This window comes from Thamnophis elegans, chromosome 12, assembly GCF_009769535.1.
Source record: "Thamnophis elegans isolate rThaEle1 chromosome 12, rThaEle1.pri, whole genome shotgun sequence".
Classification (NCBI taxonomy): domain Eukaryota; kingdom Metazoa; phylum Chordata; class Lepidosauria; order Squamata; family Colubridae; genus Thamnophis; species Thamnophis elegans.
In genome coordinates this window covers 16,229,025-16,353,403 of record NC_045552.1, presented here as the reverse complement: position 1 = coordinate 16,353,403, position 124,379 = coordinate 16,229,025, and the positions used below count along the sequence as shown (strand labels likewise).

At 45.6% G+C, this 124,379-nt stretch overlaps 1 protein-coding gene across 1 annotated transcript; it reads right to left on the bottom strand.

Moving 5' to 3' along the window:
* Positions 1 to 5,981: 5,981 nt before the first annotated feature.
* ASAP3 (ArfGAP with SH3 domain, ankyrin repeat and PH domain 3) lies at positions 5,982 to 99,922 on the bottom strand. The gene is made up of 26 exons (XM_032228013.1): positions 99,428 to 99,922; positions 76,459 to 76,531; positions 72,615 to 72,760; positions 62,930 to 63,004; positions 56,165 to 56,214; positions 53,757 to 53,883; positions 39,796 to 39,881; positions 37,651 to 37,726; positions 33,897 to 33,983; positions 30,570 to 30,679; positions 29,199 to 29,268; positions 26,579 to 26,666; positions 24,329 to 24,377; positions 22,024 to 22,211; positions 20,554 to 20,687; positions 20,197 to 20,291; positions 18,276 to 18,456; positions 16,604 to 16,689; positions 15,197 to 15,312; positions 13,879 to 13,946; positions 12,840 to 12,947; positions 12,401 to 12,629; positions 11,960 to 12,233; positions 8,926 to 9,100; positions 7,925 to 8,047; positions 5,982 to 7,161 (listed from the first exon to the last, which is right to left on the bottom strand). The coding sequence occupies exons 1-26, from the start codon at positions 99,551 to 99,553 to the stop codon at positions 7,087 to 7,089; spliced, it is 3,015 nt and encodes a 1,004-aa protein (XP_032083904.1). The 5' UTR covers positions 99,554 to 99,922; the 3' UTR covers positions 5,982 to 7,086.
* Between the last annotated feature and the right edge of the window lie 24,457 nt (positions 99,923 to 124,379).

Genomic DNA, 124,379 nt, shown 5'->3' with positions numbered 1-124,379 from the left:
GACTCTTATTCATGGGAGCAAAAATATCAGGAGGAATCCGGTATCAACATTGCTGATTAACAAATCTTATTAAAAGACATAGGATTGCGTCACTTTTTGTTTTGTTTCTCATGCAGTATGTTTGGGAATTTCTTTTGAAGTTCTCAGGTATGTTTTGAGCTGGCTTTGTAAGTGAGCGAGAGTGCAACTTTTGTTGAAACTGTTTCTTATAATATGGCTTCCTAACATCCTGGCTGCTCACCATTCTCAAATCTGGGGGAAAAAAATCTCACAGGACTTCTGATATCCTTCTTTGGGGATAAATGGAAGTGTGGCACCAGCAGTGGGAATGAAATGATGTAGACCATTTCTTCACCATAGATCCCCTTTAAAAACCTTTTGTGGCCACGGACCACCAAGACTTAATTCAAGATTTAAATCATAACATTTCTTCCCTCTGTGACATCGCTGCCCCCTCCCCCAGGAATTCATGGACCACAGGTTGAAAGCCACTGATGTCGGAGATTGCCAGGCTGAGCCCAAAGGCAGGGTCAATTTCATCATCAGTCAAGAGTCCCCTTGCACTCACAAAAGATTTAAATCCAGCCCACCCGGAATTCCTTCTCCTCTTATCTCCCGCTAATTTCCCTCGGCTGTTGATAGTTCAGATTCTTGTAGACAGCTTAAGCTTGCAATCAAATCTTTATGCCTATTTGAAATGTCTGGCTCTCTTAATCTTCCCGGCGCTTGACAAATAATTCTCCATGACAGGTGTGTGGATGCAAACAAACACAGCACCACTGTCAACACTGAACAAATGCCTGGATTATATACTTCTCCATCAAGGAAGAATTTGAGAAGTCCCTTCACCTTTGAAAGCACATTTTCTTTCCAGAAATTCCTACTAGATTGCAATACCTTTCAGAGGCGACTAGCAAGAACATCTCTGCAAAAGTGATGGGCAATCTTAAAAGGATAAGCCCAATATCATGGTACATTATTCTTAGATGCAGTTATCTGTAATTTTAGTAATTTTACTAATAAAGTGCTTTTTTTTAAAAACAAAACATCTCTGAGTCAAGCTTGTCTCCTGGTAACATCCTAGATTTGTTTATATTATTTTCTCACAACAAGACGAAAGTGGTTTGCCATTTCCTTTCTCCAGGATGCTTCCCCCACTCCAAATTCACATCTAGCCAACAACCCTAGGGGTCTCCCATTCAAGTATTAACCTGGCCTGACTCTGCTTAGCTCCCAAGCCCAGACAAGCTGAATCATGTGTCACGATCTGCTAAGATGAAACTCTTCAGTTAACCACATATTTTAATGAGTTGACACTGGCAAACTATTGGCCTCCAGGTATAAAGGATTAAAACAACTTAAATTATCTCCATACTAAACTTAAAACTTTGACCACATTTAATCCATGCTAAATTAAAGAGGATGGATCTAAATCCCTAAACCAGTGTTTCTCAACCTTGGTAACTTGAAGATGTCCGGACTTCAACTCTCAGAATTCCCCAGCCAGCATTCGCTGGCTGGGGAATTCTGGGAGTTGAAGTCCAGACATCTTCAAGTTGCCAAGGTTGAGAAACACTGTCCTAAACACTGGCAGATTAAACATGTCTCTGTATCTAAACAGATAATTATAGTTGTAATTTTGGACAACCTGATCTAGGAAAAGCAATGAATATAGGAAGGTTCAGTTTTTGATTCATAGAGCCGCAGAATTACACTTTGGTCTCCAGGAATATTTATCTGGGAATAAGAACAATCCAGGCTCCAAGCACAAGGACATTCCGGTGAGCCTCAAGATAACAGAATAACAGAGTGGGAAGGGACTTTGGAGGTCTTCTAGTCCAGCCCCATGCCCTAACAGGAGACCCTATACCATTCCCGACTCTTCTTGAAAATCTCCAGTGATGGAGCACCTCCAACTTCTGAAGCCAAGGCATTCCACTGGTTAATTGTTCTCACTGTTAAGAAATTTCTCCTTAGTTCTAGGTTGCTCCCCGTCCTTGGTTAGTATCCATCCATTGTTTCTTGCCTTGCTTTGGAAAATAAGTTGACCCCCCACCCTCTTCTTTGTGGCAGCCCCTGAGATACACAGAAGTCCTATTGTGGACTGCCGCTTCATCACAGCATTTGGAGCTAAAATGGCACTTCATGCTTGAGTCTATTTAGTGATGCTTTTTTTCCCCTTCAAAATTGCTGCTAAAGACAGTCGGAAGTCATTTTAGAGCAAAACTAGTGCCGTTTGAAAAATGAGCTGCTACCCCAGACTCTTCTGTGGAACAGAAAAAAATTCTGATAAAATGGTTAATATGGGGCTTTCATTTTCAAGACCAATGCATGCTTTCAAATGTGCCATGCTCTTGTCAAAGGTTTCGTCCCTGAGATTTCATTAGCATGTTAGCTGGGGACAAGAAAATAATTGAAGGTACAAATTCTATAATAAGCAGGAATGCTGATCTCAAGAGAGCGAGAACTAATGCTGCTTGCAGAAGTGGCAGACCCCCAAATGTGGAGGAATATCTAATGCCATCAAATGTCACGACACAGCCATTTGACACTCTCACAACTATCATACTGGCTACACCAGGGGTGGGTTTCTCACCCCGTTCCAACTGGTTCGGTTGGAACAGGGCCGTCGGCGTCCTCGTGCACACGTGCGGTGCACGCATGCGTACTAGCGTCTGTGCGATGCTCCAGCTGCTCCTGGAGGATCGCGCAGGCGCTGTATGCGTCCTGCGCATGCGTGGAAGCGCAGAACTCGTCAAAACCGGGTAAGAAGCGCGGGCGGGCGGCTGGGCCCTTCGCCGTTCCCGGAAGTTACTTACTTCCGGGTTCGCCGACCAACCGGTTCACAGGGACCGCCGCGAACCGGTTGAAACCCACCCCTGGGCTACACAATACAGTTAGGTATAGGTAGGCCTCGGCTTACGACCATAATGGAGCCCAAAATCTCTATTGCTAAGTGAGAAATGGTTATGTGAGTATTGTCCCATTTTACGACCCTTCTTGCCACAGTGGTTAAGTGAATCGCTGCAGTTGTTAACAACATAGTTGTTAAATGAATCTAGCTTCCTCGTTGACTTTATCAGGTGGGTTGCAAAAGGGATCACAGGACTCCAGGATGCTGCAATCGTCATACATATGAGTCAGTTGCCAAGCATCTGAATTTTGATCGCATGACCACAGGGATGTTGCAAGTGTTGTAAGCATAAAAAGGGGTCCCCAGTCACATTTTCTAGTGCCGTTGTAACTTCAAGCGGTCACTAAATGAAGCGTTTTAAATCAAGGACTATCTGTACAGCTATCATTCCTACAAGCAAAAGTCTTCTGCATCTAGAATTAATCCACAGCTTTTTTTAAAAAATCAGAGAACACTATATTGCCAAAAGTATTTGCTCACCCATTCAAATAATCAGAATCAGGTGTTCCAATCACTTCCATGGCCACAGGGGTGTAAAATCAAGTACCTAGGCATGCAGACTGTTTTGACAAACATTGGTGAAAGAATGGGTCACTCTCAGGAGCTCAGTGAATTCCAGCGTGGAACTGTGATAGGATGCCACCTGTGCAACAAATCCAGTCGTGAGATTTCCTCGCTCCTAAATGTTCCACAGTCAACTGTCAGCTGTATTATAAGAACGTGGAAGTGTTTGGGAACGACAGCAACTCAGCCACGAAGTGGTAGGCCACGTAAACCTGTCCAACATCAGTGTGTGACCTCACAAATGTGTTTCTGGAAGAATGGTCAAAAATTCCCATAAACACACTCCTGAACCTTGTGGACAGCTTTCCCAGAAGAGTTGAAGCTGTTATAGCTGCAAAGGGTGGACAGACTTCATATTGAACCCTATGGATTAGGAATGGGATGTCACTTACGGTAAGTTCATATGTGAGTAAAGGCAGGTGAGTGAATACTTTTGGCAATATAGTGTATGATTAGGAGGTGAGTTCACTTCTGACACACAGCAATTAGGAGGAAATGAAATACCCCCCAAAAGAGAAAGCCATTTGTTATTTAAGAATCTTGTCCATAACTACTCATACATGTCCATTTCCTTCTCATATTCTCATTCCTCTTTCCTTAAGAGGATTTACGTTTTAAAAGAAACTAAAACTATAGGTGAATAAACTGAAAGCTCAAAGCCAGCCTTTGTTACATATACCTTTGTACACATCACAGGCCTCTGCCTTTCGGCGTTAAAACATGTCTTCATAGTTCCTTCTACTTCTTATTAGTATCCCCAAGTCCATTTCTCTAGGTTTTCTTTCTTTCTTTCTTTTTTTGCCTGAATATGTATCTGGACTGATGGACTTTTCTATATTGTGATTCATGCTGCACGAACCAGAAAAAAATGTCACTTCAATTCCTCTCATTCATAGGATCTGAAGAAAATGGGGATTAAGTACCATGTTCTTAAAACACACCTTTCATCAGTCCAATTTTCTAACCAGCCCATTTAACAACGTTCCTGTTTGTTCAGGGAGAATGAAGGAATGCTGGTTGTTGCCATGGCTAAAAAAAATCATGTTTATTGAGTTTATTGAGCAAATTCAGCCTCTTACTGTTTTAAAACAGCAAGCATTCACTGGGTGTCACAATGTTTTTCTCTCTGTCTGACTCTCTCTCTCTTTTTTTAATTTGCAAATTTCAAATGAACGTACAGACTGGTGGATTTTGCAAAAGACTTGTTGTTAAAAGGTTTGCACAATAGTGAATGAAAAAAAAACTATATATAGTTTAAAAAGTCTGACTCTTTAAAACTGGTCAAACCAGACTGGGAATATTCAAGCGACAAAGAGATTTAACCTCTTAAGGAGCAAGACATTAGAAATTGTTCATGGCCACCTAGGCACTCTGCACGATGATAGATATTCCAGGACATTTGGTTAACATCTAAAGCTTTGAGACAGCAACATTTGAAGGGACATATGTACATTTTTTTTCATTAGAGTCCTCGACATATAACAGTTCATTTAGTGACCATTCGAAGTTACAATACCCCTAAAAAAAGTGATTTATGACCATTTTTCACACGACCATGCAGCATCCACATAGTGACGTGATCAACTGACTCGCATTTATGACAGTTGCAGTGTCCGGGGTCATGTGACCACTTTTCGTGACCTTCTGACAAGCAGTCACTGGGGAAGCCATTTAACAACTGGGTTACTAACTTAACCTGCAATGATTCACTTAACAACTGTGGTAAGCAAGGTCGTAAAATGGAGCAAAACTCAGTTAACAAGTCTCACTTAGCAACAGAAATTTGGGGCTCCATTGTATCTGGGGACTACCTGTATTAACATACTTATTTTAAAGAACAAGACTTTTTTTAAAAAAAGGTTGAAGTCTTACTTTAGCGATGACAATGGAGAGGTAAATTTGGATTACCATAGCTGGATTTCCTCGGTTGGATTTTTTTCCACTTAGCCAAAACTGTGGTGCCCTCTCTTTGAGCTCAGCGAGAGGTAGAGAAAACTTCAAGTTATATTTGGCATTTTAGGAAAAAGGCTGAATTCAAATGAAGTGAGTTGCATTTCACTCCCAGTGGCTTCAGAGAGAATTTGTCAGGACTCAATCCATCAACCCATAAAGTTCATGGAAATCTACAGTTTATTTAATCTAGTCCTGGTCATTATTTTTCTAACAATGATGATGAAGCTTGGGGTAGCAGTACATTTTTCCCCCTAAATCAGCAAGCCCATTGAAATGTTTCCAAATTTCTACCGATTGAAAACTGAGATTTTTATCGGCTGTTCGCATCAGAAGCAGCGATGGGATTCAAAACTCTTTACTACCGGTTCTGTGGGCGTGAATTTGTGGGTGTGGTGTGGCTTTGTGGGCGTGGCAGGGGAAGGATACTGCAAAAACCCCATTTCCACCCCACCCCACTAGCCTGCTTTCCAGCTCCGTTCTCCTGTGCAGGGCAACAAAAGAAGATCAGCTGGGAGGCTGGGGGGGGGGAGGGGGCAGCCTATTTGCCAGTTCTCCAAACTACTCAAAATTTCCACTACCGGTTCTCCAGAACCTGCCAGAACTGGCTGAATACCACCTCTGGTCAGGAGCCCTTTCAAACTGTAGACGTATAATGTTCAACACTGAGCAGATAAAATGATAGCTTAAGACTACAAGCAAGCTTGACGGTGCTGCCTCAATTTTTTTTGCAGATTTCTTAAGTGGACCCTAACCCCTTTCAGACACTAAGTTCTTGCCTGCAGTATTTTTAAAACAACTTTGCACAGAGGGGATTTTTACCCAACAAGGTGAGGTTCTCTTTTTAATGAAGTTGTTTAGAGAAAAGTCCTAGAAGGGAGACAGATTCTGAGGAAACAAAATGGCGATCCTTGGGTGAGTGACGATCCATTCAGCTTGAGTTAATAACAACCAGACCGAGACAAAATCCAGAATCTTCTATCGCAGAGAATCGTATATTCTGCAATAGGGGAATTGTTTCCCCATGAACAAAACACGAAGGTGACTCATACCATTGGAGCAAGGATTAACAGCAGCCCTGCCCAACCTCCCGCCCAAGGCTTCCCATACAATCTTCAGCATTGATTCCTTGCCATTTCCAACCCCCCACCCCCACCCCTGGAAAACTACTTTCTAAATGCTTCTGCTCCCTCTTGGTTGTTGACATGGAAACTGAGACTGGTATTAAATCAAGTGGTTGCACTGAAGAAATTGGATCCATTCCTCCATGGCTCAAAATGGGCACAGGACGATCTGAATGAGATCCAGTGGCAAAATAGAGGTGATTTCGTGGTAGAGCGTCTACGTTATACAACGAAGGTGACATACTTCCCTCCACAATTGAAGGGACAAAAAGAGGTCCATCGAGTCACATTGACATATAGGTCCTTTGTCCATGGTCCCTCCCCCTTTCTGTTTACAAAAAGAAAAAAGAGTCTCAAAAGCCAGATTCCATCATCTCTTCCTAGCAACATTATCATGGAACTGAATAAGGAAATGACATCCCATGAAGACCATGGAGCTCTATGGAGATCCAGCAAAGCCCCCTCCACACTTTGTCCGTCTCCAGAGCAGATCATGCTGCCTCATCTGTTTAGAGAAGACCAAACTGGGTCCACTCAGTCTTGCAACGGCTGGACGAAGTTGGAAGGAAAGACACCTGTCCTTGTGCCATCACCTGCAATGAATCCAACCTGGAAGGAAAACATCCCATGAGAACGAGAAACTACAAATAAAGAGTAGCAGCACATTAGGCTCTGATCCCAGTTTTTTCCCATAGGGAAAGAAATGACAAGAACTGGATGTGAAGCAACCCTGCTTCATTAGATCTGCAGCTATGTAAGAGGTCTTCTACCGCACTGCCTTAAAATGGCTTCTACTGTACAGCACTGTGCAATCGCCATGGTAACGGATTCACAGTACTCCACAAGGGGGTTCCCTCTGGTAATGGAGAAAATCCAACATTAGAAATTGTTCATGGAAGGAGGGTTGGGATAAATAAATACCCAGGTAGAGCCAAGTTATCAGCTAGTTTATTAAATTAGGGATGAGCCTCTCTGCACCACTTCTAAATGTTCTCTGGCTGTTCTGGACTCAAAAATCATTTCATCCCCTTTTGACGAGCCAAAAGCTTCTCTCCATGAAGGTCACTTTCCTTGCTCTTTTCTGCATGTTGAAATTTTAGCTCTCGTTTCTCCCAAAGTGGCTCTTGAAAGTTACTGATCTAAAGATAAAATGAAATGCTGAGATATTAAGTCAAGGGCTGCGTGTAAGCAGAAGATAGATTTTAGAGGGGAAGATGAACAAAAATCACAATCTAGACAAAAACACAAGTGTCCTTTTCAGGAATGCTTCCCAAGGTATTTCTCTAAAGGACAACCTTCTCCTTCTCCACTGAAGCTCAGAGGAAAATTATATTTCTACTCTAATCCGGTGAGGAAAAGCAGCAGTACTGACCCAATTTTGCTCATCCTCTTCCCGTGTTACTACGATGACTTCGCCCTTGGAGAAAGTCAACTCGCGGGCCTTGTCCCCTTTGCAGTCAGCCAAAGCCTTGACTCGATTTAACCGTCCTTTGGCCTGTGAAGGGCAGAAGAGTAATTATCAGTTTTATGATAAAATCCCTTGCTTCCCCCAGATGGCTTTTATGGCTGAAGAGGCAGAGAGGTGACAGCAGTGCTGGGTGCAAACGAATTTGCATGAAAGCAGCATAGGGTGTTCTCTGCACTAAGGAACATTCAACAATGTACACGGAACGCTGTTACCTTCCCACCAAAGGTGGTTCCTATTTTTCTACTTGCATTTTTACGTGCTTTCAAACTGCTAGGTTGGCAGAAGCTGGGACAAGTAACGGGAGCTGACTCCGTTACGCACCACTGGGGATTCGAACTGCTGAACCTTCTGATCGACAAGCTCAGCATATCTTAACCACTGAGCCACCGCGTCCCTCTATCTTAGCTATAGATATACTCCTATATATTTATATGCAGAGACATAAATGAACAACAACAAATTTAACTGGCGGCGTCATTGCTTTAAAAATGGAAAATTGACACATCCACATATGTGTGATAATTGACAGGGCAGCCTTTCAGATCCTGGAACCGTAACACAAATGGGCATTCAGAAGCAATTGCTGTTGCTTGCCAACACAGTATTACTCTGTGCCTGCTATGGTCTAGAAAACACATGGCAGATCCATCACTGCTGCCTCTTGGCATGGGTTCTTATTTTGAAACTTGGAGGAAAATGCCAACCTCGTCCCCTCCCCCTGGCTTTCTGAGATTGCTGCCATCAGCTCTAAGGTTGAAATGGATACCCATTCTATAACTGAGCCCAGATTGCTGCCCAGGGATACCATGTTAATGCTGGGTAGAAAGGAGACCCCCAACTCCAGATGGCTCAAACTGTTAAAAAAAACAAACCACACAACCTCTTGCTGTCTCTCCATAACTCACTGGTGCAAATCTTCTTGGCGTTGGCACAGGCAGAGGTGTCGGCCCTGGCATCGCAGTTTTGCATAAAGACACTTCATCCGGGCAACAAGGGCTCTGCGGGGAGAGAGGGCTGCTGGAATATTTACCCATCGAGCTGCTACTACTGATCCGTCGATAGGACCTGGTGCTCTCTGAGCTGTAGGAGAAAAGAAGGTGTCTCAGAAATCATTTTTGGTGGTGGAGAGTGTCTTCTTGTGGGACTATCGAAAAGAGATACCAATTTGGCCTGGGAAATAAGACTTCCGGAACTTATTGTTGTGGCCTGTCTGCCGGCAGAGCTGACAGCAGAGTCGGACTGTGAGGAGGTTGGGGAGGAGCATGGGTCACTCCTGGAGGCTGGGGAAGGTTTGGACAAGAGGCTCTGTCTCTCCTTCTTCCTTTGCAACCCATTCCCATCATAAACCATTACAGAAGTCCCTAAACCAGTGTTTCTCAACCTTGGAGACTTGAAGTCCTGTGGAGTCCACAGGACTTCAAGTCTCCAAGGTTGAGAAACATTGCCCTAAACATTAAGAGTTGGTATCTGGTTAGTTAGTTTGTTTGTTTATTCTCGTGTTCCTTTTCTTTCCTCATTCACCCTTCTTTTTATGCTTGGTCAGAGATTTGATGAAAAGCATGTTTTGTTTCTCCTTGTTGATTTATCAGCAGCATGTATAACCTGTTTCCCCGAAAATAAGACCTCCCCGGATAATAAGCCCAATCGGGCTTTTGAGTGCATGCGCTAAAATAAGCCCTCCCCCCCCAAAATAAGCTCCCCTCCAAAATATTTAACTGCATGCGCAGCCTGCCATTTCCTGGGGGAGAGGAGCATGCCCCACACACCCCACATATACCTGCCATCCATGCGGAATGGCCTTGCGGAGGCCGCTCCCGCAAACCCTAGCTACCACAGCCCTTCTCTTAGTGGCGGCCACAAAAAGAACAGCAGGCCCAGCAATGTTGGGGCTGGCAAGAGTGTGCCAGAAAGAGAGACCAAACTTCCGGCCCGTTCTGGATCAGCTGATGCGTGAGCCACAGGACAAGGTTAAGGGGCCTCCTCCACCTCAAATATAATAAGACCTCCCCGAAAATAAGGTCAAGCGCTTATTTTGGGGTGGTCAAAAGAAAATAAAACCCTGTCTTATTTTCGGGAAAACACAGTAGTAGAGAATAGAGCCCACTTTGGTACAGATGTTAAAATAATGCACAGGTAATCCTTGACTTACAACAGTTCATTTAGTGACTGTTCAAAGTTACAACGGCAATGAAAAAAGTGACTTATGACCGTTTTTCAGACTTACGACCTTTGCCGCATCCCCATGGTCATGCAATCAAAATTCAAACACTTGGCAACTGATTCATATTTATGACGGTTGCAGTGTCCCGGGGGTCATATGATCCCCTTTTGCGACCTTCTGACAAGCAAAATCAACAGGGAAGCCAGATTCGCTTAACAACTGTTTTTCTAATTTAATGCCTGCAGTGATTCACTTAATGATGGCAAGAAAAATTGCAAAATGGGGCAAAACCCAAACAAACAACAGAAACTTTGGGCTCAATTGTGGTCATAAGTCGAGGACTACCTGCATGTGTATCAGCAGGGAGAATCGGGAGAATGCCTTCTCAAGTTACAATTTAGAATTAATATCTGGGCTCCTTTTTGGAAGTGAGAGATTATGGTTTTATAGATATGATGCTTTTATATGCTTGCACTTGAAGGTGGAAGCCTAAATAAATATAATGATAGATACTATTAATAAGGAAGGAATATTTTAGAAATGACACCAGTATGGACTAATTTTGGACCTACTTATATATAACTTTTATAGTGGTGTTTGTCTACAACAGCCTCCCAAATTATTGTAGAGTCACCAACTCCTTTGCCAACACCGTAACCATATTATAGTATGTTTATTTATTCGAGAAACTAAATACTGGTTATCTTGCTAGGGAAAACTATTACTGTGTCAATAGCCATGAAAAATGGATTCAAACATCTGAGCAACATGTGAAGCTCCACACACCTGGCCTGGATACTCTACCAGCTGGATTCAAGTGATATGTGATATGTAAGCAAATCAACCATGCTACGGAAGCTTAATGCGCCAGCCTCCTTCATACACCAGGCTGGGGAAATGGCTGGGTCCCAAACACAGAGAACTAGAAATTATGGTTTGCTTAGGTAAAGCCAAAGAGCCAGTGCTATCCAAAGATGTCTCCGTGGTCAAGTGGCCGGCATGATTAAACGGTGAAGGTGCACGGAGCGCTGTTACCTTCCCACCAGAGTGGTCCCTGTTTGTCTACTTGCATTTTTTACGTGCTTTTGAACTGCTGGGTTGGCAGAAGCTGGGACAAGTAACGGGAGCTTACTCTGTTACGCGGCGCTAGGGATTTGAACAGCTGAACTGCCGACCTTCTGATCGATAAGCTCAGCATCTTAGCCACTGAGCCCTTATGGTTTGCTTAATCATAGTATATTCAATAAACTCCAGTTGTCGGGCTCCTTACTTGCTAAGCCACTAATGATGGTTTACAAGCTGCAGCAGCTGGGTTCTTATGAGGCTAAACCATTAAACGGTTGAATGCTTTGTCTTAATCAGAGACAACAGAAGGAACCCAGGTCCTCCTATAGATTTTAGCTGAAAACTGTACAGGGAATGGAAACTGCTGATAATAGCAGCAATAGCAGTAGCACTTAGACTTATCTACCACTCCATAATGCTTTACAGCACTCTCTGAGAAGTTTACAATGTCAGTGTACTGCCCACAATAATCTGGCTCCTCATTTTACTGACCTCGGAAGGATGGAAGGCTGAGTCAACCTCCAGCTAGTCAGGATCGAACTCCTGGCTGTGGGCAGAGTTAGCCTCCAATCCTGCATTCTAACCACTGCGTCACCAGGGCTCAACCTACTAAGCTGCTCAACTTACAAGGGATTGGTTTTTATTTTATGAATGTGATGCATATGGCCACCCTTCTCATGGACAGCATCTGGTCTGATAACTTCTGGTCTCACCTGAACCTGACTGGGGGTGTTTGTCCTGGTTCCGGAGAGGTCCCAGGGGAAGGCTGCAGAGCTATCATCTGAGTAGGCTCTGATCTTCGCCGTTGAGAGGCACCGCCGACATCGGAGCAGGTCTCCCAATAGGCTGTGGCTTTGACTTCCATAGAGTTACGGACGTTGGCTGATTGCCAGAATGGGCCACCCTCCAACACACTGGGGATGCTGGAAAGGGATGAGTTCCAAACGTCAGGGCTGTCTGGCGAATGGGGTAGCGATTCAGAGGCATCTGGAAAGCAAGGGAAACAATCACTTATGGGAGCAGAACAGAGGTGGGATTCAGCCAGTTCTCTCCAGTTCAGGCAAACTGGTAATGGCGGCTGCAAGAAGCTCCACCCACCAGCCCCAAAGTAATGTGCGAGCATGCATACAGCTTTGCCGACATTTTTGCTTCACCTGGTTTTGATTTGCTGCTCCCTTTCGGAGGCTTCTTGAGTGGCAGTGGCGGTGGGGTCTTCTCAGTGGCAGAGTTTCGTTGACCAGGCTGCGAAGGGATCACGATGGTCTCGTAGGTCTTGTTGCTGATATCCATGCCAGAGCAGCCCCACCGATTTGGAGAGAAGAGAATGGGCTGGCCGGTGGTGGGAGATGGTGAAGACCCAAAAGATCGTTGCAGTGGGCTAATCTATCAGACAAAGCAGCAGATGTCATCAGCACCTGGAATCAGGGGTGGGATTCAGCCAGTTCGCACCGGTTCAGGCGAACCGGGTGTTAATTGTGCATCCGGTTTGCCGAACAGGTTGTTGCAAGGACCGGATGGCCCTGCCCACCCCGCCCTGCCCCTGGAACATTATCAGATAGGACACAACAACAAATGGAGTTGTTATGCCAGCACCTTTTCATCCAGCTCATCTTCGCTGTCGTATGAGAACTCCTGAGACGTTTCCCAGTCGTAGTCCACATGGATCTGCATAGCCAACTTCCCAGCCTGGGCCTGCTCCAGCTATCACAAAAGGATAAAAAGGACATCCTTGGTCAGTTCACCATCTAAGAGGTTCTCCTATTCCTTCAAAGGTTGTGATGTCATTCTTCAGGTTGACACAATGCCTGTCAGTCAGAGAGAAACCTCTGCCTTAGATAGCAGTCTGAGAAAAGCCCACTGCGAAGTTTCCAAAAGATGACCTAATTAATTTACGAGCCTCGAGACAAAGTTCAAAAGAAATCCAGTCATTTATTAGGATCAATATTTTGGCATGTTCTTCTGCGGAGCCGAAACTGATTTCCGGTTAATTGCCTTTGCATTTTACCCGTCTCTCCCCTCCCTCAGTTTGTGTCATAAATCATATCCATGAATGAAATGTTAGCATGCTTGAACTTTGCACCCCACACACACCAGTTATCAGCTGCCTTCAGAGTCAGACATCAGTGAGGCAGACAAACAACTGGAGCCTGTTCCCAGTGTGTGCATGCACAGAGTTGCCAGATGAACGAAACAGCTAAAGAACAGGGGTCGACTTGGAGTAAGGCCACAGATGGACGATTAATGGCCCCTCCCAGAGGAAATAAAAGAGGAGCGAAAGGGGAGTGGAGCTTGCAGGAGACAATTAGTTGGCTTAATTGATTCGTGACTCTCTGAGACTCCTGGCCAAGTTTTGCAGATATCAGCCTGGCAGATCTCCAAGTCAGATAAGGTCTGTGACAATAAATCCTCCCTTGAAACACTTTGATGGATGTGGATGAGCAGAATTCACAATAAATTCAGGGTTTTTTGGGGGCAAGGAGTCTGCTTCATGCTCTCAGAACACCTTCCTGCTATAGAAAAGTTGTCAATACAGCCTGGCTACTGGTCAAGAAGGATGGTCATCATGAAGTAACATTATCTGGAAAGCACAATTCTCCCACCTAAGGTCTAAGGCCCCCTTACCTCCACCTACCAAGTCTTTGCACTCAGCATTCTTGAATCTTCGTGCCATATCGAGAGGTGTTTCACCCGCTGCATTTACTGGAGGAGAATCAAAAGGAGACACCAATCTGAATCCACAGATTTTCAAACAATGAGCTACACAAACAGCGAGGATAGGTGCACCATAATTTTGAATGATGTATAGATACTTGCACCTCATAGGAATAATCACATAAAGCTTATTACATCATCATCATCTTTTAATGACTCCATAATCCATTGCAGAGTGGAGTCTGGGCAACTGAATGGAGCTGAGTGTTTACTGGCCAGATGCCCTTCCTATCACCAATGCGGAGGTTGTTTTTTTTAGCAGATATATTCTCAGTGTGCCCAGAGAGAGAAATATCTGCCTCTACCCAGGATCGAACTCAAAGACTCCTGATTGTGAGGCGATAGCTCCACCTGTGGGCCACTGCACCAATTATAAAGCTTATTATATATTTTAATAGAAGTATGGCATCACAAGGGTGGCTCAATAGCTAAGACGCTGAGCTTGTTGATCAGAAAGGTCGTCAGTTCGGTGGTTCGAATCCCTAGCGCCACATAACGTAGTTACTTGTCCCAGCTTCTGCCAACCTAGCAGTTCAAAAGCACGTAAAAATACAAGTAGAAAAATAGGGACCACCTTTGGTGGGAAGGTAACAGCGCTCCGTGCGCCTTTGGCATTTAGTCATGCCGGCCACATGACCACGGAGACGTCTTCGGACAGCGCTGGCTCTTCGGCTTTGAAACAGAGATGAGCACTGCCCCCTAGAGCTGGAAACGACTAGCACATATGTGCAGGGGGAACTTTTACCTTTACTTTATGGTATCACATTCATCAAAGCCCAGTCACTCAACCTTCCTGCATTTGTCCACCACATTATTCAATTGATCCAAGGAAGCAATTCTCTTTCAAGAATCCCCAAAGCTTTTCTGAATCCAAGATGTTGCAAAAGATAATATTCTCAGCCAGCCTGGAAAATTCCATTGACAGAAACTGACCACACAGCTATATTTTATTTTTATTGCAGTACTGGCAGTGGGCTCCAGTATCCTACCATGATGAGAACAGTAGGCAGGTTTAGGGCCATAAAACAAGCTTGGCACACCCAACTTTATCCCCCAAGAAAGCAAGAATAAACAAAAAGCTCAAGAGGAGAATGCATGAGGGTTGTTTCCAGCCGTTTGCCACCCAAGCGGGCTGCTTCCTTCTGCCTTATGGTAGGATCGGCCACGTACTCCCTTGTAGTAAGACTCTGAAGTTACCAATCTTTCTCCCTCCATATCCATCCAGGTGGGCATCCTACCTGCCTTTGTAGAAGCTTTCCCTTTCAGTAACAACTTGATGCAATTGGGCTGATTATACTGGACTCCGTAATGTAAGGCTGTGTTCCCATCCGCAGTGGGTCGGTCCAGATTTCCCCTACGTACAGAGGGATAGCAAAGTGGCACATTTCAGGTCTGATTGTTTTTGTTTCCATCAGTACATCATGGGAAACCTCAGTTCTTAAAAAGGACATAAGACACGTGCTTTCAATTTGCACAACCGCACAAGGGAGGCATTTGTACTTCCAAAGTGACCTGCAAACAACTTTACATATGTTCCCTGTTGTTCCAAATGATTTAATACAGCATGGACAACACTGGACACAACATCATCAGTTGATCTTTTACTCCTATATCCAAGTGGATGCTTGGGTGGTTATGGGGTGGGGAATTTTTGGTGGGTGGCAGAGGTGGGTTCCTACCAGTTCGCACCTATTCGGTAGAACCGGTTCGTCAAATCTACCAAACCGGTTAGAAGAGGTTCCACCAGTGGACCTGGAAAGCAGGCCACACCTACAGAAGAGGTTCCAAAAAATTTTGAAACCCACCACTGGTCCTTGGATATGATTATTCTACACTATCATGCTCAAATTTATAAAACTCAGTGCCTCTGTGAAAGGTAAGGATGACTACTGCGTTTGTGGTGCAATCAGAACATTGCCTGTGTTGAAGTTGTTTTAACGCAAACCAAAGATGCCTTTTAAAAAACAAGTTTACATCATATTCTGACGCATACCAATGCTGTGTGTGAGATAATTTAAGGTGGTTCTGACAAGTGTCGTCAGCATCTTCATATCCGGTCACATGGGCGGCAAGCCACTCCCATCCAGTCACATGGGCAGCAAGCCACTTCCACAAAGAAGGCTACACCCACAGAGTAGGTTCGAACAATTTTTGAAACCCACCACTGGTGGGTGGGTGAGGGGGGTGTTTTGGGATTGTCATGTGTGTTGGACCTGGTCTCTGGGTGTTATGTGAATTTTGTTGTGTGGATACACTGTGTATATACGTACAATGACAATAAAGTAATTTCAATTTCAAACAGAAACGCAGCTTTGCTTGAACAGCTACCTTTTTTTCTCCCCGGTTCTTCCAGTGCAATCTTCCAATAAATGTTACAATTTATACCTCTGAGGATTGCAAATAAATTTGCAGATGGGTTGGGAGGAAGGGCGAGAAGGGATTAAAAGGGGCAGGATCTATTGCAAACTGCATCAAAAGTCTAAATAAGTAGAGATGCTTGCTGCTTTGAAAGCCTGTGGGCAAGGCTAGTGAGTTTCATTCTTACTCTCCCTTCAACACTAATCTAGCCACACCAGGAGCAAAAGAAGACTTCTCAGAAGGGGCCTCAGAATCCAGTAATAAGGATCCTTCAAACTAAGGCTTACCCATTCTGAATAATGAAATCCACCAATGGAAGGGAGGTTTTGTTGGCATAGCGTACTGCCCAATGCAAGGCTGGTTCACCTTGTTCCTATTAGAAGAAGAAGAAGCAAACATTTTGCAGAACTTTTTACAATGGAAGTCAAATTAAAATAAAAATCTAAAAAAATGAACCACAAAGACATCTGAATTACATTACATCAAGTCGATAGCAATAGAAATAGCACTTAGACTTACTGTATTTTTCAGAGTATAAGACACACTTTCCCCCACTCAAAGAGGGTGAAAATTTGGGTATGTTTTATACACTGAATGTAGTCCCACTCACCCACTGGCCTCCACCCTTTGGTTTCTGCCTGCTAGCAATTTGCCTCCTTGCAGCAAACAGCAAACAGCCTATTTCAGTTTCAGCACAGCTTGATTAGCACAAGCAGCTGATTGTCGGTTGGATTGGCCTCCCGATCTGTCTCTGCCTCCCAGCAATTTGCCTCCTTGCAGCGAACAGCCTGTTTCAGTTTCAATTTCAGCACAGCCTGATTAGCACAAGCAGCTGATTGTCGGCCCCCTGATGATCAGCTGTTTCAGGCTGCAGTGATTGCCATTGCCTATTGCTGCCTCTGTGGGCCCTGTTTTCAGCCTCTGTGCACCCCATTTTCCGCCTATTCCAATCCACGCCGCCTAGAATGGGCAGAAAACAGGGTGGGCAGAGGCCGAAAACAGGGCGCACAGAGGCTGAAAATGGGGGAAACAGAGGCAGCAATAGGCAATGGCAATCCCTGCAGCCTGAAACAGCTGATCATCAGGGGGCCGACAATCAGTTGCTTGTGCTAATCAGGCTGTGCTGAAATTGAAACTGAAACAGGCTGTTTGCTGCAAGGAGGCAAATTGCTGGGAGGCAGAGACAGATTTTTTTTTCTTCTTTTCCTCCCCAAAAGGTAGGTGCATCTTATACTTCGGCGCGTCTTATACTTCAAAAAATACAGTATATACCACTCCATAGTGTTTTACAGCACTCTCTGGGCAGTTGACAATGTCAGCACATTGCTCCCAACAATTTGGGCCCTCATTTTACCAATTCTGGAAGGATGGAAGTCTTAGTCAATCTTGAGCCCATCAGGATCGAGCTTCAGTCTATGGGCAGAGTTAGACTGCAGTACCACACTTTAACCACTGTGCCACCACCAGGACTTCTTAATATCCTAAGTTGATATTAAAGGAAGCCTCATAGGTGTCTGTCAGATGTGGGTTTCTGTTATGAGAGATTCAACCTATAACTGTCCATTCTTTTGTCAAGAATACCCATGCCACAGAGGCCGCAAGCCGAAACTACAAACAATACCAATCTTTCGGGGTGTGTGTTCTGTTAAGATACAGCCTGTTGTGCCTTAAAATGGCTTCTACTATACGGCCGTAAAATGGCTTCTAGTGTACAATGTAGTGGAGTTGCCATGGTAACAGCTTCACAGTACTCACAAGGGGGCTCCCTCTGGTAAGGGGGAAAATCTAACATTAGAAATTATGTTTGGTACTGGCATTTTCCCCCTACAAATAAATATCCAGGCAACTCTGGGTTAATGGCTAGCCAATAAATAAAAATCAAGAACGTGAAGGTCATTTATCAAAGCAACCATGTTTTGGCCGACTTCTGTTTCTTGTGCCCCACTTTGTCCCACTCACCTGACCTTCAGGACTCACGAGAGGTTTGGACAGATCGTGGCCTTCAGCAAAAGCCTGGAGCAGTGCCAAGAGATCCCTGCTTCGGATAGCTTCCCAGACTCGGTAAGGATCTTCCTTGGTAACTTTGTGGACATACTTGCGTTCCATATACTTTGCCATGATGAATTCCTTCCTGGTATTCCTGCATTTGGGAAGAGGAAAAGTTCTCCAAAAGTGTTGGTTGTTTTTTTTGAGACCTTAGGGCAAGGGTGGGGAATGATGGCCCTTTTATGATTTGCGGACTTCAACTCCCGGAATTCCTGAACCAGCCACGCCAGTTCAGGAATTCTGGGGGTTGAAGTCCACTAGTCATAAAGGGCCATTGTCCCCACCTCTGCCTTAGAGGTACATAAGAAGGGCTCAGCTCAGCCAGTCCTGTGTTTTATTACAGTGGTATCTTGGTACTCATCGTTAATTGGTTCCAGGAGGTGTGATGAGTACCAGACATGATGAGTACCAAACAAATTTTCCCCATAAGACATAATATAGTGAGTCACAGTGTAGCTAAACCCAACAAGTCGAGTACCAAACAAACGAGTACCAGGACAAAATTTTTGCATCAAAATACACTGAGTTCCACTGTACTTTCAATGGGCATGTGCTTCTCTATGTTCTCCATTCCCATTGTTTAATCCTCAAGTAATAGATATTTAGAAGCAAGGACTGCCAAGAACTGAGGGATTGAAAATGGCTGTTGGTATGATGCAGAGATGTATCAACTCCACAGGGAGGGCATTTCGAAGCCCAAGGACTGCTGCTAAGCATGACCCAAGATGTTATACATGTGATGGGAATGTATACTACACAGGCGTGCATCATTCAATATTAATTTTGGGACCTCAAGTTGCTAGATCTATGGCTAACAAAGTAATCTTGGTAGACAATGGCTGGTAAAGCGTCCAGCTGGGGAAAGCAAAGGAGCAGATTTCTAAATAGCAGTTACATTGCAAAGTCACAAGTATTTGCTTATTTATTAAATTTACATTTATTAAAATTGTGCACAGCTTGGGTAGCAACATTCAAGTTTTCCTACTGGTGAAAGCATGTTGGTGTGTGTGTGTGTGTGTGTGTGTCTGTGTGTGTGTTTGTGTGTGTGTGTGTGAAAAATAAATGTAGAGAAAATAGTAAAACTAAGAAGAATAGAATAGAATAACAGAGTTGGGATCTTGGAAGTCTTCTGGTCCAATCCCCTGTTTAGGCAGGAAACCCTGCACCACTTCAGACAAATGGTTATCCAACATCTTCTTAAAAACTTCCAGTGTTGGAGAATTCACAACCTCTGGAGGCAAATTGTTCCACTGATTAATGGTTCTAACTGCCAGGAATTTTTTTCTTAGTTCTAAGCTGCTTCTCTCCTTGATGAGTTTCCACCCATTGCTTCCTGTCCTGCCCACAGGTGGTTTGGAGAATAGCTTGACTCCCTCTTCTTTGTTGCAACCCTGTGAGATATTACAACCCTGCTATCATGTCTCCCCTGGTCCTTCTTTTCATTAAACTAGACATACCCAGTTCCAGCAACTGTTCTTTATGTTTTAGCCTCCAGTCCCCTGGAGTGGAGCAAGTGAATGTTTTTTGCAGTTGCCAACAGCCAGTTCAAATTTCCACAGACTCTTCTTTTTAGAAACAAGGCTGTGCCCATCCTATGTAAAACCACAGAGCCAGGTCCTGACCTTGTTTTATTTATTTATTTATTTGGAGGATTTATGTGGCTGCCCATTAACTCTCAGTGATTCTGAGTGACCTTACCCTTGTTTCTTCTTGTTGTATTCTGACAACAGAGATGGGGCCCTACCCTCTGCCCCAAGTCCATCCTCATCAGATATCTCCAAAGCCTTCCCCCATCCCATCTCTGCCCCCCAAAAGCAACACCCATATGACTCACATATCGCTGCTCAAGGAAGGTTTGGGGCTGTTCTGGATTGGCAAGGTGGCTTCCATGACTTCATTAAACTTGGCGTTTCCAATGCTGACTGCCAGCTGTGAGTGAAACAAGAGCCACTGCGTTACTGGCAGGATGGGGAATCATCATATCATCCCAAGGAGCATCCACAAGCCATGTTGGACTAGCCAGTAAGGTAAAAATGGAGGCAAGAGGTTGAGAAAGGAAACTTGGTGTGCTATTTTCTACCACCTCCCTTTACTAACTCAATAAAGTTTGCCCTAACACGAAAAAGAAGACGTCGGAATCAAAGAATAGCAGAAAGGACGTGTTTGCTCCAACCTGAATGTTAACACTTACCAACAATTCCGACGTGCTGAGCACATCTAGTGTCAAAGATTGGATGCGGGAATAGTGCACCCCTAGTTCACGGTGAATCCCCGAGCACTCAATACATGTCAAGATGCCAAGGTTGGTGGAAAGCCAGGTGGGATCTGCAAGATAGCAACCCAGGAAGAAGCTGTGACATACATATAAGGCAGAAGTGGTATTCAGCAGGTTCAGACCAGTTCTGGAGAACTGGTAGCGGAAATTTTGAATAGTTCAGAGAGCCACTAAATACCGCCTCTGACTGGCCCCGCCCCCATCTATTCTCTACCTCCCGAGTCCCAGCTGATGAGGAGGAAACCGGGATTTTGCAGTAACCTTCTCCTGGAGAATGGGGTGGGAATGGAGATTTTACAGTATCCTTCCCCTTGCCACACCCACCAAGCCATGCCATGCCCACCACGCCACACCCACAGAACCGGTAGAAAATTTTTTGAATCCCACCACTGATATAATGACACCTCCTTCTCCTACTCATTCTGCAAACCAGTGGTGGATTCCGGATCCTGTTGCAACCGGTACGGTGCAACGGGGCCTGGCGTCCACCACAAGAACGCACACAGCGGGCGCATGCGTACTTACCATCTGCAATATTCCGCAACGCCTCCGCAACACTCCAGCTGCTTGGCGGAGCATCGCCCAGGCGCTGTACGCTCCATGTGCGGAAGCCCCAAAGAGCTCAAAGGACTCAAAGGTAAGGACGGCAGGCGGGTGGGCAATTGAGGTCATAAGTCAGTGGTGGGTTTCAAAATTTTTTAGAACCTCTTCTGTAGGTGTGGCCTGCTTTGTGGGAGTGGCTTGCCGGCCATGTGACCGGCTGGGAGTGGCTTGGCAGTCATGTGACTGGGTGGATTTGGCCAACTTGTAAAATGTGGTGAAACTCACTTAACAATGCTCTTGCTTAGCAACCAAAATGTTGGCTCAGAAACTCTGGCATTTGAAGCACACAAGTTTTAAAGCTATCAAGTTACAAGACCCTTGCACCCCTAACCCTTTAGAAAAAAAAACCCAGGGATGTTCAAACTTGACAGCTTTAAGACTTGTGGACTTCAACTCCCAGAATTCCTCCTCCAGTCATGTTGGCTCAGGAACTCTGGCATTGAAGTGAGCAAGTCTTAAAGCTTTCAAGTTACAAGACCCTTTCACCCCTAACCCTTTAGAAAAAAAACCCCAGGGATGTTCAAACTTGACAGGTTTAAGACTTTAAGGTTTAGACAGGATTCTTAGAGGCGGGCAGGGAGATTGGTGAGCCAGCCAATCAGTGAGCGGTGGGCAGGGCAAGCGTGGTGTGAACGGGCAGGGGGAGGGAGCTGGAACTGGTTCTAAAAGGCAGGAACTGGCAGGAACCCACCCCTGTTATAAGTCGAGGACTACCTGTAAGTGCTTGGGCACACGGGAGCCTTTGCATGAAAAAGGATGCATAAAAAAGCTGTTGAAACTCACCTGGGGCTCCACAATCACAGCACCATCGATTTCCTGGCATGTTTTTCACTTCATCGATGATGAGCTTGGCGAGTTCTTGCAATCCACTGTCAGCCACGCCTCCAGATGAGGATACGGAGCCTGCTGGGTCCCCCTTGAAAGCATTGCTAAGGGCTTCGTCCTTACTATTCTGGAGCACTGATACCCACCTGGGGAATGGGAGAAAGCATCAACCAGGATGCAACCAATTAAACGAAGGAAGTCAGCATATAGGGCATTGACTATTTAATCCAAAGGCCAGAATACACTATTAAAACTTTTTTATTAGTTTATCAAAGTATAAAATACAAAAGGAAAAGAAAATGGAAAAGTAAGAAGAGAGGAAGGGAAAAAGAGGGGATATAGTGTAATTTGAAGAAAAAAAGGAAAAGGGCAACCAATTTCCGACTCTCAGCGGCACAGTCAAGGGTAACAATATAATACAATACAATAGCAGAGTTGGAAGGGACCTTGGAGGTCTTCTAGTCCAACCCCCTGCCTAGGCAGGAAACCCTATACCGTTTCAGACAGATGGCTATCCAACATCTTCTTAAAGACTTCCAGTGTTGGGGCATTCACAACTTCTGGAGGCAAGCTGTCCCACTGATTAATTGGGATGCTGCAATGGTCGTAAGTGTGAACAATGGCCATACGTCACTGTTTTCAGTGCCATTGTAACTTTGGATGGTCACTAAATGAACTGTTGTAAATTGAGGACTCCCTGTAGAAACACGCAAAGATGCAAATCTGACGCACCCTGCTTTGCATCTGGGAAGAGCAAGCTGTGATTTCCCACATGTTGCTGGACTGAAACTTCCAGCAATTCTTGACCATTTCACACGTTTTCTGCAACCGTCATCGCTCAGGGTCTCCCCCAGCTTTCCCCATGTCTCAACTCAGCTTTGATTAAACAGACTAACAGAGTTGGAAGGGACTTGTAGGTCATCTAGTCCAACCCTACACCATTTCTGACAGATGGCAGTCCAGTCTCTTCTTGAAGTGATGCTCCAGTGATGAAGCTCCCACAACTTCAGAAGGCAACTTCTGTTCCATGGGTTGGTTGCTCTCACTGTCAGAAAGCTCCTCCTTATTTCCAGGTTGAATCTCTCCTTGTTTAGTTTCCATCCATTATTCCTTGTCTGGCCTTCAGGGGCTTTGGAATATAGCTTCATCCCCCCTCCCCTCCTCTCTGTGGCAGCCTCTCAAATATTGGAAGACTGCTATCCTGTCTCCCCTGGTCCTTCTCTTCACTAGACTAGCCATGCCCAATTCCTGGAACTGTTCATCGTATGTTTTAGCCTCCAGTCCCCTAATCCTCTTGGTTGCTCTTCTCTGTACTCTTTCTAGAGTCTCAACATCTTTTTATATAGTGTGATGACCAAAACTGGATGCAGCACTATAGGTGTGGTCTTACTAAGGCTTTATAGGGTGGTATTAGTACCTCCCTTGATCTTGATTGTATCCCTCTGTCAATGCAATTTAGAATTGCATTGGCTTTTTTGGCTGCTGCACTACTGCACTACTGGCTCATATTTAGCTGGTTGTCCACTCAAACTCCAAGATCCCTCTCACAGCTACTGCTATTAAGCCTGTTGGATAAATTCCTTTAGTTGCTAATGTCTGTGCTAGATTACTTGTACCCCACCTTTACAGGAGCCTCTGCTATAGATAATCCCTTCCTGCAGTGACTTTATCAAGATATTTCAGCTCTCCATCTGCCTTCACTACCCTCTTGCATGCTCGATGAGTCTGCAAATTTGGCAGAAAGGAACCGTTGATTCTCTTTTAGCGTCCAGGCCTGAATTTATTACACAAATATAATACAGGTAGTCCTTGAATTACAACCACCACTGAGTCTGAAAATTCATGTTGCTAAGTGGAACATTTGCTAAGTGAATTTTGTCCTATTTTGCAACTTTTCTTGCCACAGTTGTTAAGTGAATCTGGATTCCCCATTGACTTTCCTTGTGAGAAGGTTGGCCCTGGGCCACTGCCATCGTCATAAGAATGAGTCAGTTGCCAGGCGCCTGGATTTTGATCACGTGACCATGGAAATGGCTGCAACTGGTTGTAAGTGTGCAAAGCGGTCATAAGTCACTTTTTCAGTGCTGTTGTAACTTTGAATGGTTCCTAAATGAACTGTTGTCAATGACTACCTGACGACATAAATAAAGTAGAAGACCTGAGGCATCCTACCCTAATCCAATCGTTACACCTCCACTAATATTTCCAGTTCACGGTTTTCCCATTCAAAATGCAACAGGAGACGGAGAACTTTCAAACTTACACGACACAGTCTTGCTCTTCTTCGGCTTGGAAGTGGTATGTTCTGTTATCTGCAAAAAAAGAAAAAAAAAAGAAATAATAATAGAATCCCTTGAAGATAAGAAATGAATAAACAGCTGCATAACTATTTTATTTTGTTATGTTTGTCTTGTTTTTTTCTTTTATTGGTGTTCCCACCCCCTATTTTTGGTTCACCGACAAATGCGCGCTCGGCAAAAGCGCGCTGACAAAACCACGGCTAGAAAACAGCGAGGACGAAACCACGCCCACAGAAGCGTGCCGATAAATGCGCGCCAATGAAAGTGCACCATCAAGATACAACGCGAGACAACGTAATACCCTAACCCTAACCCTAACCCTTACCCTAACCCTAACCCTAAACCCAACCCTAACCCTAACCCTTACCTTAACCCTAATCGCACTTTCGTCAGCGCACATTTATCGGCGCGCATCTGTGGGCGCGATTTCGTCCTCGCTGTTTTCTCGCTGCAGTTTTATCAGCGCGCTTTTGACGTGCGCGCATTTGATGGGTCACGCTATTTTTAAAGGTAAAAATGTTTAATAAAAATGATTTTTTTTAAAAAAAGAAATGAATAAATATCAGTGGTGGCAGTTAGTGAGAGAGGCTGGAGAGAGTGCATAATGAAAGCAAATATTAAATATGCAACATAGCTTGTACTGTTTTTTTCCAGCTTTTTCTAAAGAAAAAGAATGGGAGACAGAGAGTGGTGCATGGGTAATATCCTTGCCCCCTTCCCCAACAGCCCAAAATTACATTGTAAGAATTCAACAGCAAGATTCCTTCTTTTGGGCAACCTTGTTTTGTATATGCCTTAAATAAAAATGGTTATAGGGCTGGGAGAGAGTTCGAAAAACCCTTGCTTATTTATCCTAAAATACACTATATTGCCAAAAGTATTCGCTACCTGCTTTTACTCGCATATGAACTTACTTTAAGTGACCTCCCATTCCTAATCCATAGGGTTCAATATGACGTCGGTCCACCCTTTGCAGCTATAACAGCTTCAACTCTTCTGGGAAGGCTGTCCACAAGGTTCAGGAGTGTGTTTATGGGAATTTTTGACCATTCTTCCAGAAGCGCATTTGTGAGGTCGCACACTGATATTGGACGATGTTTACGTGGCCTACCACTTCGTGGCTGAGTTGCTGTCGTTCCCAAACACTTCCACGTTTTTATAACACAGCTGACAGTTGACTGTGTAAAATTTAGGAGCGAGGAAATTTCACGACTGGATTTGTTGCACAGGTGGCATCCTATCACAGTTCCACACTGGAATTCACTGAGCTCCTGAGAGCGACCCATTCTTTCACCAATGTTTGTCAAAACAGTCTGCATGCCTAGGTACTTGATTTTATACCCCCGTGGCCATGGAAGTGATTGGAACACCTGATTCTGATTATTTGGATGGGTGAGCGAATACTTTTGGCAATGTAGTGTACTTTGGAATCATGCAACAGGATTTTGGAAATTTTGTCTCTGAATTTTAGCCATGCAATTTGAGGCTCGTCTAGGCACAGTCCGAAACCCTTGTCCTGGGGATTCACACCTGGTAGAAAAATTAACTATATCCGGACAGTGCTTATTACTGGCTTCCCTGAGACACTCAGGCACACAGAGCAAAATTCATCAGCAGTGCAGACAGAATGACGATTGCTACCGGCACACAGACGGCGGCTACTCCTACGTAGAGACCTGCATATGTTTCGCTGTAGAAAAAAAACCCTCTACATTTCATAGCTATGATAAGTGGGCGGGCGATAACAATTTCTTTCCACTTTAATCCAGTTCTTATCGCTTCAAATAACCAACCAATGTTAAACTTATTGTGAAAGAAATATGAGAAAAAGCATTCTGTCCTCAGCTATTCCGGTCAGTGGTGGGTTCCTCTCCCCATCGCTACTGTTGCGGTGCTTACGGGGCTGTGCGTCCTTTTTTCGTGCGCACAAATGCGCACTCCACTGCCTCTGCGACACCCAGCTGCTTGTTGGAGCTCGCAAAGGTGCCGCACGCAGTGCGCATGTGCACAATTGGCCGGTTGCTTTAAAAACTAGTATAGAACGTGGGCAGGTAGGCCAAATGAGCCACCATACTGGTATTCTGTCAGCTGCTCCTGGTTACTACCAGTGCCCCCGTACCGGGCCGTACTGGCTGGAACCCACCACTGATTCCGGTGCAAGATATTTAAAGAGGACAATGCAGCCCAAGTATTGTGATAAAATGTTTACTTACGTGTCACAAGATCAAAGGACTTTTTATCCTCCGGATGCGGCCTCACTTGGCAAGTCAAGAGATTTAACTTTACTGGAGGACGGTTTATCTGTTCAGGAAAAGTTGGGATAAGGGACCAGGAGCTCCGTCAAATACAAATATTACAGGTAGTCCTCAACTTACAACCACAGCTGAGGCCAAAATTTCTGTTGCTAAGCGAGACATTGGTTGAGTGAATTTTTGCCCCATTTTACGACCTTCCCTGCCACTGTTGTTAAGTGACTGCACTGCAGTTGTTAATTTAGTAACACGGTCGTTAAGCGAATCTGGCTTCCCCATTGACTTTGCTTGTCAGACAGTCACTAAAGTGGATCCCGTGACTTCGGGACACTGCAACTGTCATAAATATGAGTCAGTTGCCACGCGTCTGAATTTTGATCATACGACCATGGGAATGCTGGGCTAGTTGTAAGCGTGAAAAACAGTCACTTTTTTTAGTGCCGTTGTAACCTCGAATAGTCACTGTATGAACTGTTGTAATTCGAGGACTAAGCTATATTTCCTCATTCTTTTCTCACATTCTCAGATTGAGTAATACTGGAGAAATATGAAGTTTGAAGTTTAATAACATTTGTATGCCGCCCAATCCCGTAGGACTCTGGGCGGCTTACAATACAACATAAATCAAAAAGGAAGGAAGAGAAGAAAAGATAGATTTAAAAAACATAGATTTAAAACACACCATGCACTCCGTTCTAAGTGGGGCTGGACCGTATTTGGGGTCAACAGCCCCAGGCCTGCCGGAAGAGCCAGGTTTTAGTGGCTTTACGGAAGGCCAAGAGAGTGGGAAGGGTCCGGATCTCTGCGGGTAGATCATTCCACAGGGCCGGGGCAGCTACAGAGAAAGACCTCCCCCGAGGAGTCGCCAATCGGCATTGTCCAGTCGACGGTACCCGAAGGAGGCCCAGTCAAATATGACCAATAAATCAAATTACTGACATTTGCTCTTATTCTACATTACAGATGTTTATTTGCTGTGCAGCACCGAATAACGCAACCGGGTGTAAACCAGATAATATAATCAGATGAAGACTGAAAGTTGAAAAAGCCTGGAATTATAAAGAAATTATAAAGAAATTCACCAAATTTCTCCATAAATTAATTTCTTAAGACTTGTCTGGAAAATTTGCTTTTTAAAGCAAGGTTTTTAAATAGCCACCTGTATTTTTCTCTTCCACTTTTTATTCCATTTCTAAGCTTTACTCACTTGTTTTCAGTGTTCATGAATGGCTGGTTTTTTTCCCCTAAAAGTTTTTTAGCCAAGGCAAGATAGCAGGGGTGAAATTCATTTTTTTTTTACTACTGGTTCTGTGGGCATGGCTTGGTGGGAAATATACTGCAAAATCACCATTCCCTCCCCACTCTGGGGCCAGCCAGAGGTGGCGTTTGCCGGTTCTCCGAACTACTCAAAATTTCCGCTACCAGTTCTCCAGAACTTGTCAGAACCTGCTGAATTTCACCCCTGCAAGATAGGTAGCCAACGTTGTTCATTTGCCACCATCTCTGCAGGGAAATCTACTTTGCAGGGACCCAGCCTTTCAGTGTCAAAGACAGCCATGATGGATCTTTAAATTCCTCATGTGCGAAGACCTGGAGCTTGCCAGAGCACATTCCATAAGAATATGATGTATTCCCTGTACAGAAAATAGTGCCTTGCACTCTCCTTGGAGGCAGTGAGAGTGGCTTGCCGGCCATGTGACCGGGTGGGAGTGGTTTGCCAGCCATGTGACTGGGTGGGCGTGGCCAACTTGTAAAACGTGGTGAAATTCACTTAACAATGCTCTTGCTTAGCAACTAAAATGTTGGCTTAGGAACTCTGGCATTTGAAGCACGCAAGTCTTAAAGCTGTCAAGTTACAAGACCCTTGCACCCCTAACCCTTTAGAAAAAAAACCTCAGGGGTGTTCAAATTTGACAGCTTTAAGACTTGTGGACTTCAACTCCCAGAATTCCTCCTCTCGCTCTTCATCTTGATGATGTGCGGACAGGCTGGGGGAGGGAGCTGGAACCGGTTCTAAACAGCACTGTAGATTTGTGGAACCTCTTTTATAGAAGAGGTTAGAACTGGCAGGAACCCACCCCTGCTTGGAGGGCACAATCAAATAACATACTGGACCTTTCCCATGCCATTCTCATTGGCTATGTTCAGGCAATAGGTTTAATCAGGTCAGTATAAAGAGAGGTGTGCAAAAGTCCTCAATCCGGGAACAGAAAGTTCTGGAGAATTCTAGAATGTTCTGTTTATTTCCAGAACACACCAGAACCTCTTCCATCTTCCATAATCCTATGGAATAGTATATCCAGAAGGATATGGAGTGCTCTAGACAAGCCGATCAACTATGTTCATACAGCGCACTTCGATCTATTAGTTCTTTTGTCCAGTCTTAGAACCTTCTTTGCATCCATCCTGCTCGGTTAATGCATGGTTCGATGTGCTGTTCAAAGCCAAAATGTGGACAACACCAGAGCCAGGTTAAGCGTATGAAGAGACTTCTTTGAACATCCCCCAAGGGTGCATCAACACAAAGCAATTTTAATCTGGAATTTTTCAGTGAAGAAGTTCCACCCTCTACCCCACTTACTGTGCTGTGAGAAATAGTGAGACATCCGTATTTCACCCCACACTTTCTCTTCTGCCACACCTTCCGAATTCTAGGGCAAGCAAAGAGGAAAGACAAATGAACACAATATTGAGAATTAGCCTGTGTCAGAGGCCACGTAATTCCTGTTCTTGTAGATCCAGGGTTGCCGCCCCTTGGTAGCAGTGCATCCAGAGGTGGCATTCTGCCGGTTCGCCCCAGTTTGGGTGAACCGGTAGCGGCAGTGGGAGGCTCCTCCCACCCGCCCAGACATCATCACGGACGCTTTGGGCATGCATACGCATGCTCCTGAGGTGGGTTCCAGCTTCTTCTACTGCTGGTGACATGCTTCACGTGTGCTTGATGTGCGCTATGCACGCTTGATGCGCAATATGCATGCTTGATGCATGCTATGCGTGCATGCGCAGTAGTATAAAAAAGCGTCTGCGCATGCGCAGAAGCAAAAAACAAGATGGCAATCTCTAAGGCGTTGCGAGTAGAACCGGTTCGGGGGCGTGGCTGGCCGAGTTACTAGCTACTTAGCCGAACCAGACCGAACCAGTGGGAACCCACCTCTGGTGCGCTCCCAGTTCCGAACAGGTAGCAAAGGTAAGAGGATTTTACGCCCGAGTGCATCCTTCAGGAATAAATCTGTCTATCTGTCTACTACTAAATGTATAGGCTGCCCAAATCTATCATTAAGCAAACAAGGTGGTGGTTAAAAAAGAAAGAAATTGAGTAAAATGCTTTAGCACTGTAAAAATCAAACAGGAATGTGCAAAATATACAATTTAGGTAATGGAACTTTCCAGGAAAGAGAAGAATGGTTTTGTTTTGTTTTAAACCTTCCAGACAATGTCAGTCTGGTAAATTCCAGGGCTGGTTCTACACGATTTATGGCAGACGTGGTCTGATCCAAGGGAAACAAATGAGATTCCAGTATTCCTGAAACAATTCATTTTCTGAAAACATTACCTTTGATGATCTCCTCACACTACCTCCTCACTAAACAATTCCTGTCATGGTGAGGACTTTCCCAAGCAAAATATCGTAGGCCTACTATCTCTATCTCAGAGGTAAGAAATAAAAGAGACCTACATGAAAATCCATTTCTGGAGCTATGCCCACATCTCTAGATTTCTGAACGATGCCCTATTGATGAGGTGATGATAGGTTTGGAAAGAAGAACTGAGGGCGGGCAGCCTACAGGTTGCCCTTGAAAGCAGGGAGAGAGTGTGAGCCCTTGACAAATGATGACATCTCAGAAATGAACGGGTCAATTAAAATAAAATGTTGGTTAAGGCCTTTTGGAAGATGCTTATTTGCACCCACCCCATCCTGTGATGCAGCACAGCGCACATTCCGAGAGCTTACCCATCACTTTTCTTATACAAGAAGCCAGACTTCTCAGTCCCGTACTGTTTATTGCCTTGATGCTGATGGATGCTGTATCCACTGCCAGAGTTCTTCCTGTTGAGGTTCTCCTGAATGCAATAGAAATAAATTATGGGTTATGAGAGTTCAGACAAAATGGCTGCTGGTGGTTCGCAAATCCATGCAACAGAGAACAGCCCTGATTTACCATCTTGCTATTTGCCCCATCCTTTAGCCCAGTATTGCTCAACATTAACAACTTTTTAAGATTGCTGGACTCCAACTCCCAGATTTCCCCTGGTTAGTGTGCTGGCTGAAGAATTCTGGGAGTTGAAGTCCAGAAATCTTAAAGTCGATAGGGTTGAAAAACACCGCTTTAACCTCACCTTCATAAATGCTCTCAATTTTTCTGGCTTCTTGCTATTCATTTAGGAATGCCAGGTACTCCAAAAAGCTTTGGGATATATGCAATTGCTTATTTAATTGTCAAATTTATATGGCTGCTCATCGGATAAAAAAGTGGATTGAGGTGATTTATAATAAAATTAATAAAACAATTAATATATAAAAACCTCTTTTAAAAAAAATAAAAACAGAAGGCCAAGAGAAAACAGGAGATGTTAGTAAAAATGGAGTCGCCTCACAGACCACCTCATGGATCCCCTGGAGATCCCAGGCCTGATGACATAATCAGGTTTTGAGGGACTTCCAAAAATATCAGCAGGGAGGGAGCCAGACTCACTGCAGGGGCAGAGAGATGACTCATATAAGGCAAACACCACAGCAGAGAAGACCTGTCTTGTGGAACCCACTGTTCCGACTTAGGCTTCCCAAGAGCCTGAAGCAAACTCCTGGTCCCGACAAAAACCCCTTTTATTAATTTCCTGTGAATTCTGCTCATTCACATCCAGCAAAGTCTTTCAAGGGAGGATTTACAGTCACAGACCTTATCTGGCGTAGAGAGCTGCCAGGCCCGTATCTGCAAAACTTGACAGGAATCTCACAGAGTCACGAACCAATTAAGCAAACTAATTGTCTCCTGCAAACTCCACTCCCCTTTCACTCCTCTTTTATTTCCTCTGGGAGGGGCCATTCATCGTCCACCTGTGGCCTTACTCCCAAGTTGACCCCTGTTCTTTAGCTGTTCACCTTCATCTAGCAACTCTGTGCATGCACACACTGGAAACAGGCTCCAGCTGTTTGTCTGCCTCACTGATGTCTGACTCTGAAGGCAGCTGATAACTGGCATACGGCTCTGGCCTCCTCTCTGCCTCTGACACAGAGCCCTTCTCAGAGCCTTCCCCAGACTCCAGGACTGGCTCATGTTCCTCCCCAACCTCCTCACTGTCCAAATCTGCTGCCAGCTCTACTGGCGGGCCACAACACCCACCAAATGTAGTTTCCTAGTGTGCCCCACATCTAATGGGATGGGCTGATATAACTAGGGAGAAGAGTCCCTCAAATAACCCAGCTCACACCATGAAGGTGAAAACCAACACCTTGATTTGAACGTGGGAGCATTTATTTTATTTATTTTCTAAGAAAGTTAATAGAACTTATTTGAGTCCAAGAGGCCTCCTTCTAGATAATGCCCGAAGTTGGCAAAAAAAATTACATGTATTTTTAAACCATCTCTAACGTGCCATGGGGCTAAGAGCTGGTAGGCACCAAGGCAGAAAGAAGTAACTCGTACACTTATTGGCACCCACCAGGTGCCACTCAAAAATTCCTAGGGTTTTTCATGGCATCTCATGATGGTGATGCTACTGCTTAAAATCCTTTTTGGAACTATCTGATGGCTTCCTTCCACACACTGGCAAGCCAAAGCAAGCTATTAAAAATCCAATCTGCCAGACTGACTTGTCTGAGCTGAAAAAAGACAGTAAATTAAAAATATTTTTGGACAGTTTTATAGGGCTGCAGAGCCTGTTAATTAGCGTTGTTGAAAGGGCATACAAATCATGGGTGATGGGGGAGCAGTTGGATTCCAAACAATCTAAAAATGGGTTTCTTCAAATTTGGCAAGTTTAAAATGCGTGGGCTTCAATTCCCAGAATTCTCCAGCCAGCTGAGTTCTTTGCTGAGCTGCCCGGGGAATGCTGGGAGTTGAAGTCCAGACATCTCAAAGTTGCCAAGTTTGAAAAATACTTAATCTAAAAGAGAGATCAGCAACTTTTTGGCAACTAATCAACACACTCCACTTTCCGTGGTGTAGATGGATACTGTAAATCAGAACTTAAATGTTGAAAGGAAGGATACGGGAAATTTAGAGAAATTACTTTGGTTTTTAGCTATTGTATTTTGTTTAGTCAATTCATATACCGATATATCCACAGACGTCACACATACGTATCCAACCACTCCTGCTTTCAGGTAGTCCTCAGCTTACGACAACAATTGAGCCCAAAATATCTGTTGCTAAGCGAGACAGTAGCTATGTGAGTTGCCCCATTTTGCAAGCTTCCTTGCCACTATTTTGGAGTGAACTGCTGCAGTTATTGAATTAGCAAGGCAGTTGTTAAGTGAATCTGGCTCTCCCATTGACATTGCTCATCAGAAGGCCGCAAAAGGCAGATCACATGATCCTGGGGCACCGCTAACGTCTTAAGTATGAACCAGTTGATAAGCATCCAAATTTTGATCACGTGACTGCAATGATAATTAAATATGAAAAATAGTCGTACGTTTCTTTTTTCAGTGCTATTATAACTTCCAATGGTCACTAAACAACCTTCATTGTAAGTGGAGGGCTACCTGGGTATGTGTTTGCACATCATCATCATCTCTATTTAATGACCCCAGGGTGGAGTCTGGGCAACTGAATGGAGCCAGCAGAGTGTTTTAATGGCCAGATACCCTTCCTGTTGCCAATGTGGAGTTTTGTTCAGCAGATATATTCTCAGTGTGCCCAGAGAGAGAAATATCTGCCTCTACCCAGGATCGAACTCATAGCCTCCTGATCCTGAGGCAAGAGCTCCACCTCCAGGCCATCGCACCACTCTGGTATGCGTTTGCACATACAGGAGCCAAAAAGTAGGCAATGCAATCAAACCGAAGCTAAATTTCGAACCAATTTCGTTGTATTTAAGTACAATGACAGCAAAGATTATACTTATAAATGCAGTCTGATTTAATAGAATACATTAATATGCACAGTGCAGTGCCCAGACATTCCTTCAAAATGCACGACCAAACTTTTGCAAAAAAGCAAATCATTGCATCCATTGCAATTTGTCATAGACCCCCCCCAGGAGTTCCTGATTAAGCCACACCCCCACCCCCATTCCACCCTCTCCCCGCCTTCCCAAAGGACCCTCGAAGCTTTACCCCTTTGTTCTCCAGCTGCAGGATGCCTCGGAGGGAATCACGGATCCGAGTAAGCTGTTTCACCTCTTCTTCCTTGGCCTGACGAAGCTAAAATAAGATTAGAAATTGCTAAGGATAAGCAAGTTGGAGGTATCCTATCACTTTAAGGCACATCCTCAGGCACAGAATGGGGCAACTCAACTTGATGCGGGACAACTCACTTTGGGACAAGTCAGCAAATACAAAAGTTGAATTCATTTCAGTGGCTAATAATAACAATAAAATAAAGATAATCCAGAAACACAAGAATTGCAATTATTTTGACAAAAATGTGGTCACTGATAGTAAAAGTAACTGAACGAAATAATCCATACAGCAGTGATGGGAAACCTTTTCGGCACTGAGTACCCAAACTGGAATGTTCATGCATGTGCTGGAGCACCTGAAACCTGAAGGCCAGTGTGCGCATGCCTGTTTTGGGGGCCGTTTTTAGGCTGTTTGGGGGGCTGTTTTTAGGCCATTTTTCAGGCCGTTTTCAACCCTAAAAACACCCCCCAAATAACCTGAAAATGGCCTAAAAATGAACTGAAAATAGCCCCCAAAAGGCCTGATTTTGGCCATTTATGGGTCCATTTTCAGGCTGTTTTCAGGCTGTTTCCCAGTGCTCCGGTGCCCGTGAAGATCAGCTGCTGGAAACCAGAAGAGCAGCTGGCGACGGTGCACATGCCCACAGAGAGGGCTCTACGTGCCACCTCTGGCACAAGTGCCATAGGTTCGCCATCACTCCCAGACAGCAATTGAATTATCTCAAGGCAAATTGTCCTTTGGCAAGTTGGCCGCACCAAGTTGGTTGCACCAAGTTGGCCACGATGAGTTAACCACGGCAAGTTGTCCTAGATCCCCTCAAGCTTTGCTTTCTTCAACCGAAGATTACAAGGTGCAACATAACATCAGGCCTTAGAAGGGCCCCACTTAGGGTGTGCAGGGTAGAAAATGTAAGATTTCTTCCTAATTTCCTCTCTGGAAACAGAAAGGTTTTTATGCAAACAGCACCATCTACACAGATGTGCAGATTTAATCATACTGTTCCCCCCTCGTGTCGTTTTCCCCAGATTCTCATTGCTGCCAGCCACCATCCTTAATTCTTCAGAAAGATAGTCAGGTAGAGAATTGTTCATTTTCCAGGTCTCCTTCGGTTCAGGGAAACAAAAATTGCTCTAGGGTTTTATTTCAAAAGAGGGGACGGGGGAAAATCCCAAAGAAATTATCCCGTGGGGATACAGGATGGGGCTTGTTTAGTGACAATATTGGCAAGGGAAGCGTGTGGCTCTCCTGCTTTCCAATGAATCATCTTTTCCCCATCATTCTTGTAATCTTTTTGGCTTGGATGAAATCCCCAAGGGGAGACAGGAGGCAGCAGCCCCTTCCATTGTGTTTTCGGAGTTGCAATGTCTCTGTTAAAAGAAACAGGCGTTTCTTTGCCTTTGAAAAATCCCTGGGTAATTTCTTGTTCTCCAGACAAAAATGCAGAGAAATCATCCACAGAAGCTTCTGCACTGGGCAGCTTGGTGGAGTATTTCAAGAACTCATTCGATAGTATGGGCCAAAAACTTTGGATATGCCATAAAGGTAAAGGCTCCCCTCGCGTATATATGCTAGTCGTTCCCGACTCTAGGGGGCGGTGCTCATCTCCATTTCAAAGCCGAAGACCCAGCGCTGTCCGAAGACATTTCCGTGGTGGGCATGACTAAACGCCGAAGGCGCACGGAGCACTGTTACCTTCCCACCAAAGGTGGTCCCTATTTTTCTACTTGCATTTTTATGTGCTTTCAAACTGCTAGATTGGCAGAAGCTGGGACAAATAACGGGAGCTCACTCCTTTACGTGGTGCTAGGGATTCGAACCGCCGGAATGCCAACCTTCTGATTGACAAGCTCAGCGCCTTAGCCACTGAGCCACCACGTCCCTCAATAAAATATATATTTGTGTTTCTCAATCTTGGCAAGTTGAAGATGCATGGACTTCTCCCATTCAAGAGATAGGCAGTAAAGAACAGTTTTGATGTAGGATTTGAAAGAAAGCAACAGCTACGCTTTCACAGAGGGAAAGCACCATGCATGGAAAGGAAACCCAGAAGAGAACTGAAAGGATAAACATGGTATTGAATGGGTCAGGCTAAGCACTGTAAAAATAAATATGCAGGTAGTCCTGGACTTATGACCACAGTTGATTCCAACATACCCATTGCTAAGTGAGACAACTTTTAAGTGAGTTTTGCCTCAATTTATAGCAATAGCACTTAGACTTATATACCGCTTCATAGTGCTTTTACAGCCCTCTCTAAGCAGTTTGCAGAGTCAGCTTCTTGTCCCCAACAATCTGAGTCCTCATTTTACCCACCTCGGAAGGATGGAAGGCTGAGTCAACCTTTAGCCTGGTGAGACTCGAACTGCTTTCAGTGAGCAGAGTCAGCCTGTAATATTGCATTCTAACCACTGCACCACCAGGGCCAAGGAAAGGAAGGGAGAAATAGCAATAGCCCTTAGACTTACATACTGCTTCACAGTGCTTTACAGCCCCCTCTAAGCGGGTTGCAGAGTCAGCCTCTTGCCCCCAGCAATCTGGGTCCTCATTTTACCCACCTCGGAAGGATGGAAGGCTGAGTCAACCTTGAGCCTGGTGAGATTCGAACTGCCAAATTGCAGGCAGCCGGCAGGCAGCAGAAGGAGCCTGCAGTTTCCTGCCAAGTTGTTAAGTGAATCAGTTCAGTTCTTAAATTAGCATCAGGGTTATTACATTCCAGTAGAGGGACGTTCCCTAGGAACAGGCTACAGCACGAATCCCAAAGCTCGGAAGACTAAATCTCTAGTTCCAGACCGGTGACTGACCCAGATTAGATCCTAGTAACAAGGTTGTTAAGGTAAATATTGAGAGACTTGAGAGACCGCCTTCTGCCGATTACCTCCCTCCGACCGATAAGATCGCACAGACTGGGCCTCCTCCGAATCCCATCCGCCAGTCAATGTCGACTGGCGACTACACGGAGGAGAGCCTTTTCTGTTGCAGCTCCGACCCTGTGGAACGATCTCCCTGTCGAGATACGCACCCTCACCACCGTCCAGGCCTTCCGCGCAGCCCTCAAGACCTGGCTATCCCAACAGGCCTGGGGATAAGTCTCTAATTTGCCCCACCCGAGTGTTGAATGTTGAATGCAAGTTGTGTTTTTATTACTTTATTTTGTTCACATATTGTTTATTTTGAATTGCACCCCCTCCCTAATGATTGTAAGCCGCCCTGAGTCCCCTCAGGGAAAAGGGCGGCCTATAAATCCTAATAAAATACTGAAAATATACTGGGGGAAAAAATATGGTAATCACGTGACCTGGGATATTGCAACCATCATAAATACAGCTGGTTGCCAAGGTCCAAATTTTGATCATGTAACTACAGGGATGCTGCAACGGTCATAAAATGGGCCATGTCACTTTTTTCCAGTGCCATTGTTAACTTCAAGCAGTCACTAAACCAGTGTTTCTCAACCTTGGCAACTTGAAGATGTTCGCTGGCTGGGGAATTCTGGGAGTTGAAGTCCAGACATCTTCAAGTTGCCAAAGTTGAGAAACACTGCACTAAACGAATGGTGGTAAGTCAAGGGCTACCTGGGCTTACTGAAGATCTAGCAACCCAATCCTTTTCCTAGCTAGGAAAGCAATCCTTGTTAAGCCCCGAGCTGAAAATTAGTTCACGGCCCTGTGGAAATCCAGTGACAACTTACCGCATGTAAAGAGACGGCTAGTTTTTCGATGAACGGGTAGAGGTTCTGAGATGCCTTCCAGCCGTCTTGGAAGAAACTGGAAACATTTCGAAAATCAGCAGAGTAACGTTGAAAAGCCAAGGATGGGGAAGGGAAAAAAGAAGAAGAAGAAAACAGAAAGAGGTTAGCTCAATTTGCTGCCACAGAATAGCAATAGCACTTAGACTTGTATACCGCTTTACAGTGCTTTACGGCCCTCTCTAAGCGGTTTACAGAGTCAGCATATTTGCCCCCAATAATCTGGGTTCCTCATTTTACCCACCTCGGAAGGATGGAAAGTTGAGCCAACTTTGAGTCTGGTGAGATTCGAATTGCCAAATTGCAGGCAGCCTGCAGGCAGCACAAGGAGCCTGCAGTACTGCATTCTAACCACTGCACCACCATAGTTTCAGGTGTTTAACCACATTTGAAACAGACTTGTTTCAACTTCTTCCCTTAGGACACCACTATAGAGCAGTAGTCCCCAATCTTTTGGGCACCAGGGGCCGGTTCCATGGAGAGAGGTTTTTCTGCGGACCAGAGGGGGGACGTGGTTTCACAGGCTGCCTGCATCCCACAGGTGGGGTTTCACTTGTTTGCGTGGCCCAGTTTCTGGCCTGCTGAGGCCTAGTACCAGTCTATGAACTGGGGGTTGGGGACCCCTGCTATAAAGCAGGGGTCACCAAACTTTCGGACCTCAGGGATCATTAAATTCATAATTTTAAATCCCGTGGACCACTAATATGAATTAGTAACGGGATGGGGGTCCTTCAGGCACTTAGCTTGGCCGCCTATTAGTGGAGAGAATTGCCTGGAGTCAACCCTAGGTTTGCTGTCCATTGCAGCTTAGGAATCTCAAATACGGTCAAGAATGAATGTTTGTCTTGTAACCAGCCCGGGGGCTAACTCGGCTCCCTGCAAACTGTCTTTGGAAGAGCCCAGCCGAAGTTTTGTGCACTACTCACTGAAGTGCCTGGACTCCCAGGGTGGGAGGGAGAGAAGGGCTGGAGCTACTAAACAGGCAGCCAAGCTAAGTGCCTGAAGGACCTCATCCCGTCAGTGAGCGGGAGTAATTGCTTCAGTGGGGCGTATCTGGTCCAGGGGCCATAGTTTGAGGATCCCTGATTTATAAATCAGGGAGGATCCCTGCAATATAAAAAAATGCAAACATGCAAAAAAAGATTTTTCTGCAGACCACCAAAATTTTCTCGTGGACCACCAGTGGTCTACAGACCACCAGTTGGTGACTACTGCTATAAAGCATTGCATGCCAAAACAGCTAGACACAAAGACAGCCCCCACCCCCCAATGCCATCATTGCCAATTACCTCCCAAAGACCCATTAGATCACACAGGGTTGGCCTCCTCCAGGTTCCGTCTACCAACCAATGCCATCGGGCTACTACCCGGGGGAGGGCCTTCTCTGTGGCAGCGCTGGCCCTTTGGAACGAACTCCCCGCCGAGATTCGGACCCTCACCTCTCTCCAGGCCTTCCGAAAAGCTGTTAAAACCTGGCTGTGTCGGCAGGCCTGGGGTAGATGAGTTCCCTTCCCCTCTCGATTGTGTGTCTGTTGGTTATTTTAAATGCTTGTATTTGTAGTTATTGTGTTTCCCTTCCCCTCTTGGGTTTGTGAGCCGCCCTGAGTCCCGCTGGGAGTAGGGCGGCATATAAATAAAACAAAACCTGAAACCTGAAACCTGAAACCTGAAACCTGAAACATTTTGCAGAACACCTAATTCCTACAGAACTGTCTTATGCCTAAGGATATCTAACCACAAAGTAGGGCTGTATTGTTATTATCTTTCTCATCTTTTTCATCTTCTCATCTTTCTTACCACCTTCTCCTATTGGTATCTTATCATTTATCAGTTGTTGTTTGTTTCTTACGATTTATGACTGATGATCTATGACTTACCACTTTTGTTGTTTGCATGTATGCCGAGAGTTTATGCACATGAGTCAAATTCTTTGTGTGTGCAATCACACTTGGCCAATAAAGAATATTCCTATTCCTATTATTTGAAACAGCCTCAAGGACTCTTCAGCTCTGCTCAAGAAGCCCATCCAAAGGGCTAATGCTGACACACCATCATAAACTGCAGACCCAACTTAAGTAGCAAACTTACTTATGTTGTGCATGATAAAACTTGATGAGGCTCTGCAGAAAATCTGGCCCTTGCTTCATTTGGCATTCGTTGGCTTTCAGAAGATACTGGGCAAGAAAAGGAGAGATGAGAACAACAGGTTACGGTCTAATGATAACAGCTTCTTCAAAATGTCAATACTTTATTAGTAAAAGAGAGCCAACCTATTTGTTGTTTATTTACCATCTTACTTAGAACATAGAACATAGAATAATATAGGATTAGAAGGGACCTTGGAGGCCTAGTCCAGTCCCCTGCTCAAGTGGACAAATGGCTGTCCAGTCTCTCCTTGAGAACCTCCAGTGATGGATCACCCACAAGGCAAGTTGTTCTGGAGGCAAGTTGTTCCACTGATTAATTTCAAATGGTCACTAAACAACTGGTTGTAAATTGAGAGCTATCCATAGACATGATGGGTCCATTTCAGTGGTGGGTTGCAAGCGGTACGCCCTGGTACAGGCGTACTGGAGACAGCCCGGAGCACCGGATACCATTCCATTCCGATGCTCCGGAGGGCCCATCTGCCCACGCTTCTTACCATCCTTTTACATCTTCAGCGCTTATGCGCACAGCGCATACACCACCTGCACAATGCTCTGCTGAGCAGCTGGAGCATCACGGAGGCTCGCAGAAGTGCCAAGGTGCATGTGTGCGCTGCGCATGTCCACATGGACACTGGCAAGCCCGTTCCAACCATACCAGTTGGAACGGAATCCGCAACCCACCACTGGTCCATTTGGCATTATGCTTCAGTACAATCAGTGAGCCAAGGGAGGCTCTCAAAATAATGTCTGCTCTTGACTGAAATGAACAAGCTTGTACAATCATGACGTCCGGCCAACGACTCTTAATATGTACCACAATATAAGTACTTAGCATGACCAAGATGCTTCCTTCATATTCTGTATCCTTTCCTGAAATAATCTCTCAGAAGCATGAATGTAGAAATACCAATGGAGATTCTCAGTCTTCCAGGTCATAGTTATGCCAAAGGTGCTTTTTCAGGAGGCAACTGGACTTTCTGGTTTTTCTTTGAAGACATTTCACTTCTCATCTAAGAAGCTTCTTCAGCTCTGGATGAGAAGTGAAACATCTTCAAAGAAAAACAAGGAAGTCCGGCTGCCTCCTGAAAACCACTTTTGAGCTAGAAATATCAGTTATGCTGATATATGCATTCCAGGATCAATGCAGACGTAGCACTTATGTTAAGTTTGTAGAACATACCACCCTTTTTTATTATTATCACTGACTGCATAATATTGTACTTCTTGGTTCCCAAAGGCTACAGAGTACAATTCATTTTTATTGTAATTTTTTAGAATGTAAAATGCCAAGGTTCACTGGGAGTTGGGCATTTTTTAAATGGGTGTAAATAAGTAAACCAATAAACATTATGTAGATTTTTCCCCCTACTAGTTTTCATTCAGCAGCCGTTTGATGTACAATCTTTTCTGCGGCAATCTGCAACCCTTGGCTTCCCATGCTTCACTTAAGTCCTACAATGGAAAACATGGAGGGGTGGACTTTTACCTGGAGGTGTTTTAAGATAGAAAAGTTTTAGATAACTAGGGAGATTTCAGACCATGGAATGTTGTGTAACATCCATGGAAGCTGTTCCGCCCTAGGCTTCCCCAGCAGCACGAAGCTGAGTCCTCGTCCCAATAAACCTCTTTTATTTCATTTACACTGAATTCCTCTCCAGCAAAGTCCCATCCCATAGTCTTTAAGATAGTTCACAATTATCGACCTTTATCAGGCTTGGAGAGTGGCCAGGCCGATATCTTTCAGATGCTGCAATACTTGGCAAGAATGCAAGAATGAACTAATTGTCTCCTGCAAACTCCACTCCCCTTTCGCTCCTCTTTTACTTCCTCTGGGAGGGGCCATTCATCGTCCACCTGTGGCCTAACTCCCAAGTCGACCCCTGTTCTTTAGCTGTTCCCTTCGTTTGGCAACTCTGTGCATGCGCACACTGGGAACAGGCTCCAACTTTCATCTGCCTCACTGATGTCTGACTCTGAAGGCAGCTGACAACTGGCATATGGCTCTGGCCCCCTCTCTGCCTCCAACACAGAGCCCCCATCAGAGCCTTCCCCATACTCCAGGGCTGGCCCATGTTCCTCCCCAACCTCCTCACTATCTGAATCTGCTGCCAGCTCCTCTGGCAGGCCACAACAGAAGCTTCCTCAGTACCTCCACGATTACCGAACCTTAAAACAACCCCCAAGACAAATTAGAAACCAAACATGAACATTAATGTAACAATCCCTTGGTCCTTGCAGTTTCCCCCCCTCCCCAAATGTTCAGCATTCAATGCATCAACATTTCCATACGGTCTTTCATAAAATTGGGATTCTTTTTCCCACAGTAAAATACATTCTCACGGACATGTGTAGAGAATCCCACGCCCCATCTGGTCGGTTGAAACATGCCAAGTCTTGTGAGAAACCAGAGCGATTTTAGAGTCGGACACAGTCTGTTGTGCTTCCCCCCCAAACCATCACAACCTCCCCTTCCCTCTTTAGAATTCAACCAAATGTTTCAGCTGGGGGAAGATTTCACAGTGACACAATGCAAAAAATAAAAAATAAAAGCATTCAGCAAAGCTTCTCTGCCAGATGTCCCCAAATGTTGCAATGGGGGTTTTGCAGAAAAACCTGACAAGCAAGACTCGGTAACGTCCCACAGGGGGAAGTGTTGGGTTTTGAAAACGCTTTCTGTACAGCATAGCTTTGCAAGCTGAGAGAGCCACAATATTTATGCCTTTCACTGCTTTCCTGCCAACAGTGTGACTAAATAAAGAGTCCAGAGAATTGGAGATTCAGAAATATTAAGAGCCAAGGATAAGCCAAGCAAAAGGCTAAGGCAGTGTTTCTCAACCTTGGCAACTTGAAGATGTCCTTCAACATGCGAATGCTGGCTGGGGAATTCTGGGAGTTGAAGTCCAGCCATCTTCAAGTTGCCAAGGTTGAGAAACACTGGGCTAAGGGGAGGGGAGGTATGTTTGGGAAACTTGACTTATTAGAATGGACATTCAACAGCTCTCATCTGCATTCTACTGTAGCACTTCTCGGGGGGAAGGCCATTACAGTATAATTTTGTTTAAATTTAAACATATGTGGCCGAGTTCTTGGGAATTTAAAGCTGGGTGTATGTGTGCATGCATACAATTTCCTTGTTTTGCAAAAGCCATCAATGGCCAGGCCAAGACATTCATATGGCCCCAGATATGGCCTTATTTTATTACTTATTTATTAGTACTGACATTAATGCTAAGCAGAGAACTTTCTCTGCACTTCTTTTAAACCAGCTGCATCCAATCCATGGCCAGGGACCGCATGCAGCCCTGGACAGCTAGTAATGTGGCCCCACAAGATCGTAAACGTTTTAACATTATGGTGCGATTTATATACATGAATGGTATTATATATGTTTCATATGCGGCCCAAGACAATTCCTTTTCCGTCAATGCAACCCAGACAAGCCAAAAGGTTGGATAATGATGTTTTAAACAGTTCTCGCTGTTCTGGATGGAAATGAATTTGCTTTCAAAACCTCTCTTTCTCAGGAGTAGGGAAAGGTGTGGCATGGTGTTCTTCCACTTATTTAATAAAGAGGTGTGCACAAGGTCCTGTCACTCATTGTAACACGCCTGTGTGGTGTTCTGTGAGCAGTTTGGCTTCTGAATAAAGGGAAACATATACATCCCTGGGTAATGGTGTAAGATCCAATCTGGGTCGGTCACTGGGACCAGAGGTTTAGTCTTCTGAGCTTCTGGATTTAATCAGTCAGTCAGAATTGAGCTGGAAGGAACCTTGGAGGTTGTCTAGTCCAACCCACTGCTCAGACAGGAGACCCTATAACCGTGATGGCAAACCTTAGGACACGTGTGCCAGAAGTGGCATGCAGAGTCATCTCTCTGGGCACGCGAGCCATCGCTTGTTGCTCTTCCGGGTTCCGGCATGACGGCCAGCTGGTCTTCACATGCGCAGGAGCACCAGAAATCAGAAGAGCAGCCATCCAGTGTGCATGCGTATGCCGGGAAGATGATCTTCTGATTTCCAGTGTGTGCATACGTGCCAGAAACCGGAAGACCAGGTGGCCAGTGCACATACATGCACCGGAATCCAGAAGATCATCTTCTCAGCATGAATTCTGGGCGGCTGCTCTCTGCGTGCACGCATGCAAACACGCACACTTGCACCCCCATTTCGGCACTCGGTACCAAAAATGTTCACCAACAATGCCCTATACCAGGGGTGTCAAACTCAAGGTCCGGAGGCCGGATCTGGCCCATAGCGTGCGTAGATCTGGCTCATGGGGCCATCCTGGAAACGGCAGAGAGTTGCAGGATGCCATCGAAGCCAAAAACTGAGCTCGAGCCCATTTTCACTGGCAGAGCATTCAGATCACACACACACACACACGACATGAGTGATGTCCAGCTGGCCGCGCCCACCCTGGCCACCCCCATCCTAGCCCACTCCCCCGAAGTCAAGCACAATCCTATTGCGGCCCTCAATGAAGTTTGACACCTCTACCCTATACCATTCTAGGCAAGGGACTGTCCAGTCTCTCCTTAAAAACCTCCCAACATTGGAGCATCCACAATTTCTGAAGGCAAGCTGTTCCACTGGTTAATTGTCTTCACATTTAGGAAGTTTCTCCTCAATTCCAGGTTGCTTCTCTCCTTGATTAGTTTCCATCCATTGCCTCTTCTTGTGCTGGAGCCCATCCTCAGGGAGCTTCCTTCTCTACCGGAATATATGTAGATCAGAGTTGGGTTCCTACCGGTTCGGACCGGTTCGGCCGAGTAGGTAGTAACTCGGCCACCAACGCACCCGAGCCGGCTCTATTGTTGGCAGCGCCATCTTGATCTTTGGTTCTGTGCATGCGCAGAATAATCTCCATTGCAGAAATGTTATTTTTCCCCTTTTTGGGTGTAAATGCGCACATGCGCGGAACATTTTTTTTTGCACCGAACCCACAGTAATGCCAGTAGCAACCCACCCCTGATGCAGACACATAGAATAGCCCAAAGTACACATCCCAGTAGAGAGAAATTCCCTGAGGATGAGTTTCAGCACGAATCCAAAACTCAGAAGACTTGGAACCTCTGATCCCAACGACCAACTCGGATTGAATAAAGCATAATGTGCATTATTTTCCTTTTCGCTGAGGGCACTTGGATGCAATATGTATTGAAGCATTCAATGATCTGTGGTTAACAGCTGACCGTATTGAATTTTACGGTTATCGCCAAGCTAAAAAGCCTACAGCTGAGCCGGATCACTCAATGCAATATAAACTCGTTCCTAGTTCCCCTTGAAAGAGGACGTCATAGACACTGAGGAAAGCCAGGCCAGAATGGAAGGTTCCAGAAGAGAGTAATAATACTGCACTACATGAGGCAACCAATGGCCTGGCTCAACCTACCACGGCTTCCTACATTTCAACCCGATCTGAAGGTTTTTATCTCCCCTTATTATAATCCTTTATTTTAACAGCCAGACTCTTTTTATTCATTTTTACTCGGCTTCCCAGAGTCACCTCATAAGAGAGGGGCATAAAAACTTTAATAAATAAACAAACAAATAATATCACTTTTCCTGTTGTTTACAGAGCCAATTTAAAATTTTGCCTTAAAGCAGGCGGGTCTAACCCATGTCCCCACAATACAGTAGAAATTTATATGAAAAGTACATTTATTACCGTTTCCCCGAAAATATGACCTCTCCTGAAACTAACGCCTTGCCACATTTTTCGCGTGGGCAAAAATATAAGCCCACCCCCCGGAAAAAAAAGCCCCCTGGACAACCCCCCCTCCGCTCACCGACTTAACAGTATCCCGAAGGTGCCAGGCCGGGGGAGCTGGGGGAGCGGAAAGGCGCTCATGTTGCTTGGTGCCTTCGGGATACCGCTAGGTTGGGGAGTGGTGTTCTGCCTGGCCGGAGGGGGAGTTGCCTTGCAAGCGGACTCTGAAGAGCCAGGCACAGCCTCAGGGGCGAAGCAGCCATGAGGTGACCATGCTCACAAGCAGCCGCCCGTCAAACCCCCTCTCCAGCCGGGCAGAGCGCCATTCACTGACTTAGGGGGTATCCCTAAGGTGCCCGCTCCCATGGCTTGGCACATTAGGGATACCCCCTAGGAGCTCTGCCCGGCTGGAGAGGGGGGTTGCGTGAGCACCTGTTCCACCCCCAGCAAGCATGCCTCCCAGCCTCACCATGCCCTGGCCCAGCCACTGCTGCTGCGCTCCGAGCATAACTTCTTCTCTGGCTCCCAAACTCCATAACTCAGCTGTTGAGTCTTCCAGCAGCGGCTGCTCTAGGAGTGCGCTCTATGGTTGTGAGTTGGCTACTGGAAGACTCTCTGTCCAGAGGACTTTCCGCCCGGAAGACTCTCTGTCCGGCAGCCGGCCCACAACCATATAGCACACGCCTAGAGCAGACGCTGCTGGAAGACTCAGCAGCCGAGTTTTGGAATTTGGAAGCCGGAAAAGAACTTATGCTCGGAGCGCAGTGGCGGTGGCTGGGCCAGGGCATGGTGAGGCTGAGAGGCATGCTTGCTGGGGGCAGAACAGGCACTCGTGCAACCCCCTTCTCCAGCTGGGTAGAGCTCCATGCACTGACCTAGGGGGTATCCCAAATGTGCCAAGCCGTGGGAGCTGGGGGGCGGGCAGAGTGCCACGTGCCCTGGCTGTGCCCGGCTCTTCGGGAGCCTGCTCACAAGGGAGCAGCTGCCCGGCAACCCCAAAACAATAAGCCCTCCCCCTATAATAAGCCCAAGGCCATATTTCGTGGGGCAAAAGAAAATAAGGCCCTGCCTTATATTGGGGAAAACATGGTATTTATCCCATTATATATTTTATATGCGGCCCAAAACCATTCCCTCAGTGTGGTCCAGGCAAGCCAAAAAGTTGGGCAAAGATTTGCTTGAACAGTAGGTGGCAGCACACAATCAACCACATCTCAACTAAGCAGGTCAGGCCCAGTTAGAATGGTGAAAGTCATCCAAAGAAAATCAGGCCTTCAGACCAAGTCTGAAAAATGTGCAGAAAAAGCCAATGATAAACCATGCCTGTGTTACTGCCAAGAAATATGTGTCTATGAAGCAGGGGTGGGTTTCTCGCCCCGTTCCAACCGGTTCGGTTGGAACGGGGCCAGCGGTGTCCTCGTGCACGCGCGTGTGCACAAATGCGTACTAGCGTCTGCGCGATGCTCCAGCTGCTCCTGGAGGATCGCGCAGGCGCTGTATGCGTCCTGCGCATGCGTGGAAGCGCAGAACTCGTCAAAAACGGGTAAGGACCGCGGGCGGGCGGGCGGGCGCACCCTTCGCCGTTCCCGGAAGTTACTTACTTCTGGGTTCGCCGACCAACCGGTTCGCAGGGACCGCCGCGAACCGGTTGAAACCCACCCCTGCTATGAAGGTATTAAAGTTAAGGAGATTTTACCTCATTTTTTCCCCCAACCTACCATCAACCTCAGGAACTACAAGTCCTAGAATCTTGTAGAATCCTGTAAGAGCCGAGGTGGCGCAGTGGTTAAATGCAGCACTGCAGGCTACTTCAGCTGACTGCAGTTCTGCAGTTCGGCTGTTCAAATCTCACCGGCTCAGGGTTGACTCAGCCTTCCATCCTTACGAGGTGGGTAAAATGAGGACCCGGATTGTTGTTGGAGGCAATATGCTGACTCTGTAAACCGCTTAGAGAGGGCTGAAAGCCCTATGAAGCGGTATATAAGTCTAACTGCTATTGCTATTGCTATAGAATCTATAACTAACATGCCCAATGCCTGGGAACTTTGGGTAATGTAGTTCTAACCCATTTAGCATATGCTATAGGAAAGAAGGCTGGTATATACCCAGTGGTAGGATTCAAATAATTTAACAACTGGTTGTATGCCCTACTCATTTCTTCCAACACCCGGTTCACCAAACTGCTCAGAAAGCTAACAACCGGTTCTCCCGAAGTGGTGCAAATTGGCTGAATCCCACCACTGTATCTACCCTTCCCCTCTATGGTTGGACTCCATTAGAGTTCACGTATAACTTCCCATTGGAGTGCCTCTCCCATCTGCAAAATACAGTTGCCTTTACATGACTTGGTCAGATCTAATCATTTGGGGGAGAGAGCCAGTTCGGTGCAGTGGTTAAGGCATCAGGCTAGAAACCAGGAGACTAGGAATTCTAGACCTAACTTGGGCATTACGTCAGCTGAATGGCCTTGGGCCAATCCCTATCTCTCAGCCAGGGGTGGGTTCCGGCTTCTTCTACTGCCGGTTCACTGAGGGACATACTTTGGACGTGCGCTTGATGCATGCGCAGTAGGTTAAAAAATGCATCTGCACAGGCATAGAAGCAAAAAACCAAGATGGTGGCTGGGCCGATAGAACCGGTTCATGGCTGGCAGAGTTACTACCTACTTGGCCAAACCGGTCCGAACCGATAGAAACCTATTTCTACTCCCAGCCCAGAGGTGGGTTACTGCCAGTTTTACTACCAATTCGCAACCCCCAACATCCTAAAGCCCCTTCATTACATCATCACCCAGCAAGAGTCAACCAAAGCTTAGGACTCAGGACAGCCTACAGAGTTGCCCCTGCATGGCCCCATTGGAGTCTGACAACCAATCAGAATACAAGCTCAAATTCAAAGCCCAACAGAGGGTATGTCTCTGTCTCTGTCCCTCCCTCCCTCCCTCCCTCCCTCTCTCTCTCTCCCATGTGCCTTTTTGCCCAGGACCTCAAACCATGTGACTCTGTTCATCATTAAACCATCTTTCCAAACAGCCACCATGTTTCCAGTGTCTTTCTCCTCACTTGGAACTGAACTCAGATGGACCTTTCTTCCAACCCGTATTAGGCTGGGAATTCTGGAGACGGTTACCCAATCACATCTGAAGACATAAGTGGCTGGGAAAGGCTGATGACATGAACGAAAGAATCCGTGATTGAACGTTTATCCTCTGATTTCTACAGGCAAAGCTCTCCGGAGGAATTAGCCTTCTGATAGATGACTCGCTTTCCCAGATTTGCTGAACTACAACTTCCAGGTGCTGATATATAGGTTTGGGGGGGGGGGGGGAAAGCTGTGTCCAACACCAGACTCCAAGAGAGATGTCGATTTCCATCAAGTTCCTCTGTCTGCCCTCATAAGCTGCAAGTGAATCCTTGAGTGCTTCCATGTGCTGCTATTTATTTAACAGTGAGGCTATTCAAAGAGGTGACTCACCCTCTGGCCCAGCCCCAATCCTTCCACAGAACCCAGAAGAAGGAAAACACACACACACACACACACACACACACACACACACACACGGAAATCACCACTGCCTGGCATCACAAAACTCTTTAACCCTATCCAACTCTTGCAACTCTTCCCCAGCAGCCACGACTTAGCCATTTTTCTCTCTTACTTCTATACAGAGTTGGATCGCTTCCCTTGAGTACCTCTTTAAAGCCAAAACATCCATTAAATCTCTATCAGGCAAACAGTATTGCTATGAGATTTGGGGTGGGGAAATAGTCCCCCTTTCTCTGATGAACGCAATAAGCCTGTATCGTGAAAACACATCTTAAAAACTGCATTTGACTATTTCTCACCAGCTGCTCTGATAAAAGTAAAGGTAAACATTTTTCCTGTCCAGTCATGTCTGACTCTAGGGGTCAGGGGTCATCTCCATTTCTTAGCCAAGGGAGCTAGCATTGTCCTAGGACGTTTCCATGGTCATGTGGCCAGCATGAGTATACATTGAGGTGCACAGAATGCGGTTACCTTCCTACCAAAGTGGTACCTATTTATCTACTTGCTTTCAAACTGTTAAAAGTTCACTGAGAGCTGGAGCAAGTAGCAGGGGCTCACCCCATCATCCACGGCACTTGGGTCTCGAACCCAGGCTGTCAGCTTACCAGTTAACAAGTTCACCATCTTTACCGCCTCCAATTTACTCTGTAAAGGTAAAGGTTCCCCTCGCATATATGTGCTAGCCGTTCCTGACTCTAGGGGGCGGTACTCATCTCCATTTCAAAGCCGAAGAGCCAGCACTGTCTGTGAACATGTGGCTGGCATGATTAAATGCCAAAGGGACACAGAAGACTGTTACCTTCCCACCAAAGGTTGTTCCTATTTTTCTACTTGCATTTTTACATGCCTTCAAACTGCTGGGTAGAAGATGGGACAAGTAATGGAAGCTCACTCCGTTATGCGATGCTAGGGATTCAAATACACCAAACTGCCAACCTTTCTGATCGATAAGCTCAGCGTCTTAGCCACTGAGCCACTGCGTCTGATAGTCACGTTAATAAGTTCTTTTCACATGAAGAACTACCACTAAACAAATTAGCCTTGCTAAAGATTCAGAATTGGGCTAACCCTGCAAAAGAGGCTGCCCATTCTCCTAGGGGTTAAAACTACCATTTTGCATTTCCCACAATGCATCAGAGCCATGTTAAATTTAAGGGCATTCTGGAAATGGAATTTGCCACTTCCCACAGCAAGACATTCTGGAAACTTCCCACATGCTGGTAGGTTTGAATGTGGCAGATGCTGACGCAGGCATATCAGAAGACTTAACTTGAGAAAGTCCTTTCAGATGGAAAGCATGCTTACTGTCTTCAGAGACAGCGAGATCTGGCATTCTTTTGAAAGCATTTTTATGTCCGTTGGTTGTCATACGGTGAGTGCAAAATGTTTTGAATTCCAAACACCCTCCTAATCAATCACCCTGCTTCATAGTCAAAAGCCTGAGAGCAAAATAGGGAGTTTTCAACTATTCTGGAGGAGTTTTAAGCTGAATTTATAGCATTTCGAACTTGAAACTCCTCTAAAAAAATCTATCAAGCCCTCATTTCCGGGCTTGAAATCAGGTATTTCTGACCCAGATTTCCCCCCCAATTCAGATCCCTTCTAATTAAAAGGGGACAGCAAAAATTCTAGCACATTTTTTTGATGGTTCTCATGTTCAGTGGACAATTCTTAAAAAGCTGTTTGTATTCAGTTCTGGTTTTAAGTGTCCACATACTGTAACTCCAGAACAATTATTTTTCTTCTTCTTCACCTATTAACTAATGCATAGTTTTTACTGTTTTAAGTATTTCAAATCCCTTTCCAAGTTGCTTCAGAGAGAACAGAGGCATATTAAACATAAAAGACATAGTAATTTTCCCTTTTTCCTTCCTTCTGTTGTTTTTCAGTGACAGCCCCTCAAGTACTGGAAGATTGCTGTCATGTCACCCCTAGTCTAGACATAACTAGTCCCTCAATCATTCATCATATGGCTTGTTCTCTAGATCAGGGGTGTCAAACTCAATTTCATCGAGGGCAATATCAGGGTTGTGTTTGACCTCAGGGAGGCCTGGGGGGGGGGGGGCACGGCCAGCTCGACATCACTCCTGTCAGGGGCTCCTGTGGTGGCTCAAGCACTCTGCCAGCAAAAACAGGCTCCCGGGCTCTGTTTTCAGCTGCCATGGCTTTCTGCAACCCCCTGCTAGTGAAAACAGAGCTCGGGATGGGTGCATGCAGCCAGACAAGGAATAATGGATGGAAACTGATCAAGGAGAGATTCAACCTAGAAATAAGAAATGTTCTGACAGTGAGAGCAATCAACCCATGGAACAGAAGTTGCCTTCCGGAAGTTGTGGGAGCTTCATCCCTGGAGGCTTTCAAGAAGAGTCTGGACTGCCATTTGTCAGAAATGGTGTATGTTCTGCTTGGGGGCTGGTCTAGATGACCTACAGGGTCTCTTCCAACTCTGTTCATCTGATGTATGAGAAGTCTTCTTTCACAATAACTGTAGCTATTTACTTTAATGAGTCTATCTTGCGTGCAATAGCTTGGGCAAGAAGCTGAACAAGTTTGAACACACAGACCCAACAAGGTTTTGTAAACCACCAGGAAGTAGCCTTAATGTGCACAGTACACAAAACCGCCTATTACACACAGAGAGAGAGAGAGAGAAAGGGAGAGAGAGAAAGAGAGAGCGCTAATTCTTGGCCTAAGTCAAAGTCAGGTTTTTGACAACACTACAGATCAGGTGCTCCCTGTAAGTACACACAAGCCATTTTACTCTGCAAAGCAAACAGCATTTTGCAGAATGCAATTAAAAACAAAAGACGTTTGCACAGAGAAAAGGGGAGTGATCCAAGCAGTGTTGGTTGTGAGATCCAGGGAGAGACCCCACTCATCTAAATATTGGATTGGTTATTCAATCAAAAGAGTTAACACACTTTTGGGAAACTGTGACTTCATGCAACAGATTGGGAGAAGGCCAGGAGCAAGTGAGGAGGGTATGTACACGCAGCAACCCCAAAATGCTTCCAGCTGTTTGGATGCTATCCAAGCAAGGAGGCCAATTTACCATTAGCCCAGTTTCCTCTCCATCCTTTGTCTCCCATCTCCATTAAGGTCTTTTGCTAAATACCGCATCGGCTAAAACATAGCATGGACACATCCAAAGAGCAGCACCTTCCACCGTGGCCAAGGCTGCCTACTAAGGCTGGTGACCTCACGGGCATCCAAAACAACACCATCAACAAAGAGATCCAAGCCACAGGCCCTGCGGCCTGGAGACGCAGCTGACGGTGCAAAGTGATGTTCAATGATCCGAAAAGCAGACCCTGCACCTAGGGGAATGTGCTAGGAAGAAGGAGAGGAGTCTCAGCTACAAAATGTTTGCTAAAAGGGCACCAAGGAAGGTTCTAAGTCCGTGATGGCGAACCTGTGGCACGCAGAGCCCTCTCTGCTGGCACGCGAGCCATCGCCCCAGCTCAGTTCCACTGCGCATGCGGACTCCCGCCAGCCACCTGATTTGGGGTCGATGCATGCGTGGGGAGAGTGCAGGAGACACGCACACATGCGTGGGGGTGCGTGCATGGTGATAGCATGGGCATGCACGGGGGCTGTATGCACAGGGGCAATCGCATACGCATGCATAGGGTCAGAGGGCTTGCGCGCATTGCATTATGGGTGTACACACACACACCCATGCTTTCAGCACTCGGCAGCAAAAAGCCATCGCTGTTCTAAGTCTTTACAGCCTGAAATATGATTAACCAGATGGGTAGATTGGACTCCTTCAAAACACACATAGACCTTACGATCCAATTCAACTGGGGACAAAGAGTAAGCATGTCGTGTAACTCCAAGTACAGAACTTGCCTTTGGTAGCCTTCCCAAAGATTTTAATTAGGGCAGGAAGTCCAGTTTGACCAGAGTGAAGGCCAACAAAAACTGGATCATCGTACAGGGATAGGGCAGAGTTGGGCAGCTATGGCGGGTTTCTGACCTGAGTGGACTTCAATTCCCAGAATTCCTGAGCCAGCAGAGGAATTCTGGGAGTCGAAGTCCACAGGTCATAAAATTGCCATTTTGGCTCCTCCCAGAGATAAGGTGACTCAACTTTTTCATCCTGCTGGTTTTAGTTTCTTGGGCCACTCCTTTAGAATTTTTTTTTTAAGATTTCTTTTTTGTTTGTTAAGAATTTTGTTTTATATTTTTAAGTTCCTTGTGCCTGGCCCTCCTTATGTGGTCTTTGACTGCAGTATAGGTTGATTTGATTTTGTATCTTGGGAGAGAGGGGGAGATGAGACTCCCACCTGCAAGTCAAGGAACACGATACAGTGCTTTTACAGCCCTCTCTAAGCAGTTTACAGAGTCAGCCCCTTGCCCCCAACAATATGGGTCCTCATTTTACCCACCTCGGAGGATGGAAGACTAAGTCAACCTTGAGCTGGTTAGGATAGAACGTTTAGCAGTGAGCAGAGTCAGCCTGCAATACTGCATTCTAGCCACTGCGCCACCACCAAAAATCACTGGGGGGGGTCACCAAAGTGTTAACAAGGCCGCTGTTGACTGTAAGCACGCAGGTGGGTTGCGTATTCCGATGCATTAAAGTGATTTGCTGGGCCAAAAATTCTTTTCCGCCATAAAGGGAAGAAGCCATTTCCTACCTCGCACATCTGCAGCTGGAAAGTGCGGCGTTCCTTCTGCAGGTCCTCTGTGATCTCGGCGGCCGAAGGTTCTGTCTGGATGACTCCCGATATCTTGGCTCGCTCCTTCTCCTTCTCCAGCTTTGCTCTAAGGCAACAGAGAACCCCGGAGGCAACAAGACAGACAAGAGTGAGAATCATTTGTGATGTACAAATGGTGTGCGGGGAATTCTACAGGTGGTTGTGGCTGCCATCTGTCTGTTACTTGCGGTCTTATTTTAATACAGATTGCAATGCAGGGAAACGCCTTAAGGTCTGGGTCACGCCATGATCTACTTGGCTCAATCCAGGTCTTAAGACGGACTGGCAGCTGCTAACCAGCTTTTCAGCACACAGAGGCCTTTCCACAAGATGCCAAGATCACACTGAGGCGTTTTACCACCACTACGGGTAGTCCTCGGCTTCCGACCACAGTTGAGCCCCAAATTTAGGTTTTCAAATGAGACGTTTGTGAAGTGAGTTTTGCCTCATTTTATGACCTTTCTGGACAAAAGATCCCTGCAGTTAATAAGTTGGTAATCTAGTTGTTAAGTGAATAGCACTTAGACTTATATACCGCTTCATAGTGCTTTACAGTTATAGTGGTTTGCTCTAACTGGTTTTACAGAGCCAGCATTTTGCCTCCAACAAACTGGCTCTCGTTTTTATTGATCTCAGCCAGATGGAAGGATGAGTCAACCTTGAGCCTGGTGGGATTTGATCTGCCAAACTGCAGGCAGACGGCGATCAGCAAACGTAGCCTGCAGTTCTGCGCTCTAACCACTGCACCAGCGGGAGAAGAATCTGGGCTTCCCAATGGACAGAAAGTCCCAGAAGAGGATCACATGATCTTGGGACACAGCAATGCTCATAAGCAGTGGTGGGATTCAAATAATTTAACAACCGGTTCTCTGCCCTAATGACCAACTGGGTAGGTGTGGCTTGGTGGTCATGTGACTGGGTGGGCGTGGCCAACTCAACATCACTTATGTCGATGAGCGCTTTGTCTTAGCTGTTAGAATGTAACAAGGGTTAACCAGAGAGGCAGTTTCTGTAATCAGGGCAATAAAGATCAGGCTAGAAACAACACCAGAATGTTTCCTTCTTGCCTTCCTTACAGGATTAGCCTTGTAAAGTGGAAAAAAACAAAATGAGATTTCTTCCGGCAACCGATCTCTGAACTGGTTAGAAAGTTAGCAACCGGTTCTCCCAAATAGGTGCGAACTGGCTGAATCCCACCACTGGTCATAAGTATGAACCAGTTGCCAAACGTCTGAAATTTGATCACATAACTCTGAAAGACAGGCGGGTGTCACTTTTTTCACTGCCGTCATCACTTTGAACTGTCACTAAATGAATTGTTGTAAGTCGAGGACTGCCTTTATCTATCCCAGGGCTTACACAGATATTTTTCCCAAGCCCGTTTTCAAGATCCCGGGTTCAGCATGCAAATGATACCTTCCATTTGACTGCGCACTGCTTTGGGTTTCAAAGGGAAAAAGCCACTTAAGTGAATACAATTTTATAGACTCGCTCCACACCAGGCAACTTTAAAGACTCATGGACTTCAATTCCCAGAAGTCCTCTGCAGCAGTTCTGGGAGTTGAGGTCCACAAGTCTTAAAGCTGCCAACTTTGGAGACCCCTAGGCCACTGTTGGCTAACCTTTTCGCATGCGCTTGCTGGGCAGCTAGTCTTCCGGTTTCTGGCACATGCATGCGCACTGGCCAGTTGCTATTCCAGTTTCCGGTGCACATGCACAAGCAAAGACCAGTTGGCCAGCATGCATGTTTCATCGGGCAGCTGCTCTTCCGGTAACCTGAAAGAGCAGCTGGCGATGGCACACATGCCCAGAGGACTCTGCATGCCACCTCTGACATGCGTGCCATAGGTTTGCCATCACAGCCCTAGGCCCATCAACCGCTCCTTACAGCAGTTGGCTCTTTCCCGAGGATTGCATGGCCGCTTCTGGAATCGCAGTGCCATCCTGAGAAAATGCGTGGCATTTGTTTAGGCCTATAAATGCCCATCTACAACTTCTTAATCAAAGGGTGTCTCCAGGATCGCCCTGAAGCTGCAGAAGACAACGAAGCAACCCCAGAAAAAAAGGAGCGGCTGCTTTAAACAGTGACTGACAGGTATTAGGTGAGCTCCAAGTGTTCTTCAAAGCACTTTTTTTTGCTTTTGGAACCCATAGCACTTTTAACCACTACGGCCAGGAAAATACTGGATAGCCCAGGGGCACGTTGTAAAGGACACTTGCGTTGGCTGGCTCACCCAAATCCCACAACCTCCCTTCTGGCTTGTCCACAACAAAACACTTTTGTTTAGGAGAAGATGGAAGAATCAATCCGCTCCTGCCAGAGGCAATAGTAAGGGTTGGTTACTCACACTTTGGTCTCGTAATCCTTCCAAGCCTTTTCAATTTGCTTCTTGGAATCCTGCCCAGGGAAAGAGAAGAAAGGAGAAAGAATCAACAAGGGAGTTACTGGAGGGTAAGAACACGCCCACACAAGCAACCATATCATTGGGCAAAGTCCCCCCCCCGCCGCAAACCCTCAAACACATATGGATCTCTGCATTGAGGGCCGATATCCGAACCATCTCCGTGGGGGCTGGAGGCTGGAAATCTGGGTTTCTCAGGCACCTTCATAAGCAATGAGCCATGGTGGCGCAGTGGTTAGAGTGCAGTACTGCAGGCGACTTCTGCTGGCTGCCGGCTGCCTGCAATTTGGCAGATCGAATCTCACCAGGCTCCAGGTTGACTCATCCTTCCATCTTTTCTAGAAGGGTTAAATGAGGACCCAGATTGTTGGAGGGGGGGGGGGCAATATGCTGACTCTATAAACCGCTTAGAGAGGGCTGTAAAGCATCGTTAGACTTATAAGTCTAAGTGCTAATGTATTAACCTCGGCAGGATTGAAGGCTTGAGTCCACCTTGAGCCCGGTCAGGATCGAACTTCAGAGTTTGCCTGCAATGCTGCACATTAACCACTGCGCCACCAGAAAAAGTCTAATAAAGTAAAAATCTAGTTGTGTGGGGGGAAATAGAAGTTTAAAAAGAAAAGTAAGCTCTTGTTCAACATGTTAGCCTCAGTGCTTATTGCATTCCTCAGAACACGAAAAAGTGACATTATCATTAACTAGACCAGTGTTTCTCAACCTTGGCAACTTGAAGATGTCTGGACTTCAACTCCCAGAATTCCCCAGCCAGCGAATGCTGGCTGGGGAATTCTGGGAGTTGAAGTCCGGACATCTTCAAGTTGCCAAGGTTGAGAAACACTGGGCTAAGGGGAGGAGAGGTATGTTTGGGAAACTTGACTTATTAGAATGCTGGCTGGGGAATTCTGGGAGTTGAAGTCCAGACGTCTTCAAGTTGCCAAGGTTGAGAAACAGTGAACTAGATGTTCTTCTGGAAGCAACTTCCATGTTTTTCTTTACTGCATCCCCGCCCCGCCCCACTTAACATGGTATCCACCATAGCATTTATCCTAATTTTAAGTTCAGGAATTTTCAGGTCAAGCATGGATAGGAATAATACAAAAAAAGTTTGATCCCAGAGTTGGCCAAAGTCAACATAAATGGGAGACGTTTCTTTTGTTTGTTCTGTTTGTGGTGAGGTGGGAGAATTCCTTTCTGGTTCTCAGCATCTTTTGCACAATCCTGGGAAGAGATGTGACTGCTTTAATGAGTCATGCACAGCTGCTACAGTAACAGCCCCGGGTCTCAAAACACCTCTTTCTGAGTCAAATCCTTTATTTATTTATTTTTAAAATTATTATAAACACTTATAGACATAGACAAAAACATACACAACATTTACCAACAACATCGGAACAGCACATTCCTTCTTACAGCAGATACTGTATCTATCGGTGCATCTTTGCAAACACTATTTCCCTCTCAATACATCTCTATGTAATTTTACACTTATAATCTGTTCTAACCCCCTCCTTCGTCCAGTAACGAATGCCGAGACAAGCTTAGCTGGAATTCCACAGCACTTTATTAGCAGGAAACATAAATCTCGGTGGCTGAAAGCCCAAGCATAACAAACAGATAAGAACCTTGGCAGCAACTCAGACTTCGACAGAGACAGATAACAGCTTCTCCAGCATTAAGAAGGAAGTTGACTCCTGCAAACCAGACTCCTCCCATAGTCTCTGCTTAAATACAATTTTGAGAGGAGCCTAATTACAACCACCTGGGTCCAATTATCTTTTGTATCTGCATAGCTGTTCTCTCTGTCTATCTGCCCGGCATCACCGGGCATCCAGGACCACCTCCCTTGTCTCCTCATCACTACTCCAAGGCCTGACGTCAGGAGCACACTCCCTTCGGCTTCACCACTGCTCCATGCCTCAGGCGTCTCCTGGTGGCCAACCAGCCTCTCTGCACCCTGCTCGGAGTCGGAACCCTGTCCAGGGTCCTCCAACTCTTCCAGAGTCGACTCATAAGGCCCCTCGTTGGCAGAGTCTGTTTGCAGCTCCAATGGCTCCTGCTGGGCCACAACATAATCCTATTGTTTCTTACTCTTTTGCTTATCAGTCTATGTTTGGTTATTTGTATCAGACACTCTTTGTTGTTCCTCTACTAATATATAACTTTTCCTACTTTTGTAAATCCTACTTTTCCTACATTTTTATCACTAATTCCTACTTCTTCTAGAATACAAACTACCTTTTCCAAATTCTTATTTCCTACTTCTGTCATCTCACCACTTTTCCCCATTTTTCCCAAATTAAATAGTACTCTGTTTCCTCCTTTCCTTGAATTTCCTTGATCATTTTATCCATCTCTACGCATTCTAAAACCTTCCATATTATCTCATTTTTACTTGGTATTGTATTGTTCTTCCATTTCTGCACATATAATATTCTGGCCTCTGTAATAATATGCAGAATTACATATAATTCTACAATAAAGTCTCTTTATTGTATTTTGTTGTGGTTAAGCCTAATAAAAATGTCTTCAGTTTCCAATCTTTGTGATTCCCTTTATGGCTTGAGGCAAATCCTTTAAAGCACTGCACGGCACGAATGCATCAAGATTTACTCAACTGGAATGTAACTTCTGCATTCAGAGCTGCATCTCTGTAACTTTCTTGGCAGCCAGGTGGGAGGTGTTTAGCACGGCCTTTAATCTGGTGTCCCATCCAAGGAATAGCCAGATTCATCCCTGCTTAGCTTTTGCAAGACTAGCCAAAGTCAGCTAGATCATTCGACAACCAAGTTGAACTAGCAGGTTGTAAAACATTTCCAAGGAAAAATATCAATTAGTTGTAAGGTTTCCTGATGGGCCTTGGTGGATCAGGCCCGCAGCCCATCTAATCCAATATTCTGTGTCTCACTTACAGCAGGATTATTATTCTGCACGCAAGAATGTGAAATCATAACTGCCAGGGTTTTTTTAGCTGGTATTGGCCTTCCTACACATCAAATTCTTCTCTTTTTGTTAATGTTTTATTTGTTCCATTTATATGCCAATCACCTCCACTAGACCGATTAGATCCCACAGATTAGGCCTCCTCCGAATTCCATCCGCTGGCCAGTGTCGACTGGCGACTACCCGGAGGAGAGCCTTCTCTGTGGCTGCTCCGACCCTCTGGAACGAACTCCCCGTGGAGATTCGAACCCTCACCACCCTCCAGGCCTTCCGCAAAGCCCTCAAAACCTGGTTGTTCCGACAGGCCTGGGGCTAAAGAGCTGTTGCCCCCGTCTCGAATGGTATGGTTGTTGTGTGTTTTAAATTATATATTGTTATGCTGTTGTTTTTAAATTTCTTGTCTGTATCCCCCTCCCCGGTTCGAGTTGTGAGCCGCCCTGAGTCCCCTTCGGGGGAAAAGGGCGGCATATAAATTTAATAAATCTAATCTAATCTAATCTATATTACTTTCCATTTCCATCAAACAGTGTGTGATCTGGGTACAGTCATTGAACAGTCATAAGCCACATATTTGTTATTATATTCGCCACAATGTTATATTCGATCACCACCACTGTTCATCGCTACCAATTGCCATGATTCGCAGCCATCAGCAGCAGCAGCAAACAGCAGTATCAATCCCCGCTGCCTAGAACAGCTGATCGGAGGTATTCTTGGAAGCCGATCCAACCGCCAATCAGCTGCTCGGCAGTGAAGGCTCCAGCATTCCTCAGTGGTGGCGGGTGGCGGTGACAAGCACCAACCCCCTTCCCTCCCCTGCAATATTCACTCTGTAAGATGCACGGGTATTTCCACCCAATGCATCTTATAGACCAAAAAATACGGTAGTTAAGTTTCCCTGTCCCTGTCCTGATAAACTATGGGAAAGAAATTATAAATTTACGATGGCAGTAGCTTATAAAGAAAACGTTTTATAGATTTTAAAATGTTTTATAGATAGCATTTGCTTCCAGCGAGATTGGCCAAAATGGACCCAAATTTATCCCCCAATGTTGGAGATGCAGCCACGAGCCTGGAACATTCTATCATATGTGGTGGACGTGCCCCATCACAAGGAAGTACTGGTGCAAAATTCGGAAATGGTTGGAAAAAATTACTGAGCGACAAATAGAACTCAAACCAGAAGCATTCTTATTAGGACTACTAGACCAAAACATGGACAAATAATCTCAATACATAATCATACACATACTCACTAAAGCCAGGATTGCTTTCGCACAAAACTGGAAAAAAATCAATACACCCTCAGATGAAAGTACAACCAGGAAAATACTCGAATGCGCAGAAATGGATAAAATGACAATAGAACTAAAAGAAAGAGAAGAATCGGACGTCTATAAAGTATGGAATAAAATGTATAAGTGGCTAGAAATCAGAAGCCAAAACAGAAAATAGAGAATACTAATATATGGTGATACAAATAATGTATATTATTATAAGTGTTACTACTACGTTTGCTACATTATAGGACAAGATTAAAGTAATAGGAAGGCAACGCAGAAGGGAGAATTATAAAAGCTAAGCAGGAAAGCCGATATAGAAAGCTGTAAAATTACTGTACATTGTTATCTATGTTCTGTGTTTTTTCTTCTTCTTGTGTCTTCTTTACTGTTTTTAAAGATTCAAAACATTCAATAAATTTTTTTTTTTTAAAAAAATTGAGTTTCCCTGTCCAGTTGTGTCCAGGATGAGTGGTGCTCATTTCCGTTTCTTGGCCAAGGGAGCCAGCATTGTCCAAAGACAATTTCCATAGTCATGTAGCCAGCATGGCTATATGCCAAAGGCACACAGAACACTGTTACTTTCTCACTGCAGTGGTAGCTATTGATCTACTTGCATTTGCATGCTTTCAAGCTGCTAAGTAGGCAGGAATTGGGGCCGGTAAGGGCCTCAATCCCTGGGATGTCAGCTCTCCAGCTGACAAGCACAGCATCTTTCGCTGCTGGACCACCACATCCCACTAATTAGCAAGCAACCTTTAACGCCAACAGCCGTCATATCCTGATACTCTACTCTTCTTTCAAAACCCAACAGGTTGCCTTTACCCCAACAAACAGCAGTGAATTCTGCAATTTAATTATGAACGGAGTAAAAAGTATTTCTTTTAATGATTGCAAGTCTCTCTTACATCTGCCAACAGACCACTGGACAAGAGGTGCCCATTCATGTATTCCCCAATATTTGTTCTTAAGTAGTGGGGTAAGCAACCTCTACTACTTCCCGTCCAGCCTGCTTTACTTAACCCATTGTGATCTGTTAAATCCCACTGATTGGCAGCTCACAGCGCTTCCAAAGACTCGGTTCCTTAGAAACAGCACGCAATGAACTATCTGATGTAAAGAAATGGCCTGTAGCAATGGGGGAAAAATCTTTCCCTCTGCCAGAAAATCAACTCCACAGAAAGGGCCCGCAAAGAAAACAGAAAACTGAGTGAGCCTGTTTTATGGAACAAAGCGGCTTTTCCTGTTTAGCCAGTTTACAATGAATTAGGCACTTGGGGGGGGGGGGGAGAAAGCAGAGAAACACAGCAAGAAAAGGAAAAAAACAAGAGGCATTGGTGCTTGATTTTAACTGTGTGCACACGCATTGACAGCCGTCGTTCGAACAGTACAGAATCATGGTCTGTCTATAGAGCCACTATGCTATGCAACTGCAGTAGCTTGAAATGAACTGAAGTGAAACAAAATGGAAAAAGCAAGTTATCATTATGAGACGATTCTGAAGAGTCTGGAAAACCTCAGAGTGGAATGGGAACTTAACGAAAGCGAGCAGAGCAAAGTAGCCTTTTCTATGGCCATGACAGGAGCCTCTATTCTTGGCCTATCGTACATTGCAAGAGCTATTGTAAGCATTTTTGCTAGCAGGAAATAAAAATAAGCTTTCCACAAACAAATAAACATACAGAGGCCAATCATGCAAATGAGTTGAGAAATTTATATTTGTCCCTGCAAAGGTGCCATTTTCTAAATCAGAAGTCACGCATCAATTCAACCCAAATTCCAGTTAAAGAAATAAACTTGTAATCTGCCGATATTTCCGACACCCGTAGTATGGAATGAGGTAACTAAAAATAAACAGTCCCCACCATTATTATGGTCACCTGCAACCTGCTTCTGAATAGAAGTACGTAAATCCAAACATAAATAAATAATCATGCATGGAGGCAAGTCAGATCTTGTCAGAGTATGTTCATAGACTGGAATAGACATGGCAACGTCAGCCAATGAGGGCTGTTTGGAAACAGTATTTTCTGGAGACAGCTAGGAGCCTGGATGTAGCTTAGCTCTATAGCTCTGAGTCTGTGCTGAGCTCAAAAACTAGTCTACTGCTCTGAACTGAAACTGAAACTGTTTTCTCCTCTGCCTGTGTTTGCTTGTATTTACTACCACATTGGAAAACCTGCTTTTGGTATTGCATATTTACTTCATGTGTTTTATTATATATAAAGAGAAGTTAATGAATCCTGCTGAATCCTGCTTCCTGGATGTGATTGCTGCAACAAACTCTGACAGATCTAAATAGCACTTTTTTTTAATATCAAGCTAAGTCACAAGCTAAAAATACACAGGAAGTCATCCTGCAATACTGCATCCTAACCACTGCACCACCAGGTCTCTCTCAAATATATGTCTGGCCCACCCCAATTCCAAGCCTACATTTCTCCCCCAGGTAAATGATTCCTGATTCCTTAAGAGAAAAAAATAAACCTACCAGCCGGGTGTCCTTCAACTGTCCTTTCAACAGATTGTCCAGAGGAAAAGAGACTATGTTGTTCAGATTCTGCACCTGGGAAAAGATGGAAGAGGAGACTCGTTTACTTGCCTCCAAACAAACAAAAAAAGCAATCTTGAATTATCATCAAATCTGCCCAGGCTCATCAGTAATTTGTAATGTCCAATTTGCAAACAGTTGAAAATAATCACAGTTAGTACAGAGAGAGAAAAATTACTGCATTTTTCGGAGTATAAGATGCACATTTTTCCCTCAAAAAAGAGGCTGAAAATCTGGGTGCGTCTTATACACTGAATGCATCATTTTTGCCTCCCGAAGCCCCCCCCCTTCACCAAAATGGCCATGCAGAGCCTGTAAAAGGCTTTCAGAGATTTTCTGGGAGCTGGGGAAGAAAGAAATGAGTGAAAAACAGGCCATTATTTGCCTCCAACCCCCAGGAGTACTCTATCAGCCTTCTAAAAGCTATGCATGCAATTTTTTTGACAAAAAAACGGGCCTGTTTTCACAGAAATTAGGCATTTTTTGCTCATTAGGGGGGCTCTAGGAGCACTCTGCAAGCCCCTAAAGGCTATCCATGCCTTTTGCTGGGGGAAACAGGCCCATTTTTGCAAAAAATGGGCCATTTTTGGGAGGTTTGCAGAATGCAAACCCCTTTTTTTAAAAAAATTTGCCTCTTCAAAACCTTTGTGTGTCTTATACTCCGGTGTGTCTTATACTCCGAAAAATACGGTACTGTTCAGTTCAAAACAGCATTCAACGCTTCAGCCATCTGAGCAACAAGAGAACTCCATACAACTCTGTTAGGGGTTTCTCCGTTGGGAGACAGAAAGTAGCGCAGCGGAATGTACAGCGAGAGAGAAGGAACGTTGCTAGTAGAAGAAACACACGAATAGAGTCTCAGACACTGCTAGTAAAAACAAGTAGCTTTACTACTAACAATAGCTTCACAAGCAGTGATAGTAGATGTGTGTCCAAAACACAATTCAAAAAACAAACAATTGCTTACAGTCGCAGTTCACGTCATCAAGCGAGCAAGTAGTCATCAAGCATAGGACAAGGAGAGAGAGAGAGAGAGAGCTTTCCTGACTCCCTCTTATTGTAAAGTTAATTACAGCTGATAAGTACATTCACCCAGTTAAAGCAACATCGACCATTTGTTATTACTGTATATACTCAAGTATAAGCCTAGTTTTTCAGCCCACTTTTTGAGCTGAAAAAAGCCGTCTCGGCTTATACTCGAGTCAGTGAAAAATTTGCCTGAAATGGAGGAGAAAAAGGGGCGGGGCCATGCCGCTGGGTGACGCTCGTGAATGGCCCAGCGCCCCTGAGTTTCCCCTCCCTCTTTGTCAGTTTGCCGCGCAGCGTGCACCGCACCATCCCCCCTCCTCACGTTCTAATGTAATGCAGGGCTGTCTTATGATTCCCCTTCCTCCCCCTCCTGCCGCTCTGCAACGATGTCCCACCTCCTCCTTGTTATGGCAAGCAGCCACATAGCGATGTCCCACCTCCTCTGGTACAGTGATCCAATGATAGGAATCACTGTGCCGTGTGTCATAGGAGGCGGGACATCATCATCACAGCGGGACATCAGCATCATGAGGTGAGTGAAGTATTTCATTGAATACACCGGTATTGTGTGATAATAATTTGTTATGCTGAGCAAATTTTTACAATGGCTACTGTATATTTAATGGGCACAGGCAGGCTGTATATGTTATTCAATGGGCAATGGCATTATTGGTATCTATTTTTATTTTTGAAATTTATCGGTAGCTGCTGCATTTCCCACCCTAGGCTTATACTCGAGTCAATAACTTTTCCAGTTTTTTTGTGGTAAAATTAGGTGCCTCGGCTTATATTCGGGTCGGCCTATACTCGAGTATATACGGTATATATGAATCTATATTGCCTACCCAACACTAGGAGTATACTCCCAACAAACCCTTCTCAAACTGCTGGGTATTTAAAATCATAACAATGAAATAAACTACTGACTGTAATGATGGAAAGTCATGCAAATACTACAGGCAGTCCTCCGTTTACAAACACTCATTTAGTGACTGCTTGAAGTCACGATGGTGCTGAAAAAAATGATTGACGTCCCGTCCTCGCACTTATCACCATTGCAGCATCCCAAGGTTCATGCAGTTATGATCTCGGTGCGCTTGGCAACCAGCTCATATTTACAATGGTTGCAGCACACCCGGGTTACACAATTGCCACCTGCAAGCTTCCCAGCTGGCTTCCAACAAGCAAAGTCAATGGGAAAGCTGGAAGGGAAGGTCCTCACTTAATGTTCTGACTTAGGCTTCCCAAGAGCATGAAGCAAACTCCTTGTCCCGACAAAAAAAAACCACCTTTTATTAGTTTATTGTGAATTCTGCTCATTCACCTCCAGCAAAGTCTTTCAAGGGAGGATTTACAGTCACAGACCTTATCTGGCTTGGAGAGCTGCCAGGCCGGTATCTGCAAAACATGGCAAGGAGTCTCGGAGAGTCACGAACCAATTAAGCGAACTAATTGTCTCCAGCAAACTCCACTCCCCTTTTGCTCCTCTTTTATTTCCTCTGGGAGGGCCCATTCATCGTCCACCTATAGCCTTACTCCCAAGTCGCCCCCTGTTCTTTAGCTGTTCCTTTCATCTGGCAACTCTGCGCATGCGTCCACTGGGAACAGGCTCCAGCTGTTTGTCTGCCTCACTGATGTCTGACTCAGCTGGTATCTGTCAGACGGTCCTGGCTCCCTCTCTGCCTCCGACACAGAGCCCTCATCAGAGCCTTCCCCAGACTCCAGGACTAGCCCATGGACTGGCCCATGTTCCTCCCTAACCTCCTCACTGTCCGAATCTACTGCTAGCTCCATTGGCAGCTGGCAGGCCACAACACTTAATGTCCATACCGCTTGAAAACAATATTTCCAGTTGCAGTCATAATAAAGGACAACCTGAATAGATTTCAGCAAAGGTTTTTTTTTTTGTGAATTTCAATGTACAAAAGATGAGATGTGGGCCATAAGCTACAACAGCTTCCCTCCCTTCTATGGCTAGAGAAGCCTTTTCCCACTTCCAGAATTTTTAGGACGGCCTCAGAAGAATGTTGGCAGTTGAATCCTGCCACAAACCACCTTTCCTGTTTAGCCATGCAGGCAGGCAGCCCTTCCCCAAAGGCCACATTCTAAAACTGGGGTGGGGATTCCCAAAGCCCCAAATCCAAAACCGCCAAAAGACAGAGAAATCCTTTCGATTCAGCCAGAAGTCCAAAAGAGCCAGGAGACGAAACCACATGGCAACATCCAAGACTCCAACTAACCTCCACGGGAAGGAATGGGTTTGGAAGAGGAGAAGAACTGGGGGGGGGGGGCAAAGCCACCATCATCGGAGCCCAAATGGCTGCACCCCCAATTTTTTTATTTTTATTTTTTAAAAAGGTGCCACCCACAGGCTAGAAATAAACAGAAGCTGTGGGATAGTTTTTGATCAGTACAGATGTGCTAGAGATGCTACTAGGAAAATCAAAGCCTCCACCTAAAACTGGCTTTTTTTTTGAGCAAGGAAAAGGTGGAACATCCATGGGTATCCAAGGGGCTTCACCCGCATCATGAAAATGACGCATGTACTATAATGTGCACCCCGAAGTCATAGCATACGGCTCTCAGCTTACAATTTGGACCTAAGCAAGATGGTTCTTAGGTGTGCTACGTCTAATTTTACAACCCTTTTTTTCCCCCATGGTTGTTAAGTGAACCACAAGAGTTGTTAAGTGAATGAGGTGGTCATTAAGTAAACCCGGTGTCAGGCCTGCAGCCATCTTTTCTTTTGGATCTTGGGCCTGCCACACTTTCTATTATTCTACTATGCATTTTCTATTGTGGGAAAATGGGAGGGGGACTGTATGGAGTTCAATGCTATGTAGCCATAACAACATTCTTTCTAGAAAGCCAAGGTCATTCTTTGTCTCTGCACCTCTGCACCTGACCAGAATTGGATGGGCGGAACTGCAAGCATGGCAGTGGGAGATTGTACCATGTGATGGACTTGTGAGTATGGGGGCAAGATCTTGAACTTTCAACTAGGTGGGGAAAACTGGGAAGCATTCAGATTCGAGTTCTCCCAGATGTGCCAACATGGCTCTCTTAATAAATTGGAACAGTTAGCAATACTTTGCCTTGGACTCTGATTTAATTTTGGATGCTATTTGGAATGCTGACATCCAGCTTCCCCCATTGACTTTATTTGTCAAAAGCCAGCTGGGAAGGTGTCAGATGGTCATTATATGACCCCGGGATGGTGCAACCATCATAAATACATGCCTGTTTCTGAATCATGTGACTTGCAAATATTCATAAGCATGGTCATAAGTGTGAAAAATGGTCATCAATCACTTTTTTTTAGTGCCGTTGTAACTTGGAACAGTCATTGAATTAAATGGCTGTAGGTTGAGGGCTACCTGATATAATGATATTATTGAAGCTTCTAACAGGAAGCTCTGGCAGCTTCGTATGTAAAAGATGTAATATGCAAATCTTTGTAAAATATTCATATGTAAAAGCTTCATATGTAAAAGAACTGATTCAGTTCTACAGAGGAATTATTGAATCTGTCATCTGCACCTCTATAACTGTCTGGTTTGGCTCTGCAACTCAACAAGACAGGTACAGACTTCAACGGATAATTAGAACTGCAGAAAAAACAATTGCTACCAATCTGCCTTCCATTGAGGACCTGTACACTGCACGAGTCAAAAAGAGGGCTGTGAAAGTATCTACAGACCCTTCACATCTTGGACATAAATTATTTCAACTCCTGCCCTCAAAACGATGCTATAGGGCACTGCACACCAAGACAACTAGACACAAGGACAGTTTTTTCTCGAATGCCATCACTCTGCTAAATAAATAATTCCCACAACACTGTCAAATAATTTACTAAGAATATATTCTTCTTCTCTTCCTTCCTAGTACCTATCTCTCCCCACTTATGACTGCAACCATGTTGCTTGTATGTTTCAATTTATATTGGTTTTATTTGTTTCCCAGTACGATTTGATAGCTTATTAGTAACCTTGACTATCGCTAAGTGTTGTATCTTTTTATTCTTGATGAATGTATTAAGTTCTCCTTATGTACACTACGAGCCTATGCACCAAAGACAAATTCCTTGTTATCCAATCACACTTGGCCAATAAAGAATTCTATTCTATTCTATGTAACTGGATAAACAACAGCAGCCTTTCCCAACCTTATAGCAATAGCAATAGCAGTTAGACTTATATACCGCTTCATAGGGCTTTCAGCCCTCTCTAAGCGGTTTACAGAGTCAGCATATCGCCCCCACAGTCTGGGTCCTCATTTCACCCACCTCGGAAGGATGGAAGGCTGAGTCAACCTGGAGCCGGTGAGATTTGAACCGCCGAACTGCAGCTAGCAGTCAGCTGAAGTGGCGGCAGTACTGCACTCTACCCACTACGCCACCTCGGCTCCATCTACTTATGAGCTGTAGATGTGCTTCAGGGACAATTTCCATCATCTTCTTCCAGCCAAGCCAACTATCCTGCTGCTTAAGGATGCTAACAACATGCATAGTTCTACCTTAAGAAGAAAAACCTTCCCAACTCAGGATGCAGGAGATTAGTAGAGGGCCACCTCTTCATGCCTAACCAAATTCATGTGTGCGGAAGGACGAACTTCCCACAACTTACAGGAATGACTGAATCATTCAAGATCAGTTAAAAAGATGTGAGGTTCACTCCGAAGCAGACACAACCCTCTATTTTTGAAGCCAGCCAGCCATCACGGACTGTAAACCATAATTATGACTTAGCATAACATGAGGATCCCAGCCCCAGAGGATTCTTCGACAAGTCATGCTTCAAACAAACCACAGCCAGTTTACACATCACACTAAGTCAATATTTGGGGTTTTGAGAGAGGATCTGCAAAGACAGCCATTCAAGGCAGCAAGGCATGCCAAAATGCACCATCTATATCTGTGATGGCAAATCTATGGCACACATGCTAGAAGTGGCATGCAAAACCATTTCTCTGGGCACAAGAGCTGTTAAACCATTGCTCTTCCGGTTCTGGCGCACCAGCCAGTTGGTCTTCACACGGTGTGCGGGAACACTGGAAACCAGAAAAGCAAGCGCCTGGTGCGCATGCGCATAAGTGGAAGGAGATGGGTGATAGAAACGATGAGAAGACTAATAGTAATAGTAATGCAGCCTTGGTGAGGGAATTATTTGCTTAGCAGAGTATAGGATTTCCTGCCTAGGCAGGGGGTTGGACTAGAAGACCTCCAAGGTCCCTTCCAACTCTCTGCTATTGTATTACTTCTAGTGTTGGAGCACCCACAACTTCTGGAGGGAAACTGTTCCACTGATTAATTGTTATAACTGTCAGGAAATGTCTTCTTAGTTCTAAGTTGCTTCTCTCCTTGATTAGTTTCCACCCATTCAGTGGTTGGTTCCTACCAGTTTGGATCGGTTCGACCGAACCGATAGTGGTTTGGTGGCTTGGGTCGCTGGAATTGACAGCGACCCAGGCTCGCCACGCCCCTCGAACCGATTCTTTCTGCAGCACCATAGGCGCCATCTTGTTTTTTGCTTCTGCGCATGTGCAGAACAATTTTTATTGCACTGTGCATGCGCGCGCAGCACACATCAAGTGCACGCAAAGCGCCCACGAGCAAACCAGCAGTAGTGACTGGCAGAACCCATCCATTGCTTCTTGTCCTGCACTCAGGTGCTTTGGAGAATAGCTTGACTCCCTCTTCTTTGTGGCAGCCCCTGAGATATTGGAAGATTGGTATCATATCATCCCTGGTCCTTCTTTTCATTAAACATTTGAGGGAGATGGGCTGTGCAGAAATGTGAAAAATAGACGAATAAATCAAAATCCAGATCAATGTTTCCCCAGCTGTTGCATCCATGTGTTTCCAGCAGCATGATGTTCCTACTTCCTACTGCCATCCCAGCACCCAGTCCTGATTTTGAGAAATATTTAAGTCTGTTGTCCCAAAGATGCTGTTTTTTAAAGAGGCAACTGGCCTTTTTTTACCAGAAAGTCCAGTTACTTCTTGAAAAAGCATCTTTCGCACAAGCACGACCTGGATGACTGAGAATCTCCATAGACATTTAAGTCTGTTCATGAAGATTTCTTTTCAGGCTTAAAGGCTCAGCTTGATCTGACCTAGGCTTCTCCAAAAAGCACGAAGCAGATTCCTAATCCCAACAAAACCTTTTATTAAACGAAAGTGAATTCCTCTCATTCACATTCAGCAAAGGCCTGGCAAACAGTCTTTCAAAGGTGAAGTTATGACCACAGACCTTATCTATCTTGGAAAGCTGCCATGTAAATATTTCCCAAATGAGGTGCTGTGCAAGGAAAGACTTGGTACAGAGTCTTGGAGATTCACGGACAGATCTTCACACTCCTGGAATGAACTAACGAACTAACGAATTGTTTCCTGCAAAAGCCCACTCCTCCTCCACTCCTCTTTTATTTCCTATGGGAGGGACCATTCACTGTCCACCTGTGGCTTTCCTCCCAAGTCAACCCTGATTTCTTAGCTGTTCTTTTCTTCTGGCAGCTCTGCGCATGCACACACTGGGAACAGGCTCCAGCTGTTCCTCTGCCTCATTTCTTTCTAGTTCTGAAGGCAGCTGAGAACTGCCAGACGGCCTTGGCCCCATCTCTGCCTCCAACGCAGAGTCCTCATGTGAGTCGTCCCCAGCCTCCAGGAGTAGCCCATGTTCCTCCCCAACCTCTTCACTGTCTGACTCTGCTGCCAACTCCACTAGCCGTTGGTGGGCCACAAGACAGCTGTTGATTTGCAATGCCACTCTCTTTTCTCTCTTGTAATATATCTTTATTAGACATTTTACAAAAAAATACATAAACAGGGAAGGAAGAATAGAACAACAACAAAAAACCAGGGATAAAAGAATAGGCTACACATGAGTCAACCAGGGATTTACAAATGTCATCAAGACTATAATTTTCTAGCACACCGTGAATGGTTGTGAATAACTAGATATATCATGTCATTTTAAAAGCTTGACAACCGCTATTAAGCTATGAGCAAAGTATAAACATAAGGAACCAGGGTTAGCACAGTAAAAATTATGAGACCATAAACTGCAATAAATCATGTTGTACTACTAAAAGATGATTATTTGGGATGTTTTATAAAATTAAAATGCAGACTTCATATGGAGAGAGAGAAACCCCAAACGCTGGACACGGTACAAATCCAAATGGAATTGCAATTCCGTTCCTATGCAATTTCCTCAACCCTCAAACCTCAGGCTTGGAAACTTTTCTTCCCTTCTTAGCAAAAAATCCCAGAGAAGCATCTACAGGGGCTGAATTTGATAGACTTAGCTTAATAGCAATAGCACTTACACTTATATACCGCTTCACAGTGCTTTATAGCCCTCTTTAAGCAGTTTACAGAGTCAGCACATTGCCCCCCAACAATCTGGGTCCTCATTTTACACACCTCGGAAGGATGGAAGGCTGAACCAACCTTGAATCCGGTGGGATTTGAACTGCCAAATTGCAGGCAGCCGGCAGCAGCAGAAGTGGTCTGCAGTACTGCACTTTAACCACTGCACCACCGAAATTGTCATCTCTACCTCCAGATTTTCACCAGGCTGGGCTGGGGACTTTTGACCCCAGACCATTCCCCTTAGTGCCCATGGCTGCTACCCAGATGCTTAAAAGTTTCTCCAGAGCGGTGTTGCTCAATCGTGGCAACTTCAAGAAGTTAGGACTTCAACTCCCAGAACTCCCTAGCCAGCATGCTGGGAATTCTGAGAGTTAAAGTTCCAGACCAGACCAGAGGTGGCATTCAGCAGGTTATGACCAGTTCTGGAGAACCGGTAGCGGAAATTTTGAGTAGTTCGGAGAACCGGTAAATACCGGCTGTGGCTGGCGCCGCCCCCATCTATTCTCTGCCTCCCGAGTCCCAGCTGATCGGGAGGGAATGCAGATTTTACAGTATCCTTCCTCTGCCACAGCAACAAGCCACGACCACCAACCCATGCCACGCCCACCAAGCCACGCCCATAGAACCGGTAGTAAAAAAAATTGAATCCCACCACTGTTCCAGACCTTTTAAATTGCCATGACTGAGAAACACCACTCTAGAGAGTTAGCAACAGAATGGATGCAAGGGTTTTCTGACGCAGGAAAGGCTCAACAAATGCTAAATCGTGCCTGGTTAATGAGTAGGGAGGGGGGGCTGCACTTAACCCAAACAAACCCCAGCTGTAGAGCAAAGCTCCTCTTATCTTACTCCACCCTCCTGTTGAACATACCACCTTGAAACAACTTCTCTGCGGTTCCTCGCTGGCAGCCATTCAGCTCAGGGAATTGGCAGCCCGCCAGGAAGGGGGGAAAAAAACATGTGTTTGGGATAACAGCAGCCAAGCTAACATAGGAAACAGTTGCCCACCATGAGGCCGGCTTTTTGTGACTGCCTGGGCCGTAATCAACCATCATCGTTGGCTTCTCCAGAGAGGTTTTGTCTTGGCTATGCTCACTACTTTTGAACTGGGGAAGCCGTGCCCAGGGGCCTACAACTCAAATTCGCATCTTGAAAAGAAAAAGAAAATCAGCAAACTTGACCAGCCAGGGACAATCGATGCCCAATTCTGCCCCTTACCAGGTTTTTGAAAAGCGCAGTCACTTCCCTGGTGAAAACAGCGAGGTTGAGGAAGCCGGTGGAAAGTTCATGGTTGTTCTGAGACAGATGGTTATTGCCAAAGTTCTCCAGAGTTTCGCTGTATTGTTCCTCGTTCTCCACGTGAGCTGACAAAATAAAACGGGAAAGGGGAAATAAAGGTGAGGATGGAAGGGGGGCAGACTGTCAGACCTGGAAGCCATCTCCCCCGTTCCCTCCCCACACAACCAGCAGCGCAAGTCACCACTAGAAGCCAAACCAGATGGCACCTGACCAGGGGTGGGGTTCTTGCCCCGTTCCAACCGGTTCGGTTGGAACGGGGCCGGCGGCGTCCTCGTGCACGCGCGCGGTGCACGCATGCGTACTAGCATCTGTGCGATGCTCCAGCTGCTCCTGGAGGATCGCGCAGGCACTGTATGCATCCTGCGCATGCGTGGAAGCGCAGAACTCGTCAAAACCGGGTAAGGACCGCGGGCGGGCGGGTGGGCCCTTCACCGTTCCCGGAAGTTACTTACTTCCGGGTTCACCGACCAACTGGTTCGCAGGGACCGCCACGAACCGGTTGAAACCCACCCCTGCACCTGACTACAACCGGGACAAACTTGACAACTGCATTAAAAACCACACTACCAGTGGCTGACAGACAATAAAGATGTCTCAACTATGAGGGAGGGACTAGCATGGAAGGGATCCCAACTGTATGTCCCTGCGACCTTGGGACTGGAAGTGCTTCAGCGCAGCCATGACTGGAAGCTAGCTTGGATTCCTGAAAATTCTGCACCTCCCCAGAAAACAATTTTGGTGGCCAAAGATGAAAGCAAATGTCGTGGAAGACTATGGAAAAAGCTGTGCCCCTGTGCAGCCATGCAAATGATACCAGGGACGCCCCCTGCACTCCTTCAGCAAGTGGTGAGCCCCAGCAGACCTTGGGAAGAAATAGCAATGGGTTTTATAGTTGAACTTCCAGAGAGTGGGGAGGGGGGGGGAACACACAATCATCTGGATGATCATTGATTCATTTTCCAAGCAAGCCCACTTCTCAGCGTCAGCATGGAGGTGAATTAAATGAACCGGAACAAAAGAAACAATCCCTTATTTTTGTACCCTTGTGGGTTAACTGCCCTTTTTAGGGCAAAAGGAAACCAAATGACAATGCATAAATGGGTTGATCACTTTTGCAGAAGTGGCTTGTTGGAATCCTTGCAAGTGATTCTAGAATGAGGGATCTGATAAAGCAATCCCTTAGTCCTTTAAAACAAGACATACAAACTACAGGCAGTCCTCGATTTACAACAATTCGTTTTCTGACCGTTCAAAATGTGGAAAATGTTATTTAGGGCTGTTTTTCACAGTTACGACCTTTAATCACAGGATCACGGGGATGCTGCAAAATCCAGATGCTTGGCCACTGGGTCATATTTACGACCATTGCTGTGTCCTGGGGTCTATGTGATCCCCTTTTGCAACCTTCTGATAAGCAAAATCCATGGGGAAGCCAGATTCACTTAAAACAAGGGGTGAAATCCAGCAGGTTCTGGGGAACCAGTAGCAGAAATTTTGAGTAGTTCAGAGAACCAGTAGCTTTAAAGTAGTTCAGAGAACCAGTAGCAGAAATTTTGAGTAACTCAGAGAATCAGTAGCGGAAATTTTGAGTAGTTCAGAGAACCAGTAGCAGAAATTTTGAGTAACTCAGAGAACTAGTAACGGAAATTTTGAGTAGTTCAAAGAACTAGTAGTAGAAATTTTGAGTACTTCAGAGAACCAGTAGCAGAAATTTTGAGTAGTTCGGAGAACCGGCAAATGCCACCTCTGGCTGGCCCCAGATTGGGGTGGGAACGGGGATTTTGCAGTATCCTTCCCCTGCAATGCCCACCAAACCACGCCACACTCACCAAGCCAAGCCCACAGAACCGGTAGTAAAAAAAATTGAATTTTACCACTGCTTAAAACCATGTTACTAACTTAACAACTGCAGCGATTCACTTAACAACCGCGGCAAGGAGGGTTGTAAAATGGGGCAAAACTCACTGAACCAATGTATCACTGAACCGCAGAAATTTGGGGCTCGAATTGTGGCCCAAGTAAGCCGAGGACAACCTGTAGTTGGGTCTGAAAAGAAGAGACGCCTGAATCGACTCCCGGGTTTGCAGCATGGACGAAGGAATCACAGCAGACCAACACCGTAAGGGCCTGAAGGGAGACTAGGTATCATGGGCTACCTAGGAATCCAACCCCCAATGTAATATTAACCTGAGAAAACAAGCAGACATTCTTGGCTGCTGAGGAGGAAACGAGCCGTCAAGGGATGTTTATAAACGGTGTAGGAAAAGCAGAAACGTTTGAGACGTTTCAGGAGAGGAGGCGATAAGGAAAAAGAAAAGGATTAGGAAAAGTTTGTGAGACCGAAAACAGGTCTCTTGGCTTTAGCTGAACATCAGGGTCAATCTGCAGTACGTTTCATGACAATGCAGGTAGTCCTCGACTTACAACAGTTCATTTGGCTCTGCAACCCAACAAGACAGACAAAGACTTCAACGGAAAATTAGAACTGCAGGGGGAAAAAAACATTGCTACCAACCTGCCTTCCATTGAGGACCTGTACACTGCACAAGTCAAAAAGAGGGCTGTGAAAATATCTACAGACCCCTCACATCCTGGACATAAATTGTTTCAACTCCTACCTTCAAAATGACGCTATAGAGCACCGCACACCAAGACAACTAGACACAAGGACAGTTTTTTCCCCAAATGCCATCACTCTGCTTAACAACTAATTCCCACAACACTGTCAAATTATCTACTAAGGCTGTACTACTATTATTCTTCTCTTCCTTCCTAGTATCTATCTCTTCCCAATTATGACTATAACCATGTTGCTTGTATCTTTCCATTTATATTCTTTTATTTGTTTCCTAGTATGATTTGATAGCTTATAAGTAACCTTGACTATCACTAAGTGTTGTATCTTTTTATTCCTGATGAATGTATTTTATTCTCCTGATGTACACTGAGAGCGTATGCACCAAAGACAAATTCCTTGTGTGTCCAATCACACTTGGCCAATAAAGGAACTGGGTATGTCTAGTTCAATGAAAAGAAGGACTAGGGAAGACATGATAGCAGATATCTCAGGGGCTTCCACAAAGAAGAGGGAGTCCAACTATTCTCCAAAGCACCTGAGGGCAGGACAAGAAGCAATGGATGGAAACTCATCAAGGAGAGAAGCAACTTAGAACTAAGGAGAAATTTCATGACAGTGAGAACAATTAATCAGTGGAGCAACTTGCCTCCAGAAGTTGTGAATTCTCCAACACTGGAAGTTTTTAAGATGTTGGTTAATCATTTGTCTGAAGTGGTGTAGGGTTTCCTGTCTAAGCAGGGGGTTGGACTAGAAGACCTCTGTTATTATTAGAGTAACAACTCTGTTATTCTATTCTATTAGCCATTAGAACTTAGAATGCTGCAAATGCTCCCATGCTACGAATTTTTTAGGTTTTACTGTAGAGATTTTGCTTGCGGGTATGAGAGTTGTAATTGTTTTCCCCCTTGGTGGGGGCAGTTTTTGCCTAGGTCTTTTTCAACCTTGGCAATGTTCAACCCCAAGAATTTCCCAGCCAGCATGGGACTCCCAGTTGAAGTTCATACACCCGAAAGCTGCCAACGTTGAGCCGCACTGGCTTTTGTGCCTACAGCTTAACATGCGGCTGCTTTCAAGCCTGTATCTACAAAGCCAGATGGCACATCACAAACCCACACCCCTCCCACGGGTGATCAGCCAGATGGCCTCCTAGGCTGATGCACCAGCTGATAATGAGCATTAACTTACTGAGTCCAGAAACATGAATCGCTTTCACGTATTTCCTGATCCGCTGAAGAATGGCTTGGTCTCCATCCAAACTCTGAAATACAAAAAGGGGAAAATTGCAAAGGCTTTTAAATGTTGGGTTAATGTAGCTAATTTAAGCCCCTTTTCAAACAAAAAAAAACAACAGAAAACCAGTGACATCTTTGCAAGACTGTATGTCACAAGTGTTCACTTAATCAGTGGAGGAGTTTACACACAAAATGAAATCTTGAACCACCCTAGCTGGTAATGCAACAGTGTGTATCTGTCACCATCTCCTTGCCAGCGTAGCAAGAGCATAGCAATAATACTTAGACTTATATACCACTTCACAGTGCTTTACAGCCCTCTCCAAGCAGTTTACAGAGTCAGCCTATTGCCTCCCAACAATCTGGGTCCTTATTTTACCCACCTTGGAAGGATGGAAGGCTGAGTCAACCTTGAGCCTGCTGAGATTTGAACTGCTAAATTGCAGGCAGCCGGCAGGCAGCAGAAGTAGCCTGCAGTTCTGCACTCTAACCACTGTGCCACCATGGCTCTTAGCGGTTTGAAAGCATGCAAATGGTATAAAGGAGGTATAAACTTACATAACCTAACCAGGATGGTTGAATGTATGGTGATCTTAGAATAGAACAGAACAGAACAGAACGGGTTGGGTTGGGTTGGGTTGGGTTGGGATAGGATAGGATAGGACAGGACAGGACAGGATAGGATTATTTATTGGCCGTGTGATTGGACACACAAGGAATTGGTCTTTGATGCATATGCTCTCAGTGTACATAAAAGAGATACATTTGTCACAAATCATAAGGTACAACACTTAATGATAGTTATAGGGTGCAAATAAGCAATCAATCATTGTAGGCCCCTGCTCTGAACAACAATAGGCACAACTATACAAGTGATAGGGAAAAGAGGGAGAAAGGCTTGAATCAGCAACGAGTTAATTGCAGCTTGGCGAAGCTTCAGTCATGATAACAGTGCTGGAAAACACTTGAGGAGTGTAATCGTTGGCAGGAGGGAAAATCATTGTTTAGGGTCAAACAAGGGATAACATTTGCAGTACCGAATAAGAGAAGATGGTTTCCCCACTGTTGGGAAAGTTAGCTTGGAAAGAGAACTTGTACAGTATCAGTTCTTCTACGGCCTCCTTTGATCCAATGAAATTTTAGCATTTTTGGCTTCTGATTTTAGACATTGGTAGAGATGCAGGGAAAGCAGTTAAAGATGCTCAGCTTGTCAGCTGAAAAGCTGAAAGCAGGTTTGAGATCTGAGCACCGTGGGTTGGGGTGAGCTCCCGTTCCTTGCCTCAGCTCCTGTCCAGTTTGAAAGCATGCAAATCATCATCATCATCTTTTAATGACCCCATGAAATTTATTACAATCAGGACAGGATGCTGGGATGGCAGTGGGAAGTAGGAACATCATGCTGCTCGAGACACATGGATACAATGGCTGAGGAAACATTGATCTGAATTTTTATTTATTAATGTATTTTTCACATTTCTGCACTGCCCTCCTCCCTCAAATGTTTAATGAAAAGAAGGACCAGGGGGGGTGACATGATAGCAGTGTTCCAATATCTTGGGGGCTGCCACAAAGAAGAGGGAGTCAAGTTATTCTTCAAAGCACCTGAAGGCAGGGCAAGAAGAATGGGTGGAAACTAATCAAGGAAAGAAGCAACCTAGAACTAAGAAATTTCCTGACAATTAGAACAAATCATCAGTAGAACAACTTGCCTCCAGAAGTTGTGAATGCTCCAACACTGGAAGTTTTTAAGAAGAGATTGGATAACCATTTGTCTGAAGGGCTGTAGGGTTTCCTGCCTAAGCAGAGGGTTGGACTAGAAGACCTACAAGATCCCTTTCAAATCTATTGTTCTGCTCTGCTCTGTTCTACTCTACACCACTCCACTCCACTCCATTCCTATTCTATTTCTATTTCTATTCTATTCTAAAGATGCCAAGGTGGAGAAACACGGATCTATTCCAACTAGCAAGGTCTTTCCCATCTGCTGCCAATTCTCTTTTGCCTGGAGCTGAACCGGGAATTTGTTACCTGCAAAAGGTCAGAGAGGCTGTGAATTGGACCCAAACTACCTGAGTCAGCCTCCAGTTTCTCCCGTACCTCACATGACAAGAGTTCACCTGGGGAAGGCAGACCCGACAGCAGAAGTCTTGGCATGCCTGATCTTGTTAGAGGAACTGCAAGAGGATCCAGGGAGGGGCGTCTCTCCCAGGTGGATCCCGTGCACAACGGAGACAGGCTGTCGGTTGAGGTGTTATTATCCAGCAGTGCAAGATCCATCAAGAGGAATCAAGCTGAAAGGAAGGAATCACATTCATTGCAACACAGTGCAAATCTTGCAATGCTTTTTATTGTTCTGTTAGGAGAGTACAGCAATAGCAGAGAAACACTCGGAGAAATGGACTTCAGGTTGACGTCAAGGTGGAGAAACACCCGGATAGATGGACTTCAGTTGACGTCAAGGTGGAAGAAACACCCGGATGGATGGACTTCAGGTTGACGTCAAGGTGGAGGAACACCTGGATGGATGGACTTCAGTTGACGTCAAGGTGGAAGAAACACCTGGATGGATGGACTTCAGGTTGACGCCAAGGTGGAGAAACACCTGGATGGATGGACTTCAGGTACGTCAAGGTGGAGAAACACCTGGATGGATGGACTTCAGGTTGACGCCAAGGTGGAGAAACACCTGGATGGATGGACTTGAACTTCCACAGAAAAGCTGTGCTGGCTCGCTTTCCCCCCTCCCCAAGCCTCCATACAGAACCTGCATTTACCTCGCATCCAATACTGGCAACGTGGGGATTCCTGGGAGGGGAGGGGAGGGGAGGGCGGGGTGCAGCCAGCCAGGAATGGGATTTGGAGGTTCTCCAAACTGGCCATAATGTTAGCTACGGGTTCTCCCGAACCTGGGCAAACCCATAGCAGCCGACCCTGGGTTAAGGTAAAATAGACTGGTATAGCAAGATCAGGGGACTGCTTCTGTTTGACAGTCTTACTGTAATCATCAATGATTGAAAAGGGATTTCTTAAAGGAGAATTGGGGTGTACACATTGTATTTTGAGAGACTTTTCATTGTTGTTTTGGCTGTTCCTGCCAACAGAAAACAAGCCAAACACCTGGCCTGATCTATTGGAGTGGACAATCCTTGAGCACCCATCCCCAGACAAATGACTCAGCCCAAGAGATGAGATCCAGAATAAAGGAGAAAAGTAGACTTTCTTCAAAAAAAAAAGAGAGGAGGCACATCGGTTCTGCAGCTGGAGATGTCCTTACAAAACCCTCTTCTGTCCAATTCTATTAGATCTACAGATCTCTCTGTGCAAGGATCCCATTGACACTTAGATTTCGAGAAAGGGCCTTGAACCCGTTCGAAATGGACTTTGCCAGCCAGCAAGAATCACAGCAAGCTTCAAAAATAGGGTCTCCTTGGCAGCGTCTCTCTCTCTCTCTATTGCATAATGGACACCAGTCAGTCAATGGGCCCATTCTCCATCTTCCCAATCTCAATGCAGCGAGTACCAGTTAGTACAGCACAGAAGCCGCCAATTGGCAAGGAAACCTGGCCCAAGAATGACAGCAATGTAATCTAAATTTAGGAGGAGCGTAATACATACTCGCAAAACAAACAAAAGGAAATCCTCAGGGAGCAAGACAGAGACTGGCACAGGCTACTCAACAGTGGGCAGTCTGGGCAGCTGCCATGCCAAGGAGCCCATAAACGGAAATCAGGTCAACCCAGGATTATAAGCCTCTCAGCTCCTTTCCAAGAATTACGAGATGCCAAGAATTCAGCATGCCATCAACACGCCGTCCGGTTTTTCACCTCCAGGAATTTGAATCATCACAAGGGAAAGCAAACAGAGAAAGTGCCCTTTCAGGCTGATTCAAAATATACCACCTTACTCAACTTGGCAACGTATCTCTAGTTTGATGGAAGGCACCAGTTCTCCTGTTTCCCTGAAAATAAGACCTCCCTGGATAATAAGCCCAATTGGGCTTTTGAGCGCATGCGCTAAAATAAGCCTTCCCCAAAAATAAGCCCTCCCTGAAAATGTTGCAACACAGCAGCAGTCATGAGGTGACCACACTCGCCGCTTGCTGCACCTCAAAAATAATAAGACCTCCCCGAAAATAAGGCCAAGCACTTATTTCAGGGGGTCAAAAAAAAATAAGACCCTGTCTTATTTTGGGGGAAACATGGTAAAAACTGAGAGGCTGTGAGTTCCCAGACACATTTCCTCACAGGAAGAGTTAAGGCATAGATGGAATTCTCCTTCAACATTCAGCAAGCACTCGCTTTCCTCCCCAAAACTCCAGATTCCCCAAATGTTGAGATACAGTACAACTATTTTTCAATGTGCTTATGAATTGGCATCTAGGCATTTCATGCAAATCGGGACCTCTTTTGGGGTCATTCGTTTTGTCTTTAGTGGGAAATGGAGACTGGCGTAAAAATGGCTCTTTTGCATTGTTTTTACCACCATCGCTACCCTGTTTTAAAAAAAACAACTAATGACTATACAATACTTTGGAACAAGGATGTAGACAGCTGCCCAAGAGGAGAACGGAAAGAGATTCATATAGAATCTGACAGTTGCTAGTAAAACTTGATAGCCCAGGAAGTTATGAGATCTTCTACCTTTATTGTTGGGGAAGGGAGGGACACACACAGAGAGAAAGAGACCTGGTAAATTTCCTAAACACTCTTCGGTCTTGGAATGTAGAGTCCAGGATAAGACCCTCACCTCCAAACAAATCTAAGTTTAACCTCACTAGGCCAGTAGAAATTGATTTTTTAAAAAAAAGTTCTAGTTCCTGCATTGCAAATGCCATTTAGTCATTCTGCAAAAGTGGATTTCTAAGAGGGATCCAAGTTAGGTTAATGTCCCTCAATGTTCTTTCATCTATTGATCATTTTTAAAATTAAAAATTAAATGGCTTACATCAGAGATGTCCGACTTTGGCAACTTTTAAGATCTGTGGATTTCAACTCCCAGAATGGCTGGCTGGGTAATTCTGGAAGTTGAAGTCTCCAGATCTTAAAGCAGCCAAGGTCGGAACACCTGTTTTCTTGTAGATGTGCCCTGATGATGTTACCTAGTTTGGTAATGGAAACGTCTGCAAGACAAACAATCAAACTGAGAGAGCACCAAGATCCTCTCTTGAACTTCATCATAAGGTAAACCCATACTATTTGCTCTGAGGTTTGATGGGAATGTTTTCTCCTTCCCTCAACACCTCCTCCATCCCCCAAATATTCAAAAGCAATTTCTTTCCCATCAAAACCTGACAAAGAAGAATAACAAACAACCTCTTTGGCACACCCATAACTCTTACTGATGTTCACTCAGTGTATCATGATCTCCTCCCATCTTAACTAGACCATAATTTTGGTGGGGTCTTTAGAACAGTTAATGATTGTTGGCAGGCCCATCCAAAGAAAGCCCAGATCTTCCAACTTTCATTCTTCTCCTTTTGGGGCCAATGCATATTCAGAAAACACAAAAGCAGTAAGAGAAGCATGTGATGCAGCTCTCCAGGAACTGCAAGCAGGTAAAGACTCACGTGGTTTACTAAAAGGGAGTCAAGAGCTCAGAGTTCCATGTAGATAAGACAGAATGTTTCGGTCTAAAACAGAGTCTTTCAACTGTCCCCAAATCTTCCTCTAGTTTTGAACATGATGAATACTGTAGGAGCTTTCGCGATGGTTCCACCCTAACCCTAACCCTAACCCTAACCCTAACCCTAACCCTAACCCTAACCCTTAACCTAACGCTAAACCTAACGCTAACCCTTAACCTAACGCTAAACGTAACCCTAACGCTCTAAACCTAACCCTAACACTTAACCTAACCCTAACCCTAACCCTAAACCTAACCCTTACCTTTATGTGAATCGGCTTGCTTTAATTTTATTTTTATTTCCATTTTTAATTTTTTTCGGCGCGCTGTGATGACGTCAAATGTGCGCTTTCGTCGAGCGCGATTTTGTCCTCCGCGGTTTTGACGGGTCACGTTCGCGATAAACAGAAATAATACCTCTTCCTCCTAATCAAATCAAAGTTTTATTATGGCTATCAGACCAACAGGAACAAACACAAAAAAATAAGAAAAAATGGAAGACGCGTAAGAGAAGGGAAATTAATGCAGATTTTCCAGCTCCAAACAGAGATGCAGCATACACACAGAAATGCAAAATTGTGCAACCGCAAAGGACCCAATTGAACAATGGCCAGGCTGGGGAGGGGAGGGGGAGGGCAACAAAGTCACATGCTCTGCCAAGAAATTCTCTCCTGGTACATAAAGTTAGTACATGGGCAATGTTTGTAGTACATTGAGAGCTGCCCAGAGTTACTCTCAATGTACTCCAGCGGTGCCAGAATAAAATTAAATTAATGTTCACTCGGAATGCCAAATGCCTGATAAACTTGCAGAAATTGTGGACTCTAACCAGCCAAAGCGAAATGTCACTGGAGGCTCTGAGTCATCCAGGTCATGGTTGTCCAATTACCTCCACTAGACCGATACGATCGCATCGATTAGGCCTCCTCCGAATTCCATCTACTAGCCAGTGCAAACTGGCAACTACCCGGAGGAGAGCCTTCTCGGTGGCTGCTCCGACCCTCTGGAACGAACTCCCCGTAGAGATTCAGACCCTCACCACCCTCCAATCCTTCCGCGCCGCTTTGAAGATCTGGCTGTCCCGGCTGGCCTGGGGTTAAGATTCCAACCCCACCCAAATTGTGTGACTGTTGTGCTCTCTTTTAATATGTTGTATTGTTTCCATATTGGAATACTGTTTGTCTTTCCCCCCCTCCCTTTTTGAATTGTGAGCCACCCTGAGTCCCCCCAGGGAAAAGGGCGGCATACAAATAAAGGAAACGAAACGTCCTAGAGGTGCTTTCTTCAAGAGGCAACTGGACTTCCTGGTTTTTCTTTTGAAGACGTTTCACTTCTCATCCAAGAAGCTTCTTCAGCTCTTCGGAGGAAGACGCTTCTTGGATGAGAAGTGAAACGTCTTCAAAGAAAAAACAGAAAGTCCAGTTCCCTCTTGAAAAAAGCTCCTTTGGCTCACCCATGGCCTGGATAACTGAGAATCTCCATCAACACTATTCTTGGGCAATCCAAAGGTGCTTTTTCAAGAGGCAACTGGACTTCCTTTGTTTTTCCTTGAAGACATTTTGCTTCTCATCCAAGAAGCTTCTTCAATTCTGGGACAAGCATGACCTTTTGGGGCAACTATGACCTGAATGACTGAGAATCTCCCTAAATACTATTCTTGGGCAATCCAAAGCTACTTTTTCAAGAGGCAACTGGACTTTCTGGTTTTTCTTTGAAGATGTTTTGCTTTTCATCCAAGAAGCTGGATTAGAAGTGAAACGTCTTCCCAAAAAACAGAAAGTCCAGTTGCCTCTTTAAAAAGTATCTTTGGGACAACATGACCTGGATGACTGAGAATCTCCATAGACGTCTGGGGTAAGGTTGTCCTAGCATAAGCACTGGGTATTTTCCAGCCTTGATTTAATTTTGGGCAAGGAAATAATTCACTTGGTCAAATGGTGGCCATATACATTGATCAAATCTCTAGGGAGATTCTCAAGTCATCCAGGTCATGGTTGTCCCAAAGATGCTTTTTCAAGAGACAACTGGACTTTCTGTTTTTTTTTTTCTTTTCTTTGAAGACGTTTCACTTCCCAACCAGCTTCTTGGATGAAAAGCAAAACATCTTCAAAGAAAAACCAGAAAGTCCAGTTGCCCCTTGAAAAAACAGCTTTGGATTGCCCAAGAATAGTGTTTAATGGAGATTCTCAATCATTCAGGTCATAGTTGCCCCAAAGGGTCATGCTTGTCCCAGAACTGAAGAAGCTTCTTGGATGAGAAGCGAAATGTCTTCAAAGAAAAACCAGAAAGCCCAGCTACCTCTTGAAAAAACACCTTTGGGACAGCCAAAGCAAATAATCTGTGTAGAAAGTTTCCCCTCTGCTTCAAACTGCCCTCCTCCCCTTGAAACACTGGCCTATGAAAAAAAAATGTTAATTCTTTGTTGGCGCAGGAGAGATGGTAAGAAACAGGCTTCGCCCAGTCTCCTGACTATTCAACCCTCTACACAGATAGAATCCTATTTCAAAACCAGAGGCAGCGGGGTGGGACGATGGAGAGAAGGATGATTAATTCACGGCACAGCCAAGCATTGCAAACTTGGAAGAATCTGGGTTGCAAACTTCATACAAATCTAAATCCCATGATGATTTAGAGCAGGGGTCCCCAACCCAGGTCTGTGGAATACCAGTCCATGGCCTGCCAGCAGCCGGACCATGCAAACAAGCGAAGTCCCATCCCCGGGATACAGGCAGCATGCAAAACCATGGCCCCACCGGTCTGTGGAAAAACCTCTCACCACGGAATCAATCCCTGGTGCCCCAAAGGTTGGGGGCCACTGATTTAGAGCAGGGGTGTCAAACTTGATTTCATTAAGGGCCGCATCAGGGTTTTTGACCTCAGGGGGGTTGGGCATGGATGGGGTGGGCGTGGCCAGATCAATGTCACTCGTGTCGGGGGTACCCGTGATGGCTGATGCTAAGGCAGTGTTTCTCAACCTTGGCGACTTTAAGCATAGCTGGCTGGGGGATTCTGGGAGTTGAAGTCCACAGGACTTAAAGTCGCCAAGGTTGAGAAACACTGTGCTAAGGCAAGAATTCCCCCAGACCCTCCCTCACTCTCATTATAATCTCCTTCCCTCCTTCCTTCTCCTTTCTTCTTCCTTCCCCTCTTTCCTTATTTTTCCTTCCTTCCTCTCTTCCCATCTTTCCTTCTTTTTCTTTTTCTTTGTCTTTCCTCTCCCTTTCTCCTTTCCTGTCCCCTCTTGCCTGCTCAAATGCAAAAGAGGAAACATTTCTCCTTTTGTTTCGTTTTTAGTTTCTTTTGCTAGCCCCCTGCCAGCGAAAATGGAGGGGAGGGGCAAAGACAGTGCAGGTCAGTCTTTTGCTGTTTCCAGGGTGGCCCTGTGGCCCAGATCTAAGCACCTCTGGGCCAGATGCGGCCCACGGGCCTTGAGTTAGATATCCCTGATTTAGAGGAAAGCAACCAGCTTTTTCAGCGTTATTTGCACTTCTGGAAGTATCCAGAAACTGTGGTATTAAACAGTGGAAACTTTCTTTTCAAAGAGCCAGAGCATTGGATCTGTTTAACACAACCGAGCAATTAAATAAAAACACACAAATCCTAGAAAATCCCAGGTCATCTGGAATCTTGCAAAACTATTGCTCTGCGTGGCATGGGGTGACAAGAATAAATATTTATCCCAAAAGTCAGTAAGTTTATCTGGCCCCGGGACAGGTAGATTAAGGACACCCTCTCAATGCCAAATAGGGAGACTCGGAGCCTTAAAAAGCTTTGTTCGAAACACCGAACAATTATAAAAGAATGCAAAATAGATTTAGTGGCTTCCTTTTCTTTTTCCTTAGCTCTAGCTTCCGATTTCCTCAGCTTGCCATTTCCGACCCCTTTTCTGTGTTCTGCATAATGCTGCACACTCTAAAATGGAACAATTGTGATTGGGATACATATAGGTGGCAAAGTCTGTGATATAAGACTTTTGATATGAGTATTTTTATTCACCTAGCACTGCATGGGACAGGGGTGTCAAACTCAGGCCACTTCAGCTGACTGCAGTTCTGCAGTTCGACTGTTCAAATCTCACCGGCTCAGGGTTGACTCAGCCTTCCATCCTTCCGAGGTGGGTAAAATGAGGACCCGGATTGTTGTTGGGGGCGATATGCTGACTCTGTAAACCGCTTAGAGAGGGCTGAAAGCCCTATGAAGCGGTATATAAGTCTAACTGCTATTGCCCATGAAAATGGAGCTCGGGAGGGCTGCACACAGAGGGTTGCAGGAGGCAGTCCGAACTGAAAACGGAGATTGGAAGCCCATTTTCGCTGGCAGAGGCACCACAGGCCGCCACAGGTGGGGAAGGGAGAGGAGGGGAGAGGAGAAGGGACAGGACAGGACAGGACAGGACAGAATAGAATTTCTTTATTGGCCAAGAGTGATTGGATACACAAGGAATTTGTCTCCAGTGCATAGCTTGTGTTGCTACAAGAGATGGAAACAAGCTTGTATCAGTAATCGGATAACAAGGAGGATAACCAACAGGGTGATGTGAGAGGATTACATTGGATTTTGATTGGAGGTTTAAGAATTCTCAATCCCTAAATTGGCTTTCCCCAAAGTGCTGCTTAAATCAATGAGTTTCAGTTAGAGGTACTGCTATCCTGAGCAGGCATATACTTGCAATCTGTGGGAAATCAGCCCTGTGATCCAGAGGAACCGCAGTTCACAAGAGATTAACTTAAATGCTTGCCAAGGGCCTTATGATTTACAGTTTTTATGGTTAGACAGGATAGACTATAGAAAGATGTTCTAACCAGAGATAAGAGATACATTTATAACAGTAGCTGTAACTTTCTGTAAAGAAGATCAGAAACTACTTTGTTGTTTTTATTTTTCTACTGTTTTTACTTTTCTTTTCCTGAATTTTTAGCCCTTTGTTTTTATTAGTTTTACCTTCCTTTTTAAAAAAATATGTTAATAAAAATTATTAAAGATGTTATATATAATTTCCATTACCCAAGAGGAAAAAGAAAAGAAAAAATGTTTAGAAGTTATAATATTTATGCAGTTAACTTACCAAGCACATCTAAATTATATTAAAGTAACCAAAATATACTGTGTAGGTATAGGGTGTAGGGTCTCCTGCTTGAGCTATATAGATCAGTGTTTTTCAACCACTGTGCCGCGGCACACTAGTGTGCCGTGACATAGTGTAAGGTGTGCCGTGGGAAAAACACCCGCCGGGTGTTTTTGCCTCGGGACATCTCTGTGTCCCGAAAGTTGCTTTCGGGACACAGGGATGCCTCTATTAAGTCCCTGTGGCCCCACGTTTACTTTAAAAACGCGGGGACCGCCGGGAGGTAGCACACGCAGGGATGTCACTGACGTCCCATGCGTGTGCCCATAGCAACAATCGCGGAGGATTCAAGAGAATTACTTTATATATAGTCAATATAGGCACAGAGTTAAAATTTTTTAACATTTTCTAATGGTGGTGTGCCTCGTGATTTTTTTCATGAAAAAAGTGTGCCTTTGCACAAAAAAGGTTGAAAAACACTGATATAGATGACCTATAAGGTCCCTTCCAACTCTGTCAATCTATTACATCTTTACAATCCCCAAGGCATGTCACAACTTTTCAGCATGTTTGGAAAGTTAAAGTTGAAAAAATTGACATGCCTTACCAAGCAAGGCTGTTGTTAAGAGAGTGGCACCCAATTATACCAAATATTTACCACGATTGTTAACTGAATCACTGCAGTCATTAAGTGACTCGCATGGCCACTAAGCAAATCCAGCTTTCCCCATTGGCTCTGCTTGTTGGAAATCAACTGGAAAGGTCTTATGTGACAATCACATGGTCCTGGGACGCTAAAAACCATTCTAAATACCTGCCAGTTGCCAAGTGCCCGAATTTGAATCACATGACCACGGAGATGCTACAATGGGCTTAAGTGTAAGGACCAGTTGCAAGTCACCTTTTTCAGCGTCATCGTAACTTTGATCTCTGATCAAATGGTTGTAAGTCAAGGACTGCCTCCGTCTGTGTGTGTATATATGTAAAAATTCTTACCAGAAACAATTTGTCTTCCTGGTTAGAAACATTAAGGATACATAGCTGGGGTGTCAAACTCAAGGCCCAGGGGCCAGTTCCGGCCCATGCGGTGCTTAGATGTGGCCCAGGGGGCTGCACGGGAAACAGCGAAGAACTGGCCTGCAGTGCGTCTGCCAGCGAAATCAGGCTCCCAATTTCCATTTTTGGCTGGGATGGCCTCCTGCAACCCTCTGCCAGCGAAAATGGAGCTCAGGATGTCCCAGATGAAAACAGAGATTGGGAGCCTGTTTTCACTGGCAGAGCACTCGGGCCACCATAGGCGCCCCCCGACACTTGTGATGTCAAGCTGGCCATGCCCACTCTGGCCACGCCCACCCACCCCCAGATCAAACACAACCCTGATGTGGCCCTCAAAGAAATGGAGTTTTAACACCCCTGATATACAGCCTTCCTTTTTATTCCCTGGGGGGTATATATCACAAACTAAGCCCGCAAGCAGTGACCGTTTCGAACCCCCGAAGGAAAAGGAAATTTGGTTTCTTCCACCAGCCTCTTGCGTCAACTTAATGCACATAATTTAAAATAAACATTTGCAGCTAGAAAGCTGCAAGGGCCTGTCAAGATACTGCCACCATTTCAAACAGGCCGGATGTTTAGCACTCAATTATTGCTAGAGTGAAAAAGGAGAAGGGGAAATGCCACAGAGACCGTTTATCGGAGATGCCAAAACAGATGTTTCACATTAAATCAAAGATTAAATGCTTGAGCACATTTATTGATTACACTCATATTCTACTTCTCGGAGCTCCAAGGGTGAGGGAAGTCCATGATGCTGCCATTTCCCTATTTCTCTTTTCCCTTCCAAAAAAACTGATCACCCCAGAGGTAGCATTCTACTGGTTCGGACCAGTTCATCCCAACTGGCAACCGAAAAAGCAGGTAGCCCTGCCCACCCGTCCCATGGCATCCCATTTAGGCCCTTTTTTTAAGCCAAAAGTGCATGCGGGGAAGGCTGAGCACATGTGCAGAGATGGCAGAAGGAGAAGGTAAATATTGACATTCTCACCAATGCAATACAGGAGGCCCTACACCAGTGTTTCTCAACCTTGGCAACCTGAAGATGTCTGGACTTCAACTTCCAGAATTCCCCAGCCAGCGAACGCTGGCTGGGGAATTCTGGGAGTTGAGGTCCAGACATCTTCAAGTTGCCAAGGTTGAGAAACACTGCCTTACACCATTTCTGACCATTTCTCACATTTTAGAATTTAGAATAGAGCTGGAAGGGACCTTGGAGGTCTTCTAGTCCAGCCCCCTGCTCAAGCAGGAGCTCCTATACCATTCCAGACAAGTGACTGTTCCAGTCTCTTCTTAAAAATCTCCAGTGATGGAGCACCCACATCTTCTGAAGGCAAAGCTGTTCCATTGGTTAATTGTCCTCACTGTTAGAGAGTTTCTCCTTAATTCTAGATGGGTTTACTCCTTGATTAGTTTTCATCTATTTTTTTCCCTGGAAACAGCAAAGGACCGGCCTTCAACACCTCTGCAGGCAGCCCTCCTGAGCTCCGTTTTTGCTGGCAGACAGTTGTAGGAGGCCATCGCAGCCGGAAACGGATCTCGGAAGCCTATTTTCCCTGGCAGAGCACTTGGGCCACCACAGGTGCCCCTGACATGAGTGACGTCAAGCTGGCCAACGCCCATCCTGGCCACACTCACCACAGCCCCCATGAGGTCCAACACAATCCTGATGCAGCCCTCAATGAAATCGAGTTTGACACGGTCCAGGGATTGGCTGCTGGGGGTTCTGGAGAAGCTCTAGCTAAGATTCTGCGCAGTTCGGAGAACCCCAAATTGGATGCAGGGCATGCACGGAGGCTCGGGGAGGGTGAAAAACAGTCCTACCGGAAGTTCAGGGAGACTGGAAATGTTTCCGCCCTCCCAGAGGCTCGAGGAAAGCCCCCGGAGCCCAGGGAGGGGGGAAATGCCCCCTCCCTGTGGTGCAAGAGGCCGACTAGGCCACGCCCACCATGACCACGCCCACCCATCAGAGTGGGCAGAGAACCCCTTGCTAAATATTTTGAAGCCCACCCCTGCTGACACCCCTAGATTAGACATAACCAATTCCCGCAACCGTTCTTAGTATGCTTTAGCCGCCAGAGTTCGATAAAGGCCTGGCCTTCCACTTCACAGCCCTTTCTCAATCTGTCTGCAATCTGTCTGCTTTCTCTCTTTGCATTACATTCCAGAGCAGGACATGCCAAGGGAATTTACTCCCACGGGGCCTTTTCAGACTGGGAAGTAGAAGCATCCAGGGAGGCTGGAGAGTGGCAGACGCATCCTAGGGCAGACCCACATTTCCAGTTTATCCCAAAGGCAGCACCCACTCTCACCATTCTTGGAAGGCCAATATGCATGCTATTAACCTCAAACCACCCTTGGGCCAGTCTCTCTCTCTCTCTCCCTCTCTCTCTCTCTCTCTCCCTCTCCCTTTTTCTCTCTCTCTCCCTCCCTCCCTCCCTCCCTCCCTCTCTCTCTCTCTCTCGCGCAGCCCAATCTACTTGACAGGTTTGTAATTGTGGGAAAAGCGAAGAAGAGGAAGGAATATTAGATACTTTCCCCACCTTGATGTATTAACATAACAAAGATGGAATATAAATAAACTTCCATTATAAATAAACTTCTGCAGCCTTTGGTTTGCCTGCTGCAATTCAGTCCTGTATAAGCAAAGCTTGCCACTCCTATCGGCAAGACTGCCTGTAATGGTAAATTCTCCTCCTCCCCAATATCATGGATGAGACAAATGCAACATGGGGACTTTTTTGGTTTCTTTTAACAAAGTCAGAGCTAAAAGAAGGTTGCCACTTTCTTTTCTAATTCGTAAAAGAGAAAAGGGTAAAACTGTGGCGTCTTTGTCTTTCTTTCTCTTTTTCTCTCTCTTTCTTTTTCTCTTTCTCTCCCTTTGCAACTATCCATCCACCCATCCAGTCCACAAGGGGTAAAACAGACAATTCCACCCGCAAGAGACCATGGTAAACCCTTTCCACAAATGGAACATTAAGGCAGGGGTCAGCAAACTGCAGCTCTGGAGCCGCATGTGGCTCTTTCCTCCCTCTCCTGCGGCTCCGTCACCAATTGGCCCCACAATTTTGAGAGGAGCTTTCAGGGGGTAGGAGAGAAGCACAGTGTGCCAGGAGAAGACTCTATGGCAAGGGGAGGATTTTCCAGTTGTCTCCACAATTGATAGGGCTTTCGGTTATGACAGGTAGAGGAAAAAGTACGCTGCGCTAGGAGGAGACTCTATGGTGGGGGAACTGAACTTCCGGTCAGCTCCAGAACTGAAAAGGGGGCTTCCAGTTAGGACCTTTGTGGCTCCCGGTGTTTTGTTTTTTGTGGGAAACGGGTCCAAATGGCTCTTTGAGTGTTTAAGCTTGCCGACCCCTGCATTAAGCCATCAGTACGGTGAAAGCAAGACAAAAGGTTGAAACCTGGAAACGGATTTATCAAGGCAATTTCATTTCTATCTAATTTACACACAGCAGATAAGCAGCCAAGATTACAAAGGAGAAAAACTCTTGTAGTTTTTTTAAAAAGCAACTACAGGTAGTCCTTGACTTACAACAGTTCATTTAAGTGACAGTTCAAAGTTACAACGGCGCTAAAAAAAGTGACTTTTGATTATTTGTCACACAAGCATTGCAGCATCCTCATGGTCACATGGTCAAAATTCAGACGCTGGCAGCCGACTCATATTTACGACGGTTGAGGTGTCCCGGAGTCATGTGATCCCCTTTTGCGACCTTCTGACAAGCAAAGTCCATGGGGAAGCCAGATTCACTTAACAACCCTGTTACTAACTTTAACAAGTGCAGTGATTCACTTAGCAACCGTGGCAAGAAAGATCTTAAAATGGGGCAAAACTCACTTAACAAATGTCTCGCTCAGCAACAAAAAATGTGGGCTCAATTGTGATCACAAGTCAAGGACTACCTGGTACAATACTGTCAGCACTCCAACCAGCTACTAAATTCAAAAACGGCAACAAAAAAAATGTGATAGAAATTCTCAACCAGCCGGAGAAAACGATAGAGTCCTCTTTTGCAGAGAGAAGAATGTCCAAGTAGGGGAAATTCTTATTTCAGCATTCTGTAAGTTGCAAGAGAATTGAAGGAAGGAATCATATGATCTTCATTGGAAGGAGTAAACCATCTCCTCCACTGAATCTAAGAAGCTTCATCGACATGCTACACAGAAGAACAAAACTTACCATTGCTAACTTGCTGGAAATAGAAGGGAAAGAGGAGAGATAAGGAGAACAGACAGGATCAAATAAATTACAGGACCGCCCTTAGCAAAGGACAAGTTGCAGCTGGAAATAACTCAATAACTGGCGATTGATCTCTCATCCGTGCTGCTGGGTAAAGGTTTCCCTTCCACATATATGCTAGTTGTTCCCAACTCTAGGAGGCAGTGCTCATCTCTGTTTCAAAGCCAAAGAGCCAGCACTGTCTAAAGATATCTCCATGGTCATGTGGCCAGCATGAATAAATGCCAAAGGCACATGGAACGCTGTTACCTTCCCACCAAAGGTGGTTCCTATTTTTCTACTTGCATTTTTACGTGCTTTCGAACTGCTCGGTTGGCAGAAGCTGGGACAGGTAACGGGAACTCACTCCGTTAGGGATTCGAACCGCCGAACTGCCGACATTTCTGATCGACAAGCTCAGCGTCTTAGCCACTGAGCCACCACATCCCTGTTCTGTGCTGCTACCAGGAGTCAAATCTGATTCATTCTGAATCTGCCTGATTATGGTTCCACCACAAAACCGTGGTAGACTAAAGCGCGTGTGACTAAAGCGCGGTGACAAAACCGCACCGTCAAAACCGCGCGACAACAGCGCGCCGACAACAGCGCGCCAACAGAAGCGCGCTGTAACATAACCCTAAAAATAACCCTAAACCTAACCCTAAACCTACCCTAAACCTACCCTAAACCTAACCCTAAACCTAACCCTAAACCTTAAGTTAAATCGCGCTTCTGTCGGCGCGCTGTTGTCGGCGCGCTTTTGACATCACGGTTTTAGCGCCGTGGTGTTGTCGGCACGCTTTTGACATTCGCGGTTATGTCGTGCCACGCCTGATTATGACATCACTTTTTGCACCGACCTTACCACATAATTATGCCCTGGCAAACCTTACTTTCTCCCTCGTCCCTGGGATATGACGACCCTTTTCTCACCTCCAAGCCATTAGTAAAAACTCGCTTAAGAGTCGCCTTCCAGCGAGATGGGCAGCAAACAAATTTAATACATTTAATGAACCAGCGTTACAACAGTACTTTGCCCAATGGTAGCTTCAAATGTGCATAAAATCACATACACCTGTCACCCATAACCTTGGAGCAATTTCAGGTGACCTCGGGGGAATTGGGAACAGAGACAAGTTGAGGCAGAAGAATCATCCTAACCGGGAATAGCAAATGTCATTGCTGATGTGGTCGGCAGTGGATTTGATGCATGAAAGAACCAAGTAGCCTTGACCAATTCCAGAAAAGTCAGAGGGAAATATAATGCAGATGCACAGGATTCTTGGGACCTTTTTTGAAGGACCGGAAATGAGAGCCCGTTTGGTCTAGCGCAGGAGTCAGCAAACTCTGCTCTGGAGCCGCATGTGGCTCTTTCCTCCCTCTGCTGCGGCTCCATCACCAGCCGGCGCCACAATTTTGAGAGGAGCTTCCAGTGGGGGAGGGGGGAGCGAAGCACAGTGCGCCAGGAGAAGACTCTATGGCAAGGGGAGGGTTTTCCAGTTGTCTCCACAATTGATAGGGCTTTTGGTTATGACAGGTAGAGGAAAAAGTACACCATACTAGGAAGAGACTCTATGGTGGGGGAACTGAACTTCCGGTCAGCTCCAGAATTGAACAGGGGGATTCCGGTTAGGACCTTTGTGGCTCCCGGAATTTTCTTTTCTGTGGGAAACGGATCCAAATGGCTCTTTGAGTGTTTACATTTGCCGATCCCTATCCTAGTGCTATGATGGCGAACCTGCGGGCATACAAACTGTTGCCCCAGCTCAGTTCCACCTTGCATGCCTGCATGTCTCCCGCCGGCCATCTGATTTTTGGGTCTTTGCTGTGCGCATTGCATTATGAGGACCCGGATTGTTGTTGGGGGCAATATGCTGACTCTGTAAACCGCTTAGAGAGGGCTGAAAGCCCTATGAAGCGGTATATAAGTCTAACTGCTATTGCTGCTATTATAGATGCAGGCATGCGTGCGGGCACATGTGCGGGTGCTTTCAGCACATGACGACAAAAAAGTTAGCCATCACTGGTCTAGTGGTTAAGAACCAGGTTAGAAAGCAGGAGACCCTGAGTTCAAGTCCCACGAAAGACTTTGGGACTGTCATTCTCTCTCAGTCCAACTCACCTCACAGGATTATTGTTGTCGTTGTGGGGAAAATAGGAGGAGGAAGTTGTGTTGGATATTTTTTTTTTCACCTCGAGTTATTTGTAGAAGCAAATAAAGTAAATGCAGTGGGGAGGACACAAGCATGTCTCAAGCATCTCTCCCTTTGTGGGTCCTTTGCACTCATCCCCTCCGACGTATTTCACTTTCACAAAGGAGAATTGGAAAAATCTGGGAAAAGTTAAGTTCTATGACAACACGATGTAAAGAACTTGTGACTAAATTATCACCTTTTACCTGAAACAAGGATTTAACTATAGGTAGCCGAATAAGACACAACAGGCTGTAAACCATTTAATGAGCCCATGGTCTGGTTTACAACAGCAAAACCAAATCTATCACTATGGAGCATGAGGTGTAAATCCTGCAAGACAGATGAATTGCACACACACACCTTCCACAGGTTTCCTAGGTTGGCCCCAGGCAGGTGTGGGTTTCCTGACATCCAGTTTCTATAAAGCTTGAGTGTTAAGAGGGCCTCAACATACATTGCAATTACAGCAACCAGCATTTTTTTTTAGCCAGCTGCCTTTTCCAGCACAGTAACTGGGAGCTGTGGAGTTTAAAATCTAATGAGCTCAGGACGGTGATAGGTAACCTTTTCTGGACCGAGTGGCCAAAGCAGGTGCCTGAACCCCCAAAATGCAATGTGTGTGTGGCCCCCCGCACATGCACCTTGCCCTCCCCTTGTGTGCACATTCCCTGCATGTTCCCCACCCCCTATGCATGCACACATCACCTTCCCGCACGCCCCTGTACGTGCCCCACCACTGCGCATGCATGTGTTGGTTTTTTTGGTTTGGTTTTATTAGCATTTGTAGGCCGCCCTTTTCCCTGAGGGGACTCAGGGCGGCTCACAGAAAACCAGGGAGAGGGGAATACAACATTAAGACAACAACATATAATAAAATAGTAAGCAACATCCATTCATCATTCGGGCGGGGTAGCGATTCTTATCCCCAGGCCTGACGGGCGAGCCAGTTCTTCAAGGCAGTGCGGAAGGCCTGGACGGTGGAGAGGGTACGAATCTCCACGGGGAGCTCGTTCCAAAGGGTCGGGGCTACTGCTGAGAAGGCCCTCCTCCTTGTGGTTGCCAGCCGACACTGGCTGGCCGATGGAATGCGGAGGAGGCCTAATCTATGGGATCTTATAGGTCGTAGGGAGGTAATTGGCAGAAGGCGGTCTCTCAAGTATCCAGATCCACTGCCATGTAGGGCTTTATGGGTGATTAATAGCACCTTGAAGCGCATCCGGAGATCGACAGGTAGCCAGCGCAGCTCGCGGAGGATAGGTGTTATGCGGGTGAATCGGGGTGCACCCGCTATCACTCGCGCGGCTGCGTTCTGCACTAGCTGAAGTCGCCGGATGCTCCTCAAGGGCAGCCCCATGTAGAGCACATTGCAGTATTCCAGCCTAGAGATCACAAGGGCCCGAGTGACTGTTGTGAGGGCCTCCCGGTTCAGGTAGGGTCGCAACTGGCGCACCAGGCGTACCTGGGCGAATGCCCCCCTGGTCACAGCCGTTAAATGGTGGTCGAATGACAGCTGTGGATCCAGGAGGACTCCCAAGTTGCGGACCCTCTCTGAGGGGTGTAGAATTTGACCCCCCAGCCTGAGTGTTGGAATATTGGCCAAATCTTTGGGAGGAAAACACAACAGCCACTCGGTCTTTTCTGGGTTGAGCACAAGCTTGTTAGCCCTCATCCAGTCCATAACGGCTTCAAGACCCCGGCCCATCACGTCAACCGCTTCATTGATTTGGCACGGGGCGGACAGATACAGTTGAGTATCGTCCGCATATTGATGGTATCTGATCCCGTGCCTGCGGATGATCTCTCCCAGCGGTTTCATGTAGATGTTAAATAGTAGGGGGGATAAGACCGAGCCCTGCGGCACCCCATAATTTAGGGGCCTTGGGGACGATCTCTCCCCACCCACTAACACCGACTGCGACCTGTCCGAGAGGTAGGAGGAGAACCACCGTAGCACGGTGCCTCCCACTCCCACCTCCCGCAGTCGTCGCAGAAGGATACCATGGTCGATGGTATCGAAAGCCGCTGAGAGGTCAAGGAGGACCAGGATGGAGGGATGTCCTTCATCTCTGGCTCTCCAAAGATCATCCATCAATGCGACCAAAGCGGTTTCTGTGCTGTAACCGGGTCTGAAGCCTGACTGGAAGGGGTCTAGATAGTTTGCTTCCTCCAAGGACCGTTGGAGCTGGAAGGCCACCACCTTCTCAACAACCTTCCCCAGGAAGGGAAGGTTGGAGACCGGACGATAACTGTTGAGGACAGCTGGATCCAAGGATGGTTTCTTCAGGAGGGGTCTCACCACCGCCGCTTTCAGTGCGGCGGGGAAGTTCCCCTCCCGAAGGGAGGCGGTTACAACCGCCTGGATCCAGCCTCGTGTCACCTCACTGCAGTTAACAACCAGCCATGAGGGACACGGATCCAGAACACAGGTGGAGGAACTTACAGCTCTCATGGCCTTGTCCACATCCCTGGGGGTAACGTCCTGAAACTCAACCCAGAGCTGTTCTCCTTGATCCCCCTGTGCCTCGGCTGGAACTGCAGGTGTGGAGTCCAAGTCCGACCGAAACCGTGTATCCCCCCCACACACACACCACCAGCCTATGTATGCATGCACGCCAGCCACACATGCCCTTCCCTTGTGCATGCGCAGCAGAGAGCCAGCAACCAACTGGCTGGCAGGAGGCGTGCACGGATGCGCTGTAGAGCTGAACTGGGGCGACAGCTCACATGCCAAAAGAGAGGGCCACTGTGTGCCCCCTGTGGCCCAGGTGCCATAGGTTCGCCATGACAGGCTTAGGGGATATTAGAGGAAGAAAAACTGCTTCAATATCCTTTATAGATTATTTTAAAAAGTACATAAAGAGGAGTTGTCCGACCTTGGCAACTTTAAAACTGGTGGGGAATTCTGCGAGTTGAATTCTACAAGTCTTAAAGCTGCCCACGTTGGACGCCCCGAGTGTAGAGCCTTCTCCCCTTACATTTCAGCTTCAGCTTCTCAATTACCTGTATTTCTCCTCCGAAAGGGGTATCCAACCCTCCCTTAACTCAGTTTGTGATGCCTTGCAGCTGGGACAGATGCCGTGTGGGCTCTACTACACCCCATACGAAGCAGGATTTCTGACTTCCAAGTCTTGAAGCTCTTCCCTTAGAGCTGGACTTGGGATGAAAGACATTGAAAACTTGGGGGTGTGGGAGGTTTAGACATTGGAACATGGTTGGTAACAACTTTGCTCCTCTTTAACTTTTGTATTTGTATTTTTTGTATTTTATTAGTTTGTCAAACATGTACAAGGTAGCAGGTATTAATGTAAACATGGACATGAACGAAATGAGTACAAATTAATGGGGACAGTAGGACAGGGACAGTAGGCACGCTGGTGAGCTTATGCACTCCCCCTCTTAGGAATGGGGTGAGGTCCACGCTAGACAGTTTGAGGTTGAAGCTGTTTGAAACTATAACAATGGAGTTGGGTCTTCCAGGGATTGAAGACTCTGTTGCTAAAGTCGTATTTTCTGCAGTCGAGTTTGGAGTGGTTTACCTTGAGTTTGTATCGATTGTTTGCCTGTGTATTATTGAGGTTGAAGCTGAAGTAGTCGTTGGCAGGTAAAATGTTGTAGCAGACAACTTGGTTGAACTCCTCCCTCCCTCCCTCCCTAGAGAAAGCTGCCCCACGGTGAACTTAACCGACTTTCTGGACTTAAGCCCATGTTCCAGGTTTGCACGACAGCACTGAACCGGGCATAAGCCAGCTAAACGGGATGGGGGTCAACCCACCCGCTAGGCTTAAATTGTTGCTAGATCATTTATAGCTGGAGAAGGCGGGCGGTAGCCTCTTCCCCCCCCCAAGTAGATTTTTCTTCAAAATATTTCCAGTTTATGCCATCAGGCTTGAAATTTTGGGCTTGGACAACCTAGAACTACGCCGACTAAGGTCTGACCTAAACGTAGTACACAAAATTATCTGCTACAGCGTCCTACCTGTCAATGACTACTTCAGCTTCAACCGCAATAATATACCGGCAAACAATCGATACAAACTCAAACTCGACTGCAGAAAATACGACTCAATTGCAGAGAATATGATTTCAAATATGACTGGTCAATGCCTGGAAATGCACCACCCGACTCTGTTGTTACATCCCCAAACCCTCGTAACTTCAACCTCAAATTGTCTAGCGTGGACCTCACCCCTTTCCTAAGATGTCAGTAAAAGGGGTGTGCATAACTGCACCAGCGTACCTTCCGTCCTTGTCCTACTGTCCTCATTTATTCGTGCCCATTTCCTGTGTTCATGCCCATGTTTACACTTATACCTATTATCAGGTACATGTTTGGCAAACTAAAGAAATAAATAAAATAATTTCCAATAAGTATTCATGAAATAATAACCAATTTCGTTGCATTTATTTTGTACAATGACAATAAAGGCTACATATACAATAAAGTGGCAGAGCACTCAAAAGCCGAATTAAGGCAAGGCGGCCGCAGAACCGCTCACCTGCCAAGTACCTGCCCCGCTGAACAAAGGGAAGGTGGCTTCCTTCCGGGTAAACAGGGCTGGGGCATAAACACCGCAGCCAGTCAGGTGCGCGCCATCCATCGCCAGCAGCGCGCCGCGTCTCCCTTCCCGACGCAAAGGAAAGTTTTTGCAAACAAGAGAAAGTCAACTTTCTCTTTCTGGGGAGCGAGCAGCCTCTCTCTCCCCCCCCCCTTCTCGTCTCTGTCTCCCCCCCCCCACACACACACACCATCCCCACTACTGACCTCTTCCAGCGCCCCCACTGAGCCCCGGCACTTCTGCATCTTGGCGGCGAAGCCGGACGCCAGCGGCGAGCTGAGATCCTCCGAAGTGGCGGCCACGAACTCCGAGACGCTGAGCTGTTCGGGCATGTTGGAGCGAAGGGGCGGGGGGGGGGGGGAGGAAGGTCGCCCGGTGCGATCGGAGGAGGTGCTGCTGAGCCCGAAGGAAGGGGAGGCGGGGTGGGAGAAAGTCACCCAAGGCTGGGGAGGGGGCGACGCCACCGGGGCATAGGAAGGAGTCCGGGGGGGGGGTTGGTTGGGGAGCTGGTAGGGAGGGGAGAGGGGGAGTCAAGTCACCCTTGGTTGCAAAAAAAAAAGAGGGCTACGAAGCCTCCCCCGTTGGTCCGAGCGGTTAAGGAGACCCCTCCAAAGCGGCTCGGCGTTGCTTCACATCCCTCGCTCCGGCTCCGCTCCGGTGCGCCAATGGACTCGAGGCGCCTCCAAGCGCGTTTGGAAGTTTACTCCCCCTCCGTCGGAAGACTTTCCTAGACGTCACGTGGGCAGATTGTTACGCCGCCGGAGCTTTTTTGGACCCCCGCCCGTTAAAGACAAAGCGCACCCAGCAGTAACCTTATGCCTCGCTCTCTCTCTCTCTCTCTCTCGCTGCCCCCCAAACCCCTTCCACGTCTTTCATGCCCCCGCACCCCCACACACACACACACCGGAGTGGATCCTCTGTCAAAACAGCGAACCAAGCAGCTTCCACCTGTTTCTTGTCGGTTGTTTGCAAACTGTATTTCCTCGTTGAAATCTTTTTTCCCCCCAAGAGGCACAACTGGACAGAAAGTCCGAAAGCACCTTTGGGACATTTATTTATTTGTCTATTTATTTATTTGTTTACTTGTTTATTTATTTATTTGTTTATTTATTATTTATTTGCTTATTTGCTTACTTATTGACTTGTTTGTTTATTTATTTACAATACAATACAATAGCAGAGCTGGAAGGGACCTTGGAGGTCTTCTAGTCCAACCCCCTGCCTAGGCAGGAAACCCGACACCATTTCAGACAAATGGCTATCCAACATCTTCTTTAAAACTTCCAGTGTTGGAGCACTTACAACTTCGGGAGACACGGTGTTCCACTGATTAATTGTTCTGTCAGGAAATTTGTCCTTAGTTCTAGGTTGCTTCTCTCCTTGATTAGTTTCTACCCATTGCTTCTTGTTCTGCCCTCAGGTGCTTTGGAGAATAGTTTGACTCCCTCTTCTTTGTGGCAACCCCTGAGATATCGAAACACTTACTTATTTACTTACTTGTTTGTTTATTTATTTACTTATTTATTTATTTATTTGCTTAACACTTATTTACTTATTTATTTATTTATTTTTATTTCGGTTTGACAAGTGTGTATAAGAAAACAAGAATGAGTATGAATGTAGCATATAAACATATAAGTAGAAGCAGGTATAAATATATTTACCTTGTTTTCCCAAAAATAAGACCTCCCCGGATAATAAGCCCAACTGGGCTTTTGAGCACATGCGCTAAAATAAGCCCTCCCTCCCCCCCAAAAAAATTAAGACCTCCCCGAAAATATGGCAGCACAGCAGCAGCCAGGAGGTGACCACGCTCGCCGCCTCCTGCACCTCAAAAATAATAAGAGCCCCCCGAAAATAAGGCCAAGCGCTTATTTCGGGAGTCAAAAGAAAATAAGAGCCTGCCTTATTTTCGGGGAAACACGGTACATATGAAATGAGTACAAATAAATGGAAACAGTAGGACAGGGATGGCAGGAACGCTGGTGCGCTTATGCACGCCCTCTTTTACGGACCTCTTAGGAATGGGGTGAGGTCCACAGTAGACAGTTTGAGGTTGAAGGGGTTTGAGGCTATAACAATGGAGTCAGGTAGAGCATTCCAGGCGTTGACCACTCTGTTGCTGAAGTCATATTTTCTGCAATCGAGTTTGGAGCGGTTTACCTTGAGATTGTATCTATTGTTTGCCTGTGTATTATTGAGGCTGAAGCTGAAGAAGTCCCTGACAGGTAGGACATTGTAGCAGATAATTTTGTGTACTAGGCTTAAGTCAGACCGTAAGTGGCGTAGTTCTAGGTTGTCCAGGCCCAAAATTTCAAGACTGGTGGCATAAGGGATTCTATTGTGAGCAGAGAAATGGAGGACTCTTCTCGTGAAATACCCTGGATGACTGAGAATCTCCATAGACATTATTATTCCACTTTGAAAGGTGACTCCCAGTGCAAAAAGCAAAGTGGCTCATGGGGGAGGGAAGCTTGAAAGGGAAAGCTTTGAGGCATTCACTTTCAAGGAGCAAACCTTGCGTGAGGAAGAGGGAAGGCACGGTGGTTGGGCCAGAGTAATCCACCCAGCCATGGGCGGGGGGACAGCACTATTGCAGGTAGTCCTCGACTTACGACCATAATGAAGCCCACCATTTTATGTTGCACAGTGAAAAATTTGTTAAGTGAGTTTTGCCCTGTTTTTCTGACTTTTCTTGCCACTGTTGTTAAGTGAACTGTTTCAGTCGTTAAATGAGTAATACGGTTATTAAAGTGACTATGGTTTTCCCCGGGATGTGGTGGCTCAGTGGCTAAGACGCTGAGCTTGTCGATCAGAAAGGTCAGCAGTTTGGCGGCTCGAATCCCTAGCACCGCATAACGGAATGAGCTCCCGTGACTTGTCCCAGCTTCTGCCATCCTAGCAGTTCGAAAGCATGTAAAAATGCAAGTAGAAAAATAGGGACCACTTTTGGTGGGAAGGTAACAGCGTTCCGTACGCCTTTGGTGTTTAGTCATGCTGGCCACATGGCCACGGAGACGTCTTTGGACAGCGCTGGCTCTTTGTCTTTGAAACAGAGATGAGCACCGCCCCCTAGAGTCAGGAACAACTAGCACATATATGCAAAGGGAATCTTTACCTTTACCTATGGTTTCCCCATTGACTCTGCCTGTCAGAAAGTTTGCAAAAGGGGATTACAGGACACACACACACACACGGGATGCTGCAATCGTCATAAATGTGAGTCAGTTGTCAAGCATCCGAATATAAATCACGTGACCCCCGTGGAGAAGCTGCAAGAGTGGTAAGTTGGGGAAAATGGTCCTAAGTCATTTTTTTCAGTGTCATTAAGTGGACTGTTGCAAATTGAGGATTCCTTGAACTCTCTTTGGGGTATATCCATTTCTGGCTTTTCCAGCAACTGAGTTGAGCTCTCTGTTCATTGCTGCAGAAAATTTCCTTCAGGGGCCCTTGTGAAGATCTCTACCATAGATTTTTTTTTTACAAGGAGTATTTTTCAAGGTCATTTCCGCCCTTGTGATTTAATAGGATCTGTATATGATACCCAGGCCATAAGATTCCCCAGGTGAAGTGATATAAAGTCTGTTTATGGCAGTTATATGGATACAACATATGTCTGGAGGACTCAGGAAGCTCTCCAAAAGAAGTTTGATTAATCTGTTGCAGGAAAAAACAGCCAAAAATCTGGTAGCCATTTAGAAACAAATAAAAGAATAGAAGCATAGAGTCACAGGGTTGGAAGGGACCTTGGAGGTCTTCTAGCCCAACCCCTTGCTCAAGGTAGGAAACCTTATAGCATATGCCTGCAATTCGGCAGTTCAAATGCACTAGGCTCAAGGTTGACTTGGCCTTCCATCCTTCCGAGGTTGGTAAAATGAGGACCCAGATTGTTGGGGTCAAGAGGCTGACTCTGTAAACAGCTTAGAGGGGGCTGCAAAGTGCTGTAAAGCGGTATATAACTCTAAGTGCTATTGCTATTACTATTGCAGGTTGTTAGAGAGATAGGACATGCTCTTAGATCAATGTTTTTCAATTTTGGCAACTGGAAGGTGGGTAGACTTCAACTCCCAGAATTCCCCAGCTAGCACAGCTTTTCTGTGGAAGTTCAAATCCATCCATCCAGGTGTTTCTCCACTTTGACGTCAACCTGAAGTCCATCCATCCGGTGTTTCTCAACCTTGGGCACTTTAAGATAGGTGGACTTCAACTCCCAGAATTCCCCAGCCAGTAGAAATCACAGCATTGATTCTCAGGGACCGTCCATTTTGCAATGGATGGGCTATGGCTGTGGCTGCAAAATGTAAGCCAATTTCTCGAAGATGTTGCTGGGAACAAGATGCAAATTGTCTTGTTTGTTTATGCGTAAATCCTAGGAAGTTCAATGGGTTTACTCCCACATATTCGTATGTGGATTATCACATCAGCTGCCTGAACCCCATCATTCAAAAGTAAATCTCACTGATTTGAATATCTCTTTGATATCTAATGCAGGACTTTCTCAACCTTGGGAACTTTAAAAAGTGTGCATGTCGGCATGCTTGGGGAATTCTGGGAATTCTGGGAGTTGAAGTCTGCATATCTTAAAGCTGCCAAGATGCAGAATGAGTAGGGTGTCCAGTTCCTCCCATCTCTACTTTAAAGACGTCATTGGCTCATCTAACATTTTGGTTGAAAAGACAGAGGAGACCATCTGATCCAGGAGTCCACAATAGATTAACAGAGTTGGAAGGGACCTTGCAGGTCATCTAGTCCAACCCTCCACCCAAGCAGGACACCCTACACCATTTCTGACAAATGGCAGTCCAATTTCTTCTTGAAAGCCTCCAGCGATGAAGCTCCCACAACTTCAGAAGGAAAGCTGTTCCATTGGTTGGTTGATCTCATTGCCCAAAAATGTGTCCTTACTTCAAGGTTGAATCTCTCCTTGATCAGTTTCCATCCATTATTCCTTGTCTGGCCTTCAGGTGCCTTGGAAAATAGCTTGACCCCTTCCTCTCTGTAGCAGCCCCTCAAATATTGGGAGGCTGCTATCCCTGGTCCTTCTCTTCATTATACTAGCCATTCCCAGTTCCTGCAACCATTCATCATATGTTTAGCCTCCAGTCCCCTGATCATCCTGGTTACTCTTCTCTGCACTTTTTCTAGAGTCCCAACATCCTTTTTATAGTGTGGTGACCAAAACTTGATGCAGTACTCTAGGTGTGGTCTTACTAAGGCTTTATAGAGTGGTATTAGTGCCTCACTTGATCTTGATTGAATCCCTCTGTTAATTCAAGTTAGGATTGCATTGGCTTTTTTGGCTGCCGCTGCACACTGTTGGCTCATATTTAACTGGTTGTCTACTAAGACCCCAAGATCCCGCTCACAATAGCATCTTCGATAGATGGTCATCTAGCTTTTGCTCATCTCCAGCAGAGACTACGCTCCCACCTTCTGTGCCCTTGTTGGCTGGCTTTTATTGTTAGGAAATGGTTTCTAAAGTCCAAAGTTGGCAGAGGACTGGTTTTACATACGAGGAGAAAGGTTGACATCTTGCAAAGAGATCCTGCAAGAAGAGAAAACCACAATAGGTGGGCTATCTGACTACATCTCACAGGCCATAGCAGCTTCCTTTGTAAAACATAGACAGGTGATTTGCAGTCTTTCACTTAGTGACCATTCAAAGTTAAAACAGCACCAGAAAAAGTAACATGACCATTTTTCACTCTTATGACATTGCCGCATCCCCATGGTCATGTGATCAAAATTCAGACGCTTGGTAGAGGATCATACTTATGAAGGTTGCAGTGTCCCCTGGTCATTGTTGTCATCATTTGTGACCAGAGTCATTCTACAACCATGTTACTAACTTAACAACCAAAGACTGGGGTGGCTCGTATGGTTAGGACTCTGGGTTGACAATCAGCAAGCTTGTGTTTGAGACCCAGGTGCTGCTGTGACAGGGCGAGGTCTCGTCATTCGCTCCAGCTCCTGCCGACTTAGCAGTTCAAAAGTCAGTGGTTGCAAGTAGATTGATAGGTACCACTTCGGTGGGCACATTAATAAGGATATGAAAGAAACCCTCAACTAGGCAGCCCTGGGCAATGGTGATGTCACTGGCTAATCCTTTCAAGCCAGAAGTGCTTCGGTGCATGCACTATGTTAGGTAAGCACCCTTTTGGGAGAGCGAGTGTGTTCAGAGAAGTGTTGTGAGAGTTGTGTTGGAGAACACACAAACCAGCATACAGAGACACTGCAGTTTAAATAGGCTTTTACTTTCGTGGAAATAGAGGTATCAGAGTCCTTCAAACAGTCCAAGTCATACACGGATAAGACAGTCAGTCATCAATGTCTTTCAGTTAAGGGATAATCCAAATAACATCGTCCATAAACATACAAACAGTCCAGTACTCAAAGTTTGCTAGCAGTTGCAAAACTTACAATAGCTCATGGCACTTTCTAAGAGCCAGCTTCCAAAACACTCAGATCAGATCAGCCCAGCATCTAGCAAAACAGAGAGCTAACAGTCATTCTGGCTTCCTCTTATGGCCGATTGAGGAAAACATAACCAACCACATTTTACAGTATGATTTAAAGAAACAGGTATAGCATTGTTACATGATTTATATATTGCCAACCCAACCGTTAGATTATATTCCTAACACACTACATGCATGCACCTAACAGCTGCAGTAATTCACTTAACCACTGTGGCAAGAAAGGCCATAAAATGGGGGAAACACTTGATAACTATCTCACTCAGCAAAAGAAATTTTGGATTGAATTGTAGTCCTCAATTGAGGGTTATCTGTTAAGAACTTGCAAAATACATTTCCCCGCAGCCAATGGGGAAGAATCAGGGAATGTTATGATGGCTGTTTGACCCGAGCATCAAAACTCAAAAGGCAGCCTCAAATGCAGGCACTTGGGGGGTATTTTTTTAAAAAATTTAAATATATATTCAGATCATGTCTCGCTGAAAAGCTGAATTTCTGGCAAGCCTTCCTTCCTTCTCTGTCTCCATCCCTCCCACCCCATCCCCCCAGAGTCTGCCCTGACTGTAATCTAAACCATCCAGCTACACGCAAGAAACTGAGTTGCAAACTAGCTCACCAAATTCTAGTCTTTTAGTTATGTAATGCAAGCCGGGTCATTTACTTCAGAGTACACCAACATATGGGGTAAGTCCTGTTAGGTAAGCTCCCCATCGGGAGAGCGAGTGCATTCAGAGAAGCATTGTGAGAGTTGTGTTGTAGAACACACAAACCAGCATACAGAGACACTGCAGTTTAAATAGGCTTTTACTTCCGTGGAAATAGAGGTATCAGAGTCCATCAAACAGTCCAAGTCATACACGGATAAGACAGTCAGTCATCAATGTCTTTCGGTTAAGGGATAATCCAAATAATATAGTCCAGTATCATATAATCAGTTCAGTACTCAAAGTTTGCTAGCAGTTGCAAAACGTACAATAGCTCATGGCACTTTCTAACAACCAGCTTCCAAAACACTCAGATCAGATCAGCCCAGCATCTAACAAACAGAGAGTTAACAGTCATTCTGGCTCCCTCTTATGGCCAATTGAAGAAAACAGCAACCAATCACATTTTACAGTATGATTTAAAGAAACAGGTATAGCATTGTTACATGATTTATATATTGCCAACCCAACTGTTAGATTATATTCCTAGCAAGTCCCAAAGGTGCTTTTTCAAGAGGCAACTGGACTTCCTTTGTTTTTCTTTCAAGACATTTCGCTTCTCATCCAAGAGGCTTCTTTAGTTCTGGGATAAACATGACTCTTTGGGGCAACCATGACCTTGATGACCAAGAATCTCCATTAAACACTATTCTTGGGCAATTCAAAGATGCCTTTTCAAGAGGCAACTGGACTTTCTGGTTTTTCTTTGAAGACGTTTTGCTTTTTATCCAAGAAGCTGGATGAGAAGTGATATGTCTTCAAACCCCCCCCCCAAAAGTCCAGTTGCCTCTTGAAAAAGTGTCTTTGGGACAACCATGAACTGGATGACTGAGAATCTCCATAGACGTCTGGGTTAAGGTTATCCTAGCTTAAGCACTGGGTATCTGGAAGGTATTTTCCAGCCTCGATTTAATTTGGGTCAAGGAAATAAATGACTTGGTCAATAGGTGGCCGTATACATTGAGCAAACCTCTATGGAGATTCTCAGTCATCCAGGTCATGGTTGTCCCAAAGATGCTTTTTCAAGAGCTGAAGAAGCTTCTTGGATGAGAAGCAAAACGTCTTCAAAGAAAAACCAGAAGGTCCAGTTGCCTCTTGAAAAAGCACTTTGGGGAGATTGACCAAATCAATCAAATCAATTCCACAGATTTCAATAAAATAAAGTGCAGAAGGATTCTACCCCAGAAGGTCTGCAAATTTCCAAAAATTAAATAAGGTTAGATCTACCATCGAAGGCAAACTGAGTGTCAAAGAGATTCTCTTTCTATGCAAACAAGGAAATGCTGGCTGATTTTTGCAATATTGAGATTGTTAAAATGTATCCGGGTAAATGCTTTCTTTATGAAACTTACAATAATACTTGCCTTCTTTCCCAAGCTAAATAAAATGTCCTGGGCTAAAACATATGAGGAACGGTTGCAGGAACTGGGTATGTCTAGTTTAATGAAAAGAAGAACTAGGGGAGACATGATAGCAGTCTTCCAATATCTCAGAGTTTGCCACAAAGAAGAGGGAGTCAAGCTATTCTCCAAGGCACCTGAGGGTAGAACAAGAAGCAATGGGTGGAAACTAATCAAGGAGAGAAGCAACTTAGAACTGAGGAGAAATTTCCTGACAGTTAGAACAACTAATCAGTGGAACAGCTTGTCTCCAGAAGTTGTGAATGCTCCAACACTGGAAATCTTTAAGAAGATGTTGGATAACCATTTGTATGAAATGGTATAGGGCTTCCTGCCTAGGCAGGGGGTTGGACTAGAAGACCTCTCCAAGGTCCCTTCCAACTCTGCTATTGTATTGTATTGCTGGGCGGGTATCTAATAATAAATTGTATTTTACATCCATGTCTTCTTCTGAATGATTGGTGGAATCTGGAGGTCCCAGTTTTGAGGTGAGGGGCAAGGGTTATTATACCCAGACCCATTGGCACACAGGTTCTATATTATCAAATGTGGGATTGGGAAAAATTATTAGTTAAATGAGAATCTACATATGTAAAAATGGCGTGTGTGTCCGTGTGGGTGTTCCATCATAATTCTCAAATGCCTCGAGCAATTTCAACCAAATTTGGTCCACAGATGACTTACCCTCTGGAAACAAATACTGTGGCGGTAAGATACCTCTAACACCCCTCAGGGTGTGTGTTCTGTTACGATTCAGCCTGTTGTGCTTTCAAATGGCTTCTACTGTACTGCCGTCAAATGGCTTCTACTGTACAGCACAGTGGAGTTGCCAGGCTTCACAGTACTCCACAAGGGGGCTCCCTCTAGTAAGGGGGAAAATCCAACATTAGAAATTACGTTTGGTCCGGACATTTCCCCCCTATAAATAAATACCCTGGCAACATTTAATGATGTTAAATATAATTAACTATTATTACTCTCCAGACACGTAATTACTGTTATTAAAATTGTTATTAAACATATTTCATCTTGTTCTCTTCCTGTCATGCTAACCAGAACTTTGGAAGAACTTTGGAGGGCTCTGTACTCCCACGTTTTTGGGGATCTCACCAGCACTTTCTGGGGCCAAGGAGAGAGAGAGAGAGAGAGAGAGAGAGAGAGAGAGAGGGAGAGAGGGAGGGAGGGAGGGAGGGAGGGAGGGAGGGAGAGAGAGAGAGAGAGAGAGAGAGAGAGAGAGAGAGAGAGAGAGAGAGAGAGTGTGTAAAAGAGGCAAATTTGGATTAGTCCCTTGTTTTGTTGCCAGCTGTTCAGAGGAAAAACACCTGGCCTGACTGCTTCTGTCAATAGTGGCTGCCAGTGGAGAAATCAGCAGGTAATAAGAGTTCAAGGTAAAATATAAAGCAATGATTCCTGCAAACAAGGCATAGCTGATAGCGCAAAGATATATATGTATATATCTTCCAGTTGAGTTTCTCTTGATAGCTGCAAGGACACACCCAGGCAGCCTGTCTGACAACAATATGAAAGCGGCTTGCCGTTCTCTACTTCCTGTTACAGGTTGTCCTCGACTTACGACCACAGCCGAGCCCAACACTTCTGTTGCTAAGCAAGACAGTTAAGTGAGGTTCGCCCCATTTTACGATCTTTCGGGTCATGAGTGGATCCCGGCACCTGTGACGTTGGTAACACAATTGTTAACTGAATCTGCTTCCCCCTTGATTCTGTTTGTCGGAAGGGATCACATGACCCCCGGGGGACCAGGGCAACCGTCATAAATATGAGTCACTTGCCAAACGTCTGAATTTTGATCATGTGACCACAGGGAGGCTTCAATGGCTGTCAGTGTGAAAAATGATCAGAAGTCACTTTTTTTTCAGTGCAGTTGTAACTTTGAACGAACTGCCGTAAGTTGAGGGCAGCCTGTACTTCATTCCTTGGTTTGGTGCACAGCCTAAGTATTTCCTACTGGTCTCCCTTCTAAATACTAACCATACTGCCTCCGTTGAGGTTGGCTTGGAGAGACAATGAAAATGAGAATATTCTCCCACACCCCTTGCTAATGTCACAACTACTTTCAGTGAAAGGGAAATAAATCCAGGAGATGCCAAATGCATCCTGTTTTTAAATCCCTAGTGGTAGCAAAAGCTCAGGGGTGTCAAACTCAAGCCCCACAGGCCACATCTGGCCTGCAGGGCGCTTAAATCTGGCCCGTGAGGACACCCTGAAAATAGCAAAGGACCAGCCTGCGGTGCCTCTGGAAGCCAAAATGGAGTGCCGTTTCCAGCCTGGATGGCCTCCTGCAGCACTTTGCCAGCCAAAACGGGGCACGGGGAGACTGCACGAGCCCCCCAGTGCCATGTTTTGGATGGCAAAGTGCTGCAGGAGGCCATCCAGGCTGAAAACGGCACAGGAGGGGATCGTGTGCCCCCCCATGCCCCGTTTTGGCTTGCAAAATGCTGCAGGAGGCCGTTCATCCTGTCTCCCCCCATCCCCAGCCAGCTGGTGAAGGACAACTACAATGCTGATCTGGTCTTCGAAGGAATCCAGCTTGACACCCCTGCAATCGCTGAATTTAGAAAGGGTTTGGGGCAGTGGTGGGTCCCGATATGGGCGTACTGGAGCCTGCCTGGAGCACCAGGTACAGTTCCAGTACGGTGCTCCGGAGGGCCCACTTGCCTGCCCAAGCTCCTTACCTGCCTTTTAAGCCTTTGATGCTTCTGCGCATGCACGTGGTGCGTATGGTGTCTGCGCAATGCTCCGCCGAGCATTGAAGAGCATAGCGGAGCATTGAAGAGCATAGCGGAGGGGTTGCAGACAGGTACGATGCATGCGTGCGTCGTGCACGTCCATGTGGGTGACGCCGGGCCCGTTCCAACTGTACCAGTTGGAACAGGATCCGGGAACCCACCACCGGTTTGGGCTGAAGGGTGTCCTGTTCAGATCTATCCCTGGGACCTGAGGCTGGTCAAGTAGGACTGTGATAGGATGGAAGCATCTCCAGGGAGTCATCTTAAGCAAGTTTACCGGCCTTATTTTGGAAATTCCCAGATCTGTGCTGCTTGCATTGTCATTTCCTGCTGAGACTTTGGGGTGGGAGCAAATCTGCACGGATCCTGCGTTTGGCCCGCAGCCACCATCTCCGGGACCGGTTCTGAACTCCACAGCGAAGCAGCCAGATTTGAGACTTCTTTGCTTTTCCCTTGCTCCCCAGCCTTGCATGCCGAAACCATCTGGAGAACTCAAAATGCTTCCGTCTGTTTTGGTTAACCCTACCAAAAGCATCCTCCAGTGATGGATTTCAGATGTGGTTTCCCTCCATGGACCGAGAACTGTTTTTGACATTCCACTCCATCCCTCTGGCCAAAATTCCCGTCAACTTCTTTGCTCGGGTGTCGTTGTGCCCTTCCAGGAAAGGTTTCCAGATGGAGTGTTGCAACAAGAAGGGGACATCCGTATGGACGGCTGCAAGGCTGAAGGTTTGGACAGCCCCCAAATCCTAGGTAGGTCTGCATGGCTGGACCTCTCCTCAACTGCCTGGAGATGCACCCCTGAGCAGAATAATATGCTTCCACCACTTCTCCTTCATTCGTGCCATCAGGGATGGCAGAAATCAATTCCCAATCGGATGGGTATTAGAGTAGAATAGACTAATAGAATAGTAGAGTTGGAAGGGACCTTGGAGGTCTGCTAGTCCAACCCCCTGCTTAGGCAGGAAACCTTACACCGCTTCAGACAAATGGCTATCCAGCATCTTCTTAAAGACTTCCAGTGTTGGGGCATTCACAACTTCTGGAGGAAAGTTGTTCTACTGATTAATTGTTCTGTCAGGAAATTTCTCCTCAGTTCTAAGTTGCTTCTCTCCTTGATTAGTTTCCACCCATTGCTTCTTGTCCTGCCCTCAGGTGCCTTAGAGAATAGTTTGACTCCCCCTTCTTTGTGGCAACCCCTGAGAGCCGAGGTGGCGCAGTGGTTAGAGTGCAGTACTGCAGGCACTTCAGCTGACTGCTAACTGCAGTTCAGTGGTTCAAATCTCACCGGCTCAGGGTTGACTCAGCCTTCCATCCTTCCGAGGTGGGTAAAATGAGGACCCAGACTGTGGGGGCAATATGCTGACTCTGTAAACCGCTTAGAGAGGGCTGAAAGCCCTATGAAGCGGTATATAAGTCTAACTGCTATTGCTATTGCTATAGATATTGGAAGACTGCTGTCATGTCTCCCCTAGTCCTTCTTTTCATTAAACTAGACATACCCAGTTCCTGCAACCGTTCTTCGTATGTTTTAGCTTCCAGTCCCCTAATCATCTTTGTTGCTCTTCTCTGCACTCTTTCTAGGGTATTGACTTCCCTATGGATCAATGTGGGCCCAGACTCTGTTGAGAAAGCAGGCTAGTGTCCCTGGAGTCCCATCAAAAGTCACTCAGAACCATGGAAGGGGAGCGGCTGGCAGGACCTGTTGCTGTTCTTGTGCAGGTTGCTGGCCTGGGACCTGCTGCTGGGCTGGTTCCTGTTGAGGGATCCCAGCCTCTGGTGGAAGTTGTGGCTGTGGCTGGACTGGTGCCTGCTATGGAGCAATGACTGGTGGCTGGAAGGACCTGAACTGTTGAAAAGGCATTGGCTGTGGGACAGGGGCCGGCGTACACTGATATTTCACCCACCCCTGGTCTGGATAGAATGCCCATCCAGGAGGGATCCAAAGACTGGTTGTTGCGGCGGGGTAGTGAGACCGCAGAAGCCTTGTTGTGCAGTGGTGGGATTCAAAAAATTACTATTGGTTCTGTGGGCGTGGCTTGGTGGGAGTGGCAGGGGAAGGATACTGTAAAATCCCCATTTCCTCCCGATCAGCTGGGACTCCGGAGGCAGATAATAGATGGGGCAGGGCCAGCCAGAGGCTCTATTTACCAGTTTTCCGAACTACTCAAAATCTCCGCTACCGGTTCTCCAGAACTGGTCAGAACCTGCTGAATTCCACCTCTGTTGTTGTGGTCCCTGAATTCCCTGGCTAGGTTGGTTCAACAGGTTCAGTTGTTGGGTCACCTGTATCTTTGTAGTGACCGTGGCTGCAGCTGGTCCAGTCAGCGGCGTGAGGCTGTGGACCGAGCCACTCTGTGCCGAGTGGAAAGAGGCTGACGGTCCACTCATTCGCGCTGTACAAAAGGACATCCGATTTCAGACCCATAGCAGGCTGTCCTTGACTTACAACCACAATGGAGCCCAACGTTTCTATCATTAAGAGTGACACTTGTTAAAATGAGTTTGGCCCCATTTTACAACCTTTTCTTGCCACTGTTGTTAAGTGGATCGTGGCGGTTGGCAAGTCAGTAACACGGTCGTTAAGTTACTCTGGCTCCCCCGTTGTTTTCGCTTGTCAGAAGGTCGCAAAATGGAGTCGCATGGTTCCACCACAAAACCGCAGAGGACAAAATCGTGCTCGACGAAAGCGTGCATTTGACGTCATCACAGCGCGACGAAAACATCGCGCTGTGATCGAAAAATGTAAAAATAAAGCGAAAACCTTATCCTAACCCCCCCAAACCTAACCCTAAACCTAACCCTTAACCTAACCCTAAATCTAACCCTAAACGTAACCCTTAACCTAACGCTAAACCTAACCCTAAACCTAACCCTTAACCTAACCCTAAATCTAACCCTAAACGTAACCCTTAACCTAACGCTAAACCTAACGCTAACCCTTAACCTAACGCTAAACGTAACCCTAACGCTCTAAACCTAACCCTAACCCTTAACCTAACCCTAACCCTAACCCTAACCCTAACCCTAACCCTAACCCTTACCTTTATGTGAATCGGCTTGCTTTAATTTTAATTTTATTTCAATTTTTAATTTTTTTCGTCGCGCTGTGATGATGTCAAATGCGCGCTTTCGTCAAGCGCGATTTTTGTCCTCCGCGGTTTTGACGGGTCACTGAGTCGCATAACGTTGGGACACAGCAACGGTCATAAGTAGGAATCAGTTGTCCAAGCATCTGAATTTTGATCAAGTAATCCTAGGGGGAATGCTACAAAGGTCGTAAGTGTGAAAAATGGTTATGTCACTTTTTTCAGTGCTGTTGTAACTTTGAATGGTCACTAAACAAACTGTTGTTAAGTCGAGGACTACCTCTACCTGTGGGTTGTGCGCAGGGATGCAACCGACCCAACTGTGTGGCCCTTGAAGCAAGAACCTCTTCCTGCCCTGCTTTGTCATTTACTCAACAGTCCTGAGATTTCCTGTTGGCTAATCTGCCGTGTCATTTTCCTCCCAGGTCCCTTGCAGGCCCTCCCCTCATTTTGCAATGAGACGGTGACACGGCACTGTTGCAAGAGTTGTTGCTGTGTGAGACTGCCAAAGACCGGTTTGAGATGGCTGTAGTTCAACATCGACACCTGCAACCGAAAGAAGAAGGACTATCTCGCTTCACTGTTTCTCTCCTCTGGATTGCTCCTCATTTTGGCTTCATTTCCTCGTAAGAGCTCTGCTTCCCAGTTGCTCGGGGAAGAGTCCCAACGTCTTGTATATCATAGGAGAGCCATGGCGATCCATGGCTGATTCAGGGAGTCCTTGACTTGCAGCCATTCAATCGGAATAGAGCTGGAAGGGACCTTGGAGGTCTTCTGGTCCAACCCCCTGCCCATACAGGAGTCCCTAAACCATTTCCGGCAAGTGACTCTCCCTGCTTCAGAGGTGGCATTCTGCTGGTTCACGTAAGCCAGTAGTAGCAGTGACACTAGGCTCCTCCCACCCACCCTGACATCATCATGCACGCTCTGCGCATGCATAGATGGTTCGTGCACGCTCCTGCTACCGAACTGGTAGTGAAGAGAAGAGCAGTTCATGCCTGCCTTGCTTGGGAGAGGGTGGGGGGGTTGATGACCTACAAGGTCCCTTCCAACTCTGTTAACCTGTCCAGTCGCTTCTTAAAAACCTCCAGTGATGAAGCACCCACATCTTCTGAAGGCAAAGCTATTCCATTGGTTAAATGTCCTCACTGTCAGGAAGTTTCTCCTTAATTCCAAGTTGCTTCTCTCCTTGATTAGTTTCCATCCATTGTTTCTTGTCCTGCTTAGAGATGCTTTGGAACATAAGTTGACCCCTTCCTCTTTGTGGCAACCTCTGAAGTACTAGAATACTAGCCCTTCTTTTCTATAGACCAGTGTTTCTCAACCTTGTCAACTTGAAGATGTCTGGACTTCAACTCCCAGAATTCCCCAGCCAGCATTCGCTGGCTGGGGAATTCTGGGAGTTGAAGTCCAGACATCTTCAAGTTGACAAGGTTGAGAAACACAGCTCTATCCTGCAAACGTCCTCCGTATGTTTTAGTCTCCAGGCCTTTAATCGTCTTAGTGGCTCTTCTTTGCACCATTCAATGTTACAATGGCATTACAGAAGGTGACTGAGGATCATTTCTCACACTTATCATCCTGTAGCATCAAGTCACCGGATCAAAATTCGGCTACTGGGCAATTGACATGTATTGATGAGCATTGCAGTGGCCCAGGGTCATACAATCCCCTTTTGCAACCTTCTGACAAGCAAAGTCAACAGGGAAGCCCGATTCACTTAACAACTGGGTTCTTAACAACTGCAGTGATTCGCTTAACAACTGTGGCAAGAAAGGTTGCAAAATGGGGCCAAACTCACTCAACAGCTCTCTTGCTTAGCAACATAAATGTTGAGCTCAATAGTGGTTGTATGTTGAGGACTACCTGCATAGCTTTCTAGGTGTTATGTTCCATTTTTTTCTCCCGGGTCAGTATGGGTTACATTTTTTCCCCTTTTCCTTATCACAACAACCCTGCAGGGAAGGCAAAGTCAAACAGCACCCGATTCACTCTTCCATCCAGCTATTTTTCTCCAACAAGTTACATTCCAGATTAGCCCAAGTGTTCATTGATGTTTTGTCTACATTCATATTTTTCCATCTTTCCTTCTCTCCCTCCCTCAGCTTTGTCGATCATCAGTGGATTCCAGTGGCATCCTTAGGATTGGCTGTAAGACCTTTATTAGGCATTGTTAAAAGGTAAAAGTTCCCCTCGCACATATGTGCTAGTAGTTCCTGACTCTAGGGGGTGGTGCTCATCTCCGTTTCAAAGCCAGCGCTGTCCGAAGACTTCTCCGTGATCATGTAGCCAGCATCACTAAACACCAAAGGCGCACAGAATGCTGTTCCCTTCCCACTAAACCTGGTTCATATTTTTCTACTTGCATTTTTTTACATGCTTTCGAAGTGCTAGGTTGGCAGAAGCTGGGACAGGTAACGGGAGCTCACTCCATTAAGTGGTGCTAGGGATTCAAACCGCCGAACTGCTGACCTTTCCCAAATTTCTATTTTTAACTTTTTAACTTTTCTCTTGTTTCTGTAAGCCGCCTGGAGTCCTACGGGATTGGGCAGCATATAAATTTATTAAATTACTAATTACTAATTACTCTGGCCTTTGGGGGGGGGGAAGGGCTTCTTGGTGGGATCATATCACAGCCAGAGTTTTTCTCATCTCTGCAGTCTGTGATGGGTGGGGAAGAGACAGAACAGATCTCAACCCTTTCATCTTCTGGCACGGCTAACAGAACATAATCCTCACAGTTTCTCTCCTTCACTGCTGCTAGTTTCCAGGAAAAACACTTTATCTAAACTCACTAATTTTTTGCAGATGAATAAGATACCATTTGGGGGAAACAAAACAGGGAAGCCTAAATTCCAGGAAGGCGGTGAGGCACTGAAGATGAATTTACAGTAATTATAGGACTACTTAGCCACCAATCCATTACAAAATTCATCATACAATTCTACTACAATCAAAAATGGGAAAGTGTAGAAGAAGGAAGGAGGGAAGGAAGGAGGGGAGGGAGGGAGGGAAGAAGGAAGGGAGGGAGGAAAGAAGGGAGGGGGAAGAAGGAAGGGAGGAAGGAAGGAAAGAAGGAAGGGAGGAAAGAAGGAAGGAAAGAAGGGAGGGAGGAAGGAAGGAAGGATTGGGGGAAAGTGAAAGGAGAGAGGTGTGGGGAGAGGAGAGGACGTTCTCTAAAAATAGAGACGATTTACTTGCCTGAATCCTGGTTTAACGAAGACCCTAAGTGAATGCAATCAAACTTAAAATTCAGCATTCTACAAATGAAATGGATTAACTCAAAGTTTTCCAAAGTTGGCAAGTTGTAGATATATGGATGTCATGTTGGAAAATCCAACATTAGAAATTACCTTTGGTCCGGACATTTCCCCCCCTATAAATAAGTACCCAGGCAAATGCTGGGTTATCAGCTTGTAAATTATAAATTGCAGTCATGTAACCATAGGATTCTGCAAAACGTCTATAAATATGGACCAGTTGCTAAGCACACCAAAATGCGATCACCTGACCTGGAGGTACAACGTCCAAACTTCGAATCCAAGTAGCCCGGGGAGGTCTGTTGTATCTTTGAAGTCACTAAGTAACCAGTCAAGGACTACTTGTAAAGGTCACAATTCAGGATTAGTTAGTAAAGTTTGGGTATTTCAACTTGGATTTCTCATGTCAAAATCCAGCATTTCCCCCAATTGCATCAGATGTTTGGGGCAGGCTGTGAGATGGTTAAAAAACCTAGAATCATCCATTAAAATAGGCCACCGAGTCGCAGTTCAGCGCTGAAATCCCAAACGCAGCCTCTCCAAGAAATGTTTTCTCCAGCCTCCTTGGAGACATTCACTGAAAAGGAGCCCAAAATCTCTCTAGGTCACTAGTTCCACTGCCAAAATATTCTGACTCTTCAGTTTTTTTCCACCTTTTTATTGGAATTTGAGCCTTAAACCCATTATTCTGCCTCCTGCCCTCTGGGATGATAGGAAACAGACCTTAGCTTTTGTTTTGAGATCTCCTAGACTTCAACATTTAACAAAACTTCAACATTTAACAAATCTTAAAATTTAATAATTTAATAAATCTTCAACATTTAACAAAACTGTCTTTGAAGCAGCTCTAAAATGCTTCCTCCTTCAATCTTTTCCGTTGAAAAATCAGTTTTGCTAATTTGACAGTTGTGTACAGGTAGTCCTCGATTTACGGCCATAATTAAGCCTGGAATTAGAGTCTTGTGTTTTTACTAGATCTATGATGGTGAACCTATGGCACGCAGAGCCCTCTCCGTGGGCATGCCACCTGTCGCCCAGCCCAGCTCCACCATGCATGTGTGCCAGTGGTGGGTTGCAGGAGGTACGCCCTGGTGCGCGTGTACCGGAGCCTGCCTGGAGCACCGAGTACCGTTTCGTTCCGGTGCTCTGGAGGGCCCGCCCGCCCGAGCTCCTTACCTGTCCTTTAAGCCTTTGGTGCTTCCGTGCATGCGCATGGTGCGTACAGCACATGGCACATACGGCGCCTGCGTGACGTTCTGCCGAGCAGCTGGAGCATCATGGAGGCTTGTGGAGGTGTCACAGGCAGGTATGATGCATGCGCATGCTGCGCATGTATGCACCACACGCGTCCATGTGGGTGACGCCGGGCCCATTTCAACCGTACCAGTTGGAACGGGATCCGGAACCCACCACTGATGTGTGCGGACCTCCCACCGGTCAACTAGTCTTCAGGTCTCTGCTGTGCATGCGGGAGGGCAGAGGGCATGTGCCGAGGAGACTGCTCGCATTGCATTTTGGGGCCCTGTGCAGCACCCCATTTTTGGCTTCCAGTTAGTGCAGGAGGCTTTCCAGGCCCAAAATGGGGCAGGGGGTGCTGCGCGAGGCCCTCCCACGTCCTGTTTTGGGCCTGGAAAGCTTCCTGTACCAACCTCAAAGCCAAAACTGGGGAGGTGGGGAGCATGCACAGGGCAGGGGAGCAAGTGGGGTGGTGGTCGCATGAGCATGCATTGGGGGTGGGGCAAAGGAGGGGGGGTCACGCACACATTGCATTATGGGTGTGGGTGCACGCACGCTGTCACACACACACACACACGGTTTTGGAACGCGGCGACAAAAAGCTTAGCCAACACTGTACTAGATGTTAAACAGGTCTGTGTGAACTCATCACGCTTCCTGAAGTTTCTTAAGAGAATCCATTATACTCAAGTGAGCAATTTTGTTTCAGCTGGAAACCAGAAATAAATGCCTGAAATGTGACAAAAACATTGAGCATTGTGATTACGTGACCACAGGAAGTGACAATTGTCAGTGTTCCAAATATCATCCAAAATTAAATCAGAGTCCAAGGCCGAGCTTTCCTCAAACTTCCAATTTAATACGAGAGACATGTTGGCACATCTGTGGGAAATCCGAATCTGAAAACCTCCTGGGTTTCCCACCCAGTTGAAAGTTCAAGACCTTGCCCCCACACCCCCAAGCCCATCACATGGTCCAATCTTCCACTGCCACGCTGGCATTTCCACCCATCTAGTTCCAGTCATGTGCAGAGGTGCGGAGACAAAGGATGACCTTGGGCTTCTAGAAAGGAATGTTTTATTTTGACAACACATTCTACAATTCTACTCCTTACTATTCCCCCTCCCAATTCCCCCACTAATGAAACAGCATAGTAAAGAAAGAGAGAGTGTGTGGCAGGCCAAAGATCCTCAAAGGAATATGACTACAGGCCAGACAATGGCTATAAAGGCAAGGCAAGTTGTCAAATGTGATTGTGTGACCACGGTGTGTGGCTGTTGTAACTTCGAAATCGGGTCATTAAGTATCTTTTGAGGGGTCCATTGTAACGTTGAACGGTTACTAAAGAACCAGGCATAAATTAAGGGCTAATGGCAGGTCATATTAATGTATCCTTAATTTTTTCCCAAAGATTCTATTTAACAGGGAGATATTACGGTTCATCAATTTACTAGTTGCCCCAATTGTTAAAGCCACTGTGGGAGACCTTAATTAATATACATACAAGATTAGAAAGAACAATGGCTTGGCTACCCTCCATCTCCTTCGTTTGCGTTAACAATGATGAGGAAGAAAGGTATTTGAGCAAAATATGAATACATAAATCATGTTGCCAAAGGAACGTCAAGATCAAACAAGGAAATCTATTTAAATAAGTAAACAGGCCCCACGGACAGCATTTCAGGGAAATCCCAAGTTTCCGGGAAAAATTGCAGGTGGAAGATATATCTCTGCAGTCACTCATGGAAGATGAAATTATAGCAATCCAGAACAATACAGAGAACAGAATAGAAAGAAAATATAGCAATTTGTTTTGCAGGAATAATTTATTTTCCTTGACTGGAACCACTATATCCAAGCACCAGATTGCTTTACCTCTAGAGAATAATATGTATTCTTATATATTATATTATGATAACAAATTTATCTATTACTCCTTTCTCCTATTGTATAGATGTACTAGCTGGATACCTGTGCTTTGCGATGAAACTGTGATCGCACTATGCAGGAGAAATTCAGTTCAAAATCCGTTGGCTCAGTGGTGATTGAAATACTTAAGGGAATATCGCTCCTGCCACCTTGAGTCCGGAAGCAATTCCATAGGTGGAAGGCATAGACATTTTGGTGAGGTACCAATGTTTAGTGCTGTAAGGAGCCCCAGATCGCTGCTGAGTGAAAGAGTGGAATGCTTGTCAGTTTGAACTGAGGTAACAGAATGTGAGGCAACTGGCAGTTGGAACAGAGTTCTTTTCAGGTGAGGAGGGGGAGTAGAATTCCTTAGCATCAGAGCATGTTAATTACTGTACAAGAATTACTAATGATCTGATGGTCATTTTGAAAAATCCTTTCTTAGCAAGCACCTAGAAGCCAAGAGGAACATATGTGCCAAATTTCAAGATTGTAGGCTTTACGGTTCTGGAGATTTCGTGATGAGTGGTATTTGTCTTAGGAGAAAGGAGTAATAGGTATGTTTGTTTTTCTGAGTTATTTGTAAAAAAACAACTCATAAAGGTGATAGATGATACATAAAGCATTGCACGAACTCAATGAACCATAATTAAACCCTACCTTAGTATCATGGGTAGACTCAATCCATCTCCTGGTTATCTTTCCAGATATCTTAGCTCTGGAAATGAGTCTTTTATTTGCAGCTCCTTGTTTTTCCACAATACTTTCAACACTGGATCAAACACAGCTTTTCCACTTCCCTCTTGCCCTCAACTGTTCTTCTTCTATTTGATGGAAATCATTTTCCATACTCCTCCCTCCCTCCCAGAGAACATTTTGAAAACAGCCTCAAAGTTGCTGTGAGTTGCTGGGCTCTGAACAAACTCGTTGCAAAAGCTGTGCAATGCATACAAATCTTCTCCATTCTACTGTATTATGGTTTCTCCAGCAGTGTCCGAAGTCTGTCCTATTAAATCACAAGGACATTTCTATTGTAGGGATTTTTTTCCTGATCAGGAAGTCATGGTATTGGACCTGGGTACTTGAGAGACCGCCTACTGCCAATTACCTCCACTAGACCAATTAGATCCCACAGACTAGGCCTCCTCCGAATTCCATCCGCCGGCCAGTGTTGACTGGCGACTACCCGGAGGAGAGCCTTCTCTGTGGCTGCTCCGACCCTCTGGAACGAACTCCCCATGGAGATTCGAACCCTCACCACCCTCCAGGCCTTCCGCAAAGCCCTTAAAACCTGGCTGTTCCGACAGGCCTGGGGCTAAAGACTCGTTGCCCCACTTCGAATGGTATGATTGTTGTGCTTTTAACTATGTATGGTTTTATGTTTTGTTACTCTGTTTGTATTTCCCCTCCCTTTTGAGTTGTGAGCCGCCCTGAGTCCCTTCAGGGAAAAGGGCGGCATACAAATAAATTAAACATAAACATAAACAAACATAAGTGCAGGTAGCCCTCAATTTATGGCAATTGGGCCCGTCATTTTGGCCATAAATTCTTTGTGGCCATAAAGTGAACCACCGTGTGACCCGACTTGACTGGATGACTGTGGGTGACAATTGTCAAGCGAATCACATTGTTAAGCGAATGCCATGGTCATTATGCCCCTCCAGGATATCCAGTGGCTGTTTTTTTGCTCTTTTGTTGGGAAACGGGAAAATACACCACAAATTGTGTTGACATGACCATGGGGACTGGCAACCAGTTTTAAGCGAGGGCTGGTTGCCAAGCATCTAAAATGTGACAATACGACCAGAGGGTGTGTATGTGGGTGTCTTTGTTTGGCAGTTCTAACGTTGAGACTGGGTCACAGGTAGCTTTTCTGAAGTCTGTCCTAAATTTGGTCATTATGGTTGTTAAGCGAGGACTACCAGTCATAGCGATCGCATCTTTTACCATACCAGCTGAATGAAGTAAATTCAGAGAAACCACTAGATAAAATTCAGGAGCCTCCTGAAAGAAATTATTAGGGAAAAACCAAAGCCCCCCACTCTCCCAATTTCTGAAGGATTAATATCTCTTGCAAGAAACATTACAGACCCTCCAACTTCCTGCTTTAATAGTTAACAGTTGCAATTTAATTTTATCGTTGCAAGTTTTTTTGCCAGTTTTCTTAATTGTATTGTGGCCCACCAGCAGCCAGCAGAGCTGGCAGCAGATTCGGACAGTGAGGAGGTTGGGGAGGAACATGGGCCAGTCCTGGAGTCTGGGGAAGGCTCGGATGAGGGCTCTGTGTCAGAAGCAGAGAGGGGGCCAGGGCCGTATGCCAGTTATCAGCTGCCTTCAGAGTCAGACATCAGTGAGGCAGACGAACAGCTGGAGCCCGTTCCCAGTGTGCGCATGCACAGAGTTGCCAAACGAAGGGAACAGCTAAAGAACAAGGGTTAAATTAAAAAAGAGCATCCGGCGACTTCAGCTAGTCCAGAATGCGGCCGCGCGAGTGATTGTGGGTGCACCACGGTTCGCCCACATAACACCTATCCTCTGCGAGCTGCGCTGGCTACCTGTTGATCTCCGGGTGCGCTTCAAGGTGCTACTTACCACCCATAAAGCCCTCCATGGTAGTGGATCTGAGTACTTGAGAGACCACCTCCTGCCAATTACCTCCTTACGACCTATTAGATCACACAGATTAGGCCTCCTCCGAGTTCCATCCGCCAGTCAGTGTCGACTGGCAACTACGCGGAGGAGAGCCTTTTCAGTAGTAGCTCCGACCCTTTGGAACGATCTCCCCGTGGAGATTCGTACCCTCACCACCGTCCAGACCTTCCGCACAGCCCTTAAGACCTGGCTATCCCGTCAGGCCTGGGGATAAAGATTGTAATTCGTCCCCACCCGAATGTTGAATGAATGTTGTGTTCTACTTTTACTTATGTATTGTTTTATGTCTCACTGTCTTGTATTCCCCTCCCCATAAATTGTAAGCCGCCCTGAGTCCCCTCAGGGAAAAGGGCGGCCTATAAATAATAAACCAAAAAAAAAAAAAAAAAAAGGATTCACTCATAAAGAAAACGAGTCCCGCTTTGGTTCAAAAGTTTTATTTCCTTCTTCCTGTTGTCATTGCTGCTCACAAAAGAAAATAATAATAAAACACGTCATCAAGTGCCTCAAGGTTTGTTTTTTTTTTAAAGTCATACACATCTCCATCCACAAGGCCAAGCCAAACATCACAAAAAGCCTTTAGAACACTTTTTTTTTTTTTAAATACTCTGGTTTCAAACAAAGCGAATAAAACCCACACGTGGCCCCAGGAGCGTCAAAAGATGGTTCCTGTTATAAATACAGTGCAACAATTATATACAACTTTTACAATTTTAAGACGAAACCCAGGGAGTGTCGCTGGGCCACAGGTATTGGCGAAGACTTTAAATCTCTCCCGTGCGCAGAATTAAGACTGGAGTTGAGCCGCAGTTCATTAAGCATATGCTCAACCCCCTATTAAAACCTGGTGTGGGGAAGCATTAAAAAAAAAAAAAAAACCTCTGCTAACCAAACAGCGACATGATGAACTAATTATTCTATAAGCCTAGCTCCAAAAAAAAAACAAAAAAAAAAACAGCATTCTGCAAACTTCTGGTATTATGGAACAACAGTTCTTCAAATTCATTGCTCTACGTACAAATAATTTCATTGACGAAGAAATCCATAAAGACGTGTCTTTCAAAAGCTTATCAAATAGTAAAAAAACACATAGCCCTTTGCTCAAAGAAGGGAACACCAGCACCACCTCCCCCTCCCCCCCACAACGCTTCCAACACTGTGCATGTGAGCCCAGGATTTAACTAAGACGAGCTACACGAAGCCCATTATGTAAAAAACTGTAGCAGGGATCAGCAACTATCAATGGAGCGGCTCCCCTATCTCAGTGGTTCCCAAACTTGGCAACTTTAAGACTTGTGGACTTCAACTCCCAGAATTCTCCAGCCAGCTCTGCTGGCTGGAGAATTCTGGGAGTTGAAGTCCACAAGTCTTAAAGAGAATTCTGGGAGTTGAAGTCCACAAGTCTTAAAGTTGCCAAGTTTGGGAACCACTGCCCTGTCCCAACGGCCATTTCTCTTTTTAAGCAGAGGTGGCACGGAACAACTTGCCACAGCCAACTCACTACACCTAACACAACATACCATGTCTCCCTGAAAACAAGACAGGGTCTTATTTTCTTTTTACCGCTGAAATAAGCACTTGATCTTATTTTCGGGGAGGTCTTATTGTTTTTGAGGTGGTGCAGAAGGCGGCGAGTGTGGTCACCTCCTGGCTGCTGCTGTGTTGCAATATTTTTGGGGAGGGCTT

Bases quoted from the DNA above. Each gene is read 5' to 3' on its own strand.
- ASAP3 (XM_032228013.1), bottom strand. From the start codon at position 99,553: ATGCCCGAACAGCTCAGCGTCTCGGAGTTCGTGGCCGCCACTTCGGAG. The intron at 72,761-76,458 runs GTAAGTTAATGC...TTATTTTGTCAG, and splicing joins GATTCATGTTTCTGGACTCA to CTCACGTGGAGAACGAGGAA. The intron at 20,292-20,553 runs GTAAGTGTTAAC...TTTCACTCACAG, and splicing joins TCAGCACGTCGGAATTGTTG to CTGGCAGTCAGCATTGGAAA.